Source organism: Columba livia, chromosome 2 (assembly GCF_036013475.1).
Source record: "Columba livia isolate bColLiv1 breed racing homer chromosome 2, bColLiv1.pat.W.v2, whole genome shotgun sequence".
NCBI lineage: Eukaryota > Metazoa > Chordata > Aves > Columbiformes > Columbidae > Columba > Columba livia.
Genome location: NC_088603.1, coordinates 147,374,177 through 147,486,557, shown reverse-complemented (window position 1 = coordinate 147,486,557; position 112,381 = coordinate 147,374,177). Strand labels below are relative to the sequence as shown.

Below are 112,381 nucleotides of genomic sequence, written 5' to 3'. Positions count from 1 at the left end.
ACTTCTGTGCTGTCCGGCCTGTGTGCTCATAGTACACTACAGGGTGTTTGAAGAAGATGGACCCAATTTCAAGTTGCAGTCGACTTCAAACTGGTTCCATCTCTTCGAAACACCCTTTATTACAGTTGAATTGGTGCAGTTCCAAAGTACAGATAAAGCCGCCTGTGTGAGGAAGGAGAAATGCCGTCAAAAAGAAACCAGGCAGGGTCTGCAAAGGCTGATAGATATGAATTGTATAATGAAGAGATTCTTCATATGCAAAAATCAATAAGTACCAAAGTTTCTCTTTTTGCAGTTGATGTCGTACCTAGGACTCTATTTGAGTGATTTGACAATGAGTACCTGAAAATGCAGAATAGGGCATTTATATACCTGCAGCTTCTTATGAATTCTTAGGAAGTACAGTCTCAAAGTCATTGTGCTATATTAAAACTGATGTTATGGATGATCTTTTGTACAAAATGCAGTGCTGTAAAAATAAATCAGAAGTCTGACGCATGATATACAGCCTTTGTTAAAGGAAGGAGAAAGCAGCCAAGGAACATTCAGGGACAGAATGATACAAACTTGCTGTGAGAGGCATTTTGCTGCAGAAAACATTTTTTACCTCAGAAACAGATTAATGAGGGGAAACACCACCCTCTTCCCTAAACTGAAGCTTTTTGCTGGCTGGCTAAATTCTCCCTAGCATACTGCTTTAGCCAAGCTGCAATATAAATAATTACAAAGTATTTTAAGAAAGATCTTAGCATTACAGATACAAAAGTGGTTTCTTAAATGAATGGAATAAAATTATTCATTAAAATAAGAGAGGGATATTTTCAGACAGCAGAAGAACACCCCATGTTGTCTGGCCAGATAACGCTGGGGAAGAGCAGCCCCCAGAGAATTTTGAAGGGCTTGTGGGAGGGCTTGCATCTCAAGTCCCTGTACATGAGCGCAATGATGCAAGAACTGTTCAAGAGCTGAGCACAAAGGATAATGTTTTCCTCTCGCAATTGCATGCCCAGGAGCTCTGTTTGCACTGCTTAACCTGCTGCCCCAAATCCGATGGCATGAGAGCAATGAGCAATTCAGACCACCTGCTATTCAGGGCTGCCAGACACAGGCTCCATGTGTGGGCACATCCTGAAGTATGTGACTGTCACGTACAGCAGGCAGCTGAGGTACAGAGCCAAGTCCGCATGCGAAGGATGCTGAAAAACATTGCTAGGAGGCCTAATGTTCTCCATTGCCAGTCTGTGGAAACATCTAAATCTGATTCTTCACTCCTAGACAAATAAATGCTCTACTTTTAGATAAGGAATATTTTCTGGGTTGAATGAGAAAGAGATGAACATATATTTTGCTTTTTAAAAGCAATTTGCTAAGCAGCCATTGTCTGACTTCAGTTTGGGCCGAGTGCTTTTGTCTGGAAAGTGTCCAGATCAGTCAGTTCATCTTTCACATCCATTTCAGTTTCTGTGGCATCAGTTCAAGCAGTGTCTTAGGATGCTGCAGCCTCTGTTCTTGGGTTGTAGAGAAGCTACCAAAAAAAACCTAACAAAGAACATATATCTACAGGTAATATTGTAGTTCAAGAAACCTTAACACAAATATGAAAATAGGACTCTTTAACTACTTAGTGATGATAATTTTCACAATAATAATGGTTTTATGATTTTTTTATATTTCAAGAGGCTCTCACTCATATACCCTGAGCAACTCCAAAGATGGTGTGGCTATGTTCTATCAGGAAAGCAAAAATCCTCAGTAGTGAGGCAAGAGGATAATTGTTGCTTTTGTTTAATTAGTTTCTGTAAATCAGTTGAAGTGCTTGCAAGTCAATATGAATCATTCTATTTAGAATAAACAGAACTGGTGGAATTCCTCGATCATCCTCTGTTTTCTGTGAATAAAGAAGAGCACACTCCCTCCCTGCTCTCCCTCCTCATGCTGTTGTGTGCTTTGGTGCTGCTCGGAGGGTGACACATGGGCTCAGGGTAGATGTGTTACCCAGGAAAAGACCATGATTCTCAGTCCTGTCCTGTTCAATGTTTATGTGTGGATTCAATGAGAAATAATGGGACTTTGTGGAACCTTTGCCAACAATAAACAGACAAGGCACAATTTTACTGTTACCAAGCCATGATAGATAACAGCTCGGCACATAACCTCTTTAGTATGTGGCCAACACAGTAAAGGTGGATGGAGTTTAATTCAGCAGAACTTACATGTATAGGCCAGAGGAAACATTTCAGGACTGTGATAAGGTGAGGCAGATAGCAGGTTTAGGTTTTTTGTGTGAGGTGTGGGGTTTTTTTGCAACAGTATTGTTTTCCCCACCCAAACAGGTATTTTTGTGAACTCTGAAGGCAGCCATTTAGCAGGAAGCAGGGTCGTCTGTGGTACTGCTAGGTAGGATGGGATCGGTTAGGTGGATGGCAGCCTAGAGCATCAGAGCAAAGGGCAGTGCTCCACGCTGGTGCTCTGCAGGGGCTGGATACAGCCGTTCTCTGGGCAGAGGGGGAGCTGGGGTTCAGCAGTTGCAATTATTCTGGTACACAGCCCTTTGGTGCTGCAGGTGGTAGAAGGACAATAACAGAGCAAGATGGAAGGGGTTCAGCCTCCCTACTTGCTGCTTTTCTCTTTTGTCCGCTATATATCCAGGAGCAAATTTGCCTATATTTGCTGTGTGTTATTGGCACCTTCTGCTCGGGCACAGAGAAGCAGGATGAGTATTGTGGCTCCTGGGTTTTATACAGGTAGAAACCAACCTCAGTGGTTTACCTTAGCCCAGCCCCTGCACATTCACAGAGTGGTCAGAAAAAACGGTCTGTAAAACTCTGAATTTCAGAATATGGGGGGGTGGCCATTTTCATCCTCCCTCAGCAGGACAGGGGGAGAAAATAAGATTAAAAACTTGTGGGTCAAGATAAAGGCATTTTAATGAAAGAAAGCAAAGCCAGCATGTGGAAGCACAATCCTGGCATTTGTCATAGACTAATCCAAACAGCACTGGAACAGGTGTCCTCTTACAGTGTAGGTACTGCCAGGACCTGCATTGCCTCGGTAACTCTGAGCCACAAACATTTCCCATAATATGAAAAAATGGTCAACTTTACAAGCATTATTAAATGATGGGGAAGCCAGGTGAAGTGTGATAGTTCAGTGTACATTTGGGAGGCTTAATATGTGATGAAGCTTTTTGGCTCTCATTTTGCAGTGCGTCCTGTGCACCTATTTCTTGATCTTGGTGAGAGTGTTACACCAGAAATTGTCTATTTCTCTAAAGTCTGCTTCTCAACCTTCAGCTCAGAAATGTTGCCTTTGGCCCATTTCAGGTTCCTTTAAACACTAAAGAACTAGTTTTGTGTTCACTGCTTTCTGGCATGAAGATTGTTGAAACATCCTTCCCCATGTATGGGCCATTACGCCCAGCAGTTGGTACTCACTATTACTGTGACAGAAGAAAAAGAAATAACAGGAAATCCCCAGACTTCTTGCAGGGTATCCTGAGGCAGAAGTCCCATCCTTGTAATCTTTCTGCTTTTGTAGTGGTCTTCAAAGAGACATCTGAGAGTCCCAACATAATCTCAACATTGTGACTTTAGACCCAAGTCCTCATCCAGGTGAATCATATCTCCTTTTGGTCTCTTGCTACCCAGCGCCTCTCCTGCAGCCTTGAACTGTATTGGTACTCAAAATACTGACACTGAAAACTATTAAAACACAACAGTACTGAGTTTTTCTTCTTTCCCCAAAATAGCTGTGGGCAGTTTGTGACTTCTTGTACTGGACATTCAGATATTTCCTCTGGTCCTGTTTTTCCTGAGCAAATGGTATCTTTTGGGACTAGCTGTTTGGACAAGGAGGAATTCCGAATTGCAGTTTATATAAACTGTATGTCTTCATGAGCCAGATGTGCCTTAATGATGCCTGTGGATAAATTTTCAGCATGCTTGTCTGATGGCTTCTCCTGGGGCTTGCACAAAAATGGCTTGGAAATGGAACATTTGCAAAGATGCGGATGCTGGCAAAAGGAAGCATTACAATGAGATGTAAAATATGTGCACTGTAATTTATACAGGCAACTAGCTTCTGGAAAACTTGACCTCTGGCCGGTGGAGGACAGAAACACATCCAAAGAGACTACCGAAGCAGTGACTGGTACCCAGTGGGACAGAGATGGAGGGACTAATTATATTTTTGCAGCTGTTACACCAAGGTTGGAAGTATGTTGGTGACAAATGACTTTGTGGTGGACAGCACAATAGTTAATACTGGAAAAAAGCTAGTCTGCCCTGTGGTTTGACTGCTTATGTGCTATTAGCATTACAAGCAGGAGTGCAAGGATGGGTTTCCCTTCAGGGGTCATTGCTGGTATGTGGTTTCCCCCTGTGGCTCCACAGTTGGAGGCACAATTCTCATTAAGGTGTTGACAGATGATATTCCTGTGACTCACTCCATAGTAGGAGAGAGAGAGATACTTTGCTCTTTTCTTTCCCAAAACATGTCCTAGTTGTGTGAGGGGATCCGTGCTGTGTTCTGTTGTACCTTGAAAGGTGCAGCTGCCTGAGGTTTCTCTCTTCATCTGCCTCTGTTCATGTTTTATTTCTCTCTCTCACTATAAATCCCTAGTAGCAGGTGAAAACTTTCTCTTTGACTTTACAGGAACAAGCCCACCCCACCATCATTCGAGGGGCACTGGCCACCCATCAGCTGACTGCAAAGAATATCTATATTCTTGAAGTACTCTAAGCCTCATAGTTCTTTCTTATTTCTATGGCAATAGATGTTTTCTTTCACCTTAATTCTTGTGAGCAGAATTAATTGTTATTTATTCAGTGTCAATCAGTTTAAATTCTCTGGTCTCCATTCTTATTTGCAGGCTCCACAACCCTTCCTGCATGTGAATCAGGTATTGCATGCAAACACGGATGGCATGTAAAACAGTTATTAACAAGGCAGTAAGATCAGCTCTTCCGATACTACAACTCTGGTTCTGGGAGTTTTTTGCATTCTGGTCAGTAGGTCCCCTATGCTTGTAACCATTCAGTGACTCATTCTGACTCCTTCAGTCCCTCATTTGGACTCAGATAGATAGATAGATTCACCTAGATAGATTCATAGATAGATTCACATAATCTCTCCATCTCAAAGTGCATTTTGGTCATGTTGTTTTCATATTGGTAGTTTTAGAATGATTTAAGCAAAAATGGGTAAACATGATTTAGGAGTAGCAGCAGAAGACTCCAGGCAAGAGTGTAACCTCATTCCACTGTGCTAACGCAGAGGAAAACAGTCCTTGCTCTGGATGGTTTACGGTTTACAGATTGTGAATTTCACAGCAAAGAAGAAGACAGATTAAAAAGGGACCTAATAGTTTCTGGATAAGGAGGTTGGAGTGTCCTAATTTACCATGGAAGTCATCAGCAGTATAGATGATAATGCAGGAAAAGTTATAAGGGCATGGAAGATATATAGTGTAGATCCTGTCCACAAAAGCCATCATCTCCCTACGCGAGTCAAATGCCACTTGTGTCTTCCCAATGATATAAGACTATTTGAACTAGGGAATGGAATAATAGATAGGAAAAAAGCATAGCTGGAGGCAGATGTTTGAACACAAATCATCCCTCTAGGCTGATGCATTATTGCAGGGTTCCTGGATTGACTCATTGACATTATTTATGTAAAACTTCTGGCCACATTCCCTCTGTGCAATATTACAAGCAATACATTACAGAATGGAGGATGTCCTCTATTTCCCTGGAGTTTTCCACCCTGTTTCTATATAACCTTCTAGTTATATATCAGAATCACTAGAAGAAGTGTTTCTCATTATAACCTGGAATCTATATAGAACATCTGGCCATTTTTACTGACCACATTCCCGAACAGTACAGACTTGGATGATGGCAAAACTCATCATCTTGCCTGATCTGTACTAATTGCACATTAGATTTTAGGCTTTTTTTTTCTTGAACATTGTGTATCCTAATTTTGTTATGGAGTGTTGGAAAGTGTTTTGTAACTGGTAGGGTATGCTGTGTGTGAAACAGATGTTCAGTAGACTCTATGGCTGCAACTGTACTAATAAATTAAATGTTCATCAGGCTGTTCTCAGGGTGCAAGGCCAGTTGGCATGGAATGGCTCATATGCATAGTATTTGACTCTTTTAAACTTCAAAAAAGGGTGGCAATGCACATGCTGCCTACTGGAAATAATTGCTATCTCATGTTTACTCGCAGACTGTTGGTGGTAGAATGCTAGCTGAGCAGGGTAGTCTACTCTTCTTTTTACAATTCAGTCTTACCAGTGAGTACCTCCATAATAATTGCATTTTTTTTTACTTTGTTCCTATGACCAGTATCTTTGAAATGCAAAGCAGGATGGAAGAAAAGAGAGCTGATAAATAAGAAATCTCAATCTTGTAATGCATGTCATTTTAAAGAGGATAATGGATTTTGGTGGAGTTGTTTGTTTTTCAATTGCTTGAGGTGCTTTTTTAACATAAAATGTGGCATAAGCAAGTGCTGTCTCCATGAGCCGTGTGAAGTGAGTGAGAAGTCTGGTGTTATTTCAGTTTCACAAGTTTGTCAGTATCTGGAACAAGGCTTTCCCAGAAATGAAGATGAAAATTAGTGATCTGACATCTGAGCATTTTCTGAGGTTACAACTCAAAAAGGCTTATTAGCAAAGGGAGCATACTCTCAGCTGCGGTGTGACAGCATGAGGGTCTCCAAACATGGCAATGCTTGGGGGATTCAGAGAATTCCTGCTTTGGATGGGAACAGCATCTTTCCAGTCATCTGTGAGTAGAGACAGCAGCAATGCTTTTACTGAAAATGGTGCCAACAAAAGGCAGAAAGGAGTATCAGCCACACCGAGCTCAGCTATCAATCTGTGCTGCTGGATCTGGCTGTTAGAGGTGGGAAGTACAGTGGTGTCCCTTTGGAAGGGGCTGCCATGGACTTGCTGTTGGTGGTGCTTTAACAGGGGCACCAGAGGAGCTGTCTCAACCCTAAGCAAACTCTCATGGCTGCTTCTGTCTTTACATATAGGTGAAGATCAAGGATTCAGGCAAGTTATAAGGGTAGAGAGGCAGAATACTTTAAAATTACATGGTACTGTAGCAAAGGATGCTGAGATAATCCAACTGTTTTAAAGCAATGCAATGAATTCTCAAAGAAAAGGAAGAAAAAACACAAGTCTTCATTAATGTAAAACCTTACTACCAGCTCCTTCAAGTGGTTCTCCGGCTCCTCTGTGGAAGTAGCTGAAATCTGTCTGCATTAGTGGGTGAGATGATGCTGGTTTTGTTTGCACGAGTGGTTCTGACAGTTCACCTTGGCTCCATCACTGAATGCTCTGGCTGTTGCAGTGGCATGTTAATGTGGTGATGTGGTACATCTCCGTCCTCCAGCTCAACGCAACCATCGTGGGGCCTTTCAGCTGCAATTCTTGCTTTCTGGAACGCAGGGAGGCTTGATCTGGATCTTAAAAGACCTAATTAATTAAAAAAAGGCCATAAATTTAGATCTTAGAAAAACAAACTTTATGCTAAAATTCAGTGAAGATGTTTCCACCATGTATTTTCAATATTCAAAGAGAACTGCACATGCGGTGATATCAAACAGCTGGTTAAGAAATATATTCTCTTCATTCCCCTCTCTTTTGACCTCATCTCCAGTGACTCCAAAAAAGTGATGAAAATTGTCTTTGTTTGTTTTTCACTGATTTTTTTTTTTACATCTGAAATGTGCAGAGGGGGAGATGTCTTTTTGAAATTGCTCATCTTTGGATACGTGATTTGAAGAGTAGCTACAGATGTTTTCATTTAATTGAATAGTAGCTTTTCATTAAATGAAAGGCTCTGGTAGAAAATTTTGGCCAGCACTATATGAATGACATATCACATAGCTTTGCGATAATAATAAGAGAAAAAAACCTGAAGTGAAACAGACCAGAAAGTGGCAGTGTGAAAAGAAAAAGCTGACTAATTAATTTGATTGCTCAAGCAAAAAATCACACAATAAAGCAAGATAACAAAACCCCTTCAAGCTTACTATTTATTGTTCAAGTAGACATTTGAAAACTCTTCCATTTCAATGCTATAAGGGCATTGTTGGCACATGTGACAAGTATTGTAGTTTTGGAGGTAAGAAGTAATACTTTTGAAAAGTGATATTTTAACCAGTACCAACCCTTTAAAATAAGCCTTTTTAAAAAAGCATTAGCAAATACCACTTGTGGTTATCTACAAAAGAAAGACTCACATATGAAAACGGTTGTGCTCTCTTGGTATGATGCTGGTAACAAAAATAATCCATGCATCACTGTGAGACAGAAAAGATGAAAGAAATGTCTGTCTAGAAGAGCAGAATATACCCTACAAGGAGCAGTACTTTATTTTAGGCTTTTCTTTTTATTTTCTAGATGTATTTCTAACTATCCTTAGCTCTCATTGCTTGAACTGAGGATCTTCAGGCCCATATGTCTTTATTTCTCACATGCAGGTGCCAAGTTACTGCATAGAAAAAAGGCATGTATACATAATACAGAAAAGGATTGTATTTTTCTGAATTCAGAAAAATATGTGAAATCCTTTTTTTAACCTTTACAGAATAATAGTCTGGGTCTAGGAAGAGTGCTTACAGATAAAATTTGTGCCCTGTTGCTACTTCTGTAGCTGAGATTAAATTAATCTTTAGTTTCATTTAGAAAGATTATAATTTACAACTGTGCATTCCACACACTGTAGGAATGTCTTTCCTTTGGCCTGGTAAACACATATCTTTCAAATATTCTTTTTTGTTCTGTCATCCTGTGCATACCTTCCCACCAGAGACGCAAGTCTGCCGTTCCATCTTTCTTCTTAGTATTTGATGATACAAATGTATTTAGGGATGCTGCTTCCATTAGTGCCAGAAGTGACAGAGCAACCATCGAGTATTACGAGGGCGTGGGAAGAGGTCCCTCAGCAGCCGATATCTGCTGAGCAATAGCTGCAGGCATGAGGGGAATTAAAAGCTTATCCTCAAGCATGAGAAGAAGAAAACTACAGTGCAAAGGTCAAGTCAGTGTTTCATCATTTGTCATTTAAGTTGAACTGTTTTTTCAAATCCATCTCTTCTGATAGCATGAAATGTGAAGTTTTCTAAGTGACTTATCTTTTGTCTGTATAGCCCTATATGACAGCAGTGGCAGTATCAGGTAATTCATGTCTTCAGGGAAGTGGATAACAGGAGGAAAAAGTGTACATTGTGGTTGATGGAGATTGTCATGGATCCATTGACGTCAAAGAGGCAGCTATTAAGTGGCAGGGCAAATTTATATGAGTTGAAGCTCTGTGCCATCCAGTATTTTATTAACTGACAATCCTGACTGAAAGCTAATGAGGGTGAAACTTAAAAAAAATGATTAATACAAATTAAAAATATGAACAGCAGAATTTAAGTCTTGGTTTGGGAGACTTCGGAATGTGAGACTTGGTCCAGCTCACAATAAATAAAGGGCTGTTTCTAAGAAGTTGTGTATCTTTGCTGGGATAACTATTTGAAACCCAGACTAAGAACACGTTCTTCCTGTATTATCTAGTTAACACAAGTTTAGTGGGAGAATTCTGGCTTCTTTACAGGACACCTAACCACTGGTGGGATGCTAATAAAGTATGATAGAGAAAAGTATTTTCCTAATTTTAATTTATTTTATTTTGAAATAATTTTTTCATGGTTAAAATTCTTCAGAACTAGTTAGCCCCATCGTTCAGCCTTCCATGACCAATAGAGTTTAAAAGTTGCAATACATCAGCTAAATTAATTAACGCCAACCCAAATAATGTATTTCAGATGTTAACCACATCAAATTCACAGGCTAAATGGGAAAAAATGACATCAGGGACAGGACTATGGCTACTGAAGCAAAGGAAAAGGCTTCATTGAATCATTAATGGCCTAAACATCAGGTCTGAAATAACAATGCTTCTCAGACTCATAATCCCAGAGGGACCAACAATCTTTCTTCCTTCCAGAGTAAGTATGCTGAGGAGTCAGTCATTTGCTGTGCTTCGGTCTTCAGCACTGGAATGTAAATGTCGCGATCTTGTGTTTACTATCAACAGTACAGATCTTGTGGGAAGAGCAGGGTTTAGTTCATCCAATTTGCTGTAGTTTTCACCAGTTTATCTACATATCCTTCACTTAGCTTTTAATTTTTTCAGTGGTGCGGTAAGTTTACAACAGGAAGGACATGGCAACTCTAAGCATAAAGCAGGAATCCAGACTAACAGCAGTTCTGGCAGCTGTTGTACTGAAAGTACTGAAATAATGCTGCATACAAACAGAGGTTAATTAATCTGTTAAACCTCTCTAAAGAACATGTTGATAGTTTTGTACCGTGCATATACAAAATTATTTGTATTGACTACCAGGTGATGCTGTTGCATCACTCCAGCTGTGCATCCGCAACATGTTTTTGTTTTTTTGAGGGAACTCCAAACTCAATTTCTGCCCACATGCGAATGTTTTTGCATCCCTTAATATGGATGTAAATGGTGGATGCAAACACATGCAGTCACCAGTGCCCAGGGTTGCACCTGAATCTCCTGACTCTGCACCTTTTTGCCTTTGTTTAAGGGCCATATTAAGGTCAGCGGAAAGCAGCAGCAGTCTCACTTTTACCCATGGTCTGAGGGAACAGAGTCAGGTTCCTCCTGGGATGCTTTTGGCAGATCTTTCTCCTGACCTCAGCTTCTTGTCACGTCCAACAGGGACAGTTATTAGTGTCTCTTCTCTTTGTTTGTGTCCAGTCTCCCTATGTAATCTACTTAAAAAAGCTTCAGTGACCATTTCCATGCTAACGGTTTGTAAGTCTACCTTTAATGAATCCCTCGACTCAGCTGGTTTTGTTGGCTCTGATCCAGGGAAGTACTTAGGCATGTGCTTAGCATTGAGTTTATTGACATTCCAAACTCAGGCCAACATCACACTTTGGAGAGCTGTCAAAATAATAACTAATTTTATTATTGAAATCGCTGGGCTTTGTGCTGTAAGGTTGGCACAAAAATCGGTTTAGTATTGACCCTTCTAAATAAAGGATGCTAGAAAGTCATTCAGCACATAAGTGATTTCTGAAAAATTGAAGAAACAGACAACATAAATAAATTTAAAATTAGTTATATGCAACTGAATGTCATATCATAATAATGTATCCAATACACAGATCTACATTTAGGAGGGTGCATTTATAAAAGCATATGAACCGTGTAAGCTGATATTAAATATTCTATATTGCATGTTAAATGTGTATGTGTGTATATATATCTGTATCTGTTTGTATGTAGCTGTGTACAACTACCCAGTCACCTTTGTATTGCAAACCATCCTATTCAAAATGTAGATGAAGAAAATAATTCTTTCTGACCCCTCGTGTATTTTAACTGACTAAAATTCTGAGAATTGTCTGCACGAGGCTGTTTGCCCATCTGTCTTCACACTAGGAGAACGATAGCAGCTCGTATCTTGTCTTGTCTGTTGGTTATTTAGTAAATGTCAGCAGTATAATTGGTCTGTAGGAACTGTGCTACTGCTGCTAATGTTCCGTGCGCCAATACATATACCACGAGAAGATGCTGATGTATACTGGTCTGTTTATAATGGGGAGAACATTTTCAGAATGAACTTAAATGAAGGAGAAAGGAAAAGTAGAAAATAACTTCAGATGAAGTGTTCCTATCTGTTCCACAGATAGGATCCTTATTTGACCATATAAGGCAATACCTTAATTTGAACACAGCCTTCATATGAGCGTGAGAGCCAGGAACAGATTGGCTTCCTGGTGAAAAGTGAGTGAATTGCTTCAGCAGCCTCTCATCATTATGTTGTTCCTGATGCCTTAGACCTTGTTATAGTGGTACTTGCTGCTTCTGGAGTCATAAGTCTTCTCAACATCAGATCAAGAGTAGAGATCATCTCAGGCCAAACTGCCTGGGGCTTCTGGTCCTTGTGACATTAAAAAGTTGCAAGATCTGAACTGGAGGAACTTTCTTCCTCACCGTCTGATTTAAAGAATGAACCAGATGTAGTGGCGAATTCTAAGCTACAGTGGATAAATCCAAACAATTTTGGGTCTGTTCTTAGGAAACAACACTAAACTAACTTAATAATGTGTTGTAAGGGAATTTTTGAATTCTGGATATTGAAAACCAGATGCCAGATGTGGATGCAAATTTCACATACAACCTCAATATTCATAATCATTGGAATAAAAAAAGCTCAATTTCAGATGCCTGTGAATATTCAGTTTTGTGGCTTTCTCCTGCTCATAATCTTAATATGCCAAGATGAGGAAGTATGAGGTTGGAAGGGGAATGTAATACTGTGATGCTAACAAATTCAGCAAGTACGAAATATTTGCAGAACACAAGCTGAATATAGGCTAAATCGAAAGGCTATTGAAAATCATTCTCAAGTAGTCTTCCTACTGGCTATCAGAAGAAAGCTGGATGGTGATTGTTGACAGCTGGCAGGGCTCTCCACCTGCTACTGGAGGATGGCTGAGTCCTCCTCTGCTTGGCCCGACGTTTAACAGGAGCTGGAGGGGTGCTGCAGCCCATCCTGCAGTGGAAGCACACTGGTCACTCTTCAAGCACAGGATAAGAGCATTATAACATTTTGTATCCCGAACAGATGAAAGAAGGTCTTGGTTGGTGTTACTGTTTTAGAGATCTGGGGTGGACAGTGGGTAGTGATAGGATTTCCTTGTAAATGTTAGTCATCTGAAAGCTGTGGTGTGCACACTAACCCTGTTGTCCAGACTTTCCCATTAGCCAAAGGACGGTGAAAGATCCCTGCAGAGGATGGTGTCCTCAGGACCACTGGTGCTGCTTCTCTCTTGACTGTGGAGAACAGCTTTGATTGGACAGCTGAGTTGGGGAAGCCAAGCCCCATTCCCAGTGATGGTGGCAAGTGTCCTGGAGAAGTCTGTGGCATAGTTAAAAATGGGAAGCAGATATCCAAAATCCAGGGTCTTGAGTGCAATGCTGTTTGTTTGTTTGTTTACTTTTAAAGGGGAGTGCTTGGTGACAAACAAGGATGGTAGAAAGGAAACATTCTGCTGAGGCAAAACTGAGGGTCATCAGTGGAGATCTGGAGCTTATTCCTGAGAAATCTTATCCATTTCAGAGGTTTGAAATTAATCTGAAGTCTGTAGGGAAGGTGAAGAAGTGAAAATGTGGCTGTGGGGCACACAAAGTGTGATTAGTTAGCAGATGAGCAGGTTCTAATTGCAGCTGAGAGCTGAATGTGACAAAACAGACTGTCCCCCTCGTCTTGCAAAGAAGATCTACTATGTGGTGTGACAATGACAGATAAGGGAGTGTCATTTAAAATAATATAAATTGAGAAGCGATCACTTTGTGGATCTGACTGGTGAAGCCACCCAGAAAGTAAGACCTCCTCTGAAGGGGATTAGTGATTTAAACACAAGACTTAGTGTCCTCCAAAGGATCACAAAGGTGAAAGGCCATCATACCAAAGGAAAAATGGCACTTCACTACTTAGTCTTTGTTCTCAGGATGAATTGCAGGCAAGTGAAGATGTCGAAAATTAAAATGCCAGTAAAAGACTAAGAAAAGGAAAAGAATTGTAAAACCATTTTAATTTCATTTAAAACCATTTCATTTGTGATAAAATATGAACTATTTACAGAAATGTCTACAGCAACCTTCTTTCATCTCAAAAACCTTATACTCGTGAAGTTAACAGGATTCATGTCTGAGTAAGATTTGATTTTTACACAGGAACATTTTATTTGATATAATTTTATTTGTTTTCTGGCACTGTTTGCCCTGCCATATACTTATATTAGATTTTCTTTTCTGTGGAACACTTTTTTCACTACTTGTACCACAGGTGTTTACAAAACAGCCGATGGTCCCTATATTCAGTATGGATATGTGCATAGGTACTCTGGCTCAGTCCAGTGAGGGTTCATAAATGCAATATTCCCTTTATAGCATGTCACTGGCAGCTCTTTGAACCCCACACTGAAGTGGGGACTTCACATTAGAAGTCCACTGTGGTCTTCACAGCTGTGGTAGGTCCTTCATTTTTCTTGCACCATAAGAAGAATAGAGTATGTAGGTAACTCTACATTTCTCTGACATAAAAGCTTGTATTTGCAAAGAGATGATCAAGGAGACAGTGTAATTCACACTAGAGGGTTCACGTGCATACAAAGAGAAAGCAATATGCCATGAAAACTGCTTAAATACAACCATCTATCAGAGGTGAGTTGCAGAGACTAGTGACCTGAATTACCTCACTCAGAATGGGGACATGAGGATGTTGTTTCTGTCAGAGTCATGACCTGTACCTTGTATAGCCTTTGTTTTTCACTTCCCCCATCTTGTCCCATAAAATGTTTAATCTTTCTCAAGGACATCTTAAGGTGACTAATTTTGTGGTTTGTTTGAATTATGATATAGTCAATGTCAAATCTCTTTTAGGAACTGCCAAGTGTTCATCTGTAAACATACTAACTTTTGGTATGCCAGTGGTCAGAGATCCTCCCTAAAAGCTGAGCCACTTCTGAGAGTCCTGGCCTTAGTCTGATGTTTTTTGAAGCTGGAAACAGGATCTCTGAATTTAGTTCATCTGGTGCTAAACAAAGGACACAGTTTGTGTTGTTTCGTGTGTTTGGATTATTTAACAGATGCACCTGGCAGAAGCCTGCACACCCCTTGCATCTCCCGGCGGTGCACTTTCAGTCCTGGTCAGGTAAGGGATTCAGTTTCCATTCCCATGCTCCCCGTATTGACAGATTATTTCAGATGAAAGAGACAAAGCAGAAGGTACAGGAATTCAGACAAGCAGCTTGGAAAGGCACGAGATGCATAGTGCCAAATGCCCGATCTATCACCATCAGCACCACTGAATTTAACATCTTTCTGCACTTTTGAATCATCATGGGCTTTCTACTTTCCCCCTCCCCCAGTTTCTAAATCTTTTTCTTGGCCTGTATCATTTTTCTTTCTAGTAGATATTATTTTCTTGGGTTTTTCTTTGCTTCCACACATATTTTTATGCAAGTCAGAAAAGATGTTTTGTCACCTGGAGCTAAGCTGCCAGCTGAAACTGGCTGGCATGTGCACATTAGGCCAGGAATCTGCAAGCTTCACTGGCAGCTAATAAAGTGATAGATTGATGTTGAGATTGTCTGACTTTTAAGTCCCTATATATAGAGTCAGCCTTTTTAGCCTTATTATTTATTTATGTAGCATTGAAGGCATACGTGGCACTTTACTAACAAATAAGGAGACAAAGTCCCTATGCTGAGCCACTTATGGTCTAGTTTAGATTGCTATGACATATAAAAGATTAGTGGACACATACAGGAGTAGGGGCAAATGGCACTAAGGAGGAACTGGGACACGTAAGGCTCCATGAAAGAAGCAACGATTTAACATTGATGTCTCTAAGGACATCCTTCATGGTGACTGCGTGTCAAGGCTTTGGACTGCAGCTCCAGGGAGCTGGATTTAACAGCTGAGTCCTCAAAAGATCTCCTGGTCAAGCCTTAACAGTGCACAATGTGAACTGTTGTTGTGCTTCAAAGTAAGGTCTTAACTATGTGCTTAGTTTGAACTTCTGGCATCTTGGCTTCAGTAGACCTGTGCCAGCTTACATCAGCTGAGGATCTGTCCCTAAAAATAGAAAAACAAAAACTACCTGCCTTAGCTGAGTTCTGAAGAGACATCTGCAAACATTTGTGCTGTTTTGTCTGGTGTCTCTAGGGTTTATTTGTAACTTATCTGGCAGTAGGAGGTGGAAGATGCCTCACATACCATTTCCAGGAGAGATATGTCAGAGAGTAAGTCAGTGTTAACATACTTTAATTTTTTCAGCCTCAATGTGCTTTTTCTTCTGCTTTTATACGAGACACACAAACAATTTCAATTCTTTATATTTTTTTCTCTCCTGACTCGTTGACAAAGCAATGAGCCAGCTCTAACGCTGATCTCTAAGGTATGCAGGCATTCGTTTCAGTGGGCGAAGGATTTGTTTATGACAACCTGTTATTCTTATCCCATTGTTCCACTTTCTGCCTTATCTGTTGATGTTTCTTTCTTCACATTAGACATTCACTGCTGGTGGGCTGTGTTATCAAGTGCTCTAGGACATCTTAGCTAAGGGATGCGTCTCTCTTGAGTAGCAGAGGTATCTTCAAAGAAATCTTAACAAAGGATGCATTTGAAGGCAGGAGATGTCTGGCTATTTTAACAATTCTTCCTTTTGATCTCTGAAAGTAGATTGTGGATGTGACTGCTCTGTATTTTCTTGTCGGGTCCCTTGGCTCTTTTTCTGAAAGGTTATGTTAGTTGCTTTCTAGTCCAAAGGGACTCTTTCCTGTACTAGATGCATTTCTGAAAATGTCAGCTGAAACTCCTCTGCCTTCTATTCTTGTTTGTTTTTAATATTATCAGTTTCATATTACTTTATCTTAGAAAGGCATCCATTTTCAGATCTTTTAAACTTTTCCAAGAAGTCTGGTGCTATTGAATGTTTTGTTTGTCCTCATCACTTCGCTGTCGGAGAACAAGCGATTCACCTCTTGTATTTCAGAACACAGCTTATCACTTCGTTACTCTTGCATTGTCTGCTCCTCTGCAGCCTCCCCTGCCTTGAATATCTGTTTGCCAAGCTTTAGTTCTCTTACTGATTCTGTGCTTTAATTCTCACTACTTTAATTAAAAAGCAACAGCAACAACCCATCTCTTTCAATCTGTCTCAAGGTAAACTGAAAGAGAACTTACTGCTTAAGACTCATCAGCAGAATCAGCTTCCTTTCAGTCTTAGTGGGTTTTGTCTACAAACTGCCTGCTGTTGTTGAATTAGCATAGCTAGAGCTGTACAGGACCTGAATTACTGCAGATTTTCATTTTTCTTTTAAAATCTGAATAAAAAAGGCAAATTAAGAAAAATTTCCATGACTAAAAAGATTTCATTCTTGGTCAGATGGCACATTTCTTTCCACTAAAATCAGAAGTTTATGTCCCTTTTGACTTTCTAAATTCTCCAGAATTTGAAGATAGAATGCATTTAAAGACCTTAGTGATTTGAAAAGTAAAACTAACACATTTATTGCTCCAAATAGGAATAGTTCAGTTTTTACATTGTATCCAGGCTTCTTTTTTTTTTTTTTTTCTTAATTGCACCATCTGGTCTAATAAAATATGTTATATCTTCTTGCAAACTGATTCAGTGATGGATTTGGGTAAATTTTACATATTTTAAAGTCCTAACTGGTATGCTGTTTATGAAATTTTTATAGTTTTATATGTGTTGCAATCGGAATGACTAGTATTAAGAAAGGTGAGAAAGAGAGATGGATTTCTTCAAAGATGCAGGAGCATTACTGAGGGAGGCTGTACCAGAATGTGGGAACTTCAGAATTAAGACTGAAATGGCTGTAGGAATATATGCAAATGTGTTTTCTTCTCTAAAATCTAAATACGAATGTGGATTTCTTGTCAAGTCTTTTTATTAACCATTCTCAAGATGGTTGGTTATAGCATCTGATGGGAGAACCTCTTGATGCCTGTAATCTGCCACTTTACTCTAGTCAAGTGCTTCCCTGGGACCGCTCCATTCCATTTCCTCCCGCTTCAGACATCAGAGGCAACATATCAGCAATCTACATGGGTGATGTGGTTAATCCATCCAGAAGGGAGCTGAGAGAGATGGGAGGAATTTTAATGACGCATTTATTATTCATAATAAAAGTAATTGCCATTTATTTTATATATATTTTTTTTCTTTTAGTTACAGCATTGCAGTCAACCACAAGCTGATTCCTAGTCTATTGATCTATAATAGTGATCAGTTTACACAGATAAAATTACAGACACACACACAAAAAATCAATGTGTACAACTGAAACATAGCATGAGATTTGGCACCTTCAACAAGAGACAGTTTTAGCCTCTGCTTTCTTGCATACACATTTTTGTAGGGAAAGACACGATGATGAGGAGCAGAGGTTCTTCCACTTGGCCATGGAGAGTTTTACATACTCCCAAAGTGACAGCAGAGGGGAAAGGTGGACAGGTACAAACGTGGTTTCTAGTGCTGTGTAGCTCTGCATCGTGTAACTAGAGCACATAGAGCCTGGAGTGACCGTTTTAATGCAAGTAGCCTTGGGCTCACAACTTGTAAATCAGTCTCTACCTGTGTCATGTACTTTGCTGTGGATTAGTTGAGATCTCGAAGGTATTTTGAAGTACCAGCATTCCCAGTGCCTTAAATTAGGCCTCATTTTGCTATTTACACCTTCATATTATATTGTTTTGTCTAATTCCTATTCAGTCATTTTTAAAGACCGTCCCAAACAGAAGTAAATGCTCAACAGCAGGTTCCTCCCTGGGCGTGTGCAGCAGCAATTGCATGTACCAGAGGGCAGCTGACAGAGAAGGGGCATCACAGGACCTGGAAGTTTCTGTGTGAGGGAAACCCACACACTGGAAGGTCACTGTATGAAAAGAAAGAAGACTCTCCACTGAAGGCAAATTTAGGCTTTTATTTAACAAAAGTCACCAAGGGTGTGAAAAAGCTAGAGAGGACCTCAATTTGAAAGGCTCTAGCAAGTTTTAAGAGAACCCACTCCACCACATGCATTTTAAATAATACCAAAAATGAAGGCTTTGTTGTTTCCTTTAATCCTGAATTTCCACCCAATCCAGAAACATCGTGTTCATCTAGTAAATGAAGGTATTTTTACCGCATCGATCGCAGAAGGTAATCTTACTATTTCCATGTTTGTTATTGTATGAAATACATTCACATATGTGGTATGTAGAAATGTTAGAATACATTGTTCATGAAATATGATTCTTTTCATTTTTAGTTCAAGTGTAAGTTCTATCCTTATGGCCCACAGTGTGGGAAACTGCTACACATACATACAACAAAGTCTGTTTCCAAGCTTGAAGGGCTTGAAGAAACAAACCAAGCCAACCAGGCAAACACATGTTTTCAAGTGTTAAAAAGAAATGTCTCCAGAGGGAAAGATAGAAATTGTTTATAAGAGGAAGGAGCTGCTTCTTTATCCCTGATCTCTCTTTTGAATGTCAAATCTAAGGATGTCAATGGGTTGCAATCCACAGGGGTGATCACATTTAGTGTTGATACACCCGAGTTAGCTTTCAATTAACGCGTTTGGATATGAAGAGCCAGTTGCCAAGTGTTTATCGAGACTTTTATCTGACTTTATGCAGCCTGTACCGTTGGGTAAGATTCTGTTTGAGTACCTGAGCACGATCTTTATCTCACCTAATGGTAGGAAACAGCACTAGGGGGGACTCTGACAAGCCCTGTAGTCCTTCCTGGGCTGCTTTTATGCTAAACCAGTGTCACTTGTTCCTGAAAACTGGAGTGATGAGGTCTCCAGAGCCACCCTGTGCAGTCATTTTCAATGCCTTACTGTCTTTGTTGCAGCATTTTAGCTATTGTCTAACCTAAATATCCCTGATGTCAATTTAAGCCCATTACTTTTTGATCTATTCACAGCGAATGCAAAGGGCAGCATATCCACTCCCCGTTCTTTGTAAGAATTTCTTACATACCTGAAAATTGTCAGTGTGTCTCTTTTTTCTCTCGTCTGGAGAAGATGAGCCTCTAACAGTAACACAAAGAGAAATAATAATAGTAATAATAACTATCAAGTCCTATTCACCGGCACGTCTTTCCAATTCATCAGCTTTGTGTGGATCTTATGCCCTCACCGCGAGCTAAAAATAGAGTGGTGACCCGCATTAACGCCCAGGCTCCTGTCCGATGGCCCTTGCACAGCACAGGTGCCTCTCGCAGCCCGACCAGGACCCTCCGGACCCTCCGCGGGGTCCCCAGCGCCGCCCGCAGCGGGACCGGCGCGGCAGCCGCTCCCCGAGCCGCAAGCCGGCAGCGCCCTCTGCTGGCCGCCGAGGCGCTTGCGGGGACGGGCTGCGCGGGAGCGGAGGTGGGGGGGGCGCGGACGGACCGCGCTGCAAAGCGCCGACAGCCCCAGGAAAATAAATTCACTGGAACAGCGTATAAGAGCAATCTCATTGCTGTCAAAAAGTCCAAAACCTCCAATTTTATTTTATTTTGTTTTTCCAGTGTCAGCAGCTGCCTCTTCATCATCACCCAAGCCATGAAAGGCTTTTCACAGAAACGTTTTTCTACCTAATTGGAAGTCAGTATGAGACAACAGACATGCAATCTTCATAGAAAAATCTTCAGGTATCACCTCTGCCTCCCACTCTCTGATATTAAGATTTTATTTTAAACAAAGTTGATTGGACACCAATGGAGCAAGCAAACAGCTGAGGAAAATGAGAATTGCTCTGAACTTTGCAGTCTGTCTCAAATAAAGCAGAAAACCTCTAAGAGGTTTGATTTGGTCTGGAAAATTACGGAACATCCATGTTTTCCAGCTTCACCTGATGGGTCATGGGTAAGTCAGGCTTAATACCTGCCACTCATGTTCCAGTTATAGTTTCTAAAGGAGAATAAATTACTGTTGCTATTGACAACACACCAACAGAGGAATGATAAACATAACTCGAACTGGTAAAAAATGTCTATCAGAAAATGCTGATTTGAGGAAATAAAAATGCTAATTAAATATATATGTTGCTCAATTTTTAAATGAAAAAATATAGGAATATCACGTTCTATCAGAGGGAAAATATTTTCTAGCAAACTCATCAACATGCTTATTTTATATATGGCTATGTATTAGAAAATGTTAAGAAAAAGGAGACAAGGCTGCTTCAGCAATATTGAAATAACTGACTGCAAAATATTCTTAGTAATTTTCTTTCTGTATTTCTAAAACTAGTGTGACTGTAGTGGCATTTCCTGGCAGGGGGGGCAAGAAATGCATTCCAGGTTTTAAAATATTTCTATCTCTCTATGGAAAATCCAGATTCTATATGACAGAAAACTGGGGAAGTAGGAATGGTAATTAATGAAGTTAACGTGAAGAATTGGGAATAGAATTGTATAAATGAGAAAGACAGGAAGGAAGAACACAAGAAATTAAAATGCTAGGTTAGAGAGATAAATAAGGAGCGAAGAAGGAACAAGTTCATCTTTAAAAGGCCATGGACAGAACTGTTGTATTATGTAATAGCTCAAATCTGTTCATGCATTACAGTATATGAATTTTACATTAGATTTACTCAAGTACCCTTCTTTTTTCTTTCCCCCCCTTTTTCTTTTTTCATTTTTTTTTCCCTTTTTCCTTTTTATTTTTTCCTTTTCTCTCTCTCTTTTATCTCTTTTTAAGTAGGCTCACCCTGCACAGCAGCAATCAATTGCAATTTTGCTGTGTATACATATCTGTATATGCATATGTATGTATTTTTGCTAGGTATGTGGAGCAGCAGGTTGGGAGGGGAAGTAAGCGTTAAAGGTTTGGTATTGAGCTATTCATGTCTGAGTACATATCCCCTCGAAACTGCACAGTGCCCCTTCCCTTAGCACTGACTGACATCTAGAGCATCCCTGCCACCGTGAGGTTAGCACCCCAAAATCTGGGGATCAACACACTTTTTTTTAGTCACGAGCAAGAAAATACCAAATTAGCTGCAACAGGAAAATTACCTGGACCATCAGCTTAAGTCTGACGTGCCAGATTGTTGTGGCTGCTCTGCTTGCCATTTGCTTTAGCAACAATGAGGAATGAGCAACAGCTGGACATGGCTTCATAGAAGAAACTGATGTTCCTCATTGTGCTGTCAGCAATTAAAGAAGATTGATCAGTAGATACTGCCATAGAAAGGGATTTTTGTTATGAAATGTGAAGAGATGCACCTGTGTGAAGGGGGTTCCATGAAGATGAATGGAACTAGTGGATGTTTGATTGGCTTTCAGTAAGATAGATTTTGTCATGTATTGAAAAAACTTGTGACATTTTAGAAATATCAGAAAGTAAATTGCCGAAAGATAAAGTTATGAAGTAACCTGTGAGTTTAAGACATGACACATTTAAGAGAGGATGATCCATCGCTGTCATCTGGAACAGTACTGATTATTCAGATTGTCTGACTTCAGAAAGCTGCAGTAAGTCAGAAGCTCCAGCTCTTCTAGCCATGTCATGCAGGAAATTCTTTACGCCCAGGCTGTGGATGTTGTCTACCTAAACTTTAGTAAAGCTTTTGACACTGTATCCCACAACATTCTCCTGGAGAAACTGGCAGCTCATGGCTTGGATGACTGTACTCTTTGCTCGATGAAAACATGGCTGGATGGCTGGGCCCAAAGAGTTGTGGTGAATGAAGCCAAATCCAGTTGACAGCCAGTGATGAGTGGTGTTCCCCAGGGCTCAGTATTTGGGCTAGTTCTGTTTAATCTCCTTATCAATGATCTGGACGAGGGGACTGAGCACACCCTCAGTGGATTTGCAGATGACACCAAGTTGGGTGGGAATGTTGAGCTGCTGGAGGGTAGGAAGGCTCTACAGAGGGATCTGGACCAGCGGGATCGATAGGATGAGGCCAGTTGTATGAGGTTCAACAAGGCCAAGAGCCACATCCTGCACTTGGGTCACAACAACCCCAAGCAAAACTATAGGCTCAGGGAAGAGTAGCTGGAGGTAAAGGACCCAGGAGTGTTGGTCAACAGCTAGATGAATATGAGCCAGTAGTGTACTCAGGTGGTCAAGAAGGCCAACAGCATGCTGGCTTGTATCAGGAATAGTGTGGCCAGCAGGACTAGGGAAGTATCGTCCTGCTGTACTCAGTGCTGATGAGGCCCCATCTTGAATCCTGTGTTCAGTTTTGGGCCCCTCACGACAAGAAAGCCCTTGAGGTGCTGGAGTGAGTTCAGAGAAGGGCAACGAAGCTGGTGAGGGGTCTGCAGCACAAGTCTGATGAGGAGCGGCTGAGGGAACTGGGGCTGTTCAACCTGGAGAAAAGGAGGCTGAGGGGAGACCTTATCGCTGTCTACAACTACCTGAAAGGAGGTTGTAGCATGGAGGGTGTTGGCCTCTTCTCAGTAGTAGGAAGTGATAGGACAAGACAAAATGGCCTCAGGTAGCTCTGGAGGAGGTTTAAATTGGATATTAGGAAAAATTTCTTCACTGAAAAGGTTGTCAGGCATTGGAACAGGCTGTCCAGGGAAGTAGTGGATTCACCATCCCTGGAGATGTTTAAAAGTAATTTAGATGTGGCACTTAGGGACATGGTTTAGTGGTAGACTTGGCAGTGCTGGGTTAATGGTTGAACTCAATGACCTTAAAGGTCTTTTCCAACCTAAACAATTATACGATTCTATGGTTCTATGATTCTCAATTCATTTTGAGGTATTTACTTGAATCTGCTTTGTCTTACCTACATTAGCTATCTAAAAGACAGGTAGCTACTTAATGCTACTCATCCAGATTCTCTCTGTAGTGCGAAAGGCACCTGCAGAAGCAAATCAGAGCATCTGCTATGGGCTTCTGCTGAATCCCTCAAGAGAAGCCCATCTGCATTAGCTACATGAGAGCACTAGAGACTAATCCTCTGGTTGCCATTGACGTCTACAATTAGGCAGTAAGAACTCCTACCTGTGCTTTTAAGACATTATTTCTGTGACATAATTTGTGACAATGATTTTTTAATTTCCTATGCAAATGGCTGGGACATCTCAGCTAGGAACTCTCTGGGAAATCCAGCCAACTGCCCTCCAAACAGTCAAGTTCTTCAAACCGCCTCCAACAAGCATGCTTGTGTGAAGTCATTATCTCTGGAAATCCTCTGACACTAATGGTGCAATCTCAGACACACTTCTTTATCCAGCCTCAAAGCCTTTGCACTTCCCCAGGTCAACCTCTTCCTAAAATGCCAATCCCACAGTGTACCTCTAAAACTATCTCCACTCTTTCCATCCTATTCCCTGTCCTAGCTGTTGATCCTCAGTCATCACCTCCTTTTAAAATATTTTCTGTTTTATTTCCTTACAAAACACTTGTGTCATGGACAACGGCCTTGCCCAAGGACTGTAGTACAAAGTACCCACTTAATTCTCAACTGGCTTTTCTTCACCAGTAGCCTCAAATATCTGCTTCTACATTTTAATGCCTGTGGCAAAACCAGAGATGGGATCAACAAAAAAAGGTCTCATTACAGAATCATAGAATTACATAGAAGCACAGAATGGTTGAGGTTGGAAGGAACCTCTGGAGATCATCTTGTCCAATCCACCTGCTAAAGTAGGATCACCTAGAGTAGATCTGGCAGGAATGCAACCAGGTGGGTTTTGAATGTTTCCAGAGGAGACTCCACAGCCTCTCTGGGCAGCCTGTTCCAGTGCTCTGGCACCCTCAAAGAAGTTTCTCCTCATGCTTAGATGGAACCTCCTATGCTTCAGTATGTGGCCACTTCTCATCATCCTGTCATTGAACACCACTGAAACAAGTCTGGTCCCATCCTCTTGACATCCACCCTTGAGATATTTATAAGCATAAATAAGGTCCCCCCTCAGCCTTCTCTAGGCTGAACAGACCCAGCTCTCTCAGCTCTCCCATCAAAAAGATGCTCCAGATACCTAATTATCTTTGCAGCCTGCCACTGGACTCTCTAGTAATTCCTTGTTCTTCTTGAACTGGGGAGCCCAGAACTGGACACAATACTCCAGATGCAGCCTCACCAGGGCAGAGCAGAGGGGGAGGAGAACCTCCCTCAAACTGCTGGCCATGCTCTTCCTAACACATCCCAGGTTACCACTGGCCTTCTTGGCCACAGGGGCACATTGCTGGCCCATGGCCAACCCGTCACAGAGCAGAGGCTGTTGTCAACTGAACTCTGCCTTGCATGCCAGCACTCTGAGTATACCTGTTCCTACCCAAGGAAACAGGGAATGAAACAACCTCATCCCTTTGTATCCTCCCTTCTCCGCTCTCACTGCACCATGACATCATCATCATTGTCCCTAGTTATTCTAGTTCTGAAGAAGAACATTGAAGTACTTTACTTGTATGAATAATTGCAGCTAAAGGGTTTCTTTCAGCTCCCCCCCCCTCCTTCGTTCTTCTTGCCCTTGTTATCTCACTCAGTGTTCAGCTTTGTGCTGTTGGCAGCTGCCAACCCCTGGGTCCCAGTGGCTGAAAGGATGAAACCTGCAGGACGGGAAGGAAGATGTGGTGCTTTTAATTGGTCCCTAAAGCAATGTGCAGGAATCCAGAGGAGGATATTCTGGTGATTTTACAGCTTAAATATTTGATACCCAGGGTGGGTTTTGGGGGATTGTTTGGTTTTGTTTGTTTTAAACAATAAGCAGACAATTCTGCAAAATGAAGTTTGGGTCTGATGAGTGGCTCTGAGGTCTTATCCCATATTCTACATTTTTGTATCTCGGTGGGTTTCTTTATTGAGTTTTCACCTGCTTACAAATGTTTTTTCCCCCTTCAATATTACATCTGAAATCCGAGTATTTAAAACTGGGGGCTTTTTTGCCTCCTCAGCAATAAAGTTTATGGGATTCATCAATTTATAACTTTGTTCCTGCTTGTTGCACATGTAAGTGCAGTTGCAGATGCATCACAATGAGTTTTGTCTCACACTGCAGGGCTAATAGCAGCCATCAGCTCCAAAGTCTTTTCCTTTGTTAGATATATCCTTGGGTACGCACACACAGCTGATTTCTGAATAAATGTGCTTGCCCAGGTTTTAAATTTTGTGCTTCATTTTATGGCTATTTTTTTCTTGCACTCCCAGTTTTACTTCATAAACTTTGAAAGTGTTTTTCCCAATGTGAGAATAGTCAGGCTGTGTATTTCTAATGACCTTAATGCTAAAGAAAAGATGCCACTCAGTCTATGACATAAAGATGTCAAGTAGATATTAAATATAGTCATACTAAGTAACATTTTAATGTCTATGTTATTCAACTGGAACAGAAAGTTACTTGCTGCTTTATAATTAATCAAAATGCCTTGAATAAGCTCTCAGGCCTTTTAAAAGCCCTAACAGAGTCACGTATGGGTCCAAGAAAAACAACAAAATGTCATTGTGATAAGTCTTATGTGATGTATTCCACAGTAAGAGTGAGAGTAAGCACTCCTGGAAATGCTTAAGATTAAATAATATTTATTCTGAAATGACAGGTTACATGTATCACATACACTCTATCTCATGTTGTTTAAAACAAATTCTTTAAAAAAATATATATGTATATATATACATTTTCCTTTTCTTCTTCCTGTATTCCACACAACTTCCTGCTCTCTTGGAGAGTTTCAGGGCAGTTTGCAGAATGCCATGAAGATTAAGCCTAGGCAGGAACAAAACTTTAATGACAACAGTCTGAAGAGTTAGTATCACTGAAATATTAGTAACAAATTTAAAATAATCATAATGAAAGAAAAACATTTGTGAAATCTGAAAATTATTTACATAATTTTTGATGAAACAAAATTTTTCCTTTCATATCAAAAGAAGGAGAGAGGACTAAATGTGGGATCTGATGCCTTTTATCCCATTTGACTTAAATAATGAAAATTAATGTATATAATAAAGTATTAAATATTTTTTCTAAATAAGAAAAAGTATTAATAAAAATAGTATAATTATTTAATTATTGTAATTTATACTTTAATATTAATTTACTGTTAATTTATTATTACTTTATATTTTCATGCAAATATTGTCCTGGATAAAAGACATTTTAGAAAAGATGTAATTATTAGATGTAAATAGGGATTTATATGTAACACTATATTGCATGTAGAAGTATATAAAAATTTATTAATTGGAAATATGTGTCTACATTTTTTCATTTTTACAGTAACTCTTTATAAAACAAACAAAACAAGGGTGTTTTAGCAGCAACAAGAACACCTCCCTTGAAAGGCTTGTGATGACAAAGGCCTGGGCTGGAGGTGAGCCTTTGCCAGGTGAAACGTTGCTGCTTCACCTCACCTCCTGCTCCTGCTGGTGTGTACAGATGCAGCGCTGCCAGTTTGGGCATCCGACAGATTTCTGTTTCCATGGTGATGGAGTTGAGGCGGGTAGAGCACTCGCTGTTGCTCAGGGCTGGTCGCTTCCCGTTGTGGAGCTGGGAGGACAACCTGGTGGTGGGACACCAGTCTGTTTGTCAGGGTGTGGAAGTTGTCCCCGTACACCCCCCAACGCAGCACGCGGGGGTGCAAAGCTGCACGCCCAACGCTCCCACCCCTGCCAAGCGACTTCACAGGGGGCCAGGCAGAATCACGGGGGTCCCGTGGCCTTCAATGTCTTGTCACGGGTGGTTGACACGGCGGCTGGAGGCTTTAGTTTCCATGCAGGGACAGTTCATTTGCCATCCACTGAAGGCTCTGGGTTCGTGGTCCACTGCGGCAGTTCCTGAAGAGTTAAACTCCGCAACAGTGGTATAGAAATAGTAATTCCAGTTAAGGTAATCACCAGGGAGCAATTGAAGGAGAAATAAAAATGTGGTGTTCTCATTTCCATAAGCAAATGAAAATAATTTAGATGACTTGTATCTAGATGAAGGAGAACGCCTATGTAAAAACTAATTACCCACCGTGCTAATTACGACAAAGAGGATAAAGGACAAACCTTTTGAAAAATATCCAAGGATATTAAATGGAGTTTTATTAATAGATGAAATAGCTGAAAATGAGAGTTGTGATGTATCGTGTTTAGGCCTAGATTCAATAAAAACTCTGGCTTCCGCTTCACAGCAGTCTCATAAAATCAATTTATTATATGAAGCCAGATGGGTCTTTTATTGAACCTGGACCTTATTCATTAAATAAAAGTAATTATCATCAGACTTAAAGGAAACAACACCTACTGCTTCATGAATCAGTCACTATCACATACATTTAACGTGATCATGAGAAAGAAAAATCTATTTTTAAATCAATAGACATATACTTCATCAAATGTAAGAGCAGGGCCTGTGATATATTTTCTGCTGTAATTTGTTCCTAAGCACAGGGTTCATTTAAATCATCATATCTGCTTTGGCTGTTGAATTAGGATCAACCAGTGCACTGAAGCATGATGCTCTTGACCTTTTTCACATGATGGGTCCCCGGTCCTTTGATTTTGAAAACATGAGGAAGACCTGAGTCTGAGAGGAGGAATGTGAAAAATAAGCAGCAGTACCAAACACAGCTCACATTTCTTTACACTGCTTTGTTTGACATGAAATTTATTCCAACTCCTGTGCTAGTGGTGCTTTACTTCAGAGAGCAACCTCCCTTGAATTTTCAAATCCTCCCTACACCTCTAATAGGGTTCCAGGCATGACCTGATGTGAAATAAAAAGAGATGCAAAAGTAGGGCTCCAGTTTATCTCAGGTGCAGTTATTCAAGGGAATGAGACCTCAGATGGAACATCAGCAGTTTCCAGGGCTTAATGGCAGAAGGGTTTTAGGATGAACCTGTTGACATGTCACACTACCTAACCTAAAGTGTTATTTTGATAGTGAATGAGAAATGGCCACACATGGTAACACCTGTATAGGGGAAACTGGTGGAAGACACAGGGAAGAGCCACCCATCCCAAGGGAGTGACTTGGAACATGATGTTTCAACAGGACTGGGAGTACAATTAAAGCTGGACTGAAGTCGGACAAGGAAGGACCTTCCAGCAGGGTTTTGTCAGTGCTGTTTGCACAGATGTCGTGCACAGGTTTTCATACACGTCACCAAATGGAGTCAATAGACTTAGATTTCAGTATTTTTTAATATTTGGTATTTTAAGTATTAGCATATTGAATCACATAATTGTCACCATTACTGATTTGAATCAGTCTCTTGAAAGCAGTCAGTTCAAATCAATACCAGCAACAACAGTGTTATTCAATACATTAATCCTTAAAACTTACAATATAGGTCTTAAAATCTGATTCATTGTCTTCAGCTGCTGTTTCTAGTTCAGCGCATTTCTCCTGCTTCCCTGGTGAAGTTTGTATTTTGGTTTTATCTCTTTAGTCACATCTTGCTGTGTATTTTATAACACACAGAGGATAAAAACTTCCCTCAGGTAAATCACAAGACACTTGAGCACAGCCTCTAGTTTAAACACTGACCTGGAAAGTGTACTTTCCTTTTCAATTTTGTTTCTTTAGGTATTTTGCCCTCTTTCTTTCAGGATGGTCATAATGATGATTTGTGTTGCTGCTATCCCACTGCGTTAGCTGCTGTAGGAGCACTGAACAAAAAGGTTTCTCTGCAGGATGTTTCTACGGCTTCTTTATGGCCTTTATTCCTGGGACACCAGGCATGGGATTACTGCTTGGCACAAGAGCTGGAGTGCTTATCTGGCCAAGGTACAGGTTGATTTTACCTAAAACTTTAAAGCACTTGATGGGGTCAGACCCTGAGCACCAGAGGTAGGCCCGTACCACAGCGAATTCTTTAAAAGCTGGTGAAGTAGATGAGTTTAACCACTCACTGGAGGAGTCGATGGTGTCTTCAAAAGAGGGAAATCTCAGGGAGTCCGTTCCTCATAGCTGCTGGAACAGATGCTCTTTGTGTTGGTAAACCTTTTCTGGCCTGCACTATCTCAGAAAAACTGGCAAGGTCTTTCTCAGGCATTTGTGTTTCTTCCCCAACAGGACCTGGCTGAGGGCTGACGTATGATGGGAGCAGCTCTCGTGGAGCTGTGGGAGCTCACTGGTAATTTGGACTCTGCCAACTCTGTGTTCTTCTTCTCTCTCCCGTGTTTTTCTCTGAGCTCTTTCCAGTGATAGGGCACTGCTTATGCCTGATGTCTATATCTGGTTTCTTGGGCAGCAGAAATAGCTAAAAGACTCAGAGCCCTCCTTTAGAGCCCTCCTTCAGGCCATCAAAGGCTTCGCCTGAATCAGCAGGTCGTGGATGGCAGGTGTTTACTTGGGACATACTGAGCCTTCATAGTTCAAACCAACAGTTACTATTAGGGGACATAAACCCTGCACTGTTATTGAAAAATTATTGAAAGTGACGTATGCAGAGCAGGGCAGAAAGCAGAACAAGCCAGCAGGAACCGGTACCACAGGGTTGTTCCTGAAATCTGACCCTTGGGAGCCATGCCTGTGAGGAGGCGTGCTGGGATCCCAGGGGCCAGAATTTGCTCCTAACAGTGAACATGGGCTACTCTTTTTTCAAAAGCAGAACAGAGCTCACTTTCAAAGTGCAGATGCTGAGGGGTTTTGTTCTTCAGTGCTCAGAGCGTGCCCCCAGAAGATGTGCAATGGGCTGACATGGCTTCCCAAGCCTTCTCCTCACACCATGCGGCTTACATTAAATCAACACTACATTAAAAATTCAAACAATCTCCTTCACCTATTCTATTAAGCAAACAAATCCACAAACATGTTGTTTGCAGGCTGATCCTATTGTTGTGCATTAGGTGTTCATTGGCTGTGGGTCCTAAGGGGACCTGGAGGTTCAGGGTTCGTGTGGGGCTTCAGGAGGAGCAGGAGGTTTGCAGACCCAGAGCTGCAGGCAGGTCCAGAGCTTCCCAGTGAACCTTCAGGCTTCAAGTGAGTGGCAGCTGTTGAACATGAACTTTGGAGCTGTATTTTAGGCTGAGGCAGCTGACATTTGAGTGAGTATACTGCATTGCATTTGATGGGTGGATGGATTTGATGGATGCACAAGAGCAACTATGAGCATATTGGCTCATGGTCCACTTGCCTTCAGACCACGCAGCTATCTTGTGCACAGCCTGAACATGAGCTTGCTGGGTATGCTTGCAACATCCTGCCAGACGTACCTGGCACACAAACACCATTCAGGACAGCCCTTAGCTGTCCCTGGAACTCAGCTTTCCTATTTGCCATTAAAGCAGTGGAGAATCTGATGTTAAAGGCCTCACATCACAGTACAAATGCATATCCTAAATCTTAATTTGCCTTGGGGCTTTCACCCTGCCATGTTCAGCTCTCTGAGTCTGTTTTCTCCTGTGTCCTCTCCTGATGGAGCAGTAGGTAGTTCCTTACTGAGAGAGGGAGAAGAGACTCTGGCTTTTAAATCCAAAAGCTGAGCACAGCAAGGATGCTTAAAACTTACAGGGCAGTATGTAGCTGAGATCATGGGACTGTCTTCCCTCTTGTGAAATGTCTGAGACTTGCATCAAGAGCTGTGGATTTTGAAAGATGTTCTAAGTATGTCTTGGGGGTCAGAGTTAAACCCTGGTGGGTGGATTGATGCGTGATGGGATGAGGGGGAGGATTAATTTTGTAAATCCCCAAACTTTTATGTGCTTAGGGATGTTTAAATGCAGTGTTACAACAATGCAGTGTGTAAAAGGTTTGTATGGATCACAGGATCCACCTTCATTATAAATCAAATTATTTTGTGGGTGATAAACATAAAGATTGTCCTTTTCCAGTCTCAGAGAATGTTAAAAAAAAATCCCCAGTGTCGCACACTGAGGTTTTAAAGTGTTTTGTCTTAGATATAGATTCAGATCTCTTGTATTATCCCCCTTACTCCAAAATGTTTCATTTCAGAGATTGTTATGAAGTATAATTGTATGATGAAATCTGCAGTCCACCAAAGTTGTGATCCACAAGAAACGTTTTTCTTGTTTCCAGCCTACTCTTAATTCTAGTTTAGTCATATGTAATATCATTCATAGCCTTGTCGTCCTTTAATCAGAGGTTTGATACCTGATTAGGGATGTTTGGGCTATAGAACGAAAAAAAAATCCCTCCTCGTAGAGATTTTTCAGAAGGACAGCAAAGCCTCTAGATGGCAGAAGTGCACTGCAGAAAACCCCAAATCTTAATTAAGCGACAAGCTGGAGAGGGGTTATGTGTCAGCTGTGGGGAAAAGGTGCACTGATTATTGACTGGTCCACTGACCTCTTCCTCCTCCTCCAACTTTAATTGCTGCTGCAGATGATCTCTGCTTCACAGGCACACAGACATGATGCCAAACTGGGTTTGGACAAGTTTGCTCATGGAGATAGTTTTGCCTTTCTGCAAAATGACACTGCGGCTGTTTTTTTTTAAAGGTGCAGTGAAAGGCTTCTGGCAGCTGGCAGTATCTGGAGTTTGGGATGTCTTCTCTTAGTGCTTAATGCCACCCCTGAAACTTCATAAGGAGCTGCATCCCTTATGAGGCTTTGTGACTGTCCCTTGGGAGGTGATCAGCAGCCTGCGGTCCTTTCAAAAATAAAACTCTCATCCTTTATGTAGGTGTGCAATACACATTTTAAGGTCTTTTTGACCTTAGAAATAGTGCAGAAAAGTTTCAAGTGCCCTTATCTGTCTGACAGAGCTGTCAGTGCCTCCTGTTGTAATCAGTTACACAAGAAGAATCCAGTGAATTTTGGCATTGAAGCACAGAGAAGAAAATCCTTCTGTAAATCTGAGGTTTAAGGAGTATTAATGGCTGACACATCACTAACTTCTGTGCCTATGAATACTGTTACAGCTTGGTCCAGATCCTGCTCACAGTCACCTTGAGAGAAAACCCGACTGCTTGGGTTTGTGTGGTGCCTGAGTAACTGAATACAGAAAAAAGTCCAGTTTCTAGCTCTGCAGTCTTACATCTCTGTCCGGGTAGAAAACGATTTGAGATTTCTGAGTTTTCTGTTTCAATGTTGAATGTCTTTTGATGTTGACTTTTGGTTGCTGATTAAAAGCAATTAGATGGTACTCCAAATACTTGGATGGCTCCTCAGTCTGCCATATGGCAGGCATGTCCTAACCTCGAGGCAGCTGCAGGGATAGAACACAGTCTTTCTTGAGATTTCACTTAGAATTAAATACATAAACCAAAGCGGGAGGCTTAAACTTTTTCTCCCATTCCCTAGTGGGAGAAACAAAAAGCCAGATTGAGACCCAGCCCCACAGCTGCATGGGAGTGAGAGACACTTGTGAAAGTCGAAGATCCTGGTGCTAATCCCTAGTCCAACGCAGGAAGCACTGCCTAAGGCAATGTCTGGCCAGTTTTGACACGGCACTCACACATACTCCAGCCTCAGGTCCTGAAATGAGTGCCCCAGACTGCAGGAGCCCCACAGCCATCACATATGCCTCCAGACATTCCTGAAAGCCATGAGTCATCTGGGCTTCAGTTTATCTGCAACAGGGTGGCAAGAAAACAAGCACAGGAATATCTTTCTTGCTTTTAAGCCATTTGCCTTTGACAATACTTACAAATGACAGGCTTTTTATGACAGCTTTTGCCCACCAGGTCTTCCTTCCTTCTGTGGACCCTAGACACAGGCCAGAAAACAGGCAGCAGTCAATAATATTGATTGTAGATCACAGTCTCAGTGGTGTCCCAATGGAAATCTTGCAGAGAACTACCAAATACTGTTTAGCTGTGTAAAAGCAGCGTAACTTGTCCCAGGAAATTCTGGAGTTGTATTTTTTGTTGTAGTGTAAAGCGAGTTAGTAATTTCAGAGACATGCCAGCTCGGTACAGGTGGTTCTCGGGCAGTCTCAGGCAGTCGGTGGGACTGAAGCCAGTGGGACCTTCTGTACACTATCTTCATAGCCATGCTGGTAAACTTTATGGGTTTGTCTGTATTTTTCCAGGAATGCTGACCAATTGTTTACTTTGTTTCCTCCTTTTAAGAAGCCATTTGTACCTTGGGGAGCAGATTTTAAATTCTAAGTGAAGGACCTCAGTACTTGACTTGGAGACTCACAAAAGTATTGTAACAAGATATGTGACTACAGTAATGACAGATATGCCCAGCAGAGCTGGCTGGGCAGCACTGAAGATGCAGCAGCAGAATTTTCAGCGTAGTCTAGCAAGTCAAAGAGCTACTCAAGCTCCCCCATGGCCCTGTCTAGCACCCACAGCAGGCTGGGCAACCACAGCTTCACGCTGTTATTAGCATTACTGTCTAGCTAGAAGATACTGTCACTACTTCTGCTGGCTCCTGCAGCATTTGTAGCATTTGTCCTTGTTCTCAAGATACCAATCCTGGTGATAGGAGACAGAATTATTTATGTATTGCATCTCATATTCTTGCATCCACACTGAGAGCTAAATCAATGCATCATCATGAGCTTTGAGGGCTACCAGCCAATTCTTCAAGTAAGAAATTGAATCAAGATCTTTGTTGTATTTTATGTAAAAGAAAAGTTTACATGTTTGTAAACTGATCCAGACTTTAGACCTGATTTGGCTAGAATGTGAGTAATCACAAGTTATCTGCCAAGTTTCAGGTAGACATGTCTTCATGGTTGTGTATCTGTGATATTTTTCTCCAGCCTTTCTTTCCAGGAACAACTCCATTTCAAGGAGAAGAGAGTTTTTTTTCAGGCACACTTATTTTAGGGCATAAATATTTTAGTTCCTTTGATAGGTTCTCCATGTTTTACTCAGATTCTCATAAAGCTGAAGGTAGACCCAGGAGTTTATACTTTGTGTTGTACTTCTGCTGGGGAAAGTTTTGTATTGCAGACAACTTGGCCAATGTTTAATAAAATGCCTAGTGCTCTGTAGTGATAAAAATGAAATCCTCAATCCCATTCACATTTAGACAACACTTGAATAGCTGTTACTTGAGGCTTGAATTAATCTGAGAGTTTGAGAAAAGAAACGCATACTGTATTTTTGGCAGCATTTGATAGTTTTAGAGCACTCTTCCCTCTGAGAGACTGTCAAAGCACATAACAACCTCAGTGAGCAAAACCCTTGAGGGGCTGGAGGGGATGTTGCATCCCATACATGGGCTGTGAAAGAGAGCCATGGCCCTCATGGTGGGAGCAAAACTGGGAATGGAAACACAGGTGGGATGTCCCCTGCAATCTGTCCGTCTCCTCTGAGGGCACCCCTGCCTTCTGACAGCTTTCAAAAGTTGCTAGGATCTATGGATTCTGCTTGGGTTTTTAGTCTCTGTGTCTCCTCAAGCTCAGTCTTGTTAGGATTACAGTCTTCTAATTTCACACTTAAATATCTCCATTGTTTCGTTCCTACATTATCTTTGTTTGCAAACTTAAGCAACTCATCCCTAGTTGAGCCTCCCAAGGTACATGTACTCAGGCAAAGCTCACTTCTCTAAGATTTCATTTTCTGGATTTGCACCAACCCCCTTAATTGTAATTTCCACAGAACCAGCCTTCCTTCTGAATCAGCACATCCCAGTGTGTTAAGGACTGGAGGGAAGGAGTCCAAGGTTGGAGATAATCACAAAAGTTTTCAGAAGCTGCAGTCAGATTCTGCACTTTCTGGTGGGTGTCCTGGGGCTTGTGTGGAGCCACACAGAATGGTAGGTTTGCTGGTTTACTGGCCTCTGTAAAAACCTGGCCTGAGAAAAAAAATCAGTCTGAATAAAGCTATATTGTACTTTCAGAATTTCATTTCAGAGTCCAGAGACCAGCCTGGTTTTTGTATTTTATCACTGAGAGCCTGCTGTTGGTACCCACAGGTCACTTCTGTGAGCACGACTCACAGTGCTGCTGCCCATCACAGCAGCAGAAGGACGGCAGCAGCAGGAGGATGACGGCTTTCCTGGAGTTAGAGCAGCACTGTGGTGCTGAGCCCTCAACGTGTATCCACACAAATACACAGATGAACCTCCTCACCCCTCTAATTCCAACCCCCAAATAGATGCACAAAATAAACAACTTATTTACACATAGAGGGATTAATGGTTTCTATTCTTCACATTAAACCTTCTGTTAATTCATAGATAAGCAAACATATCTCAGGAGAGATATCACTCCACTGGTGTGTTGTATTAGTAGAGAGATATTTAGACAGAGAGACAGATAGATATCTTACACTATAAAAGCTACATTACCCTCTTTATGGTTGCAAATGCAAGTATTTAAAAATTACCATAAATTTGTCTTAACTTAGGCCTCATTGTACATATGACTTATTACATATTATTGCCTATATAATTATGTAGTACATACAGATGATACCATCCTAAAAGCTGTTGTCATGTACTGGTTTTCTGTAGGCCCTGATCTATCTCCATGTAGAAGAAATTATGCTTACTCAATAGACAAATGTACAACACTTTGTCTTTCCTTCATTATCCAGTAAGTGATTTATTTACAATAGAATACTATTATAATATTTTCATCAAACTTCCTTTTTTCCCCCCAGCTCTGTTGTATGTGAATACAATATAAAAGTTGATTAGCTTTTGCCACACTTCTGTGAGGTTACAAGATACTATATTTCTCATTTTCAAATGGGGAATCAGGTCAGAGAGTTTAACATCAAACTTATCAATGTCTCTCCGTGCCGACTAGAGAGACAGAATAAAGTTTTTTCTTCATGGTTTGCAACAGCATGTTTTACTGAGTAGAGCCACTCATGTGCCAACAGCTCTGTTGCAGAGAGCTTTTTGACATTTTTAATTCACTTCTGATCTATGCTGAATTGAAAACTTGTTGTGTTTTACTTCAAAATTGAAACAGTGAAAATATTTTTGTCAGACCACAAGTTTGGTATGTTTGATCTCTGGGTACACACACATTAATGTTTTAATTTTGGTCAGAGGTAAGTTGAAGTGACTATCATCCTCATTGAATGAATTCCTTTTGGGTGAAACTCAGCTAACAGATGTGTTTTAGAGGATGGCTGATGCTTTCTAGCCTGCTAGTAGACATTCGGTTCAACAAGCCAGACTAGCGCTAACCTGGAAACACCTCTAATCTGGGCTTTGGTCCCTCAGCATTAGTTGTTCTACAGATTCATCCCCATCATGCTGCACCCCTTGCCAGTGTAGACGTAGCCTCAGGCTGACGTCCCAGCTCGACTGCCTGCTTCAAAGCCAAACCTTTCATGTGTGCATGATTGCCTCGAACCTGGAAATTGACCCTCTTGCTACTGTGCTGTGCTTGCAACCTTACCAACAGGTTCTATTTTTCCTTAAAATATCAATCATTAAAGCCACCTGTGCAATATTTTGACTTGGATGAAGTGTCATCATGCCCAAACATTTTGAACATCTAATTAATGTGCTCTGAGCAGAGTTATTGGTGATTTCAGCTGACGTGGCATGTACGCAAATCAGTGCCCTGGCGCTGCAGGCTCAGCCAGCCAGAAAATGAAGAATGCACCATTAGCGGCTCTGGAAGGTCTGGTCCGTGCAGTTTGCTTAGTAGGTGAGGGGAGCACGGTGGCTGGTTCAGCTGCTGATCCAGTTTCTCGGGGCAACAGTTGGCTGCTGCAGCTGAGCCCATCCTCTTACATTCAGTGCACCTCATTTGCAGATGTTGGGAGGTGTTGACATGACAAATATCAGTTTCTGCCGTTGCACAGTGTTGATCCGTGTCCAGAGTACATCCAGCCTGTACACTCAGTGACTGTGCTCAGCATCTGTATCCTCAGGCTGAAGACTGACTGCATCCAAATCTTCTTAGCAATTATATTCAAAATTCAAACAACCTCCTTCCTGACCATATGAAAATTATACTTTCTCAAAGTCTTATACTCCTTGATCAAATTTGAGTGGATATTCCCTAGCACAGGAAAGGTGACCAGCCTGGATTACCATCTCCAGCCAGTCTCTACCTCTGCCTGGTTTTCCCTGGTCCTCCCTCCTAGGTATGAATGTCCAGAGGTTTTTCAAAGGGAAAATTAACAGAATTTTTATTTATGGACAAAAAAGCACGTCTTTCACTTAGTGTTCAAAAATGTTGTCACTGCTTCAACTCATATTTTCCTCTCCAACTGTGCAATCTCACTATGAACAAAATTACATTCAAACCAAGGGGTTCTTAAAAATAATGACAGCTGAACAACATTATAAGTCTTCCAGCAAAAAAACCCACTGACCTTGAGAAACACAGGGAGACTCTTTATCCAGAAGACTGGGACATAGCACTGTTTTCCTAAATGCACTGTTTTTCTAAGTGTACTTTGGGGAGCTGAATAGCTGGATGCATTGGGAAGGTCTGCAGTGGGTGGAAAGTGGTGGGCTCTCAGAGAAGACAAAGATGCTCTTCAGAGCAGAAGCCTGACTGAGGAACTCTATATTAAGCTCTGGACGTTTTTTTTCTTCCCATACTCGTCTTTCTTTAAGTACTTCAGCTGGTACAGGAGTTGCTGGCTTCAGCCCTGCTAAGCAAATGCTTCTCTGTGATCTCACAGTGAGTTTTGTAATATCTTAGGACAGTGGTACATTGAAAAGTATTTTATTAAAAAGTTCCTCTCCTATGATTTTTTTTTTTCTATTCTATCAGCTATAATAGAAATAAGAAGAGGAATTAGAGTACATTTGTGCATCAATCTTTATGGTGGAACATGGGGCAACTCCTATTTAAAGGGCACTTTTTATTTGAAATCATGTTGTGGCCTTTAATAGACTGAATCTCCTAAGGAGAAAGTTATCTATGGTGCAACTTGCGAAACCCAGGAGCAGTAAATCACAGGGACTGACTGATACTCATCCAAGGATTTGAAAACAAACAAAGCATTAAACAGGAACAACATTGACAAGGATATATTACAGTCTTTATAGCAAGGAGGCCTGAAAACTTAAAACTCATTAGCATGATGCTTATCTTCAAAATGAAGCTCGGGGCCATCTGAAGCTTTACAGAGCAGTGAACTTTATTATGATAGCAGGGAACCTGATTGAGGGTTCAATTAGGGATAGAATAGCACAATGCTTGGATAAGTATAGCTTCTCGGGATCAAAGCAGCACCGTTTCTGTAAGAAAAAAAATGTGCTTCTCTACCTTGTTAGAGCTCTTTTGAGTGTTAATACAGGAGACCCGGTGGAAACAGCATACTTGGGTTTTCAAAAGACTTTTTGATAAGAGCCCTCATAAGGGACTATTAAAGTATAATTGAGAACCATCATGTAATGCACATTAGTAAAAATAGGCTAAACTTCTGATAGGCTGATGGGCTCAGATTTTTCAAGGTCTCTCTGAGGAGAAAGACATAAAAGTCATCATGCAGAGCTCTGAGCAGAGGTATGCAGCACTAATTGAAAAGAGGGGGCTGGAGTTGCGAGAGAGAAAATCACACGAGGACACTGAGCTGCACTTGGAAAACTGACACTGAATTCAGGCAGGTCAGACCGCCTCACGCGTTCTTTACTAATACACATAACTCTGAGCCAAATCAGTACACAGATGAGCAAATGTTTTCTCTGCTCTTTCTCTCCTGCCAGCTTCCTGAGGATGCGAATTTGTGGGTCAAGAGGGGGCTGCGCACAGGGAAATGGGAGGAAGAACCAGGCAGCAGCTCCTGGTCTTGCTCCCAGCGGGGTGCTGGCTGTGCCCAGCTCAGAGCAGCTCCAGCAGGATTATACCCAGCAAATGGTAGGTTAGCAATAGGCAGTGTGATTCCTAGGAGTCTGGAGGCAGAAATGCTTGGAGATGTGCTTGCTGAGTAGGCTAGAGTAGATTTTGGCATGTGTGTATTTCACGGTGGTCAATTCCACATTTTCAGGAGTATTATGTTTGTTGGTCAGTTTATTTTAGCAAGCCATGTTTTGTGTGGTTTAAACACAGATTTACATATTTTTTTTTAACACTGTGGGATCACGACTTGTATTTATTGTGGATTAACCATATTGAAAAAAAATCATCATAATAATATATTGTTTATATAGGACATTATTAAGTGATTCTGTAGAGGCCTGATGTAATAAGCAAGAAATCCAAGTGTGGAGGCTGGAAAAATTCAGATTAATTTAATGGCTTATTCCTTTTCATTATTTTAAATAACAGCAAAACCAAATATCACTATTTCTTAATCAGTGTAACCCCAGTAGATCTTAAAATGCTTTATAAAGGAGGAAGAGCTCATTATCCTGTCTTACTGATGGGAAAACAGAGGCACAAAGTAGCAATTCCTACAACTAGAAATTAAGCCTTTGTGTTTTGGGTCTCAGGGCTGGGAGTTACCTGATAAACTGGATGTCATAGACACTTTTTCCCCAAAATATCTGTGGGTGCAAGATATATTGTTAATATAGTTCTTCTACAGATGCATTCATTTGGATTTAGTGATGTTATATTTTTCTAACTTAATGCTGAAGTCTATACTCGGGCAAAAATCCCAGCATCGGTTGGAATGAAATGCAGTTTCCTGGTAATGATTTCTGGACAGGACCTCTGTTCAGAGCATTGGAACAGTATTAGAGCTGCCCAAAAAGCAGTGTTTCTGCATTGTAGGAAATTTCATTTTTTGAAAGTCTGAGTTTTAAAGGAACATAAAATAGCCAAGACCTCTGTGAATGGTGGCTTCCCAGACCTTATAGGTGTCTAGTGAAGTTGGTGTGCTGCTTCATTTCAGCAGATAATAACTCTAACAAAGTTGTCAAGACTTACTTTTGTTGAGCACCATGATACCAGTGATACTGTGGCTTCTAAGATACCTAACCTGAGGACAGATCAGCAGGGAATAATTTGATGAAAATCTGTAAAACCTGAAGTATTTCAAATGAATCCTTCCCACTCCATATATCTGTATCTTCTGATGAAAGTTCTATTACTGGAAAATTTCTGATCACCTCTCAACATTCTGCTATCCCTAATGGAGCCATATGTCCATGGGGGTTATGGTAAAAGACTCTTTTTGGGATGAAGAATACTTCATGTCTTTGTTTATTGTGAAGTTTCTTTAATAAATATTTCTTTTTTCTCTAGGTTGGTTTGACTGTAAGTTAATCACAGTTCTAATAAACAGTAGAAACATGATAGGTTGAAAAATGCATTCTGCTCCTTTATATGAGCCAAAATTCAGTTTGCATTCATATAAGTGCCCAGGCATAACTTGGGATGCTATGGAGACTAAAGATATCAATTAGATATGGGATAAAGATCTTAAGGTGTTGCTTCTAAAGGTTATGTAGGAAAAAACTGGCCTGAAAACTAATTAAGATTACTATGATAGTCAAACATATTAATGTATCTTAACTTCCTTTATATGTTTCATTTAATATACTGATCATCATATCAATGAGAAAGAAAAGACCGGTGATTCACATCACCTAAATGACTTAGACAACTTTAGCCTCCTTATTATCTCCTGGTATGCTGAAGAGAATAATAAATATTTTTCATTATTATAGCTAGGCTGGTCTCCCAACATAGTAGTTCTTGTTCTATCCGATAGCCCTCTCTCGTGTCAAAATTCAGTAAGTTACCTACTCTGGGTAGAAGTCTGCAATTCCCACTTTTTTAGGGCTACTGTATTCTCAGTATCACTGAATGTCTCTCTCTGAATTTAAGAGGTTCTTCACTTTGGGATCCTGGAGGCAGTTGTACACAGTGTGCAAGCAGCCTTCTGGAAACCAAATTAGTAATTACATTGCTACATAAGCAGAGCTTATTAAAAGAAAAAAATAAAAACTTGAAAAATTCTACAGTTTCCATCATGCTTGCAATGCTATGTTATCTTAAGACATAAATAAGCACCATGAGTTAAAGACCCTTTTCTAAAATGTTGCTAAAGTGTGTTTATTGTTCTGTGTTCCTGGGCTTTGACCAGTCCCGAACGCCCAGCAGGGGAGTCAGTTAATATCTCAGCATTCTCAACAGCTCTGACAAGCTTGACAAGGAACAGCTGAGCTTGGATGGCAGCTCTGGAGATCATCTACTCCAATCTCCCTTCTCAAAGCAGGGTAGGTTCTCAGCCTCATGTCCAGTCAAGTCTCCAAGGACAGAGACTCCACAGCCTCTCTGGGCAACTTGTTCCAGTGCTCAGTCACTCTTACAGCAGAATATTTTTTTTTACATTAGAGTGGAATTTCCTATATTTCAATTTGTGCCCTTTGCCTGTTTTCCTCTCACTGGACACCATGAAAAATAGCTTCACTTGGTCTTCTTTACTCCTCAATCAGGTATTTGGGTAAGACTTCTCCTGAGCCTTCTTTCCTCCAGGCTGAACAGTCCCACCTGTGAGTTTCTCATCATATGACAAATGCTCCAGTCCCTTAATCACCATCATGGCCCTGCGCTGCATTCCCGTATGTCATGTCTCTTTTGCAATGGGCAGCCCAGTGCTGGATGTAGCACCCAGGTGTTTCCCAACAGTGCTAAGCAGAGAGGAGTGATCACCTCCTGTGCCAGTGATCTGTCAGCCCATTTCTCCAGTCTACAGAGGTCCCATCTTCATAGTGCCACAAGTCAGAAACTTCCAGCCTTGGTCATCATGGGAGATGGATTTCTCAACCACAAAAGCTCAGATTCTCTTCAGTACAGCCTGATGTTCAGGCTCTTGTATCTGCAGGGTCTATTAGGAGATCTGGACAACCTCTTTCCCATAATCTCTGATGCTGTGCAGTCTGCTTATCACCTCCTGCAGCTCCTTTCTTGGCACACAGACCCTCCTTCTTCTGCAGACAATGAGTCCAAGTCCCACCTCAGCCCCAGCCCCAGTCAGAGCCTCCAGGCACCCCTGCAGCCCCAGAGCTGTGACCTCCATTCAGAGTTTCCTCTGGTCTAAGACCCTGATGTTACAGGGACGGGTGCCCCAGCAGCTGTTGGGACCATGTCCTGTGGCACACCAGCACCACCATTCAGCCTGTGCATGCTGCCCTCAGCAGAGCTCCTGTCTCTCTTCTGCAAAAACTGCTGCGTCTGGCCACTGCATGCTGTGAGGTGGCTCTACGTGCCTTTCGTTCACGCTGCGTCCCAAACTTCCCTCTATTGTGCTAGTCCTCTGCAGTCATGTTGCAAACACCTTGGAGGGCTAATGGGCACTATTAATAACTGATTGCAGAAAAGCTCCACATTTATAGCACTGAACGAGTGGGCATCACCCCACTGGGACTGTAGGAAAGGCTTCATCCAGGCAAGTAACTGTCTCATCTGGCCAATTCTGAGCTGCAAAATAAAGGAAATAGTTTATGTAATGAAAAAAGGAAATCACAATAAAAGAGCAAAATCTGTTAGGAGTGAACTTCTGTTCATTCTGATGTCAACAGGACTAACAAAGGCAAAAGGAAACTTGGGTCTTGCACACAGTATCACGGTATGTTTGGGATTGGAAGGGACCTCAGAAGATCATCTAGTCCAATCCCTCTGCCAGAGCAGGAACGCCTAGATGAGGTCACATAGGAACATGTCCATGTGGGTTTTGAATGTCTCCAGGGAAGGAAACTCCACAACCCCCCTGGGCAGCCTGTTCCAGTGCTCTGTTACCCTCATTGAGAAGAAGTTTCTTCTCAAATTTAAGTGGAACCTGTTGTGTTCCAGCTTGATCCCATTAGCCCTTGTCCTACCATTGTTTGCCACTGAGAAAAGCCTGGCTCCATCCTTATGGCACTCACCTTTTATATACTTATAGACATTAATAAGGTCCCCCCTTAGTCTCCTCCAAACTAAAGAGCCCCAGCTCCCTCAGCCTTTCTTCATAAGGGAGATGCTCCACTCCCTTAATCATCTTTGTTGCCCTGCACTGGACTCTCTCCAGCAGTTCCCTGTCCTTCTGGAACTGAGGGGCCCAGAACTGGACACAATTCTGTCTTTATCAGACAAAGATTTGAAAGAGTTAACAATTGAAATAGATGCAAACTTAAGTGGTACATTCTATTATGTATTATTAGAATATAGTTGCTACAGACTGAAAAAGCTTGAGAAACCTTGGTGAAGTGTAACAGAGTATGATTTATGCAGGCTAACATGGATTTTGCTTGAAAATTTCCTGACACGGAAGCTAAAGTGGTTTTGAACCTTGGTTCATGTACTCATGGTAAGTGGTATAAGTGCCATCTTATTCCAAAATGCAGTCGGAAGAGGAATGAGAGAGCAGTGAAGTACAGTTGTTTATGTAATACACAAAGCCGACACTCATTCAAACTTGACAAAAGCTCCTACAGCAACTTTTAGAAGGTCCCATGATTAATATTTGGATGTGAGATTCAGTTTTGAACTACATTTTAGGATAATAAATTCTCATGTGTATGGAAATAGATACAAAGGGCTGAGATACAGGAGATGATTTAGAGAGAAAGAAACAGGAAACAGGGATTGTTTAAACACCTAAGAAATTTAGGGACAACAGTCTGAGCAAAAGCCCTTCTGCTCTAAATTCATTTAGCTTTCAGAACTGGAATTAAACCTGCTTGAAGCACTGGGGTGTCATTGTTTTCTTCTCTTTTTACCTGCTCTCCATTCTCAGAGGAGGTTAGTTTTAAATGGCCTTGTCAAAACCTAATTGCAGTTCTGTAATGGCTAATTCCCAGGCTGTTTAGACACTGAAGAATCAATTCTGAGACATGTCTATGAGGGGTTTGTTAAGGGATGCAGGATGCTGCTGAGATCAATCAACTTCCTAGTTTTTAAATCACACAGGAAATTCATGTTAAAGTCTCTGTTCTGGTTGATTGATCCCATGTCTCAGGGAAGTGCCCTCACTAACCACCTTTATTCTCATGAATTTGTGACTCTGTAAATTAATTAAATGTGCAGTGGGTGAGAAAGGAAGACTCGCTTTGAAACCCTGACTTGCATTATTTTGTGGTGTGGGGACTGAAATAAGGACTTCTGACCTGGTCTCCTGCCTCCCAAATGGGGGCTTCAGCCACAGGCAGTTCCAGGTGGGACACACAAAACTTTCTACTGGCACCAGTACTTCATGCACACACCTACGGGATTATACCCAGCTGGGCGACAACTCCCAGTCTGAGAATCTGGCTGAAGGTCGATGCCCCACAGGGCTTGCTGGTGGTGGGGGATCAGCTGGATTTCTCACATCACCAAAGCCTCTTCAGCTTGGTGGAGATGGGAAGGCAGCGGATCCACCATTGGTGGCCAGAACAGAGGGGACCCATAGGAATCGAGGACATGAGAACATATGTGCTTTGCAAGACTGGAATCAAAATGTCTTTACAGAAAACATGAAGAAAAGCTTGTGACTGTTCCTGCAGCTGAGCCAATTTCTCTTGCATCTCACATTAACCTCACAAAATTTCTTTTTATTTTTTTTTTTTTTTTAATTCTTGAAAAATCAACAAGCTGAGGGTTAGGAGCAAGGAAAGAAAGGCTCAGGCTAAGGAATGTTTATGTTTAGCTGTTCAAAAGTTGACATATTTGTTAGCATGTGTATTTATTTGGTGTAGAGCAGGGGGATGGAAAATAGTTCAAAGCTGGATTCAAGATACCTGATGGCTGAGCCAAGATTCCTTCCTTGGGCAATGTGCCTGTGTCAATGCTAGATTTTAAAGGAGTGATGGGGAATGCTTCACACATAAAAGAGCTGGGATAGAGAATTGAAATTCCTTGCTAGATTATCCTGAATTAGACTAGTCACAAGAAGCTTCAGGACTGGTTAATGCTTGCCTGTACTCAACAGACTTTTTAGGGAGAACAGGAAAAGCAAATTGTAACAGGGAGAAGTCAAGTAATCTGCCAAGAATATGGGAGATTTTAAAGTTACCTTTATAATGCCACCCTTAGGAAGCATTTCCTTACTGAGATGTTGATCAAACACTGGAACAGGCTTCCTAGAGAGGTGGTCAATGCCCCAAGCCTGTTGGTGTTTAGAGGCATTTGGACAATGCCCTTAACAACATGCTTTAACTTTTGGTCAGCCCTGAAGTGGTCAGGCAGTTGGACTAGATGATTGATGTAGGTCTTTTCCAACTGAAATGGTCTGTTCTAGGCTAGTCTAGTCTACTCTAGTCTATTCACCCTATGTCATCATGTTGTTCACTGCTCTGTCAATGCTCTCCTGTTTGCAAACATGCTGAGTACAACTGCAGTTTCTGCTGGAAGCTGGGTGCACACTGAGGTGACTCAATGAAGGGACAGGTATTCAACACTTGATTCAAAGTCAACCAGCAGAAAAATTGGCTTGGGTTCAGTGAGAATGGTAACTGCCTAGAGATAACGAAATGTTACTAGTCTATCACCTATTTACATTTTTGTACAGTTGAAACAGTTGATTGCAGTATGAGAAACAGGGAATATTTTTACTTTAAAGTATCTCTTTTCTTTTTACAAAAGCTTCCAATTGCTGTCCTTGATTTCCCCTTTTTAAGTCCAGAGAAATGATGTCACAGGTGGATTTCCATCTGTTCAGCACTTGGCAGAGAGTATGAAAAAAGACAAATAATTGCATAATAACAGAATAACTGTGGAAATTTAAGTCAGACATGTCTGCAAGGGATGGATATCCACTAATCCCACATCCATTTACTGCTGCTCAGTCCTTCATTTTTTTTTATTTGTGAGCAGAGGGCAACTCCCCTGTAACTGCATAAATTAGAGAGAAATAGCAAAATTTAGTTACATTTGGACTGAAGAGCTCCAGGTCAAAAGAATTCAACCATATCATGTAAAGAAACACATCTGGAAATCCAAGTCCCATCAGAGTGTGGTTAGATTAAGCCCAAAAGACAAAAAACCTCTCTCACTTGTCATAAATAATTATCCCTTTAAATATAGCTGTAGACATTCTCATTAGCAATATAAATATATATCTAATTCAGTGCTCTTCTGGTGAGAAAGAAAAGAATAAGAGAGAAATGAAATCATGACGCCCATTTTTTTAATCACTTTTCCCAGCCTCTGCCAAGAGTGGTTTTGAAGTCCAGTGTACCGTGATAGCATATTCTGAAGGTGCTTTTATGATTTTTCTCCCTATTAAGTGGAAGTCCCGAGGGTGTCCTTCTAGCCCTGCCTGGAAAATTTCTGTGCTAGTTCTAGACCAAAATCAGGCTATACACCATGGAGAGTTTCTGGGGGGAGGAAAGAATTAATTTCTTTCTTCAGTTTCTCAATCACTTCAGTTTTTTAAAGTAAAATTGACAGTGAGAAAAATGTATAAGTAGTTTCTTAATAAAAATCCTCTCATGCTTTCCATGAAGAGCAGTTAGTACTGTATGGAAGCCTAGGAGAGTTGCTTCCATTTTAAAACTCCAACTGGCTGACTTGTTCATGCATGGACAGTATTCATTCAGCACTAGAAAAAGTGACAGGACCGAAAATCATTGAAGCCATTGTATTTATTAGTATAGCAATTGTAGCATGTGACATGAACATAGTTGCAGGTATCCTACTTAATCAAGTATTATCTAACTGTTGCTTACTTTTTCAAGAAATAAAATAAGCAATAGGCCATGAAACCTTAATATGTGAAATGCTTGCATCATTTGTTTAAGGAGAGAAAACAAATTGGCGAACTGTAATTTGAAGGAAATATTACATAGCAAACTAAAAAACTAGCAGACACTTCTCCTGTTCTCCATCTTCAAAGAAGAAAAAAACCACCTAGTTTTGTTTAGTACTGCTTGCACATTTTTACTTCAACTAAGAGTGGTGTTTAACTTGTACTGGGAGAAAGGCTGATTATACCAATTGCCTGGAGCTCTGTAAACGCTGTTTTTTACATTATGCGCTATATCGTGTCTCACATGTTAAAAGTTCTATTCCAGGTTCTTACTTTCTCAACTCTGTGTTCACATTCTCAATATGCAGTAGGCTGCAGGCACATTTTTACACCTCTAATGAGTTATCATCTCTCTCTCTGAGAATAAAAGCAATGTACAGAGTGTTCCTTCAGTCACATTGCTAATCTTTCTGGAGAGAAGGAGAGATAATTAAACTTATTCTCCGTCATCATTCAGATGTTGAAAGACGTTCTACTCTCTGACTTCTAGCTTGTCCAAGAACAAGCCAGCAACTGCATGTGAAGTTCTCTCATCACATAGTTAAATATAAATCCAAGCTGATGCTCCCCTAACATCTAATAATGGGGTGGTTGTTATTATGAGGTTATTTCCTTCTAATCAGCTGCTTGCCTCCAGTAGACACAGAACTGTTAGTCTTTGTCAAATGGTTTTGTAAACTGTTTATTGAAGTAAATCCTTTTCTAAACATTAAGACATCTCTATTTTTGCATTGGTCCCTGTGACAGCATGTAGCTTCACTCGGGTCATACATGGTACGTGTATTTGATTTTTTTAAGAAAGGTGTAGTCAGGAACTGCTTGGTAGAAGTTTGAAAATGAAGCAGCCTGTGCTGTAAATGATAAGCACAGGATAATTCTATCCTATTTCTGATTTGATGCCCTTCATTCATCTGTGAGATTTACAGATACTCACACTGGCAGATTATTTGGATAAACTAAGTGTTCAAAAGAATTTAAATCACAAAGCTATTTTTCCTCTTTGTAGAAGTATTTGCTCCAAAGGTTACTGAATAACATCCAATTTTCCCTGCTTCTGTGTCATAAATACTGATTTTCCCCTCCAGTCTAAAAATCCAGTCTCTGATCTTAAAATTGCACTGAGCTTTTGTTCAGATTTGCAACAACATCAATAACCCCTAGCCAGCCAATTTAGTTTCTGGATATGCCATCAGACTGTACATTAGTGTGGTTATGGTTTCTGTGAGTATAGGATTTGAGCTGAATTTCATAAGTGAAGGGGAAGTTTCACAAACTGACTATTAGAAAAACACCTTAACTCAGAGCTTGCATAAATATGATTCTTCAAGACAGAGTAAACCCAGGACACAGATGGATAAATTTGCATAGTCATATGGACTATCTCAAATCAGTAAAAAGTCCAGTTTGAGACTAGTATATTAAGAAAAAATCTCTTCCAAAAAGCTACTGCATTATAGGAATGCTGGAGCAGCTTTGCTGGAAGAATTGTGAAATCCCATTCACTGGAGGTCTTTTAAAGTAGCTAAAACAAATATCTGTCAGGCATGTCTGGCATAATTTGTCCAGTTGCAGAGCAAGAGGAGACACAAGGCGACCCCCCAAGGTGTTTTTCAGCCTTATGTTTCTACAACTCTGAAATGACATGTTATTCATTAAACAAAAGAACTTTGCTTATAATGTATGTCTGCTGTTTCCATAGACCAGCAGTAGTGGCAAGTCCTCAAGGTCTGTTATACCAGTGAGAGGTGTATAATGATGTCACGCCTGCAGAGCTGACATCCTGCTGAAAAACGTGCACGCAAAAATTCTGTACTAACAGACAAGTGGTTTCTCCAGCCTGCTCATGCAGTTTCAATTTACCATCAGTTGGATTGTGTTACTCTTAGCAATAGATATTTTTAATTCACTTGCAGGTTCCAATAGTATTTGCCAAATACAAGAGCTGCGATTCAATGTTCTTTTGACTATGACAAAGAAAAGACCTATGTGGGGATTTTCAGTGAGTATTTCATGCAGTTTAGCCTCTAGCACTTTATGGATAGAAAAGCTTTAATGAGAAACTTGTATTGCTTTTTTATATGTTGTGCCTTTCTGATATATATTTCAGAGCTTTGTGAACAAACTCTGGCAAGTTATTTAGCTTTCAAAGTGACCACAACACAACTCTGCTATCCTATTTATACAGTTGTACAAGTGAATATTTTGTGCTGGCAATAATTATTCAAGTTCTTTGGAAAATCTATGGCATTTGTTCCACAGAATTACAAAGTCTGGGGCTAGGGGCTTTTTTAGGCTCCTGTATTGCTTAGAGTGAGAGTCACTTGTTCTGATTTCTTATACTACCATATTTTAAACCATAGGGAACTGGATGAATCAAGCTCGTGAAGTCAAATAATGAATACTGGAATATATATGTACCTGTGATTAATACAGTATTTTTTATACGTATTTTATATTATATATATATATATATATTATATATATTAATATATATATATATATATATTAATACAGTATTTTTATACGACCATATCTAATTAGCTGGAAGCTCTTTGTCTGTTTCAGTCACCTGGAAGACTCTTTGATTTGTAGACCCCTGGCAAGATTACAGTGAAGTTCAACCTACAGAAATAGGCTTCTCAGTCCTAATGCGGACCCCTTAGTTCCCAGCTCTTAAGGGTCCTTAGTCATTTCCTTATCTGCTTCTTTTAGCCAGCTGTCCCCCTTTTACATCTCTGATGGAAAGACATAGAAAGGAATCAGTTTTTACAAGAACAGTACTGTTTTCTCAAGCTAAAAACACTAATATTTTCTCTTGTAGCACTGCTATTCATAATACAGATGGAGGAAGAGCAGCACATGGTTTCTATAGTCTATCTTAAAAGCTGAGTACAGATAAGAAGTTTCCAAAAACCCCTCTAACAGAAGATTAATTCTCTTTTCTCTGCAGTAAGAAGGCTCGCAGTCATCCCCACTTAACTTTGTTTCCTGGCCAAGGCACTTTCTGACACGCATCTTTACTTTGCAAAGCTGGTGCTGATTTTATAGTTGTGTAGCATTAATTACTCTAGGTTCAGGGGAGGCTGCACATGCTCATGGAAGAGAAACATAGACCACATAGAAACCCATGTTTAGATTAGTATGTCCTGTGCTGACAATGCCTGCAGTCTGGAAGAAAAATAGCGGGAAATACCGTACATGCTTGCTGTGTTCTTACTTTTCCCCAAGTCTCTGTTTATGGCTTCTGTTCAAGAGAAGATACTGGACTAGGAAGAACTTTTGTCCAGCCAAATGCTGCTCTTCTTCTGTGTTTAGCAGTTGTGTCACAAAAATCATTACCAGCACACATGCCATGCAATTCAGCCTTTTTTTTAGCAAAGTGGGAGCAACCTCTGCAAAAGATTATGGGCTCCAAACCTCAAAAGAATGTCTTTGGATTCTATATTTGAAGCACCTCATTTGAGTGCCTAGGCAACGTCTAGATACTCTCCATAGTAGTGAGTGAGCTAAACCATCCAGGTGGACTGTCAGAGCAGGATCTTCCTTTGGGTGTTTTGAGTAACCTGCGGAGAAGTTAGAGGGAGTTTACGGGGCCTAATTGGTGCTGAGGGTTACAGGTGTGAATGTCCTTCTGAGGGCCACATTCGGCTTTCAGGTACTATGAGACACTGAGACTTGCTTGCAACAGACTCGGGCCAAAGGGCCTGTCTGACTCCATGGCTTGAGTGCAGAGAGGTAGTGCGAAGTTAATGCTGAGGTCCCTGAATAAAGGCAGTCAGAAAATTCCATTCTGCTTTTTTGTTTTCTTTTCATAGCACGTTCTCTTCACCCTTCCCTGCACAAAACTGGCCTCAGGACTCAATCTTGTACTGCTCAAAGCAACAATAGGACTTCAATCAACTTCAGGGAATATCATGCCCCATGTTCGTTCAAGTCTATGGCAGCTTGAATATCCATCCTGCCCTGAGACATAATGTACAGTTCCCATCCAATTTCCTGCATCAGCTGCAGGGGCTTTTTCAAGTTGCTACTTTCAGATCCATTCCATTTCACCTCCGTTTTCTTGCCACTGTTGAGTTCCTTTCCCAGAGTACCACTCCAATGCAGTTACAATGGCTTTTGCATTGCTGACCCCATCATTGCCATCCAGTAAAGAAGCATTGTAACTTTAAGTGATGGAGTTCAGAGTGTGTCTGCTCAGTTTTTGTGTAAAGTATGTCCAGAGCTCTTCTTTACCATAATGATTCACTTTCACCTCAATCCAATGCATTTAAAATTTCTCTACAGATACTGGGTTCATGGTGACATGTCACTATCTGGCCTCAGGAAGCCCTGATACCTCATATTCTAAGGGAAAGATCTGTGCTACCTAAGAAAACAATGAAGTCAACTGTTTGGAATTGCATTTTTGATCCCTTGTGGTTCTCTCCCAGTCTCCAGCCCCCATTCCTATAATTTGTGGTTTCACGACATAAAGTGTGGTGAATGGTCTTACTGAATCCTTGAGGTTCCATATTGTCCTCATACAACTCCTTGGATATCTGTTAACTAATTAATACTACAGCCATAACACAAAAAGGAAGTTATCTGTGGCCACAAAAATATTTAAAAAACTTTTATGGATTTGCTGCAAACACTTAGAAGAGATTTCTTGGGAAGTTCATTGCAGTCTAAATCTCTCAACCTAAATTTATTGAAGTTAGAATTAGCCGAGACTGACCTTTTTCTTATTAGAAATTGCTAGATTCACATTGCTCTGTAAGGACAGTCCTGAGAACCAACCACTCTGCTTGGACATCAGGCACTGAACACAACTGTAGACATGACATCTATGTGATAACAGGTATGCCAGAAGCCATTGCAGTAGTCCTCATCCCAAAACCTGATTTTCCATCTTAAACTTTATGACACCATGATATAATGTCCCTGTCAGTGGAATAATCTCACCTTTAAGAACCTCAAAGGAGGAACAGCAGGCAGCCCAGAATCAGAACTCGTACTTTATTCCTAGTGAGAAACTAAATACATTAGTGTGCGAGGTTGATCACACAGGCCACAGGCAAGCAACAGACCCTATAGCCTGTCCCCGAAGAATGACCATAAAAGTAACTAAAGTCCTGAAGAGACAGGACTGAGCGGGTGGTGCGAGCAGCCTCAACCAGACAATGAGCTGGCTCAGGAATGGGCAGCTCCGTGTGGGTCCTGGCGGTTTTCCCTTTTCTCCGGCACTGCAGCATGCAGGAATGAAAGGTCAAGCTGTTGGCAGCAGCAGAGATGGAAAGCTTGAGGCATCATGGGTGTTTGGTTCTGAAGGGAAAATGTTTTCTGTCCTAATAAAGACAGTTCCTATGTGAAATGTGTGTATTCATGAATTCTGAGTGTTATCTTTGCGCTATACGGTGCGGAAAAGGCAATGCAGTGCTTTCAGAACATGGCTTCTGCTCTCTGATGGCAGGTTTGGTCCTGGGGGTGTCTGTGTACCTCGCCTTTCTGTGGAGATAGTCTGGTGTGGGATGCTTCCATAGTGTGAAGGACAGGACCTACCATCCAGGAGGGCTGCCTGTATGACTACACAGTCAGGCCAATATGATAGATGACTGGGCACCCCACACGGACCATGTAGCTTTACTGAGAACAACCACACATGGTTACCAGGGTGTGATGTGACAGTGTGAACATGCAGGAAATTTGATCTTGTGGATATGGCTGCAGAGCAGCCTGGATACAGCATGAACCAAAGAATCTAGGGGATTAGACCACCCTCCTTGCTCAAGTGTTTGAGCCTGAGGCACCCATGATTACCAAAATACGGGAGTGAAGAGGAAATACCCTGTGAAAGAAGACAGCTATGAGTGGTGACATGAGGGGAGAGTGTTGGCACAGCACCAGCCTACTTCTGCATCTGGTCCTAGTCTTGTCAGCGGGATTTATTAACTTGGGCACAGTGCCACACTAATGCTGCTTTTGGACCCATGCTAGATCGTGTCTGGCCATTTCAGAGTGTTAGCAGAGGGAGTGTGGTCCAGTTTGCTCCTTCCTGCATAGACATGCCCTAAGGGGGTTGGAACAGAGTTACTCCTTATGGTGGAATTTGCTCAGGAGACTATTACGTTTTAATCACAGAAATCTACCAAGTTATACTGACTAATAAGTGGTATAGCTCACCTCTGACTGAAGTTTAGTAGGGCTAGTCTCTTTTTAGCAAGTCCAAGGACACTTCAATTATTTTTAATCAAGCAAAAAGTTCATTAATTTGCCAAAAATCACACATGCATGTGATTTACAGTGTGGTAGATTAAGCTTGAATATCAAATGCTCTAAGCATATACTGAATGCAGCACTGAACCTTGCAAAGGATTGACATGAAACAGTGCTGAGGTCAAGTAGTTATACAATACAGCTCCCTAAGAACAATGCAGCTCACCAAAAATTCTTATATTTATTTGTAATCTTCAGTCATCCATTCTTTAATATGTCTAAAAAAATTATCAATCTGGTAGCAATTCTCCAAAGGATAAAGACATTTTTCTTAAGGCATATGGTCTCATTGGACAGGAAAGGGATTAGTTTGTTGCATCAAAAACATTTCAAATTACGCTTTGAAAGGGAAATTCCCAGCGGGAAGCTGGCAAGGGGGCAAATGTGTACAATAGGGCAATTACATGAGAAGCTCACAATTAAAGTAGAGGTGGTATCCTTGTACTCCAGTTATGCTTGACATCTATGTGTCTGAGGTGACTGAGTTAGTGTCTCAAGTCAGAATTTAATCTACAATGTCTTTGTATATATATATGTGCAAAGAACTCTGTGTGCTAGCACCAGCAAACTTGATAACACTGAGGGACTGTCCAGTCATGCAATGGATCCAGTAGGTATTAAAAAATGTGTTTCTATTTTAGATGTTGCATTAAGACAGCGTAAGTATTCCGAATCCAGGAACTGCAAGCATTGCAAGTACTCCAAAGGGTGCTAGAGATGGCTGAAATACCAGACTTCTGGTCCAGAAAGTGGTACTGAATTTAAGTTTGGCCATCTTTTTTTCTTTTCAGCGAAGTGACCTAGTAAATGCGTTTCAGTCAGCTTTCTGTTTTCTTATATTAAATATCAAGTCCTGGAATCCTTGCTTACCATCTTCACAGTGAGTATCTTGATAACTAGTCTAATTCACTCATATTTTCTGTATAAATGTAGTAAGGCAGTCTAGAGAGAAACAGCTTCACCAGAGGAAGTAAAAATGTCTTTCTGCAGTGGCAATGCTGAGCTACTTTCCTGGAAAGCAAAAGATATTTTTTCCTGCTTTGATCAGGGAAGGAGCCAAATCAGTGTATCTCCTCCAAGAAGGTAAACTCATTGGGAAAAAACAACAAAACAAAGAGGACCCAGCACCCTTGCAGCCCACCATGGAGCCCAGCTGCCCACTTCTCTGAAACTGTCCTTCAGATAAGATAGAGGATTAAAAATGTGTATCCCGAATGGATTTAGAAGTGAGATGGGCTTCAAATTATGCAGCACCATCTGAACTGAGCTGCCTCTGGGATATGAGGACTTTGGTGTATAAGCCATGATCTCGTTCTCCTGGGAACCACTGGGACACAAAGTGGTCATTACTGTGACATTGCTGAGAACCGCACCTTTCGGCAGAGCAACACAAGGTGACAGGCAGGCCTGTCTTGACATCTCCTTTTGCCACTATTTTGCCCATTGCACAGTAGTCTTATACTGTTTTCCAAGTGATTCTGTGTTTTATCACAGATTTATTGCAGATCAAGTAAAGTGTTGCTCCAGGGAGCATGTGTGGATTGCAGAGCTCCAAGGCAGCACAGGGAACAATGGAAAGATTTGGAGACTGATCTTCAGAAAGAACTCACTGCAAGAATGAGACTGCTACTTAGCAGCAGCAAATAAACTAATAAAATGAACAAGGATACAGTTAACAAGCCAAAGCCAAGAAAAAGAAAAGATGCCAAGAACAGAAAACTTAAATAGAGGGAAACATCACAAGAATCAATAAATTGGGCCAGAGAACTGTGACTTTCTGTAGTAAGTGATGCAGACAGTGTGAAACAGATGCTATTTCAATGTCATCAGCAACTTGACAAGCTGGATAAATAATTGTTGCCAAGAAAAATAAAAGCATGTGCTGTCAGTGTGGGTGGTTGCCATGATTGCCATGGCCTCTGGTTCAAATGCAGTTACAGAGATGAAGAAAAAGAAAATAAATATGGAAGTGGCTGAGGAAAAACAATTAGCTTCCCACAGATGGGCCTTCGGCATACCATAAATTGTAGCTGCCTGTTTCATCATTAGTTTGGGTGGCAACTTGGGAAATAACAAAAGGTGGACAATTATGGGTACAGCCATTTCCTGAGTCCTCTCTGTAAAAGTGGAGAAACTGTTGATGTGGAAGAAGAATTGTTAAGAGGGAACTGCAATAGACATTTCGGCTGCAGAACAGGTAAACATCAAATTCCTACCTGACTGCCACTGTGTCAATAGCTTCAGAGCCCCCATTCTGCAAACACGTACCATGGGGATACTGATGGGGCATTGGCAAGGACCTCAGAATCTTTTTCAAGATGTTTCTACGCTTGGAGCTAGAAGTGTGATGTGGTGAGGGGCTCAGTTTACACACAGGCCCTGTGAGGATCCATGGAGAAGGCCTTGGGGTATCCAGGATACCGGCTGTTCATATAAAACATGACAGGAGGAAGAATGGTAATTCTTTCTATTCATCAGAAACCCTTGCTCAGGTCGCTTGGCCTAGAGATGTTGGCTACATTCCCTTCGCCTGAGGAGAATAATCCCACATCTACAACCTCTTGGGTGAAAGTGGGGCCATCTTCTATGCAGAATCATAGACAGGATCAGCTGAATATCTGTATTCATTCTCTATACACATCCTCTAAACCCTGTAAGAGCTGAGGACCAGACCCAGTTTTGTATTCATGTCAATCCTACTTAAATCTTACTTTAGGAAGGTCTGAGACAGAAGAGATGTGTGTTGAGTCAGTCACTTGCACATCTTGTCTGTATCTCAAGGACAAACAATGTTTTTTTATACCTTCTCTGTCTTCATTTTCAATTCCTTAAGCACATCAGCCACTGAAAATCTTCATCTCAGTATCCCAGCAATTTCACTTACCTAAATACAAAAGTGGGTGTTGGTATCATTTTCTACAGTCCAAATAATCTCTAGGGTAAATTGTCGATAATAAAGCAATCAGTGAGTGATCATCAAATAAATGGCAACATTGTTCTTTACTCAGGACACTTTGTGTAAGAAATCAAGTCTGGCTGTAATTACTTGGGATGCTGATTTGTGATATGTACTGAATTATGTGTGAAGGAAGAGAATACAAAACTTTAGGCTAACAGCATGATTCAGCCAGTTAAAATACATGCCTTGCCTGCAACCTTATAAAAATAACATAATAATAAGCATCAACATTACCAACATAGCTAGAGCAGTGATGGAAAAACTTAAATTCTCTGCTTTAGGATTTGGTGCAAGACAAAGTTTAAGGCTGTTTGTTGATTATTGATCTGGGATTGAAATCCACTGAAACTGGATTTACATATGGTGACTACAAGGAAGCCCAGCCACAAACCATAGATCTGAACCATCAGAGTGGCTTTGTCCTACATAGGACAAATCTGCTGGCTTGGGTGGCCCACCCAGAGCAAAAGAGCACAAGTATGAGCCCGAAGGGTCTGGGGTCCCTTGCAGAATGAAACAGCTGGCAAGTGGCTTGGATTTCTGAGGCCATACTGATGCAGGAGGTGTAATTTTCAAATTTTCAAAGGGTATTGGCAGTTTTAGGATAGGTTGAAATTTCTTAAACATTTACACCCTCAGTCATTTTTCTTTTCAAGAAGAGAGCTGAAACCTCTTAGGGGAATGCTTCTGAACTTCAGCATCCAAAATCCAAGTTCAAGGTTTAGCTTCACCCCCACCACATGGATATGATGACCTTGCTCCATCTGCAGTGTAAGTGAAATCTCATACCCAAGGTTGGCTCAAATCACAGGTTTTGGTTTGCTCTCTGGTTTTGTTCCCAGACCAAGCAGAAACGTCATTTTGTTTCTGAACTTTGCTCTGACATCAGTAGAATAAAACCAAGCTCCAACAGTAACACCTATCATTCTCTTTGTTTATTTAAAAATAGTAATTAATACCCTTTTCATGAACAGACTAGGCAAAGAGGCATATTTAGGCTCAAAAGACTTGCGGGAGGACAACTGATCGCTATCTACTGCTCTTCAGAAGGCATGGTTTCACACAAGACGATATGGTTAATGCCTCTCTGATACTTGAACGCCTGCCCAGTTTCTCTGTGTGATCCTATCACTAACATTGATAAATAGGTCTGCCTAAAGCAATAAGGCCACGACGTATTTGCTTCTTTGAACTAGAGTAATCCTGCTGCCAAACCAGAGCTCCTAGCCTTTCAAGATTCAGCTAATAGTTATATGTATATTGACATTTCTTTTTACCCCAGGCCAGATGAGAGAGAAAGGGTTTTTTACTTTGTAAAACACTTTTCCCACTGTGTGACAGCTTTTGATAGTGCATTTGGGAAGGAGAGTGAAGCTGGTTTCCACTGAGATAGAAAGATCTTCAAACTTTTCTCTTCACAAGGAGTAAAGCCACACTTCACTCAAATAAACAGGACCAGAAACACTTTTAAACTTGCCTTTCCACCAACCTACATCACCATTCCTTTGAGAGATGCTTTCTGAACTTAATTGAGGTCCTTCCCAGCCTGTTTGCAGATTTCCCTTGCAGGAGAACAGCTCTCCTTAATGCATTGCTTTGGTATAAATTACTTTCTCTTGTCACATCATCCAAGAGTTTTTGAGATGAACTTATGAAATAAAAGTAAATATGTGTGTCATGGAAACACGGACATAAACTGCAGTCCATTTCATAATCTGCTGTTCAGAGGATTTAGTTGTAATACTGCGGACAAATGTTTATGTGTTATGAAAGCTTACACTTTTGCTACATTTCTCAACAGGTCTATTCTATTTTATGCAATTTTATTTATGTGGAAAGAAAACTAGACCAGGCTTCTTTCTCAGAAGAGTAAATTCCCTGTAATGGCCTGAATCTGATGTCTGCCTAAACAAGCATTTTTATCTTAGAGTATAAGCCAGATTCCTATATGCCTGTGAATTCTGGTCTTGGTGACAATGTGCATATTTTCTACTCTTCAGCAGAGCCAATTTCAAGTAGATTTACCTGCTGAAGGTCTGACCTTTCTCCCCCCTTCCCTTACTCCCAGCAAGGCAAATATCTTTCTAATGAAAGGCCGATGCAGAGTGAACAGCGTGGTATCTCTTCACCTTTCCTTATCTCACCAGAACTTTTGGGATCTTATTTTTCTTTTTGTGTGCTTTTACTGAAACACTTAGGAATTTGGAGTTTCAGCATTAGTAATTTCAAGCCGTGGATCAGTGAACAAGCATAACTATCAGAAGAACTATGTGCTGTTTTCATATAGGCTTATTCACTATTCCTATATTAAAGGTGATATGTCTGAAATAATTTTGATCTAGAGTTTAATGCCAAGGCAGAGACAAGCAGAGTCAAGTCCACAGTGTGGCTCACTCCTGTCTCTGTCAAAAAGGAACTGTGTCAGAGATGTGCTAATTTCATATTTTTTTTTTTTTTAATCCCATAGTTATAGCATAACAGCAGTTAGAGATGGAATAGACCTACCAGGTCTTGCTTCTGATCTATACCCATGGACCAGCACAGGGTGTTTATCATACATTTCCTGAATCTTGTCCTCTGAAATTTTAAATGTAGTTTGATTGATGGCTAAGTGTTGTCGCTTGTCACATTTTTAGGAGTTGTTAGGGGCAACGGCAACTGTGTAGTGGAGCTGCATTTTAGAAACCTAGTGGAAATGCTTCTACTTTGGGCTCCAGTAGACTTTCTACCCTAAAGGAGGTAGAGGAAGTTGGCAGTACGGAAGAACAGTTGTAAAGCTGGAAAAACGTGTTGGAAGATCCAGATTTGTTCTTGTAAAACCTGTCAGTTCAAGAGATTGATGTTTTCTTTCAAAATAAGCTCCACAAAGCTGTGAGTAGTGTCTCTCTTTTACAGCATACCCACGTGCTCTTCAGAGAGAAAAAGAACCAGTGAACTGCAGAATGTAGTTAAAGACTTGTACATACTTCAACACCATGGCATAGTTTAGCTTTATATGGTCCATTCCTCAAAGGGAAAAACTCAAAACTGAGTCAATTGATCTAAAAGAGCAGCCTTTCTACATGGTATTTTAAGGGCTAAATAGTGAAGTAGTTTTTTCTGAGGGAAGATACTTTCATGGCCATGAAAGACACATTCTTAAATATTTAGATTATTTATTTTGATTTATATTGAAGTGATTTGTTTTGAAATGTGACCACACAATCACACATCTATTTACAGTGCACTGTTTTCTCAGATCTAAAGGCCCAAGCATAATCACGTAGCAGCAACTCTGCAGGAACCCTGACCGGGGGGTATGCATGGGTATTTTGGAAAATGACACCTTGAATGCTGTTGCATATTGTGAGCCATTGTTAGGGGTTAAATAGCTCATGTATTTCATAGACAATCCATGTGCATCCCTCTGTAGTCTCATGCCATGTCTCACAGACACTTTTTGGTTCCAACGCCTACAGATTGTCTGACAGCAAAGTGATTAGCACTCAGTGCTATGGCCAGATTTACCTTCTCAGGTGAGCTGGGTTTCTTGTCCTCTACTCAGTCAGAAAACATCTCCTGAGGTGTATGAGATTGGAGGAAGGATGTGGCTGTTTTTTCCCCAGGGCATCAAGACCTCACTGAGACATGCCCAGACATGGGAAGGAAGCTTCCTTGCAGTAGCGTAGCTGTAGTGTCAGTCCCTGGTTCCTCTGGGCTCTCAAAGGGTGTGCTGAGTTTTAGGAATTAAAGCAGAGCTACCCTTGGCTTAGAAATGTGCTGAAGAGTACTTTTGGTGCACAGAATATTCAGCTCTCCATAGCACCAACACCAAAAGCAGGGAGATATTTTAGCACATAAGTCTGAAGGCCTTCAAGGGACCCATTCATATGATTAAAGGCAGATACATGCTGAAGTGCTTTGCTGAATGAGAGCATTTTGAAATATGTTTTCATATCTCCTGCACTTGAAAAATCATATGCATAACTGAGAAGACCAAGAAATAAAAAGAAAAAAAAGAAAAGAAAGAAATATGTAGCGATGTTTGGGGTCCTAGGCATAAAATATTTGCAGCACCTATTTTATGCGGGCATGCCAATTCGTGTGTGTATAAAACAGGACTTTTTTATTGTATTTTATAAATTGACTGTAGACTATGTAATACAAGCAGAACATAAAAGTATAATGAAAAGAACAAAGACATCACTAAGTCTTCTGAAAGTTTTTTATGGCCTATGTCAGGAGAACAAACCTTCCATCCCTTACTTTTTAACTGTCATTACCTTTGCATAAAGATGCAACATTAGAACAAAGTCTGCTCAGAAAATTCATTCACTCCATCCCCAAAGCAACAGAAACATTAGAATCAGTCACAAAATGAACACAGTGATGTTGGTTACAAGCAACATGAAGCGGCCATTCATTTTGATAACTTAAGTGGGAAGCCGAAAGGGTAAAAAATTCTTTACCAAGTCAGGTATAAATTCCTACACTTTGTTAGTATTTTACCACTATTTTACTTGGATAAGCCTGTAATGATGCAAAGATAAATGGTTAGAGTATGCTGGCTGATTAACATATGAAGAGATAATGTTCTGAGCGGTGTACAGCTTGAGGTGAGTTTTGCTGTAATGGCAATTACGTTATGCGGCATTTGTGTGTAAGTCCATTCGGTAGGAAAAAAGTCAGTCTTCACCATAAAGCCATTTTAGCTTTGCCGGATACAAGAACAGTTGAATGATTTGTATGATATAGTCAGAATACTCTGTGATAAAAATGCGGTATTGATTCAAGGAGATTTTAATTTAGATTAGTTCACTTAAAATGAGTAATAAATTGAAATGAACTCTACAGAGCTCACGTTCAGAATGAATTATCTTGCCACCTCATTGAAATCTTAGGCGAGGAATAATTCTAGTTATGGCCTTAACGCAAATCACCAATTTTAAATAAGAACTGCACAAATAATTTGGACAAGAGAATGACAGATATGATATCTGATTTGTAAGTGAATTCTAGGTAAAGGAAAAGGAAGGAAAACTTGTTTTCCTAAAATAAATCAGAAGGAAAAATGTAAGTAATTTCAGTAGTATGCTTTAATATTAGCATATCCTCATGTGTCAAATGCTGCATTAATATTTGATAAAATCTTGCATATTGCTACCAGCATTTGTTTCCGAGAATATTTTTTTAATTTTTCTCTTTCACCCCACCATCTTTCTGGATAGGATTTTTAATGAGTGGTCTGTCCAGGATTCCTAGTGAAGGACGGGACACTATCTGTCGAGTCCTCCTCTTGTCTCCTGTTTTGTGTGACTTCTGTACGTGCCTTTTTCTACACTTTAGGGCCTGACGGTGATTAGTCTCTCCACCCCATCCCACCTCTGTGAGTTGCCAGGATTTACTCACTGCCCTTTGTCTCTGACCTGGATGTAGCTGCACTTTGCTGCTGATCTCTGGGTATCTTCAAAACATGTTCAGACGCTCCTGTTCATTCACCATGCACACCATTCGCAACAGTGCTATTACTTTTCTCTACATATCCTGCACAGGTTTTTTATGCACTGAACACTTCCAGTGGTGGTCGGATCTAAAAATGTATCAGGGTGCCGCTTCTCTTTCCAGAGGAATAAATCAAACGATACTAGCAAATTTTAGACACTTTAATTTAAGAAGAGATACATTTCCAGGAGCAGAGATAAAAGGGAAATTAATACATTTTCTTCATGTCATAAAATAAATTCTGATCTAGACTTAGAATTGATTGTATTTGGCAGAAGAAAAATTCTTGTCTTTGCTGCCTGATTCAGGCAGTTGGACAGAAAGCAGTAAGGATTCTGGATGGGGAAAAAAAGCCACTATCTTTTTGATAGCAGTTTCTGTGCTGCAACTGTAATTATCTGTGTAAAACTGCAGCATTACAAAGAAAGGCATTTGGAAAAAATACAGGCATTCATTTTCAACAAGATTTTAAATTGAGATCCAGTGCAATTTGGTCCTTTCTGTCACAATAATGTGTCTGTTTGTAGCTTCTGCAACGAGTGAGCAGATCCTAAAATTGCTTATTGCTATCAGCCACATTTATGGTTCATATTATTTCTAGAGAGAACCATGTTTCCCTGAGGAGTTTGTGACCATACAGGTAAAATAAATATGTCCAGGACTGTCCTCCAGCAGTGAGGGCAACTGGTATGCCATGGCCTGCATCCATCAGCCCAAACCAGGTTAGTCATGTGCAGGTCACCCATGGGATCGACTGCTTGGCCATGACAGCTTTTGAATGTTGCCTTGGAAATATTTAGGAAAGAACTACCTGGTTTGGAGCAAAACCATGCCACAGTTTGTTCTAAGAATTTACCACTGTAAATGAATGACTTATCATTCCCAGGACCTTTGGCAGAGTTTAATTTAGCAGTATAGACATAAACAATGTAGACTAAGTTATTTGAAAAAATACAACATATCTCAGCACTTAGAGGCAGAGAAGGGGAAAGACACTGTGCTGTGTCCAGATGTATTTTGTTTAGATGTTTTTTCTTTCTTCTCCATATCTGCTTCAGTTATATTATTTCCAGAGTGGATATAAGAGCATTTACTCTTCCTTTTAACTTTCTTCCAGGAGATTATGTAGGTATTGTTTAGATAATAACTAGATTTTCTCTAATATTAAATCAGACCAAATGTTACTAGGTATAAATTTGATTTTAATAAGAAAATATTTCTATTTCATAGTTAGAACCAGCTAATTAGCAGAGGGAATAAGATAGGCAGTACATGTGAGTCCCTTCCTCAGATTTGATTAAATGCTAATTGCAGGACTGCCATTTGCTCATGACAGCTATTTAACCTTGCATGTTTCCTAAAACATTAGGCTTTTCTTATTTTGTTGCTGCTGCATTTCCTTCCAGGCTGATCCTTAGCTACAGGCAGTTAATCTCCATTCTACTGCCTTCATCATTTAACACAGAAACAAGTGGATCTGGGATTTTTCAGATCTGTATTTGACAATAATTCTTTCTCTGGTTGGTAGCCCAAAAAGTGTTTTGAGAGGGATTTGGAGACAAAGGCAATGCTTTGCCTGGGACTGGGGAAATAACGTCTGTTTTCTTTCTTTTTAAATTCCTTTTGTTAATTTGATCTTTTTAAACGTTCACTCATCCTAAATCACAAATGGGTGGTATTACTGGACTTACTCATCCTTCTGTATCCTAGTGCCTCGAACAGCTCATAGATGTGCTTCTTAACAGAACAAATCCTTGTTTCATGGTAGTTTTCCTCCAAAATTCACAACATCAGCAACAATGAATGCGTAAAGTACATGCAATCACTAGGTTCCTGTCAGTGATGGGAGCAAAAGGCTCCACATATGTGGCAATTAGAACAGCACTAGAAAATATGATTGGCTATAGAAAAAATCTGTTCAATCTCTTCGAGCCGTGTGAGCTGCCAGATATAAAATAACTAATGCAGTTGCCAAGTTACCAGGATCAGGTCATGATTCATACAGCAGACAGCCATATTAGGAAATACCTTTAAGTATAAATACCATTTGAAGGAAGGCTGTTTTTATCTATACTTTCATGACAAAACAATGGGTCTGATTGTTATTTACCCTGAAAAATTTGCTAAAAGACTTCAGCTTTCTGTCAGAATAAAGTAGAATTAATTATGAAGTTATATACGTAGTTAGTTCACAACAGCCATCCATGAATGGAAGACTGACATCGCACAAGGAAACTTAGGTGTCCGAACAAATCTAGTGGAATCCAGCACCTTCCTACTGATTCTTCTACGTCTGGTAAGATTTTTTTGCATGCATATAGATACGTAACATCATGGATGTGTCTGCAGACTGATATTCATTTGTACAAGAGGTACAAGAGAAAAATAACAAACCATTCTGATCATCCTAAAACAAAAGATACATATAGTTAGTCAAGGATTTATAAATAACATGCCAATTCAGTGATCATGTACTAGGAAGCAGATCCATAGCTGCAGTAAAGATCTGCTCAGCAACTTCTTGTGCTGTGGTGCATTAACTAGCTCGAACACCTGCTGTGCTCAGCTTGGGGATTAATGGCCTTTTGGGGTGGCTTCTTGCATGGGTTTGCTGCAGGATCGATGGTGCGTATGGTGACTGTCCCGAAGGCAATGCAGTGGAAGGGCTTGTGAAATTATGTTTTGAGGTAGCTGAATTAGTAACTGCCCAGACTTTGTACAAGCAGCTCCCCAGCTGCATGGACACTGCCTGGTGAGAAGCTGCCAAGCACAAACAACCGACTGAAGCAGTTACAAGTGAGGCGTTTAGGCAGCTGTTTTTCTCATGGCAAGAGAGAAGCATTGGAAGAAGCTGAGCTGTGCCTTCTTGGTCCTCTCTTGGAACCCTGTCATTGGAAGGAGGAATGAGATGCTCCTCCCGGCCTTGGAACTGCACAGTCTGCTGGCTGTGGGGTTTGGGGAGGACTGTGGGGAAGTTTGACCACTTACTTGAGATGTCCAGAGCTATCCACATGGCATCTTATGCTGACCACTTCTGGAAGCACAGTACACAACTAGGTGGTCTGTCGGCCTCTGCCTGTCCTTATATTTTCATTCATTTCTGAATTGCTGCTGGTATTTCTGTCTGTTTCCATTGATTTTATATGGCGCTGAAGTGACTAGCTTAGACTAGGTGCCTTAGTTCTACATAAAGTCAAATTATATGAATTCTTCCTTAAAGTACTAACATTTCTACCTCAGGAAAAGCAAAAGGCTTTCACTCGTTGTCCTGCAAGTAAATCTATCACATCACTGGAACTCAGCATGTGTTTAAAGGTTCATTAGTGCCTTAATAACTAAAATGATACTGAACCATTTTGGCAATTACGATAACACAACTATGCATGAATAGAATATTTTTCACTGCACTGTGGTGTAAGCTACAATATGCTTGCCAAGTAAAACTGCAAATACTTGCTGTTTAGCCTTTCTTATCTCTGAAATTAATAATTAATTAAATCAGAGGGACTTTTCTGTTTACTTGAACTGGCTTTGATTTGAACAGTAGTTAAGACAGCACTATGCAAATTCATGGCAGATGTGCAGAATGTGATTTTTCAGTTGTTAATAACTTTGTCCAATCATGGTCTTCCTAGCCAGTGCTTCTACAAAAGACCTATTTCCTTTTTAAATATTGCCTTTCCTTTCCCAGCCCCCCAGATACATTTGAAAAGAGTGAGAGGGTTTGCTTTTTTCCTCTCCCCTGCCTCTCAAAAACACCTGATGTGCTGGTCCCCCAGGTCCCTTTAGAAAGAGTGGGAGATGGAGCCTTCCTCAAGATTTTACACATAAAATTGGCAGCTCCTGCTATCTGGTTGTCAGAGACCTGTGCTGCTTCTACAGTTATAACAGTGATGTTGTATCCTGACAAGAAATGTCATTTTCTATTTAGAGCTTGAACAAAAAATCTAAATTCTGAGTTAGTAATCAAAGAGAGTAGGTCAGAAACTCCTTCATATGATTAGTCTAGGCAGGTAGTCTTCATGGATTTATGTGCAGTTCATACTTACACTACTTAGTATAAATTGTCAGTCAAGGGGAATTAATTCTCAACTATTACTATTAATTGGATAGTTTCATTCTTTAGCTATTTTTTAAATGAATTCCCATATGTCTAGGTAATGAAATGTCATTCTGCCAAACAAAGCAGTTGTTATACTGCAATGCGGTGGAGGAAAAATACAACGTGCTGGTGTAAGGAAAATTTATCTGGCTTCACCTTCCTCTTCACTCAAAGTTTTGAAAAAATTGCACAACAGTTCTAATAAAACTCCTGGGTCATAATTCAGACATAATGCCTCCAGGGGTGTTTTCATTTCAGTGTTACAAGTATTAATACATGTGAAATAATTGGAAATCTTGGAAAAAGAAAAACAATTGAGCAGAGATGTGAACTTTTTTTGCTTCTATTGGACCTCTCCTCTATGCAAACTTGTATTTTTCGTCCCGCTTTTTCCGTGTACACCACAAGAAAATGCCCCTGCAGGATAATCTTTTTCACTGGCCTATTTTCTGCAAGAGTTCTAAGAAAATTCTTTCTGATGTTTCTCCCTTTTTTTAACAAAAATATCTTTCTAGTACAACAGAAACATTTGTGGAAAACATCTGCTTTCCCTCAAAGCCTGTTTTTTGTCCGGAAATGAAATCCACACTCAAAAACCTTTAATCCAGAAATCCAAAGTTCATCTGATTTATGCTGGCATATATTTACACAAAGCTCATATACATAGGTTTAAGACACTGCATAAGCACTCAATATTAATATGCCCCATGAAATTACTAGCCTCATTTCTGTTTATTCATGACACATGGGAATGAGGTGTCTTCACTTCTGCAGCTTCTGTCATTGTAAGCCTCAGTTGCTGCTTTCTGCCATATCTTCTTGTTATTTTCTTGCTGTCATCTATAGTCAACAGTCCATCCATCACCATTGCTTTGATGATTGCCAGAGCCCCTGCGTCAAGACCACACTGTCAGCTTGATATCTTGCATGTGTAATAACCCTCCCACTGCAGTAGGGATTTCTGGCAGCTCGAGTGCGATGGGCACAGTCTATTCTTTGGAGCTGATAAGCATGCAGATGAAAAAAAACCTCTTGTCTTCCCTGGTTTTACTATTCTATTTTTGTCTGTTTTGCTTAGTCTTTTTGGTCATTCTGGTTTCTCTTCTATGCTTGTGTTGCTGCTTTGACACAATCCCTTCACAAGGAATACCTTTTGAAAGAACTGAATATGATTTTATTTGCTCCAGTTGACCACAGTTAGCAGGAGTGCAGCACACCATCTGTATTAGGTCTTATTTCTCAGTAAGTACCAGCCAAGTGGTGCTGTGAATGCACTCTCCTGAGTTTTCCTTAGTTTGCACCAAAGCAGTTTTAAACAGCATGTTTTGAACTGGGAAACAGCATGTTTGCTTTCATCTTTTCCCATATGTATAAACAGATGTGTACCTACATATATAAAACTTTTGAATTATATACATAAAGGACAGGTTCAAGGCACGAATTGAGATGACATGAAGGTAACCATGCCATATCACATGTCATAGTTTAGGTTTTTAAATGTCTGTGTGTCCTTGCATGGCTGGGAATTCCTTGGTGAAGGAAGGCCATGAACACCATCTCTCTACCGTGTTATGCAACCTGGAACTTGCAAGCAGGCTCAGAGAGTTTCCATTTTAATTACTCATAGTCAATTAGTATGCTTCTGTCTTTCATCACATTTTTTGATGAAAAAAAAAAAACAAAACCTAGACCTTTTTTTTAAGTTATATTTTGAAACAAATTGTGTCCTTTTTCTTCTCCTCAGTGCATAATTGTGCTCTTGAGATTCTTATCCTGAACAGCATTTTCTCGTACTTAGGGCCTTGTACTACTAAATTGCCTAATTGTTCAGACCCACAGCATGAGAATAAAACATCCCAGAGCACAGGATCCTGCAAAAGATCTGTTTCAAGAGCATCTTCCTTTGTTGCATCAGTGTTTCTCACTGATGTAGTCCATGACTGTTAAGACAACACAAAGTTCCTGTTTTGATGTTTGGGGATATTGCCACAAAGGATTTGCACATTCCCCAGTGTAGAGGAGGTTTTCGTGGTTGCAGTTAGCATGATGCTTGCACAATGATGAGGAGTCTTACCGCTTTTCTTACTTCAGAGGAAACAGCTGATGCATGTGAAAAGCAAGGAAGCTTGAACATCTGCTCAGAGATGATAAAAATAAAAGTTATATTGGGATAAGGCTCTGCTTTCTACTTTCTGTTATCAAAAATCATTGTATTTTCAACAAGATATCAGGAGAAAGGCACTCTCCTCATAGTGTTAATGGACAGTATCATCACCAGTGAATCAAATAGTTGCTCATTTTATGTTTTTCCAAGTACATCTGCAAATGAAAAGGCCCAGTCCTCCAAGTAACAGAAAGTTTTAAAAAAATTAGTAAGCAGCTTCTGCACAGTCTTGAAGACCATAATTGACACAGCATAAAGATTAAAATGTCCCCAGAATTGGATGAAGAGCATTTTGGAAAGGAGCTTCAATCGAAATGTTGAAAGACACTGTATTATGCAAAGTGCTAATGAAAACAATTTGATATAACTATCAGAAAGGAAAACTGCATTTAATATCTCCATGGGAGAAAGTGCACCAGAAAATAAAGGAAAAACTGCACTTTATTACTGGAAAAATGAGCAGGCATAATTTCCTGAAGGCAATCAGTTCCTGAACTGCCAGTAAGTGGCCTGCCTGTGCCCATGGCATCTGCGCATGTCAGGAATTCATCAGTTCCTCTCAGGAAGTTTATGACTAACTCTGCCATTGCTTAGTCAGATAAATTCCAATTTTGGTAAATATGTGTCATTCAAACACATGAAATCAACAAAAAAATATAAGCAGCAATAAATTTAAACATGAATATCCAGGATCATAGCTGTCAGTTTTCAGTAAAGATAAACATTGGACGCTCACAAACCTAATTTTGGGCTGCTGTGTCCAATATTGGCTAAATCATCTGTTGTTCTGTGAGGATGGTTCTCAGAATAGTGCAGATACTTTTTTTTTTTTTTTAGAGACATGCAAAATACTCTCAAAGGGAAAGTGTTACACAGCCCTGGAGCAGGGATCTGCATGGGTGCAAAGGGTAGGAGCAGGGATAGAAGTAGCGAGATGAGGACAACCTCCCCTGCCACAGCAGAACCAGCCGGTTATCCCAGCCTGCCCTTGTGTGCAAGCAGAGCTGTGTGGCTAATCAGAAGAAGGAAACTACAAGAAGAGAGGAGAAATGAAATCAGAAGAAGGAAAATGGATACCCCCAGTGCAATTGCCTGGACTTTCCTCGTTGTTTTTAATATAATTGTTACATTAAATGCCTCATGGGCCAAGGATAGACTGCCAACTTGGAAGAGAAATGGCCCTCAGAAGAACCAAAAGGACAGAAGGGCACCACCTTTTTCAAAGAAGACAAGAAGACTTTATTATTGCCCATGCCCAAGCATTCAAAGGTCATGCTCAAGCTCCAAATAGTATGAGATTGGCTTGAAACTCACAAGATTGAATGAAAGTTTAGATTTATTATATTTACTACCTCATTTCCGAGCCTGGTAGTAGGGAGGTATTTGTGTTACATTTTCAAATTTCCCGATGACCGTTAGGGTTGGACCTTGTGGCCATCCTTTTTTCTTTTTTTTAAAAAAAAGAAGCTGAGATTGACACTGAGTCATTTATTTCCAGAGGTAAATTTCCAGAGATAAACCATAAACTATCGCAAGAATCAATGAGATACTGACAGTTGTCAGCTTGAGGTATACTAAAAAGTCACAGTAATTTGACTTCAGCTTTGCAGGAAAAAAAAACATACAAAGTACAATTTCAAAGCAAGCAGGACTGGGGGCAAGACCAGCTTTTGTCAGATTCATGTTCTCATTTCCCTACTGGTCACAGGATTTTTAATGTAATTTGAAGAAGAAAATTCTTCTTTATCAGCAAGTTTTTCTGTCCTGGTGTCTTTCACTGAAGAACTTTTGCAATCTAAAAGTTTCTCTGTGTCTACAGAAGTTCTCTTACAGAGGAAGATGATCTGTTTAACATAAATGCTACCACAAACTTAAGAGATTAGGCTTAATTTGGTGCCTAGTAATACAATAATAATGACATTTCCTGGCCTCTAGGACAGCAAGCTGTCATTGTAGAGTAATATCTTTTCCTGTTTCCGATTATTTGCCAGATGTGGGCCAAGGTCAATTTTCGGTGATGGTGGCCCAAGCCAGAAATGGTTTTGCTGAAGTGAAATGCAGTGATGCGCTGATGTGAAGGAAGGCAACTCAGTTCACTTTCCATTCACCTATTAATCTCTTATTTTTACATTTCTTTGTTTTTCTCTTTTCAGATACTTGTCAGTGTGTCTAGGGCCTTGTGCAATCCTGCCAATGTGCCATAGCAGGAGTTTCACCAGAGCAGTAACTCTGTATGGCAGAGCCTGGCGAGGCACCGAGGTTCACCCATGTTCCGGCATCGACACCGGCTGAGCTCCTGGCGCCTGTGGACAGGGTCACTCGAAGGGCAGGGCTGAGACAAAAGGTTTATTAAAGTTTAAACAACCTGGTTGCTGTGAAGGTATCTTTCATTTGTTCTGACATCTCCACTGTCAGCAGGAATGACAAAGTGTTTATCACTCGCTTTCTCTAGGACTGAGGGAAATGGAAATCTGGAAGGGTTTAGCTGGGGTGTCCAGCCAAGATGAGCCATGGGGTTTGGTGGTGTGATAGCAAACGTTAATGAACAGGCAGGGCAAATGTTGCCAAGAGGAAGTTTGAAGGACACCAAGACATCTTAATTTCTGATGTCTCCAAGATACCCTTCTTAGAGAATCTGCAGCATGTGGTGAGAGCCTCCAAGCAAGAATCTCTTTTGGATCTGCCAGGAGAGAACGGGCTCTTCAAAAGGCAACCAGATTGAAACCTATGGCTCTGAGGATCAAGGCCTGAACCCTCAGTACTAGGAGAACTTGGAAAGACTGGTTGCATCTGTGAGAGTATAAAACAACATCGTTTTTTCATGTCTTCTCATGCTTTCCCAAATACTCGGTTACCCTAGTGTTACCTCTCTCTCATCAAGTTCCTTGCAAAGAGGTTTTTCTGAGATGCTCAAACACATTCGTCAAGCTTTCTGAGGTAGAAATATAAAACTGAGTGTCATCAGGATTCCCTTTAGGCCATGGCTCCTCTGAACTAAATTGAGCATTTGTAAAAGAGAAATTAATCTGCCTTTGTGTTAAGGCTCAGGGGCTGAAGAGGAATTGTCCTGCCTTACCCTCAGGCTTTCTGTCTTCAAGAGTTTGCAAGTCAGTAAGTACCACATCACTCCTGGCTCAAAAGTTTTTGCTAGATCAAAGTAAGGACATCTAAGGACTAATAGGAGTTTCATCATCTCTAGCAAGTGATGCTTCTTGCTGTCAGTCAGACAAACTGACTGGCAGAAACGTGTAGCTTCAGTAGATGGCTGATGACCATCCAAATACAGATGTCAGAGACTGAGGCTTGTAAGGCAGAGATCTTCGTTATGAGCTGCTTTTGCTGTGTTTCTCACTAAATGCCAGTAGTGAAACTACAGCCTTAAATTGATCGATATTTTGCCATCACCTTGAGGAAAGTAAAGATTTCACCTGCCGAGTTTGAGACTTTTCTTCTCTACTAATGTGTGCAGAGAGGGCAAGGGTAGGCCTCCCAGGGAACTGAACTGAAGAAAGGCTTTCCATTAAAAAAATATAAAAAGCTTCCTTTTATAAAGCTAATTTTAGTCTTCTGCTTAACACCCTGTCCAAGGAAAGGACAAGGCAGTGACAACTGTCTCTTTAATGTTACTAGTTTAGGACTGAAAAACTTTTGTTAGAAGTAAGTGACTTTAGTCAAGGATTTTTGTAGTGATAACAGAGAGTTGTTTGGGATGTGTTACAACATTAGGATAAGCTTGGATGTTGGCTCTAGATATTTGGCATTGTGAGAGTTAAATAATTTGTTTTTATTCTTTCCTAATCAATAACTGATATTTTGGATTGCATCACAGTTACTGTATGAGCATTGTAGATGACCATTTTTTCTCTTCATTAAGACTCTGGTCATTTTTTACTGTAACTTATTGAGATCAATAAAAGCTTAATGTGTTAACTTCTCTGTCTAATTTTATGTGACACCTTGCTGAGCCAGCAAAAGGAATGGAGGACAAATTAGGACGTGCAGTGACATCTGAGAGGTATTTACATACAACAGCTATGGATTTGTGGTGTGTTTGCCAGGATTGTTTAAATATTTCCACATTGGTAAGTCTTTTAACTACCTGTCCATAAAATGAAGAAAGAAACATCTTGCAGTTCAAATGCAGAACTTGGTTTCAATAGGTCAGGATTTAGTTCCTATTCATGTCATAGATTTTGACCATGACCTTGGGCAAATCACTTACTCTCTTTGCCTCTCACATCTCTGTAAACTGAAGTAGGCACAGTAACTCCTTAAAGGTGAGAATGAACATGTCTGTGTCCATGTGGCAATCCCACTGCTATTCAGCTCAGGGTCCTACCTCTGCCTTGAGCCAAGATGGAAGTGATCAAGTTGTATTTTACTCACAGTTTGAAACAAAGTTAATGTTTTTCTCTTTTAATGTTTAGACAGAGACCTAGGTGGTGACTGGGCTGAGACTGTTTGAAAACAGTTGGTCTCTACCCTGACAGATTTGAAGACTTTGTTCACTCTGTCTTTGGTGCAGACTCCCTTGTCCTTCCCCAAACGTTTAGTCAGATTCTGCTTTGATCTAACTCATTTCAGAAGCTGTAGGCTTTCTGGGTACCCAGAATTGCCACATAGTCAGTGGCAGAACTTTATCAGTGTAATAAGGCACAGTTGGAAGGTAAAGAGGACCCTGGATAAAGAATTTTTTGTTTTCCTTTGGTATAAGTTATACATCGATAATGGTTTACATAATTCAGCCTGATCTACAGCATGCTAGGGGGCATGATATCTGCCTATCTGCACAGCAGTTAGCCAAGGTAGCCAGCAAACATGTCATTCAGTTGTGTTTTGTTAACAATGAAGATTTAATCATCTTGCAGAACACTTCGGGTACCCAAAAGTTTTCTGTTGAAAAGATTGTCAAAAGGCCTTTGCATAGCTGTGGTGTGTTATATGTAATCACCACAATGGTGTGGTTCTCTGCCATTTACAGCTGTTCTGAGCTCATCTGTCTTCCTTTTACACAAAGTGGTCTTCATGATCCTGTGCATCTGGCGCAGGACTTGTTAAGTGTCAGTATGTCACAGGGCATAGAAGAGACATCCGAAAGTTCATAGCTGTGTCCTTTCCTCCCTTTCTTTTCCCATAGTCAACAAATGGCTCACACAGATTTTTTCTTTTTTCCTTCCCCAATGAACATGTTTCAAGAGTCATATGGGCAAAATCAGCAAATTTTCTCCATGGTTCCAGGGTCCTAACCCCCTTTTGCATGATTACTACAGGTTACAAGGCACAGCAAAGCCCTAGATTTGCCATATGCCATTGCCTATCAGTGATGGTTAGATGCAGTGATAAAGCAAAAATTATTATGTTAAGTGTTCTTCATTTAAAATCCCAGAAAGCATCTGCAGCAGTAGGAAACATGCCACTCTGATCCTGTGCACAAAGTAATTGCCATCTCCTCTCCATCACAAATGCCAAATCACTCTGGCTACCCATTGTGTCAGTCCTCATGCCACCTGAGGTGCTAGCAATTAAAATCACCATGCTCTGAACTGCAGTGAAGTTGCCTTTCTCTTAATGCCAGAAGAAAGAAAAAAGAAATAAAAAAATCAGAAGTCATACTGAATCCGCCAACCAGCCTTTGAATATAAGTACACAGAAAACTCCCAATAGATATGGGATCAGTGCAGAGAACAGAACTGGAATTACTGAATATAGCTGGCAAACTATAAAAAAGAAAAATAAGAATGAGTTCTGTCTGTGTTATCTCAGATGAAACCATCTTTTCTATTGAGAAACAAACTATCTTAAAATGAAAACAAAGATAAAAAAGATATATTGGGCGAGAAATGGGCACCATTCTTTTAAGTTGTGTCAAGCATACTTCATTCTGAAATGGAAACCATGATAGATAATTGTTTGTTACTGGTAGCTTGAGTTTTTAAATTAGAATCAAAATCCCATTTTGTTGGATTTATAAAGGGTAGCAGAGATCTTAGAGCTGTCCTGAGGCACTGCTGTGGTCTGGAGTGCCTCTGGGAACCCTTTAAAATTGCCCTTAAAATTAAAGAGAAAAATACTTCCACAGAGAGTGTTTTTTACGCAGGAGGGGACAAATGGCATGTTGAAACTCTTCAAATTTAGAGAATACAGTGTAAAAGAAAAGGCCATGAAAACCAAATGTGAGCTAACAGGCACAGTTTACCAAGGGGGAACTAGATGTTTGGTCAGCTTCAGCCTGTGCCAGGACCCTCAGAGAGGTATTCCCTACATCCTTTTGTGTTCCTGAAGCCATCACACGTAACAGTGACCGTGCTACCTACATGTAAGCTGCACATGGATGAAATTGCTAAAGGTATTAGTGAGAAAAGTCAAACCAGCATCTTCTGAACAGGCACCCTTCAAAAGCAGCCTTTGGCTTACAAAGCAGACACAGCATGTACGCTGCATCAGGCCCCTTCTAGTCCCTTCAGCAAATTTGTGACTGGAAAAGACTCTGCCCTCAGCTGTGAATAGGTTGCCTCAGTTGAGCTTGGAAGAATAGAGATAATGAAGCTCTGTGTGCATGTTGTGTCCCGTGAGGGAGAAGGGCCGATTCATATAAGAGGATTAGAGAAACAACTTCAGTTAATTGATGTGGCTTATGTTCATCTTTATATTAAACTTCGTATTAAGGCCCTAATTTCAGCTCCCGATGAGGGTTCATGGGTAAGGTTGTTGTTTCTTGAAAGTCTGTGCTGCAAAGTGACAAACATTCATCTTAACCTGTAAAGATCTTAGTCCTAAGATGTATATGTCTTGATATAAGACTACAGAAAATTCTGACACTGGACCCCAAAGTTTCTGCTGAAACTTCATCATTCTTCAGAGGCTCATTCCTTTGGTGAAGGACTTGTTTGTGATTATGATTTCAGACTCCTCCATACAAGAAGACATTGACAGACTGGAATGAGTCGATGCACAGGCCACCAATACCTTCAGGGGCTTGAGCATGGGTTGTAGGAATAGAGGCTGAGGGCTGGGTTTGTTCAGATGGGAGAAGAGACAGCTCAGGGAGATCTTATTGCTGTCTGCAACTGCCTAATGGGAGGATGCAGAGAAGACAGAGACAGGCTCTTCTCAGAGGTGCACAGGGACAAGTCAGAGGGCAACAGACCCAATAAGAAGTTCAGGAAATTCCTCTTTGATATAAAGAAAACTTTTACTGTGACAGTGATCAAACATCACAATAAGTTGCCTGGAGAGGTTGTGAAGAGATCTAAAACTCAACCAGAGTTGAGCAGTCTACTCTAATTAGGCCTGCATTGAGCAGTAGGTTGGACTAGGTGACCTCCACAGGTCCCTTTCAACCTAAATTATTCTGTGAGTTTATGAGTCAGGTCAACAATATGTTTTCATTGGATGATTCAATGACTTGTGATCTCTGCACCTTGAGACACTCTTTTTCTGAAGTGTCAGTAGAGAGGAAATGGGAGGGAGGAGAATCAAGCCTTGCTCCCAGCTTCTGCTACAGTGACCTGCTTGAGTCTTGTTAGTCTTGAGCAATACCCAGACCACACTCAGGCAAAAGGAAGAGACTGAACGGCCAAACCACTGGTGATGGCTAAATCCAGCATTTGAAGCATAAAAGGTTTGTTTCTGTGCTATGATCCTTAAGGTTTATGGGTTTTTTCAAGTGAAGGGGTAAGGTCTGTGGAGGTTTTGGGAAATGCTGTGTGTTTCAGCTGCAGCTGCTGGTTTAGACCCTTAGGAGTAATAGAGAAACTGGCTAAGGCCATTTCGTGCAACCATAAAAAAATAATAAAAATATAAAAATTCTGCTGCCACCAATCCTACTTCTTCTAAAGTCAGAGGGAAATATATCAATGAGTTAAATGGGAGTAGATAAGGCCTGAGAGAATTTCACCTGGATTTTCTTTTAAGAACTAAGCACTACTCTGTTTTTCAGATTAATCTCGGTGCAATGTCATTCCACACTGGCACGGTAGCAGCTGAAGGAAATATTTATACAGCAGAATAATTCACGGCACTCTTTTCCCTCCTGTATGAACCTATTTCTTATTTTATTATGTTTCTCCACACTACCCATACACGTTCACCAGCCCAAATTATGTTTGTTACCTAAGCTGTCAAGTTATCTGTGCAATGTTGTGTTAGGGATTTAGCTAGAGAAACATATTCCCTTGGTGTGCAAGTAAGATTAGAACACCATGTGTATGTGATGGATTTCTGGACTGAAAACTCATTCAATTTTAGTTTGATTATGAAGGCAAGGTTAAATGAGAACAATATTAACAGAAGTATAGACCTGACTCTTCAAAAACCCATGAACTTCAAAATCTCTGCAAAACTCTGGTGCAGGAACATCTCATTAAAGTTGGCATGTCCCTCTCTCGTTTCTATATCTTCCCTTAAGCAACAAAAATTGCTAAATACTTTGCTAATCGGCTTTCTTAGCACCACTTATTTTTCTCAAGGCCAAATCTTCTGGATGCCCTTATAAGAAGAGTACTCTCAGGTTTATGAGTGCTTTCTGCAAGAGCACAGAGACCAAGACACATCTCTCACTGATGCTACAACTTGGTGATACCGTTGCCACAGAGGCACACTGAAACAGGCCCAGGAGCACTCCATGCTTCGCTATCTCATCTGGACATGGCAAAAACATAGAGGCAAGCTTGGATTTGATTTCAGCATAGAAAAAAGTAGGTATGGATAGGTCATTTTAAAGAGACCCTTTCACACAACCATCATCAATGAATCCAGTCTGATGGCTGTTGTTACTGAAGTTACTTTCTGCTAGGTGTTTACCCCTAAATAGCAGTATGTATTTCACTGCTAGAGAGCAATGCTACCAATTCAATTGACTTCAAACATCTCCCACATATTCCACTACAAGAATAGTACGTAAATGAATCATAGCTTATGACCTGACCATGGCTTATTGGCTTTCCTGTGTATACACTTGTTAGTGATCAGCAGAATAACAGATAAACAATCAGCGAGCAAGCTGAGTCCTGAAGTCTTGTACCTGCAAATCTTCTCCCTGGGTTTCTGTGGGGACTAGACACACAAACACTGCATTGAGCTCTTTGGCTGTTGGAATAAAAGCTAACATCATTTGAAGTTGCAGTTCTAACCATGCCAGTCAGAGGAGTCAGTGAAGTTGGCAAGACTACACTGAAAGGCTAGATCTGTTACAACTCTTTTTATCTCCTGGTCTTGTGGTGCAAGGAGTTGTTTGTAAAACAAAACTGAACATTGGCAGCCCCAAAATTTCTGTCCAGTGTGCTAAATGCTTTGCCTCCTATCCGTGTCCAGTGATGGCAGAGATTTCAGTCTCTCCTGTTTGTCAGAAAGTTCAGTTGTCTACAGAGACAGAAAGACGTGAGTTACACTTCAATGCAGATCTACTGTTACTTCATGTGACAAAGCGCTGCGTTTTGAAATACCACCTCTGTGTCCTGGAGGTTGAGGGCAGCTTCGCACATCTTCATATTACAGACTGTGCCTAGATAAAGAAGCTTTGTTAAACATGGTATTTTAGCAGAGCATGTGCAACTGTGACTACTACAGATGTTCTACCAAGTGGGGTAAGTGCTGAGCATCAGGGGAGCAAAGCCTGCACTGAAACAACTGTCTGTCCCCAAAAGATGCGAGTTCCTTCAAGTTCTGTTACACACCTGGGAGATGCTAAAAGCAAGAGAAAGTTCTGTCTGATGTCTCAGATACTGACAATTGCAAGACAGATGAAACAGATTTTCCAGGTCATCTGACTGAACACTGAAAGGTAGCTTGGCACATAACTTGAAGCTCCAGTATCATCAAAAGTGAAACTACAAAAACATCACTTTGAGAACCAAAGACCTAGAACCCAGCCCACTCATCTGTATGGTTTTTCCTCGTTACTAGCAAAAAATAGACTTAGTTCCTGTAATGAACTGATCAAAGTTTAAGAAATGTTCAAATCTCAACAGCTGTTCAAGATATTAGTGTATAAACCATAATAAGTTGTCCAATTTCAGTCTCTTCTGGTCAGCCTTATATTCTAGTAAGAGTATGAGAATTCAAGGACTCATGAGCAGAACCTGTCAACAGCACACAGGGGTTGTTTTTGAGTAGCATGACAGAATTCAGAGACACAGGTTACTTTTGGTTCGAAAAATAAAAGCAAGACTAGATTGTACTTTCTCAGTTTATCAGAGGGTTTATAAACCTCCAGAGAATTAAAGGCAGAGGTGTTGCCGGAATGCAGAGGACATTTCTCTGTATTGTATGTTTTAATACAACAAAACAAAGCCCCAATTTAAGCAAAAACTGCAAGTAAAAAAATCTCTCCCTTATTTAACTGAAGGTGCCTCCTGTGGTACTAGTAATGTTATAATCCTGTTTATTCTCCAGTGAGTTTAATTTGTAGATTCTTTCAGGGAAAAAAAAAAAAAAAAATAAATAAAGACTTTTCTAAAGTAAAAATAAAACCCAGAGGGAAAACTCCACCTTTTTATTTGCTAAACAAAAAAAGATAACAGATTTCTTTCCTTTCGCAAATCCTCTTTGAAATAACCCAATGAATTCAAACAGTTTAATTGTTCAAACTGAGAACAAATATATACCCAGTTACTCTTCTGAAAGAACATGTAAAACATAGAGCTATGGTGATACGGTAAGGTTACTGAGGCACTTTGTACTTACCAGAGCTTTAGTTTCTATTACTTGATGGACTCCTAACCAGCTTTGACTTTTCATTGACTTTCCTCACCTTTAATTTAAGACTGCATTGACTTTTCTTGTCACCTTAATCCATTTCTAGCATTAAATTGCTGCACAGCTAGCTATAATGATACTCAGTATTGATTATATTCTTTCCTCTCAATAATGTTTTGTTACATAAATTGAAAAATAATCAAAGAAGCTTCCTAGTGCTTTGCCAGTTTTTAGTAGTTAATAATTCCACTGATTTTTTTAAAAAGTGTTTTCATCAGTGCTTCATTGTTCAATTAACCCTGTTTTGGAGAAAGGAAGGCTGTAAATGAGATGCTGTGCAGTGGCTATGCAGAACATATTTGATCCCTGGTGTTCACTGTAAATGACATCTTCACGAGAGAGAATCCTTACCAGGTGCCGGTGGAGGCTTTCCAAAGAGCTGAAACCTCATCCCATGGCTGATGCTCAGGTAGTTTCCAAGCAGGATAACCACAAAAGGAGAGGGGTGACAAGGAGGAATAAAAGCTGCTGTGCTCTCAGGATTTCCCAACTGTACAACCACTAACAGGGAAACACACCCCTCCTGGGGATTTGAGGCCCAAAGTACAGACACCTGATGAGCCCACAGCTAATGACTAGCTACAGGTGAGCTCCTCAGGGATGCAGTGACATTAGAGACATGAGACTTGGGCCATGAGTGATGTTTGCGAAGACAGGATCTGGAAAGCCAGGACTAATTTCCTCTATGCCCTTGTCCAAAAATGGTGGGAATATTTCTTTTTCATGCACTCCTCTCTTGCAGGGAACATGGGGATTTACGCCAAGTTGGTCAGCGGGGATTCACCTCCGTTACTATAAGCCAGGCCTGATTAAAAGGTTTTTCTGTGTTACAGAAGAATTGGAATTACAGAAGTGAAAATATGAAACAAAATATAGTATTCTACAGGCAAATATTGTATGGAATAACACTGTGTTAGCTGAGCCTTAAAATACTCTGGGGAAATTTAAAAGTTACTTGAAGAATTACATCAGGAAAGATAAAATCTTTCTTTCCAGCCTCGGGATTTAAGCTTGAATTTATTGTTCCATGACAGGGTGTGTCCTCTCACCATTTAGTGAATCATAAAAAGAAAGCTTCATTTTTCTTGTTTGTAGTCAAAAAAGTGGCTAATATTTGCAGCCCAGGCTCAGAATATGTGCCTGGCTGGGTAGGTCTTCGACATTTTTTTTGCTAGAGAAGGGAAGGGACATAACCATGATAATATAACATGTTTTTTATATCGTTTGGATGAAGACAAATACCATGTTCATTCCTCTCTGTCTCCCTGACTAGACATGTTGTCTCTATGCAGGCTTACTCGTTTGCTTGGACATTGTATCGGAGATGTAACACAGGGATCATGGACGGTAAATCTCTTCTCCTGTTAGACTACTTTCTCCCCCAAGGCAAAAAGGCACACCTTTGGTTGTCCTCAAAGTCAGTCTGCTTAAGTGGACATGTCACTAAAAAATAGAGTTTCAGGGCAATTAAGGTCATGTTGTCCAATACACACTTCTAGTAGCAGCTTTATAAGAGGCTTTTTCTTTTTTTTTCTCCACGTGTCTTGTGTTTGATGTCTTTTTTTTTTTTATTATTATTATTAAGGGTGTATCCTTTCTGATTTTCCTGTCTTCTTTCCCATAATATTAAAGAAACTGTTCAATGCAACCCAGTCTGTACAGGTAAGTGCTAATGGGTATATGATTGTGTGTCTGTTGTTCCTGGGCAGGGCATTAGAGCACGCACAGAGAAAGCTGGTTTTCCTAACAGCCTTCACGGTGGACCTCAGATGTGACTTTAGCAAAATCACCCTGACTTTCCACATAATTTTCCCTCTCTGGTCCCTGTTCTGCCCAGTCCAGGTAGAACAGACCACCCTTTTCCATAGGAACCTGAGCTGTGCCTGCTACAAACTTTGTGTGCTAGGAGAATACATATTAATGACATTAAACTACTGTTGAAAAGCCTTATTGACTCACATCTTTTATACAATATTGAAGCCTACATGGTTCTTAAGCCTCTCTGTCACAGCTAATACCAGCTTTCAGTCATATCTTTTCAATTGAAACTCAGTGGCGGACTAATGGACGACCAACTATTTTCTGCTAATACACAGTAGAAATGAGTGTGCCTGATCGATTCTTAAGAACACTCACAGTGAAGAAAGTACTCAGAGAATGTCAAAACTCTATTCTTTTTAAGAGAACATTTTTTTTATGATCCCTGATTCTGCATTTAATTCTGGAAGTGTAGTTTAAAGGGCAGAGGGAGCTGTTAAATTTCATTTCACATTCCTGCTCCTCTCCCATTGGCACTCCTGCAGAATTGTCACTGCTGCTCATGCATATTGAGGGGGAAGGCACCCCTTTGCAGGCAGCGTACCGCTCTTCAGCTTGTTCCCAGCCATTTCCCAAGTGCTTGGCACTGCAATAGCATTGAAACCCACAGGATTTCCCATTTATGTCTTTATCATTCTTTTCTTGCTTCCTACAAAGGATCTGCTTTTGCAAAAGCGTCTCTATGGCAGAGGAGGGCTAGATGTGATGTCCTCATAAGCTAAGTTTCTGCTGTTCCTTCAAAGTGCATCACATCCTTCAAAGCATAGAACATCCTTCAAAGCATTTCTATCAATTGTCTGTCAGCAAATGAGAAAGCAGGGCAGGAGCCAAAAGTTAAAGATCCAGGTTGAACACTGCTGCTGGGAAGCGCACCAGTTCCAAGCGGTTTGACATCAGAATTATTGCCTAGTCCAGGAGCTAGCCCAGAGTGCCTTGTGCCTTCCTGTGGACTAGCAAGTTGTGCCATGATTAATGAATTCCTGCTCTTTCTCTTTTAGACAGAAGCTCCACAAACTGCTCCAGTCAGCTTCAGTCTCCAATAAGCAAATTAGTATGTAATGCAACTACACAGCAGGAAAAAATAAGTGCTTCACTGAAAGCTGGATGATCAGTCTGCCCGTGCAATTCAGGAGGAGTCCCCATAGCTGAGAAGCTCATAGCTATAGCGTGCAACCAGTCATATGGCATCTGTCACAGCAGGACACCTTACATTGCATGTCATGGCAGCTTCTCTGGTGTGTGGTAAAGAGAGGCAGCACCTCATGGCAGAGCATGAGGCAGGTAGTGAGCCCTGCTGTCAGAGGAGAGTGCAAGCCATGGGGTAAAAGGCTTCTGATGCCACCAGAAATATTTCACAATGCAAAATTTCTAACTTCTATTCATTCATTTATTTTCATCCTTTTTTTTTTTTTTTAAATTAAAAGTCAAACCCCAAGATTTTAGTGAAAAGCAGACATGTTTCTCATCAACATAAAAACTGGGATGGAAAATTCTGAACGTGCACCAGTAACCATGTGAAAAAACCCTCTGTTGTGCTTCCATTCCAGCCACTGTTCTGGTTGGGCTGCTCCCCAAAGCAGTGGGCTGCTCCTCTGCGGTGCATTCCTGCTGGACACTGACGGTCTGACGCTAAGTCCAAGCAGAGAGAAGTCAAAGGAGGCAGTTAAGCAACTGGATGTCTCTAATTCCTTGCTTGCTTAAACTGTGTATACTCAGGTGGGAAAGGATTTTATTTTTCTTAGCTGAAAGAGATTATCAGCAGGCTTGAGAACATGAAAGAGTACCTTAAGCTGGAGCTAGCTCAGATGATTTTTTGGCTGTGAAAGTTCTAAATAACTTTAATACAAAGTAAATATATAGTAGTGCTTGACATGGGCCAATATGTGATGTTTGGAATGGCTGGGTTTTTTTTTGTTAAGTCCCTGTCTTTATTGTAGAGTCAAATGAAAAAGATGGTTCATTATACCATGTTTTCAACAAACATGGAGCAAAAGGCAGTTTATTTCTGAGGAGCTTTTATCTAACCACCCAGGCTGAAGGAGAATGGGAAGGGCTGTTAGCAGAAAGGATATGTGATAAATATCATGCTGGCATTGAAATTTGAATAGGCAGCCAGTTGAGGCATTACTGAAAAAAAGACAAGTGGGGAAAAATAGGAGAGCAGAGACTAGAAGGGGAAAATAGCCAAAGGGGATGAAAAAGCTACAGCTGAGGGAAAGGCACTGAGGAAGCTAGCTTTTACAACAGAGGAGAAAACAGAGCCAAAATTGTTTGATACAACCTCATGACCCTGTTAAAAATGATATTGTAGGCCTACACAGTCCTTGTTGCTTAGGCTACCGTTTGCTGCCATGGACAGGACTGGGACATCTTGCTTGGCCTTCCTCTGGAGATGCTGAATTACTGTCCTGATGTCTCACAGTAAGCAGGTAATATAATCCTCATTCTCATAATCACTTCCCATTTCAGACAGGAGAACATAGGATGATGTCTACAACTGTAGTTACATTGAGGGATTATTCTGTTGATGTAATGACATATTTGTGCCTTAACTGTTTCTAGTTTGAATAATTATAAATATTTCTGTCATTGTTTGATGGTCATCTCAGCCTAATATCGGCACTTAGGCTCTTAGTGCTGAATGAGGAAAGTCTGGCTTTGCATTTTCCTGTTTCATGGTTTCTACTCCAAAGGTCTTGAGCTTCTACAAACTCCTTATTCTCATACTCTGATCAATGTGTTAGATTTTGTGTGGAAAGTGAAAAAGAGAGAGTGCTTTTTGGGAAATGGAGAACTATATAATTTACAAGCTGAAAAATGGCTACATTAAAATTTAGAGGAAGATGAATATACTTATGTACATAAAATTCCAGTGTTAGCCAGTAAACCCACGTGAACTGAACTCCAGCGAAAATTGGTCAGATGTGGAAAACAGGTCAGACATGGAAAACAGACCACTTATGTGACAAATATTTTTCTCTTTCACAGTAGTTTCAAGAGTGATTTAGAGATAGTAATTTTTTGTCAATTTTCTTATAGTTATTCTGCAAAAAATCAAAAGGATGTAAAGTTAATAAATACGGAGAGTTCTAGAAGTTTCTCAGCTCTGGCCTCTGTATATCGCAGTATCATTTCTGCAGAAATCCTCACCAGCCAGTCAGACAGTGTTCTGAAAACAACTTCATACCAAGATAATATCCCTGAAAATCAGACTAGATGGGGATTAAAAACAAATATACATTTTATATTCATATACATTGTGGAAACATTAAAGATTCAGCTCCTTATAGCAATATTTGTAACTGCAGGTAAATATTTGCTCTAAATTAATCTTCAATCTATCTTATTTAGGCAAAATTCCCTTAGGTTTTCATAAGCCATTGCAGTGTTTTTGCTAAAGTGGCCTGCTAGAGTAAATTCCATGACAGAAAGTAGAGACACCTGCACGGTCTCTAGATTTTGCTAAAGATACATGGTTAAATTCTTTCACCTGAAATACAAGGTCTACTGCTTCTAACAAACCCAAACTTCTCCCCTTCCTCCTCATTCCTGCTCTGACCTCTACTGGTTACATACCCAAGATACTTTTCTGAGGGTCTCGTGGATCATTGGGATTACGGTGGATGGCAGCTGCTACCCCACTTCCTTCTTAAATCTTCTTTTCTTTACAACATTCCCTCCCTCCCTTTTATTAAGAAACATTATTTTGGATTCACTCCTTCTTTTCTCACATCTCTATATTTCACTGTTCCTTTCTCCAAAATGGAACGAAAGACTTCCCCATCCTTTCAATTCATTTGGACAACAGCCTTATCAGTCCTGGTCACAGTTGCTGAATCTTCTTTTTTCCATCCGCTCTTGTGTTGTTCTTTCCATCCAGCTTTTTCACACTCTGCTACTCAGCATAGATTTCTTGGTGGACCATGTCACTTATCTGTTTAAATTTCTTCCACGATCAATATTTACTCTCAAATTTCTGGTCTTTATCTTCACCTCAGCCTAAATCTCGGAACTGAATCTGTGTTCTATATGGATGTTTCTGTTACCCACTCATTATCTTTTAAATTGTCCTTCACCATAAAACTGTCCCCCAAAATTCCCTATTCCCAGGTCTGTGTCCTCATTCAAAACATTTTGAAACACTTTTTTTCATATGAGGGCCACACTATCAATTTGTCCTCTCTAACTAATGAAAAGGATGCTCAGGTTACCTAACAAGTACAGCTGAATTGCTTCTGGTAGGGTGCAACTGTGCTAAATTATACCATCAGAGAAACTGGCCAAAATGCAAGTTTATTTCTTCATTTAGGGTTTCTTACAGTGCTTTGATTTATTGGTGTCTTGTCTTCTGGAGTTTCTGCTGTAAAGGGCAAGAATTGTGTTTATCACTGTACTGAACACCACTGCTATGTTCTCAGTTCTTTCAAGCCAGTAAATAATGAGATACTCATGAAATTCTTAGCGGGTGTTGTGTTTTAATACCTTATCTGATTTCAGTGGGAGGTTTGCCTGACTAAGATCTTCTGGGATGCCTTCACAAGGCAAAATAATTTCTTGTTCCCCCTACCAGGTAACAAATGCCAGCTTAATACATCAATCTATCATCGCATAGTTATGTATTATCCATAGCCAAAAGCCCCTAATATAATAATAAATTCTAATCTCCTTAGGATGATAAAGTAGAAAACTAATGTGAACCTATTGCAAATAAAACTGAATTCCCTAAAAAGCAAGGCCTCTTTATAACCCTAATAACACAATGCTCTTTCCAGCTGTCAGCCTAGAAACTCAGTACCGCTCGGTATCACATACTTTATTCTGTTCTAACAAACCTGTTAATAAAATATGCCCTACAGCTGTGGGAGTGGGGAGAGTGGAGTGGGAAAACATTACATCTAGTTCTGCATGGAAAGTGAAGCTGCACTATTATGGCCAAGGGCAGAACTGAAGCTGTTTTGTGCAGAAGCAGTCAAGCACACATTTTGAAGTGCAACCCTTGGTTTTGTGAACAGGTGAGAGTTTAATTCTGTTGGTTGGGCAAAAATAGAGGCACTGCAGCAAGGCCTGACTCTTTGTTCCCAGTTCTGCAGTAACCATTGCCAGGTATGCAGAAGAGGAAGATTTAAATCATCCTATTAATGAATCTGGGAATTAGCTGGCTGAAGGAGAGGCATGTCTCTTCCCTGTACAGTGAATGACTGTGTGATATGCCAAGGGGTTTTTTAACTATCTGATATAACTCCAGGGACGTAGCATTACTGGGTTACAGTCCACAAGCCATACTACAAAGGACACTAGATGTGATGATGTGATGTCCACAATGGCCCACAGTCTTTCCTTGTCCTATTTTGTTTTTGTTTTGTTTTGTTTTGTGTTTTTTGTTTTTGTTTTGTTTTTTTTTTTGTTTGTTTTGTGTTTGTGTTTTTTGTTTGTTTGTTTTGTGTGTTTGTGTGGGGGTTTTTTTTGTTGTTGTTTGTTTGTGTGGGGTTTTTTGTTTTGTTTTGGTTTGGGTTTTTTTTCCTTTTCTAGGAGTATCTGATCTATTTTGTCAAGACCCAGTGGTACTTTGTGACACAGAGACCCAAAATCCACTACAAATGTTCCATCACAACTTATCATGCAGTGTGGTATGATTTATGGGTTGTCTTGATAGTGGAGAATACTGCCCGTGTGTGGTAGAAAAGGGTTTGGCTGAGGGCTAGCTGAAAAACACATGGGGCTAGCTAAAAACCAAAGACCTACTTGCCAAATGTGAACCCTTTTGTGATTCACACAGCAGAATATGGTGCACATTGGATATTTCCTTTAATATGCAGGAGGAGGAGTGTCTGCCAAAAGGCAGGGAAAGCACAGGCCACCATCTCTTTCTTTCCCAGATCCCTTCATCCCTTGTGCTAATTTAAATTTTCTTTTATCCTGAGTAAATGTTGAGCTTTGCTAACAACTAACTTACATTTCATTACATTTTGTGATAATTGGTCTGCTGGTAATTTGAAGGTTGATTAGTTTTTTGTTACCTGTGATTACAAACAGGCACTCTTAAATGTTGCTTTAGTGCCAATCTGCTGCTCTAGTCAAGAATAATTTGATACTTTCTCTTGTAATTGAAAGTAACTGTTGATGGACAGGTAATCTAGCTAATGGATGGGCCTAATATGTGTTCTTTCCTGGTAGATAGTTCCAACAAATAAAGGTCCATGCACTGCTCGCAGGGGCAAGGCCTTTTAGTTCAGTTAATTACCATTTGTTGTTAATCAATTACATGCAACCAACTCGTACAGTCTCCATTGACCTGTAAGAGGGGTGATTGTTATTTGGCACAGCAAACTGCTCCCTTTAATCCCTAGGTTCTTGGCAGAAGACACAGTCTTGTTTCTGATCCTCTCCAGATTCCATCTGAATGGTGATGGAGTGGAAGCTGTAGTGCTCAAACAGGGCTTGAGTAACGTCTCTTAAAATCTTCTGGCTGTCCGCTGTGTTAGCTATAGATAGCAAGCACAAAATAATCAAAATGCATATGATATAATACAATACTTTATAGAATAGTAAGTGTTTACTGGCAGAAATTACTTGTAAACTTCAAACAAGAAGTTTGTTTGGAGAAGTGTTTCTTGTCCTTTTTTTCTTCCTTTTGGGAACCTGCACATCGGTGAAAGTTTGTTCATTCAAATGTGGTTGGAATATACAATTTTGGCAAGAGCTGAGCTAAGATCAGTCACCAAATAAGTGCAGTTTGGCAGAAGACTGGAGGAAAACTATAATACTTAATGGAGATTAGTTCATCCAGTCAGGTAGTAACAATGCCAAGCGTTTAGGGGGGCCGGCAGACCCACTGTATTTGGGAAGCAGGAGCTCCATGAAGGACTTGGCCTCTGAATCTGTTCTTGGCCAAACACAAGTGGACTTTTTCCTTAAAAAAACCTAACATGTACAAAGAAAACAGATAAGAAAATTGATTTGAGTAGTGGACGATTTGTCAACAGGGATAAGGACTACATTAAAAAAAAAAAACAACAACTGAAGATGAGCTGTTCCCCTGGAGTTACCTCTGCCCTCCACGCTATGCTTTAAAGATTGTTTTTCAGCTAGAGATGCATCAGAAATGAAGATTTTTCCTGCAAGGTTTTCTCATATGGGTCAACAGTTTTCAAGTCTGACAAATCCACTCCCAAAATTATTTGATAGCATGAGAAAAGTCCAGACTGGGTCTAATTCTTCTAATGTATTTAAAATATCTTGTAGTTTACTTCCTTGCTTCACAACATCTACAGTTTTCAAGTTTTGGGCTAAGTAGAGGTCTCTGTTTTGTTGGCAAGATTTCTGGGAGGAGGATTTGAGAGATTTTGTTGTTGTTGTTGTTTATATTGTTCCAACAAAATGATGACATTTGTTTTAACAAGCAACAAATATACAGGCAGTTGTATGCCAGTCAGGAGAGACTGACCTTTACTCGTCAGCAGCTGAATACTTACTCCCTATTCACAGAAATTTACTGACCTGTGGCAACATGAGCAGATAGAATAGTTTGATTCATTGTCAGAGACCAAAGATGAAGGTTGTGAACAGACTCCACCTTCTCAACTGCTAAAATTCTTGCTTTCACTGCATCATAAGCAAATCCTTTTGATGTTCCTTAGAAGGAGAAATTGGTGGAAAAATATTTTAAAGACATAAGAATTAGGATCATTAGAGTAAAATGCATAATGAACTTTTATTTGGTTATAGGTATAGTTCTTATAAAAATACTTAATGCTTTGGAAAGCCTCTCTATTTCAGAGTTCACTGTGAAATGTAAACTTATCCCTTGTTTTATACTCCTCCATGGAAGAATGAGACTCATGCATGTCTTAGGATATATTCTGAAGGTCCAGTTTACACAGGGAAGTGAGCTGTTTAGCCAGATCACGTCCTACTTTTGCACCAACATCTTTTGTGAGTGCAGATTTTATAGCATCACCTGAGCACCTCTGAGAGATTATCCTCAAAATATTTACACAATACAGAAGCACCTGTTTAGCAGAGGGAAAGACAAACATAAAGATTAAAATTATTTGACTCAGGAATCTTAGATGAGATCAGATCCCAGATCTAGTTACTGAGCAGATCGGTGAATGTGTTCCTAGGTAAGCCTTCTTACAAAAAATGCTTGTGGTGATGACCCTTATTCAGAATGAGGACAATTGCAATAGGGTGAGCTGCAATGTGAAATTCAGAGTTTAATCTAAATGCAAATTTGACCCGGGAGTGGGATGTGGGAGTTTGGAAATGCACCTCTATGCCCACCTGAACAGTTATCTTCATCATACTTCACTAGGATCAGTAAACCAAAAAATACTCTTTTATACCACCATTTATGAAGTATAATAATGATAAGCACAGTATTGATTAATTTCATCTTTGATACCATAACTGATAATTATTTGTAATAGTTAATGACCTCAGTGTTGTATGCTTTGTCCTATGCATTTATTACAAGAATGATATGCTATATGGAGTACTGACTTAGTAGAATATGATGCTGACATACACACACTTTTCAGAGAAAACCATGGACAGTCAGTGCCTGTGTGACACAGTCAGCCACAAGGGCAGTGGGGCTGACACCCCAGGACAGACGGGATGCATGGGGTGACAGCCACCTCCAATTCCTGCTCCAACATCCAGTTTCTCTTGAGAAACTACTGGGCAGAATATGCTACCTAGGAGGCAGGAGACTCACTTCAGAGACCCCCCCAGCAGGACAGCGTGACATGGCTTGTGGCAGAGGGGAATAAACATTCCCAATTTTGGCACGTCAGCACCGCCTACAGAATTTGGGAATCACCACTCTGAGAAAGAGACCCCTGAGTGCCAGGGGCTGCCAGGCCTTCCTGGTAGTTTGATGTTTTTTCAGTAATCAAGAGATCTTATTTTTTTAGCAGCCAAGATACAGTCGGTTGCAGTGTTCTGTCTAGGTACACTTCCACACAAATGTGTCTCTATCTCACAATCACTGAAAGCAAACCAACTCTAGAATGAAGCTTTACTGTAAAACAAAACTGGAAATTTTCTTTCTTGAAACAGAAGTAGGTGCAAAGAGAGAAGTAATTAGCCATGCAGTTTTGCTGTGTAACCTGTATCTACTCAAAACCTATACTCTTAGAGCTAGTTTTCATTTTAATCCTTACATCTTCATAGCTCAGAAAGAGGTTGCACTATATTATTCAGTGTAAGGAAGGCAAGAACATGCATCTATGACTGCTCAAGTCATTTGGCCTTGCAAATCAAATGTTCAGGCCTGCAGCTGACAGGATTAAAAATTGCTAAGCCCAGTTCTTCTTGCCGCTGGTGTCCTGAGAATTGTTTATTCCCTCACACCTGAACACAACTGGAAAGCTCCATTGGCTTGTTTTTCTGGATTGGCATAACTAAAAATCTTTTAAACTTCTGCTTCTTGCACTCAGCCTATTTCACAGATACAGTTCAAAGCACAGTCTTTTCCTTTTTTTTTTTCTTTTACCTTTTTTTTTTTTTTTGGCAAAGGCTGGTATTTCACATGGGTAAAGGAATTACACAATGAACAAAGTGAGTAGACTTCTTATATGTGAACGGGGTGATAAAAAGCAATGCTACACAGACAAAAACCAAAAGCAACTCAGTTTTAGTTAACACAGTACACAGATTTTTATGAAAGCTGGCATATGTATAAATCTCTTACTGCAATGGTAGAAAACAGTATTGATCAAAATTGTGATTAGGATTAAAGTATGATCAGAATTATGAAAATATTGGAAACTGATACAGAAGTATGCTATTATACTTTTGTCATTGAGTATAAGCATTATAGAACAAGACAGAGATAAAAACCAAAATATAGCTGTACTGATTCTGGAATCAGGTCCTACCTTCCATTAACACAATCAAAATATCCCTTAAAATGGTGATGGTGGTTGCCAAAACAAAGATGGAAAACACAAATGTGCAGATTGGGTCAGCTATTTTGTATTCTGGCTAGAAAAATATGAACACATCACTTTGTTAATTTCAGTATTGTTGGTTATTGCCATTTGTAATTAGTTAATCTCAAAGAATAACATATTCATTCCTGTAGTACAGAATGAGCACTGACCTCCGTTGCCAGTGAGGGAGCCTCAGCACAGGGAATGAAGGGGCTACAGACAAAGAAATGGAGACACACCAAAGTATCCTCCTTGCCGTTGAAACATCAAGAGGCAAGTGTTACACTCCCACCAGTCATTTCAGTTCCCAAGAATAAGTATAATTGTCTTTGACTAAATTATAATGTTTATCATTAAGACAGAGAAAATATTTACGTGGTACATAGTGTCACAATGCTATGAAAATAACTGTTATCCTTAATTGCAAGGAAGGCGAGTAAACTAATAAAACTAACCTTAAAGAAGATGATAAGAGCGCTAATTAGCACACTAATACTCTGGAACAGATCTCCGATGGCGTGCACAAAGGCTGCCCGCAGACTGGCATTGCTCAGAGCTGCCTTTTCCAGAGGGGCCATCACATGTTCCCTGGCTTGTGCCCCATGGCTGTGCCCATGGCCGGTCTGGTGCAGAATCAGGCTTAGTCTGCAAGAGATGAAAAGCTGAAAATATCAGTGGGGTTATTGCATTCCTGAAAGCAGTGGTGTCGCACGCGTTGCCAGTCCTCTCACTTCTGAATGCTGAGCAGTATAATCAGAAACATTAGGTAAAAATACAGGGTGACTAAGCAGATAATTCCTAGGTGATTTAGTGTTTTTTATACAAACAAAAAGGTCTGTGAAGTGGGAAATGAATGAGGCCTCATTTTCTATGGAGTTCTTGAATGTTCTGACACGTACTAAAAAGTGAGATAGAGATTAATCTTCCTGGAGTTTGTGCATTTATAATTTCCCTTCCCAGCGTGGCAGCTAACAGAAAGGAAGAGAGCAACTGCAGCCTTGAGTGAGAAGCAGAATCTCTCTTCTTTACCCCTTCCCACATTCTCATGAAACTCATAAATACTTAATATTTTCGAGGCCAATATCTCTCTATTGTATCTTATTGAAGTGCAGCAGCTGGTTCAAGGTACAAAAGTTACATGGAGAGGAAAACAAAGTAACTTACAGGATGTTGGCAAGCACGGCGCAAGCAGAGGTAATGAGCATCACTGTAGCATCAATATCATAATCAGGGTGTAGCAGCCTCATGCTGGCCAAATACGTCAACACACCAGTCACCATCCAAATTATTATCATAGATATCAAAGCTCCAAGAATTTCTAGAAATTACAAAATCTGATTTTAACAGGAGTCATAACAGAAATGCAAGAAATATTAAGGGATTGATGGTAATGGTTCCATCTTCATGAGCTTTACAGCCAGCAGAATTATTTCTTGCATATTGGCAACCTTGATGCTTACAAAGAATGAGCAAAATCCCTTTCTGGTCATAGCAAATCCAGTGGCTGCCCAGGGCAGCCCTATGCATGTGGTGGCCTAATCCTGTTCTACCTACTCCTGCTTTTGTGCCCATTCCGGTCTTGAGTTCATGCGGCACTTGGAAAAATTCGAGAGATGAAAAAGATCATTTGGGGAGTTTTGGGAGGAACAAAAGGAGTTGTAAAGGTAAGGGAGGATAAAAAAGCAATTCTTTTACACCTTACATAGTTGACTGGCCCTGTCAGTGTGGTTTGAAGGCCCAGGAACCACCCTCCTCCCCAGCAAAATTATCTTGGTCACAATAGCAGAGGCTGGAGGGAACGAGAGAGGCACAGCTCACCCAAACCTGCTGGCAGACATAATCCATCTCTAATTGCCTCCCTTGTTTATGCACATCTCTCGTCACATCACACTTCGTAAGGGTAATGAAAGCCCTTGACGAGGTCCTGCCATCAAAACCTCTCCTTCCTCACCCCTGGGACTCATCCTGCCAGTGCCACAAAATATTTTTTGTGCCACCAGCAGCACTGAGGACAAAAGAAGATGTATTTTCCTGGGGCAGCAAAAATCTAATTTCGTCTCTGTTGGCTCTGAGTTGGGCTCAAATAAATCCAGTCCCCAAGGCCACCTTTTATTGCACTGCCATAGGCAAGGTCCGGGAATGTTCGTATGAATGTGCAGCATGTTTTTAATAGGATGTGGGACTAGTAATTGTTATGTGACTTGAATGGGTAAATGTGGCACTTTATGAGTATGACTGAGACAATACCAAGGAAAATGATAGGTCACAGTAACATGAAAGGCAGTAGATAGCCTGAAAAAGCAAAGCACTTGCACAGACCTCCACTGTAAGTTCATGAAAGCAGCTGAAACTCAACTTATTATTTTGAATATATTTTTATGTGTGCCACACCTTTAGCTGCAGCCCAGGATCCGGATGCTTATCAAAATAACTATTTTGTCTAAAACTGACAAATAATGAATGGAAGTGCACTGACAGGGAAATCCAGTTTGGCTTGAAAGTAGATAGAAGCTAACCATGGTGTTTACATTGTCAGATAAACCTGGTGTTTATATTTTCTGCAAGTTACAGGTCAAAACCCTGCGAACCGGGCCCAGCTGAAGGTGTTGATGGCTGTGCTGTCATTGCTATGACGGGAGCAAACAGATTTTGGCACGGCTGCACGAATGTCTGTGTGAGTGCGTGCATATACTCCACAGCTGAAAATGTTAGAGATCTTCTTTACCTACATAGGTGAAAATGCATATTACTTTTCAATGCAGTATATTTGCAAAAGTTTAGCTAAGCTTACAGACCAGTTCAGCAGTAGTACTAAATGTTTTCCTCAAGATGCTCTCAGCTTCATGTCTTCGGAACTTCTAACACTAACAGCACAGCAACCAATAGTATAGGATTGATTGGGAAACTCTGAATCATATCAGAGATAAAGAAATTGAGGCTGAAGAGACCTCTCCTACCTGGAAGTAGGTCTGGCTCATACTATCAGTCTCCTTCAACATTATGTTTCTAGCCATGTTGCTGAAAGTAGCTGCATATCCAAAGGATTGTGTTTAACTGCTGTCTTGACTGATTCTGCTGCCTGGTTCTGGCTTAGGACACAAGAGGCATTCAAATGGCTCCTGCTAAACCTGAACCTGTCACACACAGGCTTCGTATGACAAACCCTATCTATCAGTCTGAGAAAAGCAGGGAAAAACAGCTTCCAGTGTCATGGAGGGCTGCAGCGGCAAGACTTCGGTAGTCAGCACACGATGACTCTGCCACCCACCTGACTGCCCTCAGCTACTCTGTTAAGGCACCCACCTGCGTATTAAACTGGAAATACAGCTGGAGAAAACAAAACAAAACAATACAATACAGAACAAGCACACAGCAAACCACCACCAAAACCCAAGAAACTGGATAACTGTCATGGAATGCAATTAAATAGCCACTGACCATTGATGCAGGGCTCTCTTTGCTATCAGGATAACAGGCATTTAAAGATTGAGTTTGAAGTTTTGCATTGCAATGGCAAAAAACTAAAAAACTGAACACAGATCAAGGGTGAAATTACATGAGGTACCTGAACCTGCCTACTATCTTGTCAGTAAGAGTCGCTCTTTCACTTTCATTTATTCCCAGACTAAGAAAGCATAAACACAAAAAGTAATTATGCATCAACTAATGGTAAGTAGTAGTTTGCTAAGGCTGCAAAATTCAGCTGTGTGTTGGCAACATAATGCCAGCCACACTTCAGTCATAATAAACCTCCCCCTCATCCAGCAGCCAGTTCCCAGCAGAGCTGGTAGAATATATTCAGGGAGCAAAATAAAGATGGGATGAGGTTGGCAAATGTCTTCTCTGGTACATTCTGCAGCTACAGGCAACCTTGGCCTGCAGACATACCAAGTCAGAAGCTGCTTCTGGACATTTGTGCCGAACATCCTTGAAGCTTTTATCATTTGAATCCTCAGTTCAGGTGGTAGGTGATTAGAGCCATCTGAGATACACTGACAACTCCATGTATGACTTGACACAAGATGCATAGATGACTCATAGACTTTTAAAGTGGCAGCTGGAGACTTGTAGAATACATTATGACATTTGAAATAGCACCGATTCCTTACATATGTGCAAATAAATGGAGCCTGAAGACATCCAGTGTGGGATTTGTTTCCAGACAGAGGCAACTAAACTAAAATGTCTACATGTAGGTGTGAGCTAGGTGTCTAAGCTCCCCTTGTGGACAGTGGACATCAAATTAATGGTGATTCATACAGCTCCCTCCTTCATTGACTGACTGGAAACACATCTTAGTTTCTTAAGTACGAATGTCTGGTGGCATTTGAGATGCCCTGATCTTGTGCTGGGCATCCTGTGTGGTTTCCTGTGGGTCTTGTGCCATAGCTGCCGTTCCCATGCATAAGTGTCAGGCACCCTAGCATTGTAGCACTAGACCTCTGTTTAGATAGCTGAACATAGCCTAGATTTCTGTTGAAAGTATCAGAAACTTGGACCCTGTGCTTATATGTACTCACTTATGTGTAGACATTGATATTTATATTATGTCTAAATCTTGAACAGAATCGTACCACCAGAATGGTTTTCCCAAAGTTAATCTTTTGCTGATGTCTTGTCTTTTGTAAAAGCACTTGTGCTTGATTTTAAGGCTTTTGGTATTAGGTATCATCTGTAAATATATGGATTTTGGTTGAGGACAAAGAACTTTCAAAACCTACCAGTGCTTCCATCTGATAAAAACCAATATTGATAAAGAAATATATAGGAAGAGGATTTAGAAGAGGGTGAATCTTAAAGGATCTCACTTTTCTGCAAATATAACATGGCTGTCTTTTAAAAATAATTTAATTATTTGGTTTATCATTCTATAAATGGAGTACATCCTCGTTTTCATGGTTATTGCTGCTGTTATATAAACTTATATTTCATAGTAGATTGAGGACTCAGTACTCCTCATGCTCAGGTGACTGAGGGACATTGCTGTTATCTGTTTCAACCAAAGCTAGCACCAGTCCTAAACCATATTAGATAATTAACTGTAAGGCATGTTTGTAGCTCAGAGATGAGTGTGATTTTTATTTCTTTGAAGCTCAATGGCTTGATCAGTTTGTCATGTGTCCTGGGGCCTTTGAGAGCATTAGTGTACTGTCTCTAAACTTCTGTAAAATACATTGGACATTGGCATGTTTTGCAGTCCCTGTCTACGATGACTCCCCTTTCCCCTTCCACATTTTCATACTGTGACATGTTTCCTACCTGCTCGGTGCCATCCAAAAGTGAGCTGCTTGGTGGGAGGTTTGGAGGCAAGCCACAGTGAGAAAAGGCTGATCAGGAAGCTGGTCAGGTCCACCAGGATGTGCGCCGCATCAGTGATCACCGCCAGGCTCCCGGCGATCTGCCCACCTGTGTGAAACACGTGTCCACATCATGGCTCTGTTCGGAAGTTTGAGCTGATCAAATCAAACTCAAGACTTGCTTTGCTGTGAATCAAAGGGAACATTCAGTTTTCAGTGGTAACATATGATTCAAAACCCTTCAAAGTTAGTTTCATTAGTACCTCCCTCATGCAGTGAAAGGTACGAATTCATAGAAAGAAACAAGTTAAACTTCTTTGTCTGACAGAGCCCTAAGGACAATAAGTCTTGCGATATATTAGTTCTCTGGTTATACTTCTTTTGGACTGTTTTATTGGAACTATTTTAATATCAAATTTCTTGATGAAAAGCAGTATTAGTGATCACATTTCAGGTATCCTCCCACTATTTCTTCACAGATCACTAATATTTTAATGTATGTACAAATACTCAGACTCTTAGTTTATGGGATTCATTTCCTATTTATTATAGGAAAATATGCATGTTCTTCCTGAGTTTTAGATGGCTGGATGCCCAACTTTTTATTTGTCACAGGCAACACTAGAACAGGAGTAAAAGGAAAGGTCCCAGTAGAACAGCTGTGATAAACAACCAGCCATTTTTGTGAAGGCATAGAGAAAAATGTGCTGTTTACAGCACTAATCTATCATTTTGCATCTGTAATGCATGATTTAATTTTGTTGCTAGAGCAGGAAAAATGTGACTGAATATCAAAACCCTACTTTGGAGGGTTTTGGTTTTATGTGAAATCTAAAAAAAAAAAAAAAGCGCACCATTTTAGACTATCTGAAACTGCAATATCGTTATTTTGCCAAATTCTTGTAACCATGATGTCTCAGGGCTAAAGGCAAATCCAAAGAAACTTAAAGGTTGCTCTAAACTACCCCAGCTGCTGGTGGCTGCAGGAGAAGGCAAGGATCACAGGCAGGAAGATGTCCTGCCAACTTCTTATAGCAGGGGAATCCTTTCATCAGAGTGGAAATGTAGAAAAATGGAGATTTGAAATAACAGAGCCAAAACATCAAGCTTCTGTGGTTAGCAATATCTTTCCCTCCTTCTTCAGTAATTTAATTAATTTCAGCTCACCTGTTTCTTCTGATTACAACCCATATGAGAATGAATGAATCCTGGAAAACATCGTAGATGTCTCATTAAAGCCTTTGGCAAAATACCACTGACAATGGGAAATGTAGACACATGTTCTGTTTCCTTTTCGATGGAAAGTCTTCATGCCGGCAGGATGGACTGTTTGTTTAATTTCCTCCCATATGTAGATTTTACATTGGAATACCTAATACTGCATGTTTTGTCACTGCAGGAAAATGCATGTTGCACATTTAGGGCATATATTATTTTTTTCTGTTGCCATCCCATTTACAGATGCCTGAAAGTTACTTCCCAAAAGGGGGCAGGCGTGACTGCGTAATTTGGAGGCATCTCATTCCTTACAGTAGAATGAAAAATTCAACAGAATGGGGATTCTCCAGAACATGAGCGAGTGTAAATGCACGTACACTTTTTGACAAATTAATACATATTGCTGGCATAACTAATGCCTTGGGTGAGTTTCTGAGACCTCAGTCTGCTTATCTTAGCAACCTGGTCAAGTTTCAGCCTGGAGAAGGCTCTGGGGAGACCTTATTGTGGCCTTTCAGTGCTTAAAAGGGGCTTGTGAGAAAGACAGGGACAGACTTTCTAGCAGGGTTTGTTACAACAGGACAAGAGATAATGGTTTTAAACTAAAGGAGGGGAGATTCAGGCTAGACGTGAGGAAATTTTTTACAATGAAGGTGGTGAAACACTGGCCCAAGTTGCCCAGAGAGGTGGTAGATGCCACATCCCCAGAGACATTCAAGGCCAGGCTGGGCAGGGCTTTGAGCAACCTGATCTGGTTGAAGATGTCCCTGCTCATTGCAGGCAGATTGGACTAGAAGACCTTGGAAGGTCCCTTCCAACCCAAACTATTCTATGATACTATGTCTTCATATTCCCTTTGACATGATGACACATGGTGGGTTTGTCTCTCTTTCTAGTGCCCAAATGAAAATGAAGTACTTTGAAATTCACATTTGGTCCTTAGCCACTAGAAATCCTTGGGAAGCACTTTATATCAGGTCTGTACATAGGGTATCATCTGTTTGACTGATATCTCCAAATCTATGGAGATTGTGATGGATCTGCATTAGAAAAGCAGAAGATCGGAGACAGTTGGTGTATCAGACTCAGCCAACAGTACCCCTTTTGGGAAAGCACTAAGGGCCAGCACAGATGGTTTGAGCAAAAATATCACAGAAAAGATGTACAGATGCAAAGAAGCACAACTTTTCAACTGCTTTGAGAGTGATGCCGCTTGGTTTCTTCTGTTTAGCATAATAATGCCCATGGAAGCTGTTTGCCCTTAAGAGGAGAAGGAAAGAGAACATGTTCTTTATTTGCAAGAATAAAGCCTCTGTAGCAGTTATAGGCTTTTATTGCTCCGTATCAATACTCTCAACAAGTGGCCTTTATGACTTACCATTACCCACAATGGATGTCTATAGCTTTGCATACCACAAAGCAGTAGAAACTGTCAGTCACTCAATGGTCAATCATCAGGCACAGTCTGTCTAGCCTGATGATTAAAAAAATTAAATGTATGGTTCATAATTACAAAAATCTCCATAGACTGCTGTCTGTAACTGCAGTTAATAACTGGTTTGTCAAAGTTTAATGGTCTGAAGCAAAATGGTCCTCAAGCCTGTTACTTAAGCTGTCACTGCAAAAAAGCTGTATGATTCATTAAGCAAAATGAAACATTTAGTTAACATATCATCTGTCCTTCCAATTATCCTCTAGCACTGCTGCATTCACCGGACTTAAGCCTACTGATTATACGGTTTTGTTAATAATGCATTACTTCTGGCTCTGGAAGTCACTGCATGGAGATTAGTGGTTTGCACTGATTTTCGTGGGGGATATGAACATGACCTACAAACAACGGGGCTTCACGCGGATAAAGTGCTCAGGAGGAAAGAGATGGAGAAGTCCCTGCTGGGTTTGGCAGCCAGGAAAGAAGGCAGAAATGCAGCGGCTCTTTCATTGCCTCCACTTGTCACCTGTGGGGAAGACAAAGCCTTTCTATTTCATTTTCATGGGGTTCCAGAGATGCCAAAGCAGGGAAAACATGGGTTTCAGAGGCCTTCTAGGCTAATTTTTGTTACATTCCCTGGGGCATATATGGTAAAAGCTTGTGGGGTTCCTCATGCCTTACCTCACCTCACCGTAGAGAAAGGGAAATTAAAGAGCCAGGAACTATCAGGTGGGTACAAATACCATAGAAGCCATGCAGAGAGCAGATTGGTAGGACAGAACAAAAGCTAATGCTCTATGAGTGAGCCAAAAACTTATATTGGATGTTGTAGGATGGTTCCAGAAGTGAAGGCTAATTAGGCAGGGGAATAATCTTCCATTGATCCAGAGACACACCAGCAGACCCTCTTAAAAGATAAACGTGCCCTGGTATAAATACATTGACTTAACTGAAGAAAAGCAGATGGTTATTCTGGCAGTGAATTTCCCTGGATTTTGTAAATGCCATTGCGTTTTATATCAGATCTTGCTGCTAGCAGCCTTCATCAGGGCTGAGGTCTCACCAGCCTGGATAAACATGTAAAATCTTTTAATCTTTTCCAAAAAATGTAACATGGTTTATTAGTAACCTTTTGTGACATGACGCTAAGACGTGCTAGCCACCTTTAGCCAAGCTTAAAGACCTGGGAGAACAGCTTAGACTATTAAATGATCCTTGTATTCCTACTCAGATGCAATCCATAAATGAATATATGAAAATATTTTTATGATTTAACTTAAAAAAACCCCCACAATTCTTTTAAGGATTGCATAGAGAGTTATTTTACCCCAGGTGGGTTCACCTCTGTGTGTCATGGGTCACTGCGCTCAGAGTAGGTGCAAAAGGACATGAATATGGCTGTGCTGGGCACCAAACTGAGATGTCTGAGCAAAAATACTCCCCTGTAATCTCAGCAGTCATGAAGAAGATGCAGATTACTGAAGCTACGCAGAGCTTCCTCCTGGCTTGATGCTGCTCCCTTTTTCTGTCCTCGTAGGCCTCTGAGTAGCCGTGACAGTGATACGCTGGATTAGCTTCAGTATCTTCTACTTCCTGCTGCTGCCTCAGTTCATTTAAATTCTTCTGATGTCGGCTCATCCTTCAGGATTGAAAGAAACAGAAGGTCAAAAAAGAAAAACCCTGGTTATTTGGGAGTCTAGCCCTGCAGCCCCAGAAAGTATGTAATTAATGTTTTCGAAGGATAAAAGCAGCATTGGGAGCAGTGGAGCAGGTCGTAGAAGAGGTTTGCAGACACAAGCAGGGCTCTGCAGGAGGGAGCTGCAGATGAAATGACTGCTCTGGCTGTGTTTCCCAACTCTTTGGGCTCTCCTACATTATTTAGCAGTTCTTGGAGCACAGGGAGACTTTCTTGGGCTGTGTATTTTAGGCACACTGTATGATTTTCAAAAAGTCATATCTCATGCAGATAGTAACCAAATTCAGCATAGCATGGACACAATTCTATAGAAAATTTCAGTTTTTAATTCTCAGCAGCTTTATCAGAAACACTATTTAAAAAATCTTGTTTTTCTTAAATGTAATTGACTAAAGATTTTTCTGTCCTCTCTTTGCATGCACATGTACAAAATCTATTAATTTTCCAGCAAGGCATGAACATAGAAAATAATAGCCCTGAAGTTTCAAAGGCACTTAAAAAAATCAAAGAAATCAGTTCTCCATAGTATTCTGACCCCTTTGTGCCACTGATTCCATTAAAAGGTGAGAAGTTTGGCAGAAGGGGCTCTTTGAGCACTGCTCCATCACAAGATTATTTCCTGGCCAAATTTGCTATGTCACAAAACCTCAGTGCTCTCCTTCTTGGGGTTCCTGCATAGAGAACGTGGGATGGGGGTAGAGAGGTCCAGGACTGAGCACATTGCATTGTAAGTGCGGGAGCTCCTGGATGACCACGACACCTGGTGCTTTCAGTAAAGAAGCCAAAAAACTCCCCTAGGGGAGACCTCAAGGTGGTTTGGTAAGAAACAACATTCCCTCCTCCTTCCCTGTCAACTGAAAAGAGCCCAAACGGCAAAAATAACCCCTAAACCCTGTCACAGAAGACTCAACCAAAAACCATTATGTCTCTCCAGACACAACATTTGTTGCCACAACTGCTCCTAATGTGTTATCCCCATGGGTAAAACATCCCCCGCCAGGTACCGAGACCTGTGGGAGCACACTGTGGCATCAAAAGCCAAATTCTTCCCAGGTGCACGTGTGTAACATCTGTATAACCACGTTACAGTTATTTGATGGCTGTATGTGCAGGGCTATAGTTTGCAAGCCTGTATGGGAACACAGCAAACCCCACTGCTGTTTCCAAATCTGTAATCAGCCTGGGGGCAAGATGTGGGGTTAGTTATCCCCAATATAACAGCCTCTTTTCCTCACTCTGGCTAAGGGCTTTCCTTTTGGACCAGGAAGAGTTGTTTATTCAGCTGCATGAAGAAGAGCTGTGCCTGGGGAGGTACATGTATCTTGGAGTAGGATTTGTGCACTGTTTATGGAAGTGTCAAGATGCTTAAAATCTTGCTGGAAAGAAATCATGCCAGTGGCTGCCAGACTGCAGAAGCTGGTGTCAAGAAAAAAAAATGCGCTGAAGACAGAAGCTTTTTCCAGCTGCCTTTTTGGGAAGCCCAAGGGGATTGCAGCTTCCCAGTGAGTCCCAAGCCCTGCCAGGTGCCCTGCTCCCCACTGATGGGAGAGATACCTCAGCCCCTCGTTGTGTTCATCAGCACCACAGAGGCAATGGCAAAAGGAGAAGAGCTGACCCACCTTGGCAGTCAAGCCTTGCAACTGTAGATAATCAGTGTGTAAATATTATTGAGATGTTCCAGGGGTGCAACATGTTCCCCTGAGTCAGCTTGTTTCCCAGCCAGGCGAGCATGTGGTCTCTGTTTGCTCAACGGTTCCTCCTGTACGTGAGGAGCTTGCTTGAAAGAGCAACTGGTCAGATTGAATACCTGATGCCTGGAGCCAGTGAGTTTTCTAAGTCCTTTTATCAGTGTTTTATTTTCATCACAACTACAAATAAATGGGAGCTGGACCACCTGGGGAACGGGCTGCCCATCTGCCTGCTGGGGTACCCGCTAGCCAGTCCTTCTCCAGTCCTTTAGTTTTACATTCATCAGGCTCCTCATGTGCACTGTGTCACTTAGGTACAATATTTTCCTGATGAATTAGACTCAGAAGGTACCACAAATTGATTCCTTCCAGATGGCTGAATAAAATACTGTAGTTCTCTCGCTCTGCCCTGGACATGAGGGCATGCAAGTTTTTCTTCCTTGTGCTCCCTCTCCGGAGTTAACATCCTGTGTTTTTCTACAGTTTGCATGTAAAATTAATTTCCCTTTAACTCAATTTTCATCAGCTGGCATTGAATGTTAAAATCATCTTAACAACATGAGTCATGATCAGCTCAACAGCCTGTCAGGGCAGGGATACCAAAATTATCCCTGCAGATTTCTGAGCCACCAAATCCTTTCCTTGCTGTTAACAAAATAGGTTGCTTTGTGACCCCCTCCATTTTTTAATCTCAAAGTCTCTCCACCAGCTAACAAAACCTCAGAGTACCGCTGAGGGATACGAAAGCACTGTCCACAGATCTCATAGAACAGATGCAAAAGCAAACAGAGACAATGTAAACCCACAAATGTCATATTTTTCTGTCTAAAGGGTACCTAAATAAAAGTGGCCTGGTTGTCAGAGGTGGTGAACATTCACTACTCCCTTTGAACTCACAAAGCAGCATCTGCCCCAATCGGTGAGGAAGACTCCTGCCAGCTCCTGTGCGTAACCGTTTTTTTTCTTCCAAGAGCAGCCTGCCACTAATTAAAAGAATCTAAGAGACAGTTTTATAAATGTGTGAATCAAAAGCTTAAGGTGCAGAGATCAGCTCTGTCAAACCATAAACCCCTTCTGAGTGTGTTAGAGCAAGATGTAGCCTTTGAGCATCAGATGTCTGCACTAGCACACTGCAAGCAGAGTCCCAGATTAAAAAATAATTTTTTCTCCATTTCAAATTCTCTTTCCTTTCTAAAAAGATAGTCAGGGGAATGTCACAGAAAGGCTCCTACTGACTCATGCCCAGAAGGGGGGAAGGAGGAAATATTAATATATATTGCAGATTCCACACAAATCATTAGCAAAAGCTTTTGATTGCAACTTCCTTTTGTTTGTTTTCACTTGATCTGCTGGGTGCCTTGATCTGCAGGCTGATGGGAATAATTGCCATCCTCCTAGACCATTATGAGATCCCCAGTCAAAAGAGCAAAATGCGGAATCACTGCACTTCCCACAGGAGATCATCTCCTTCACAAGGGAAAATAGTAATTTTTCTGGTGCCTGAAAGGATAATGAAACTGCTTTCAGAGAAAAAAAATATCAAAGCCATAGTCACGTCCCTTATGTTGGCACCACTCCAATTTCAACTGATGTACCAATCTTGAATATTTCCGAGCTGTTTCAGACCCAGTTTATAGCCTGGCTGTCCAGATTCCCCTTTTCCTTATTGTCGGCACAAAACAAAGACAAATATTTATGTATTTGCTAACATTTAGAGGTTTAGTAGATGGAAATTTGTCCTATGGTTATTTTATTTAGTCTCATTTTGAGGGCCTGGCCATGCGTGCATAACTGTATAGTCAATAAATTTCCTTCTGCATAACAGTATAACAATAGATATGTAGAGTTAGACCAAAGTCGCACGAAGTCAAGTATCCAAACTTCATCATGAGCACACCGGAATACATTAAAACATGGTACCAAAAAGGAACATGTCCACTGAGGTGTTGCTCACCAGTTGCACAAGTCTGGGGGCTTGGATGTGGCTGAACCAGAGTTTGTTTCTAATAGTCATTTACAGATCTTTCTTCCACAAACCTGGCTGATGTGAAAGTGTTGAGCTCCAAAGTTTAATTATGATTTGTGTAAAAATAATGCATCCTTTGTTACTCTTAAGCTGCCTGCCTGATAAGTTAATTAGTTCTTTTACTGTTAGAAATAATGAATGACCATTCCCTGTTTACCTTCATCGCATCATTCACGATTTTATGTATCATTGTTATATCCCTGAACCATCAATTCCCTGTGCTGATGTCCTAGTTATTCAATTTGTGTTTCAGACATCTTACTATCTTGGTTCTAATTTTCTTTCGGTGATGAAGTGGGCATCATGGAGGTGAGGTATGGCCAGTACTGGGCAGACACAGTCCTTTCTACAGGGTCCTCATGTCGCCTAACATGAGAGCAAAAGCAATGGGATGGGTTTTGCTCAGTCTCCGAAGATACTGCGTGCTCCTGGGACAGCTGGCAAAATGGCAAAACGGAGACATAACCATAGGCCCCACAGCTAAAACCCTTTGGAAGTCACAAGAGACACCTGAAGTTTTCCTGAGTATTGACTTCTACAAAGCACAGTGAGTGGTGAAAAGCCTTTATTTGATCAGGACTCTGATCCCATCAGAGTTTTCATATCACCTGCAAGAGGGCAGAAAAAGAAGAAAATATTCCCTACATGCTTGTTATAGAAAATCAATCTCCACCTCAAGAAATCATCTCCCAGGCTCATTTCAAACTTTTTGTCTGCTGGTATGAGCCTGTCAGACAGGAATCAATTACAAGCCTAAGGCTTCACTGATAGATAGAAGTAACTACAGGTCACATTAATGCTCCACGTTAAAAACTTTTACATGAAGACAAGCACTATGGTCTTAACACATCTTTCTTGCTTTCAGCACTGCCCACTTCCCCCCCACCCCCTTTTTTTTATTCTCTTGCCTCTTCTCTCAGAGACAAAATAAAACCAAAAACCTCAAGACTAGAAGCCATCACTGTGTGATGGTATTCAACATCCCACTATAGTGACACACAAAGAACATGTTCAGAAATCCATGCTGGATCAAGCAAAAATCTAGTTCACAGTGTAGTTGGTACAATCTGATGCAAATCTACTAATTTATGAAGTGAGTTACTGAATATTTCTGGTCAATATTACTCTGATCTACTGTCAGCAAGAAGTAAAATCATCTGGCCTGTCTTCATTGGTGGCAACTTCAGCAATGTATTTAGGATACTCCCTAGTCTTTGATACATGGTTATCTCAATCACTAAACAGGTGACATCACATGAAAAAATAACATAACAAATGATTAATCATCTGAAGAATTTATCCTCTCCTACCACCACCGTTGACTGTAAAAAGACCATATAAAACTATCTTAGACACTTAATTCAGACCTAAGCTAAAGAGAAGTGTTATGAATCACTCTTGATATGCCTTACAGACAACATTTTTGCATAAGGCAGGAGGTCCTGTGTGCTCAGCTTCATACTGTTACGATTATAATTCACACCCTTCCTGGAGGCTGGTGAGAAGCGATGTCCTATCATGGGACCAGACCTGTGTACTATCTTTGCCTATTACCTGGAGGAGAAGGTGGTGGAGTACTCCCTGATCAAGTTGGCAGATGATGCCAAGCTGAAGGTGCAGCTGATATATTGGACGGCAAGGCTGCAACGGGCAGGCTGGAGGAAGGGGCCAACAGGGACCTTATGAAATTCAACAAGGAATGCAAAGTCCCACACCTGGGACAGACTTCTGAGACCATATCTGTAATATAGTGTCCGGTTTTAGAGCCCCCAGCAGATGAGAGATCAATAACCTGGCACAGGTTCAGCAGAGAGCCATCAGGATGGTTGAAGGCTGGAGCCCTGAGTCCATCCTAGAGAAGAGGTAGTTTCAGGGGTACTAAACAGCAACCTGCCAATATTTTTTAGGAGGTTGTTGTGAAGATGGAGCATTCTTGCTGTGCATGGAGGAAGGATAAAGACAATGGTAATAAATTGAAACTAGAAAGGTTCAGCTTTAATACAAGAAGAAAAAGATTGACTGTGAGAATAATTCAGTATTGGAGCAGTTTGCCCAGATATGTAGTTCAGTCTCCATCCTGAGAGAATTTTTTCAAGACTAGACCAGACAAAGATCTGAGTAACCTTGTTTGACCTCTTGGCTGACCCCACTTTGAGCAGGAGGTAGGACCAGAGACCTCCTGAGGTCCCTTCCAACCTGAATTATCCTACAAGCCTACAGCTGACCTGATTTTCAGAGAGCTCAGCTAAAGCCAACCCCCTTGTAAGCATTTCAAGTTTGGCATGGGAGACCTCAGCACATCTAAACCTGCTGGTGACTACAGACCAACTTGGCATGATCAAAACACTCTCCCCCACAGCCTTGTTTGCAGGGAACGGGGCCTGTATTCAGACTTCCTACTCACATGGTGAAGATAAAACCAGATTTGTTCCCTGTGTATTGTAATAATGGCATTTATTAAAAAGAAAGAGGCTGGGGGATGGCAAAGAAATAGGCAATCTGTGTGCATAATAAATTCTGTTGAAAGCATTAGAGCTGTTCATTAAGCCTCCACACAGGGAATGGAAAAATGTGGTAATTTATACCAAAGGCTAAGATGAGCTTATTGCTACTGATCGGCTTAAGACACCTGAAGCTGTGCATGCAGCTGGTCTGTGCAAGCCCAAGCCCAGCAGGCAGCGTCCCCACCGCCACACTGGCTCTGGTCCCCATGCTGGGTCTGGTCCCCAGGCTGGGGGTTGCTGACAGTGGGGCGAGGTCTCCCCTTGAGCTGCCAGATGTTCTGAATGGGGGAGAGACCCCAGCTCTTGACCCCCATTTCTGGTCATTGCAGGGATGGAGTAATTAGATTGAGCAGTTAATAAAACTTCACCTGGCAGGAAAAGCTGAGAGGAGGGGCAGCACAAATGCTACATGCCTGGAAGACAAGTCCTCCTTCTCCCGGTGAGCTGTGTTACCAACTGCCATAACTCAGCCATCTCAGGACCTGACCTTCAAGCTCCGGGGCTGCTGGGTATATCCGCAGCAATCAGCCCAACAATTGCATTTGTTGCAGTGATTCACCCCAAACAACTTTGGTCCTAATTCAGACATTTTAGCAGGGCCTGTTGTGATAGAATAAGGGGTAATAGTTTTAAACTAAAGGAGAGGAGATTCAGGCTAGACATGAGGAAGAAATTTTTTACAATGGGGGTGGTGAAACACTGGCCCAAGTTGCCCAGAGAGGTGGTAGATGCCCCATCCCCAGAGACATTCAAGGCCAGGCTGGATGGGGCTCTGAGCAACCTGATCTGGTTGAAGATGTCCCTGCTCGTTGCAGGGGGTTGGACTGGATGACCTTTGAAGGTCCCTTCCAACCCAAACTGTTGTATGATTCTAAATTATGAAATAATTATTGGAAAGAAATCGACTCCTCTAGGAGATGAGTCAGCTCTTAGATGGGAGGATCAGCTGCTGGGGATTCTTGCCCCCAGGGTGCATTCTCATGGGGAATATTCCCTGTTCCTGGTGATCCAGGGAAAACAAGGGCTTCCTCACAAGGCAGCCTAACAACTATCCCTGTCTCAGGGCACCCCTTCCCGCACCACGTAAAGGGTTTGTCCAGAAATGTTTTTGTGTCCATAGGTGGCAAGGGGCCAAAGGACCTCAGCCACAGAAGCTGTGCCCACAAAACTGCAAACTGTCAAAAAAGCTGTGAGTTCTTCAGTAACTAAAATAATTGTAGAATCAGATGGGATCATTTTAAAATATAAATATTACCACAAAAGTCATTTTGGTCAGTGTCATGTGTATTTATGGAGCCATGTAATAATATTTAAATAATAACCCAGACACTCAGATGACTAAAATATGATGGCAATGACCCCAGTATAAGAACATGGAGAGACAGATTTCCATTTGAACTGACAGTGTTTATGCCAAGTTTCTGTCTGAAATGTTTTAAGAGAGCCAAGCAATAAATAACCTGAAAACCAATGAGATAATGGAAATGTCAAGAGGTGCTAAGCTGTAACTGAGCAGCTATTTTCTTTTAAAAATGCTTGCTGGTCTGAGTCAAGAGGAAGAATGAAAATAAGTTCAACTGCAAAACTATTTTGTGATGGACTTTTATATTCATCTTTCAACCCAAGCTACAGCACATCATATGTTTTCAGAGGGTCTTTCCTCACTCAGGCAAGCATCTATTTGCAGGACCTCTGGCACACAAGAGGTACATCAGCTTCCAGTCTGATAGGCTATCTACTTGAATAGTTTTGCAGGATCAAGTACTTAACAGCATCACATTTCTTTCACAGCAAATAGATTATTTAGACATTCAAGCATGAAGGAGCCTTGAATTAAACATGGTATCAATAGCGCTATTATAATTCAGCCTAAAATTGCAGCATAATCCATGAGGTTTTGCATCCTACAATAAATCTGCAAAGCTTATAAAATACATAGCGGGAGACACTTGCTTCAACAGTAGATTGGTTCAATCCATCACAGATGCAGACATATGAGGCTGCTGTCTAGCAAATGCATCAAACATTTAATAAGAAAGTTTGGAAAGGAAAAAAATAAAACAAAACATTTTGAAAGTAGTGAAATATGTCCCCAGTATGCACTGTGAAACTCCCTGTACTTTGACTCCAGCAGCTCGGCGGCACATCAGGGATCTCATATTGCTCTCAAAGAAGACAAAGCAATGGAAGTGAAGGAAATACAGTTGTTTTACCTGTTCAGAGCCAAGGAGTACTTCTTGGTGTCCCTCTCACTCACAAGACAAGCTCTTTCAAGACCCTTTTTGGCAGACATGAGGAAAGTCGGTGGGGTTTTGCTTGAGTTTTTGCCCTGTTAAATTCTCCTTTCTCTGTTGGAACCAGATGCATGCAAGAGTGTCCTCCCAACTTAGGCAGAAGCTTATGCCAAATATTTTTAAATGAAAAGGTTTTAATAATCTTCTCAATAAGCGCACTGGGTGAGAAAGCTGCTTTCCTAGTGCTGGTGGCGTCACTAACATGCCAAACAGCAACCTGCTGAGCATGTCAGGTTGGGGGTTTGGGGCCTCCCTCTCTGTTTTTTTCTTTTCCCCCTCCATGTTTGATGCTGTGATATGCTCTTTGGAAGGTGATTAAAACAGCCTGAATTGCCTGGAAACAGGCACACCCCTGTTTGCCTTTCTGCTTGCTGGGCTTGGGAGGACAGCACACCTCCCTCACCCCTGCTCAGCACAAGCCTCTTTAATCTAAGCAATGGCTGTAAAGACTTATTTCTACCCCTAGCACGTTTGCTCCTAACGGTTCGAAACAGAAGAGATTGCTTACTATTGCCGTTCGCGACACAGGTTATTGAAATCTTCATTCCACCAGGAAGGGCTGCGGGTTGTTATTTCTGCTTTATTCAGTTTGTTAGTTGTGTGGACAGCCATGGTCCCTGGAGGGGAGGAGAAGACCTCCAGCCTCACCTCTTTCACAGCCTGGCCTCAGACACGCTCTTTGTCACTAATGGGAAATTTTGCACTGGGACTGTATGTGTTTTACTGTATTGGCAGAAAAAGACTGTGATTGACATCCCTACCCATGCACTGCCTTTGCAGGAGAGGTTAGAAATAGGCAGTGAGGGAATGCTGGGTGCTGCATTTAAATTCTGCAGCTTTTTAAACCATGGGTAGCCTAATACATATATGACAAGCTGGGATCTCCCATCCCTTCCCTGAGCTTGCAGAATATGTACTGTCTAAGATTCATGGGGGTGGGAGGGCATGTTTGTACATCATATAAATGCAAAAAATTGGTTTTATGCCATCAGAGATCCACATGTTGCCTCCCACATGTCAGCTGTGCGAACACTTCCCTGGAGCCTGTGAGCCAAGGAGCCGATGCTATCTCAAACATATTTCCGAACAGCCACCAGCAAGCAGCAGAAATACATGGTTTTTCCACAATATGTTGTTATTTTTACACCTCTAATGTCCTTTTCTCAAGAGCCTTTTCCCAGATGCTTACACCCAGCTATGCACCTTTATAAACTACTTGGGTGGAACAGATTGATTTTCTGACTCATTCCTGAGACTTTCTATCTTATTCTGGACATTAAAAGTTGCTCTTCGATGTGTTTTTGAAGTTGCAACCACTTACTGGGACCTGACACTTAATGTGGATGGCTGCCTTTGAGAAGAGACTCGGGTCTGAGGATGAGTAGTATGGACCCGGGGCACTGGCAGAAATCTCACAAAACAGAAGTACCACATCACTTACCATCCCAGAAGTGCCACTAAGTAGCAATTTTGTTCTGCAGCCAAGAATAAGGAAGGAAAGACAAAGAGGGCAGCCTTTTCAGATGTACGCCCTGGAACCTGACACAGGCTTATAATTCATACTCAACAAGGGCTTCTGCTGGCTCCCCATCCCATAAATACCATCATTATTATAGTGTCCTTGTGTGCTTCTCAACCCATCTTTCCTTTAGAAATTACCCAACACCAACATCCCGTCACAAACCAGGGATACCTGAAGAAATGAACCTGCCCTGGGGTCTGATTTACAGTGGGTCTTGTCTTTTCTACGGCACTAAGCCAAAGTATCATGTCTAAGCACCCTTAATTAAAGGAAAATTTAAAATCCACCACAGGAGACTACAGGTTAACGCTGTTTCTGTTTCAAATCCCTGGAAGCATCTAACTTTTGTTAGTGAGATAGATGAGTTTCGATCATTTTGCAAAAGGAGCTTCATGTGCATACCAGCAAACAAAGCCGTAGATCATTCTCAGCAGTTAATCTAGACCTTTGTTCTGTGTTTATTGTTGTCAGTGTTGACAGTTGTGCTTCTCAGCAGACAGGCTGTGAGGCAGGTTAGAAAGAAATCGCTTCAGAGCTTTCCACAAAGACTTGGGCTTCCTCTTTATACAGACTCTGAAACTCATTAAGGGAGAGACAGCAGCTGTCGGTGGAATTTCTGCTTCAGAGAAATTATTTAGACCATCTTGATAAATTAATCTTCAGCTTTCAATAATAACGCGGTTTATTTCTGAGTCTACATTAAAAATGCCCTATATCCAATCATACTGGTTCTAATGTCCCTAGTCAAGGACATTTCTCAAAATTTGCATCCCATGCAGATATGTGAGGCATCACACTGGCTTTCGCAAATGAAAGCCCCTCGTCATTATTATCCAAAATCTCAATCAGTGAAAAAGCATATCCTTGATCCCGTTTCAACCTTAATCAGTCACACTTTAAAAATGAAAAAATAAAAACCCTTATCCTGTCATTAAGGGAGTAGATACTGACAGCTTAAATGTACAGAGGGAAATTCAGTACATCCACTAATTGAAAATGTCAGTGAAGTCAGTCAGTTTTACCAGGCATGAGACATCTTAGAGATCATCTGCAAAGTTCTTCTCCATCTTTCTCTGGCGTCAGCTCTGGTAGCTCTGTGCTGCACTGCCTGCAACCTGGGGATCCAGACCCTTGTGATTGCTGGGGCTTGATTATTACAGTTCTTGCATTGATAGTGAGAATATGCTTTTTCACCCAATGGAGCTCCAGTGCCTTTGACTGGAACTTCTCCAGACATCTGTCATTTGGGGATCCAAGGCTGGAGGCAAGAAAATTGAGAGAAAAAGCACTTCTCTCTTCTTGCGAAACTAGTAATGCAGTAACCTTTTACAAGTTACTGTCAAAAGGAAAATATCTGCTCTGATTTAGAGCCAGTCTAAAAATCATTAAAAGGATGTTAATGTTCAATATTTTAAAATACTGAATTTTTAAACTTCAATATTTTTATCTTGGGTTTGATGCCAATATTTCAAAAGAACAGAGACTTTTGATAGCCACTGACTATCTCTTCACTGAGGTATAGAAGTCTTCTGCAATATCTTAGATGGGTATTTCAAATTACACAAAGTAGTTGAGGAGAAAAATACTTTACTTTTAGGGCCTTTGGCAAAGAAATTTGACTTTGTTTTGGGTGTGAGGGTGCAGCAGGAACATAGCATGGTACCATTTTGTGGTGTGCACCATTACCTTCAACAGTAAAAGTCTATGCTGCTATCAAGTGGGAAGAATTCTAAGGAAGCTGGAGCCTCAGGTCAGGAGTATCAGACACCTACTCCCCGTGTGGGGAAGTGTTTCTCTTAGGCTCCTGCTGAAGCCAATGGTGTGAGACAGTCCTTCCCAAGACAGGTGGCTCTGAAGGAGCTCAGGACCTTGTGAGAGAACCCAGGGTGCCCAGGCTGGGCAGGGACCACACTGGTGAGTACGTCAAGAGATGTGGGATGAATCTAGACCACAGCATCTGAGTCCTGAAAGACATCACAGACATGACCCTTGCACAGCTACGAACTTCATATGGCCTCTTGAAGGTTTTGTTTCTTCAAGTTGTGAATGAATATGGGTCTAATCTGTATAGTCACAGGAAAAGTGAAGTTTAGCACTTTTTCTCCTTTTTTATTTTATTTATTCAAACTTTTCTTTTTTCTTTTTTTTTTTTTTTTTTAATCTTATTTTCTTAGGGCAAACATTTAGGAAGTACTCTGAATCAGCTTCCCAGTGTCTCAG

General features: G+C 40.8%; 1 protein-coding gene and 1 long non-coding RNA gene across 2 annotated transcripts; one reads left to right on the top strand and one right to left on the bottom strand.

Moving 5' to 3' along the window:
- Positions 1 to 63,671: 63,671 nt before the first annotated feature.
- On the top strand, positions 63,672 to 71,903 carry LOC135578691 (uncharacterized). The gene is made up of 2 exons (XR_010470754.1): positions 63,672 to 64,003; positions 70,127 to 71,903. It is a non-coding gene; the product is annotated as an uncharacterized LOC135578691 (long non-coding RNA).
- Positions 71,904 to 78,108: 6,205 nt separating this feature from the next.
- Positions 78,109 to 108,881, bottom strand: SLC30A8 (solute carrier family 30 member 8). Its single transcript, XM_065054296.1, has 8 exons — positions 108,559 to 108,881; positions 99,862 to 100,070; positions 95,744 to 95,890; positions 91,649 to 91,802; positions 90,940 to 91,129; positions 90,431 to 90,536; positions 88,044 to 88,178; positions 78,109 to 87,028 (listed from the first exon to the last, which is right to left on the bottom strand). Exons 1-8 carry the CDS (start codon positions 108,636 to 108,638, stop codon positions 86,883 to 86,885), a joined length of 1,167 nt encoding a protein of 388 aa, XP_064910368.1. The 5' UTR covers positions 108,639 to 108,881; the 3' UTR covers positions 78,109 to 86,882.
- Positions 108,882 to 112,381: the final 3,500 nt, after the last annotated feature.

Coding starts and splice junctions, on each gene's coding strand:
- SLC30A8 (XM_065054296.1), bottom strand. CDS start 108,638: ATGTCTGCCAAAAAGGGTCTTGAAAGAGCTTGTCTTGTGAGTGAGAGG. Junction 100,071..108,558: donor TACTCCTTGGCTCTGAACAG/GTAAAACAACTG, acceptor TCAATCCTGAAG/GATGAGCCGACATCAGAAGA. Junction 87,029..88,043: donor ATCTGCTCATGTTGCCACAG/GTCAGTAAATTT, acceptor TGCTATCTATAG/CTAACACAGCGGACAGCCAG.